The 144,179-nt window shown below is 44.7% G+C and overlaps 2 protein-coding genes and 1 pseudogene across 4 annotated transcripts; 1 reads left to right on the top strand and 2 right to left on the bottom strand.

Moving 5' to 3' along the window:
- Positions 1-2,215: 2,215 nt before the first annotated feature.
- On the top strand, positions 2,216-34,066 carry LOC141194406 (uncharacterized). Of its 3 annotated transcripts, none has more exons than XM_073662314.1 (7): positions 2,216-2,295; positions 22,449-22,598; positions 22,728-22,829; positions 22,913-23,036; positions 23,120-23,217; positions 23,414-23,504; positions 31,532-34,066. In XM_073662314.1, the coding sequence occupies exons 2-7, from the start codon at positions 22,521-22,523 to the stop codon at positions 33,310-33,312; spliced, it is 2,274 nt and encodes a 757-aa protein (XP_073518415.1). In that variant the 5' UTR covers positions 2,216-2,295; positions 22,449-22,520; the 3' UTR covers positions 33,313-34,066. The 3 variants fall into 3 exon arrangements, with proteins under 3 accessions (XP_073518415.1, XP_073518414.1, XP_073518417.1); XM_073662313.1 differs by lacking the exon at positions 2,216-2,295 and adding an exon at positions 8,075-8,180; XM_073662316.1 differs by lacking the exon at positions 2,216-2,295 and having other exon boundaries at positions 22,506-22,670; positions 22,741-22,829.
- Positions 34,067-73,993: 39,927 nt separating this feature from the next.
- Positions 73,994-106,854, bottom strand: LOC141194381 (uncharacterized; annotated as a pseudogene).
- Positions 106,855-118,828: 11,974 nt separating this feature from the next.
- Positions 118,829-137,189, bottom strand: LOC141194402 (uncharacterized). The gene is made up of 6 exons (XM_073662309.1): positions 136,919-137,189; positions 129,389-129,568; positions 129,182-129,305; positions 129,001-129,098; positions 128,714-128,804; positions 118,829-123,625 (listed from the first exon to the last, which is right to left on the bottom strand). Exons 1-6 carry the CDS (start codon positions 137,006-137,008, stop codon positions 121,782-121,784), a joined length of 2,427 nt encoding a protein of 808 aa, XP_073518410.1. The 5' UTR covers positions 137,009-137,189; the 3' UTR covers positions 118,829-121,781.
- Positions 137,190-144,179: the final 6,990 nt, after the last annotated feature.

The following is a 144,179-nucleotide window of genomic DNA, read 5'->3' as shown; positions in this document are numbered from 1 at the left end:
CCTCACACCACCCACACAGCCCCCTGGATGTCCCTCTACATACCCCATGCCTCCTCACACCACCCACACAGCCCCCTGGATGTCCCTCTACATACCCCATGCCTCCTCACACCACCCACACAGCCCCCTGGATGTCCCTCTACATACCCCATGCCTCCTCACACCACCCACACAGCCCCCTGGATGTCCCTCTACATACCCCATGCCTCCTCACACCACCCACACAGCCCCCTGGATGTCCCTCTACATACCCCATGCCTCCTCACACCACCCACACAGCCCCCTGGATGTCCCTCTACATACCCCATGCCTCCTCACACCACCCACACAGCCCCCTGGATGTCCCTCTACATACCCCATGCCTCCTCACACCACCCACACAGGCCCCTGGATGTCCCTCTACATACCCCATGCCTCCTCACACCACCCACACAGGCCCCTGGATGTCCCTCTACATACCCCATGCCTCCTCACACCACCCACACAGGCCCCTGGATGTCCCTCTACATACCCCCATGCCTCCTCACACCACCCACACAGGCCCCTGGATGTCCCTCTACATACCCCCATGCCTCCTCACACCACCCACACAGGCCCCTGGATGTCCCTCTACATACCCCCATGCCTCCTCACACCACCCACACAGCCCCCTGGATGTCCCTCTACATACCCCATGCCTCCTCACACCACCCACACAGCCCCCTGAATGTCCCTCTACATACCCCATGCCTCCTCACACCACCCACACAGCCCCCTGGATGTCCCTCTACATACCCCATGCCTCCTCACACCACCCACACAGCCCCCTGGATGTCCCTCTACATACCCCATGCCTCCTCACACCACCCACACAGCCCCCTGGATGTCCCTCTACATACCCCATGCCTCCTCACACCACCCACACAGCCCCCTGGATGTCCCTCTACATACCCCATGCCTCCTCACACCACCCACACAGCCCCCTGGATGTCCCTCTACATACCCCATGCCTCCTCACACCACCCACACAGGCCCCTGGATGTCCCTCTACATACCCCATGCCTCCTCACACCACCCACACAGGCCCCTGGATGTCCCTCTACATACCCCATGCCTCCTCACACCACCCACACAGGCCCCTGGATGTCCCTCTACATACCCCCATGCCTCCTCACACCACCCACACAGGCCCCTGGATGTCCCTCTACATACCCCCATGCCTCCTCACACCACCCACACAGCCCCCTGGATGTCCCTCTACATACCCCATGCCTCCTCACACCACCCACACAGCCCCCTGAATGTCCCTCTACATACCCCATGCCTCCTCACACCACCCACACAGCCCCCTGGATGTCCCTCTACATACCCCATGCCTCCTCACACCACCCACACAGCCCCCTGGATGTCCCTCTACATACCCCATGCCTCCTCACACCACCCACACAGCCCCCTGGATGTCCCTCTACATACCCCATGCCTCCTCACACCACCCACACAGCCCCCTGGATGTCCCTCTACATACCACATGCCTCCTCACACCACCCACACAGCCCCCTGGATGTCCCTCTACATACCCCATGCCTCCTCACACCACCCACACAGCCCCCTGGATGTCCCTCTACATACCCCATGCCTCCTCACACCACCCACACAGCCCCCTGGATGTCCCTCTACATACCCCATGCCTCCTCACACCACCCACACAGCCCCCTGGATGTCCCTCTACATACCCCATGCCTCCTCACACCACCCACAGCCCCCTGGATGTCCCTCTACATACCCCATGCCTCCTCACACCAGCCAAACAGCCCCCTGGAAGTCCTTCTACATATCCCTGCCTCCTCACACCAGCCACACAGCCCCCCGGATGTCCCTCTACATACCCCATGCCCCTCACACCAGCCTCACAGCCCCCTGGATGTCCCTCTACATACCCCATGCCTCCTCACACCAGCCACACAGCCCCCTGGATGTCCCTCTACATACCCCATGCCTCCTCGCACCACCCACACAGCCCCCTGGATGCCCCTCTCCATACCCCATGCCTCCTCACACCACCCACACAGCCCCCTTTATGCCTCCACAGCATTTATTCCTATGGTCAGTTCCCCCACCTCAGTCCTCACAGCACAACGCTGAACACGAGCTCCTCATCACCATCCACCTGTCCCGGCACAATGTGCACTGCTGCACCCGCAGGTGGAAGGGCGTCCACTGGACTGAGAAGCCCCGCCCCTTCCGGTGACGTCATCATAGAATGAAATCACTCCTCCCCCTCAAGAGATCAACTCCAATCTAGACGCTACCGTGGAGGTATGTGGAGACCCCATTACTGGGGCAGGGGGCATTAACCCCTTCAGCACGGAGGCTCTTTTGGGGTCTTGTGTTGCCCCTTTATAAGAATCATAAGGTTTCTGTTCTGTTTCCTGTAATAGATACATACGACCCAACTATGGAGACAGGAAGGGAGGAAACGTATTGTTCTCAGAGTACAGGACCCCCACAGTGTAATGCCCCCATTATGCCCCTTATGCAGGATGTATGATGCCCCCACACAGTGTAATGCCCCCATTATACCCCTTATGCAGTATGTATGATGCCCCCACACAGTGTAATGCCCCCATTATGCTCCTTATGCAGTATGTATGATGGCCCCCACACAGTGTAATGCCCCCATTATGCCCCTTATGCAGGATGTATGATGCCCCCACACAGTGTAATGCCCCTTATGCAGGATGTATGATGCCCCCACACAGTGTAATGCCCCCATTATGCCACTTATGCAGGATGTATGATGCCCCCACACAGTGTAATACCCCCATTATGCCCCTTATACAGTATGTATGATGCCCCCACACAGTGTAATGCCCCCATTATGCCCCTTATACAGTATGTATGATGCGCCCACACAGTAATGCCCCCATTATGCCCCTTATACAGTGTGTATGGTGCCCCCACACAGTGTAATGCCCCCATTGTGCCCCTTATGCAGTATGTATGATGCCCCCACACAGTGTAATGCCCCCATTATACCCCTTATGCAGGATGTATGATGCCCCCCACACAGTGTAATGCCCCCATTATGTCCCTTATGCAGGATGTATGATGCCCCCACACAGTGTAATGCCCCCATTATGCCCCTTATGCAGTATGTATGATGCCCCCCACACAGTGTAATGCCCCCATTATGCCCCTTATGCAGGATGTATGATGCCCCCACACAGTGTAATGCCCCCATTATGCCCCTTATGCAGGATGTATGATGCCCCCACACAGTGTAATGCCCCTTATGCAGGATGTATGATGCCCCCACACAGTGTAATGCCCCCATTATGCCACTTATGCAGGATGTATGATGCCCCCACACAGTGTAATGCCCCTTATGCAGGATGTATGATGCCCCCACACAGTGTAATGCCCCCATTATGCCCCTTATACAGTATGTATGATGCCCCCACACAGTGTAATGCCCCCATTATGCCCCTTATACAGTATGTATGATGCGCCCACACAGTAATGCCCCCATTATGCCCCTTATACAGTGTGTATGGTGCCCCCACACAGTGTAATGCCCCCATTATACCCCTTATGCAGGATGTATGATGCCCCCCACACAGTGTAATGCCCCCATTATGTCCCTTATGCAGGATGTATGATGCCCCCACACAGTGTAATGCCCCTTATGCAGGATGTATGATGCCCCCACACAGTGTAATGCCCGCATTATGCCCCTTATGCAGAATGTATGATGCCCACCACACAGTGTAATGCCCCCATTATGCCCCTTATGCAGGATGTATGATGCCCCCAACATAGTGTAATGCCCCCATTATGCCCCTTATGCAGTATGTATGAGGCCCCCACACAGTGTAATGCCCCCATTATGCGCCTTATGCAGTATGTATGTTGCCTCCACACAGTGTAATGCCCCCCTTATGCCCCTTATGCTGAATTTATGATGCCCCTAGACAGTGACTATGACGTCAGCGCAGGTCCTTCAGTCCATCGCGATCTGCCGGCATGGGAGGACGAGCAAAGCGGGGGCCGCCAGAAGGTAAATATAACATTTATTTTTTATTTTATTCTTTTTTTCACAGTGTCTATGGTACCCGGGTCCGGAGGAGAGTCTTCTCTCCTCTAGACCTGGGTACCATCCGCACATTGAACGCTTATATTCCGCATGTGCTTATCTAGTGAAGCGGAATGCATGCGTTCTAATGCAAGTCACTGGCGGCGAAAACGCAGCGCTTCTGCAAAATAATTGGTAGTGCTGTGTTTTTTTTCCACAACTCGCGGTACACTGAAGGACCTGCCGTCACATGACTAAATGACGTCAGCGCAGGTCCTACAGTCCACAGCATGCTGCCGGCAAGTGAAGACAGGGAGAGCGGGGACCATCAGAAGCTAAGTATAATATTTATTTTATTCTTTTTTTCACAGGTTCTATGGTACCCAGGTCTGGATGAGAGTCTCCTGTCCTCCACACCCGGGTACCATCCGCACATAGAAACGCATGTTATCCGTGTGTGCAAATGTGCTGACACGGATAATATGCGTTTCAATGCAAGTCAATTACAGCAATTACGCTGCATGTCCGCAAAATTAATGGACATGCTGCGTATTTTTCCGCAGTGATAATGCACAGTGGAAATTTCCGCAGCATGTGCAGAGCACGGATTATCATGGGGGAACATGGCAGGCCTTCTACCATGCGTTTAAGCGTTTTTGCTGCTGAGGAAACGCTTAAACACATCGTGGGCACACAGCCTAACAGCGTATCCCTCCCCCGGGCTGTGCTCATGGACTGTAATGTAATCGGGCCTAGGTCAACATCTCCTGTTGCATCTAGAGGGTGTGAACCCTTCCCCCATCCAGGGGCTGATCCCAGTAGACAGAACAATAGACTCATGTTTGGCCCAGTCAGTTGCGTGGGGCCTCCCGACTCTGGAGGGTCTCAGGCTGCGGCCAGATCCTCGTGGCGGGTGTGGGTTGATAGAAGCTGCCACGTGGGATTGTGTTGTGTCCCTCATCTGCTTGATCCATTGAACTCATCCATGGACTATTTCTATATTTTCTCTGGCGGGAGGCGCCCCCGGACTTGTTTCTGCTGTTATATAGCAAAAACGAACCATATACAGAGTATATGGCAAAGAATCAAAAAACTTTATTGTAAACAATATATAGAAAAGACATACATGATTAAAAAGGACAACACACAGACAACCAAACTGGGTGACACATATACAACATAATAATAGATGTTAAATATCTATTGGGACAAAGTGCAAGAAATGCTCGTATTCAAGGCATTTATGCACTGGTACAAAATTATGGCATATTTCATCACTATGGATATGTACCACGTGCCATATGGCCTATAGTGCCCTATGAAAAAATGCTAAAGAATTATATTTCACTCTTACCCATATTAGATCAGCACCCAGAATAAACAAGGACCCCAATGCGTGTTTCGCGTGGTATATCCTGTGGCTTCCTCGGGGGGATTGTTTAATAGGACCTTCCATGTCTGTTTAAATATACTTTAGGGCCTGCGGTCACGTGACCACAACGGACCAATCATCTCCTGGACTATCAGCGCATGCGCGCTGAACAGCCCAAGCCAGATGCGTCACGCATAGCCATCAAGGTGAACCAGGACACGTTGCCATGGCCCCCCAACATGCGCAGACACCATGCAGATGCCGTGCATGACGCAGAGGCAAGGGGAGGCACAGCACCCACGCGCTCGCCAAAGAGAACACAGCAACGCATTTAGACAAGTATAGTAACGCAACTACTTAATAATGCAAAAATGTGTTAGAGTAAGCAGTATCATTTTCCTATAATTGCAACACGATTCTGTCAGTACGAAAATCTATTTTCTTAGTCCAATTTAATTGTTGCTCGTAGTATCCTCATATTGATTAACCATATGTAGGTGGTCCATATAGATGGTACATATAGACTATGGAGGGAGAAAGTTACAAATTACAAAGAAAAATTAAAATCAACACATACAATTGTATAAAAATACCACAAAGATTATATCTATTAAAGAAATGGGGTGAAGCTCAGGGCCTCATTAAGGCCATTTGGTGTCATTGTTCCCAGTTCCACTATCCATTTGGTTTCCCTTTGAGCCAGAACTTTTTTACATTTCCACCCCTAATGCCACTATGGATGACATCGATACCACGTACCATAAATGTTTCAGGATTTCTCCCACGACAGATTTTAAAATGGCGTGCTATCGTCTTTAAGGAGGTTGTGTCGGCCACCGTCCTCATACCCCATGCCCCCTCACACCAGCCACGCAGCCCCTCTACATACCCCATGCCCTCTCACACCAGCCACACAGCCCCCTGGATGTCCCTCTACATACCCCATGCCTCATCACACCAGCCACACAGCCCCCTGGATGTCCCTCTACATACCCCATGCCTCATCACACCAGCCACACAGCCCCCTGGATGTCCCTCTACATATCCCATGCCTCCTCACACCAGCCAGATAACCCCCTGGATGTCCCTCTACATACCCCATGCCCCCTCACACCAGCCACACAGCCACCTGGATATCCCTCTACATACCCCATGCCCGTCACACCAGCCACACAGGCCCCTGGATGTCCCTCTACATACCCCATGCCTCCTCACACCACCCACACAGCCCCCTGGATGTCCCTCTACATACCCCATGCCTCCTCACACCACCCACACAGGCCCCTGGATGTCCCTCTACATACCCCATGCCTCCTCACACCACCCACACAGCCCCCTGGATGTCCCTCTACATACCCCATGCCTCCTCACACCACCCACACAGCCCCCTGGATGTCCCTCTACATACCCCATGCCTCCTCACACCACCCACACAGGCCCCTGGATGTCCCTCTACATACCCCATGCCTCCTCACACCAGCCACGCAGCCCCCTGGATGTCCCTCTACATACCCCATGCCTCCTCACACCAGCCACACAGCCCCCTGGATGTCCCTCTACATACCCCATGCCTCCTCACACCAGCCACACAGCCCCCTGGATGTCCCTCTACATACCACATGCCCCTCACACCAGCCACACAGCCCCCTGGATGTCCCTCTACATACCACATGCCCCTCACACCAGCCACACAGTCCCCTGGATGTCCCTCTACATACCACATGCCCATCACACCTGCCACACAGCCCCCTGGATGCCCCTCTACATACCCCATGCCTCCTCACACCAGCCACACAGCCCCCTGGATGTCCCTCTACATACCCCATGCCTCCTCACCAGCCACACAGCCCCCTGGATGTCCCTCTACATACCCCATGCCTCCTCACACCAGCCACACAGCCCCCTGGATGTCCCTCTACATACCCCATGCCTCCTCACACCAGCCACACAGCCCCCTGGATGTCCCTCTACATACCCCATGCCTCCTCACACCAGCCACACAGCCCCCTGGATGTCCCTCTACATACCCCATGCCTCCTCACACCAGCCACACAGCCCCCTGGATGTCCATCTACATACCCCATGCCTCCTCACACCAGCCACACAGCCCCCTGGATGTCCCTCTACATACCACATGCCCCTCACACCAGCCATACAGTCCCCTGGATGTCCCTCTACATACCACATGCCCATCACACCTGCCACACAGCCCCCTGGATGCCCCTCTACATACCACATGCCCCTCACACCAGCCACACAGCCCCCTGGATGTCCCTCTACATACCACATGCCCCTCACACCAGCCACACAGCCCCCTGGATGTCCCTCTACATATCCCATGCCCCTCACACCAGCCACACAGCCCCCTGGATGTCCATCTACATACCCCATGCCCCCTCACACCAGCCACACAGCCCCCTAGATGTCCCTCTACATACCCCATGCCTCCTCACACCAGCCAGACAGCCCCCCGGATGTCCCTCTACATACCCCATGCCCCCTCACACCAGCCCCCTTTATGCCTCCACAGCATTTATTCCTATGGTCAGTTCTCCCACCTCAGTCCTCACAGCACAAAGCTGAACACGAGCTCCTCATCACCATCCTCCTGTCCCGGCACAATGTGCACTGCTGCAGCCGCAGGTGGAAGAGCGTCCACTGGACTGAGAGGCCCCGCCCCTTCCGGTGACGTCATCATAGAATAAAATCACTCCTCCCCCTCAAGAGATCAACTCCAATCTAGACGCTACCGTGGAGGTATGTGGAGACCCCATTACTGGGGCAGGGGGCATTAACCCCTTCAGCACGGAGGCTCTTTGGGGTCTTGTGTTGCCCCTTTATAAGAATCATAAGGTTTCTGTTCTGTTTCCTGTAATAGATACATACGACCCAACTATGGAGACAAGAAGGGGGGAAACGTATTGTTCTCAGAGTACAGGACCCCCACAGTGTAATGCCCCCATTATGCCCCTTATGCAGGATGTATGATGCCCCCCACAGTGTAATGCCCCCATTATGCCCCTTATGCAGGATGTATGATGCCACCACACAGTGTAATGCCCCCATTATGCCCTTTATGCAGGATATATGATGCCCCCACATAGTGTAATGCCCCCATTATACCCCTTATGCAGGATGTATGATGCCCCCACACAGTGTAACGCCCCCATTATGCCCCTTATGCAGGATGTATGATGCCCCCACATAGTGTAATGCCCCCATTATGCCCCTTATGCAGGATGTATGATGCCCCCACACAGTGTAACGCCCCCATTATGCCCCTTATGCAGGATGTATGATGCCCCCACATAGTGTAATGCCCCCATTATACCCCTTATGCAGGATGTATGATGCCCCCACACAGTGTAATGCCCCCATTATGCCCCTTATGCAGGATGTATGATGCCCCCACATAGTGTAATGCCCCCATTATGCCCCTTATGCAGGATGTATGATGCCCCCACACAGTGTAATGCCCCCATTATGCCCCTTATGCAGGATGTATGATGCCCCCACATAGTGTAATGCCCCCATTATACCCCTTATGCAGGATGTATGATGCCCCCCACAGTGTAATGCCCCCATTATGCCCCTTATGCAGGATGTATGATTCCCCCACACAGTGTAATGCCCCCATTTTGCCCCTTATGCAGGATGTATGATGCCCCCACATAGTGTAATGCCCCCTTTATACCCTTTATACAGTATGTATGATGCCCCCACACAGTGTAATGCCCCCATTATGCCCCTTATGCAGGATGTATGATGCCCCCACATAGTGTAATGCCCCCATTATGCCCCTTATGCAGGATGTATGATGCCCCCACACAGTGTAATACCCCCATTATGCCCCTTATGCAGGATGTATGATGCCCCCACACAGTGTAATGCCCCCATTATGCCCCTTATGCAGGATGTATGATTCCCCCACACAGTGTAATGCCCCCATTATGCCCCTTATGCAGGATGTATGATGCCCCCATTATGCCCCTTATGCAGGATGTATGATGCCCCCACAGTGTAATGCCCCCATTATACCCCTTATGCAGTATGTATGATGCCCCCACACAGTGTAATGCCCCCATTATGCCCCTTATGCAGGATGTATGATGCCCCCACAGTGTAATGCCCCCATTATGCCCCTTATGCAGAATGTATGATGCCCCCCACACAGTGTAATGCCCCCATTATGCCCCTTATGCAGGATGTATGATGCCCCCACAGTGTAATGCCCCCATTATGCCCCTTATGCAGGATGTATGATGCCCCCACATAGTGTAATGCCCCCATTATGCCCCTTATGCAGGATGTATGATGCCCCCACACAGTGTAATACCCCCATTATGCCCCTTATGCAGGATGTATGATGCCCCCACACAGTGTAATGCCCCCATTATGCCCCTTATGCAGGATGTATGATTCCCCCACACAGTGTAATGCCCCCATTATGCCCCTTATGCAGGATGTATGATGCCCCCATTATGCCCCTTATGCAGGATGTATGATGCCCCCACAGTGTAATGCCCCCATTATACCCCTTATGCAGTATGTATGATGCCCCCACACAGTGTAATGCCCCCATTATGCCCCTTATGCAGGATGTATGATGCCCCCACAGTGTAATGCCCCCATTATGCCCCTTATGCAGAATGTATGATGCCCCCCACACAGTGTAATGCCCCCATTATGCCCCTTATGCAGGATGTATGATGCCCCCACAGTGTAATGCCCCCATTATGCCCCTTATGCAGAATGTATGATGCCCCCCACACAGTGTAATGCCCCCATTATGCCCCTTATGCAGGATGTATGATTCCCCCACACAGTGTAGTGCCCCCATTATACCCCTTATGCAGGATGTATTATGCCCCCACACAGTGTAATGCCCCCATTATGCCCCTTATGCAGGATGTATGATGCCCCCACAGTGTAATGCCCCCATTATGCCCCTTATGCAGAATGTATGATGCCCCCCACACAGTGTAATACCCCCATTATGCCCCTTATACAGTATGTATGATGCCCCCACACAGTGTAATGCCCCCATTATGCCCCTTATGCAGGATGTATGATTCCCCCACACAGTGTAATGCCCCCATTATGCCCCTTATGCAGGATGTATGATGCCCCCACATAGTGTAATGCCCCCATTATACCCCTTATGCAGGATGTATGATGCCCCCACACAGTGTAATACCCCCATTATGCCCCTTATACAGTATGTATGATGCCCCCACACAGTGTAATGCCCCCATTATGCCCCTTATGCAGGATGTATGATGCCCCCACATAGTGTAATGCCCCCATTATGCCCCTTATGCAGGATGTATGATGCCCCCACACAGTGTAATACCCCCATTATGCCCCTTATACAGTATGTATGATGCCCCCACACAGTGTAATGCCCCCATTATGCCCCTTATGCAGGATGTATGATTCCCCCACACAGTGTAATGCCCCCATTATGCCCCTTATGCAGGATGTATGATGCCCCCATTATGCCCCTTATGCAGGATGTATGATGCCCCCACAGTGTAATGCCCCCATTATACCCCTTATGCAGTATGTATGATGCCCCCACACAGTGTAATGCCCCCATTATGCCCCTTATGCAGGATGTATGATGCCCCCACAGTGTAATGCCCCCATTATGCCCCTTATGCAGAATGTATGATGCCCCCACACAGTGTAATGCCCCCATTATGCCCCTTATGCAGGATGTATGATTCCCCCACACAGTGTAATGCCCCCATTATACCCCTTATGCAGGATGTATGATGCCCCCACACAGTGTAATGCCCCCATTATGCCCCTTATGCAGGATGTATGATGCCCCCACAGTGTAATGCCCCCATTATGCCCCTTATGCAGGATGTATGATGCCCCCACACAGTGTAATGCCCCCATTATGCCCCTTATGCAGGATGTATGATGCCCCCACACAGTGTAATGCCCCCATTATTCCCCTTATGCAGGATGTATGATGCCCACAATTTGCCCCTTATGCAGGATGTATGATGCCCCTTATGCAGGATGTATGATGCCCCCACACAGTGTAATGCCCCCATTATGCCCCATATGCAGGATGTATGATGCCCCCACACAGTGTAATGCCCCCATTATGCCCCTTATGCAGGATGTATGATGCCCCCACACAGTGTAATGCCCCCATTATTCCCCTTATGCAGGATGTATGATGCCCCCATTATGCCCCTTATGCAGGATGTATGATGCCCCCATTATGCCCCTTATGCAGGATGTATGATGGCCCCCACACAGTGTAATGCCCCCATTATGCCCCTTATGCAGGATGTATGATGCCCCCACACAGTGTAATGCCCCCATTATGCCCCTTATACAGGATGTATGATGCCCCCACACAGTGTAATGCCCCCATTATGCCCCTTATGCAGGATGTATGATGCCCCCCACACAGTGTAATGCCCCCATTATGCCCCTCATGCAGGATGTATGATGCCCCCCACAGTGTAATGCCCCCATTATGCCCCTTATGCTGGATGTATGATGCCCCTAGACAGTGTAATGCCCCCATTATGCCCCTTATGCAGGATGTATGCTGCCCCCCACATAGTGTAATGTCCCCATTATGCCCCTTATGCAGGATGTATGATGCCCACACACAGTGTAATGCCCCCATTATGCCCCTTATGCTGGATGTATGATGCCCCTAGACAGTGTAATGCCCCCATTATGCCCCTTATACAGGATGTATGATGCCCCCCACACAGTGTAATGCCCCCATTATGCCCCTTATGCAGGATGTATGATGCCCCCCACATAGTGTAATGCCCCCATTATGCCTCTTATGCAGGATGTATGATGCCCCCACACAGTGTAATGCCCCCATTATGCCCCTTATACAGTATGTATGATGCCCCCACACAGTGTAATGCCCCCATTATGCCCCTTATGCAGTATGTATGATGCCCCCACACAGTGTTATGCCCTCATTATGCCCCTTATGCAGTATGTATGATGCCCCACACAGTGTAATGCCCCCATTATACCCCTTATGCAGGGTGTATGATGCCCCCACACAGTGTAATGCCCCCATTATACCCCTTATGCAGGATGTATGATGCCCCCACACAGTGTAATGCCCCCATTATGCGCATTATACAGGATGTATGATGCCCCCACACAGTGTAATGCCCCTTATGCAGGATGTATGATGCCCCCACACAGTGTAATGCCCCCATTATGCCCCTTATGCAGGATGTATGATGCCCCACACAGTGTAATGCCCCCATTATGCCCCTTATGCAGTATGTATGATGCCCCCACACAGTGTAATGCCCCCATTATGCCCCTTATGCAGTATGTATGATGGCCCCCACACAGTGTAATGCCCCCATTATGCCTCTTATGGAGTATGTATGATGCCCCCACACAGTGTAATGCCCCCATTATGCCCCTTATGCAGTATGTATGATGCCCCTACACAGTGTAATGCCCCTTATGCAGTATGTATGATGCCCCCACACAGTGTAATGCCCCCATTATGCTCCTTATGCAGGATGTATGATGCCCCCCACAGTGTAATGCCCCCATTATTCCCCTTATGCAGCATGTATGATGCCCCCACACAGTGTAATGCCCCCATTATGCCCCTTATACTGTATGTATGATGCCCCACACAATGTAATGCCCCCATTATGCCCCTTATGCAGGATGTATGATGCCCCCACAGTACCGCCTGAGGTTTTACAGTTGGAATAATCCCTCTGCAGTTGGTTTTCCCTTTGCCTGCTCCCCTCCATGTAGACCCTCGAGCATGTATACATGCATGTAGGGGAGCAGCCGGCCTTACTAGATATCGAGGCTTTGTACAGTAATATACGGCCTGAGGATGGTATCAGAGGAATAAGACATTTCTTTAAATCGAGATCAATACAGTGTAGCAGACATAATGACTTCATGAAAGATCTTCTAAAATTCACTCTTACTCATAACTTCTTTCTTTTTGACAGGAAGTACTTCCTCCAGCTCAGGGGTACTGCGATGGGGGACCCCTGTGCCCCCTCATGTGCTAACTTATCCCTGGACTGGTGGGAGGAAAACATAATATTCTTTGATGATTATAAGTGGTGGCATCCATATACTGGGTTATGGTACAAATATATTGACTACATTTTTGTCATCTGGTCGGGGACGACTGAACAATCTTTTTAATTTGTCGGGGAACTGAACATCAGTAGAGTGGGCTTTAGATTTACATCTGAATTTAATTATAATAATAATTTTTATTTTTTTAGCGCCAACTTATTCCACAGCACTTTACAATTTTAGGGGCGGCTTATACCGACAATACAGACTTTACAGAATAAGCTTAACTCAGATGTTAAAAGGAGTGAGGGTCGCAAGCTTACAGTCTATAAGGAAATAGGGGAGACACAAAGGTAAAATGTTGTGATGTAGCAGACATCCCTTTAATGGTTCAGTGTGTTTGAATGACCATGTACCTTCCCCTTTAACTGACTGGTCACATGACCGTGACATCACACAGGTCCTTATGCACACAGTTAAGGTCCTATCTGTGAGTGTGTGTGTGTGCTGCAGTATATATAAACCCTGTGTGATTTGTGACAGGTGTGTTCCGGTGTGTAGGAGTTCCTGTGTGTTGGGAGCTCCTGTGTGGGCACCGTGTGTCAGGCACGAGGCTGTTCCCTGTGTGTGTGTGTGTGTGTGTGTGTGTGTGTGTGTGTGTGTGTGTGTGTGTGTGTGTGTGTGTGTGTGTGTGTGTGGGGGAACCCTGCTCGTGTGAGGCCTGGTGGACTCCGGTGGAGGTGAAGCCTGGATCCCTCTGTGAGAGTGTGTGGGATGCCAGTAAGCCTCGGAGTGCCACACGAGAGGCCTGGTGGACTCCGGTGGAGGTGAAGCCTGGATCCCTCTGTGAGAGTGTGGGGGATGCCAGTAAGCCTCGGAGTGCCACACAAGCGTCCTGGAGGGTGAAGCCTGGGTATGATATATGTAATAAGCCAGTAAGCCTTGGACGGGAGTAACGGCTGGAGACCACGTGTGGTAAGCCGTGAAGCCACAGTGGTGGCCTATGAAATGGACTATTACAGCTGAAGCCGGCAAAAGGTAATACTCTTGTGTTATGGACATTTGCATGGACATTGTTTAGTACTACCTTGCGGAAGGCTGTAATTGGAGCCAAGTGGGCCGGTCTGCCACTTGGGCTCGTGGACTTTATCAGTGTGTCGGTGAGCCACTAAGATGTACTGAGTGATCAGCAGTTTATGGAGTTAATAAACTGCTGAGTTGAGAAATACCGAAAAATATGGCTGGTGTGTTTGTAAATTGACGCAGCGAAGCGAGTATCCCCCAGGATAATAAGTAGCGCTGCCTTACAATGTATATATATTCTATAATACAGCCTTACTATACTAAATAGGGTAAGTACATAACACTACATGAACTGGCCGCCAGCCAGTATGTGTACTGTACAGACTGAGGCTAATCAGTGCATGGATGGTATGAGCATGATTGTGAAGAAAATTTTAATATGGGCCAAACTGGGACAGTTAGATGAGTGTGTTGAGGTGATAGGTCAGTCTAAAGAAATGGGTTTTTATGGCACGCTTAAAACTTTGGGTATTGGGATTAATCGAATTGTCCTGGGTAGTGCATTCCAAAGAATTGGTGCAACACGTGAGAAATCTTGGAGACGGGAGCGGGAGGTTCGGATTATGGAGGATTTTAATTTTAAGTCATTGGCAGAACGGAGGGCACTTGAAGGGTGGTAGACTGAGATGAGGGAGGAGATGTAGGGCGGTGCTGAATCGTGGAGCGCTTTGTGGGTGAGAGTGATAAGTTTATATTGAACTCTGTATTGGATGGGTAACCAGTGCAATGACTGGCTCAGGGAAGAGGCATCGGCGTATTAGTTGGTGAGTAATATGATCCTGGCTGCTGCGATCAGGATGGATTGGAGAGGGGAAAGTTTAGAAAGAGGGAGACCAATTAGTAAAGAGTTGCAATAGTCTAGACGAGAATGAATAAGAGCTACAGTAAGAATTTTTGATGAGTCAAAGGTAAGAAAATTTCTGATTCTAGAGATGTTTTTGAGGTGTAGATGACACGAACGAGCGAGTGATTTGATGTGAGGAGTGAAGGAAAGATCTGAATCGAGTATGACCCCAAGACCAACAAGTGGGCTTGTTGCTGGTTGCTGGGGAGTAATGGTGGAGCCACAAACTGAAGTGGCAATATTGGGCACAGGTAGGTTAGTGGAGGGAGGAAATATGAGTAGTTCAGTTTTTGACAGATTCAGTTTTAAATAGAGGGAGGACATAGTGTTCGAGACGGCGGAAAGACAATCACTGGTATTTTGTAATAATGCAGGGGTGTTGTTTGGAGAAGAGGTGTATAATTGGGTTTCATCAGCTTAGACATGGTACTGAAAACCGAATCTGCTGATTGTTTGTCCAATAGAAGCGGTATATAAGGAAAAAAGAAGGGGGCCTAGGACTGATCCTTGAGGAACCCCGACAATAAGGGGAAGGTGAGAGGAAGAGGAGCCAGCAAAAGATACAGTGAAGGAGCGGTCAAAGAGGTAGATCCACAGTGTCGAATGCTGCAGAGAGATCCAGGAGAATCAGCAGGGAGTAGTGACCATTAGATTTTGCTGTTAGTAGATCATTAGAGACTTTAGTGAGTGCTGTTTCAGTAGAATGTAAAGGGTCAAGAAGGGAGTTATCTGAGAAATAGAGTATTAGACAGGAGTAGACCAGGCGTTCCAGGAGTTTAGAGATAAAAGGAAGATTGGAAACAGGTCTGTAGTTGGCCGTGCAGTTCTGGTCGAGGGATGTTTTTTTAAGTAATGGATGTATGTTGGCGTGTTTAAAAAAGGAGGGGAAAATACCAGATGAGAGGTAGAGGTTGAATATTTTAGTTAGGTGAGTGGTGACAGCTGGAGAAAGGGACTGAAGGAGATGTGAGGGAATAGGGTCACTGGTGCAGGTGGTAGAGCTAGGGGAAGCAAGGAGCCTTGTCACTTCTTCCATGACTGGTTCAAAATCAGAAAATGAGCAAGATGCAGTGTGGGAGGGGGGAGCATGCATAACATTTGGGGATTAGGAGAAAATTTCCTGTCTGTATGGTCAATTTTTTCTTTGAAATAATTGGCCAGATCGTAAGCGCTGAGGTCGGTGGTCGGGCCTTAAGCTGTTTGATTAAGGAGAGAGTGAAAAGTGTCAAACAGGTGTTTTGGCTTATTGGGCCGTGAGATGATGAGGTTGTTAAAGTAGGATTGTTTGGAGAGGTGAAGGGCGGAGTTATAGGTTTTAAGCATGAATTTATAATGGAGGAAATCTTCGGCCAGATTAGATTTTCTCCACAGCCGTTCAGCGCACCTGGAGCACCGCTGGAGAAGACATGTTTACAGCGTGTGCCAGGGTTGTCGCCGTTTGTGCCGAGTTGTACTCTGTGTAGGAGGTGCAGCGTGCGGCTTCATCCAGGGCGCATAGCAATATCTCGTTATAATGCTTCAGTGCAGAGTCAGGACATGAGAGGGAGGAGATTGAGACCAATGATGTTTGCAACGTTTTCATAAATTTCTGGGTGTTAATGGATTATATATTTCTATAGGTGGGGAAAGTGGGGGTGTCTTGAGCAGGGTGACTGTTCTTGACAGAGAATGAAAGAAGGTTGTGATCAGAGATCGGTAGAGGAGCGTTAGTAAAGTCATGTATTAAACAGAGCCGAGCGAAGATCAGGTCAAGAGTATTTCCATTTTCATGTGTAGGAGAATTAGTAAGCTGTGAAAGGCCGAAGGAGGAAGTTAGCGATAAAAGATGAGTGGCAGATGGGGAGACGGAATCGCCAATTGGGATGTTAAAGTCTCCCATGATGAGGGTGAGGATGTCATAGCATAGAAAGTTTGGAAGCCAAGTGGCAAAATGATCCACAAACTGATGGGAGGGGACGGGAGGGCGATAGACAACCGCCACTCGCAGGGAGAAGGGCCGGTAGAGTCTCACTCTGTGGGCCTCAAAAGAAGGGAAGATAAGTGAGGGTGCTGGGGGGATAACCTGAAAAGTACATTTTATTTAAAGGAGCAGACCAACACCAATTATTACCAGTTGCCGTTCCTGTATGTACTGATCAAGAAAGATTGAAATGGGACCCTAGAGACACTCATCTACCATAAACTTTCAAGCACTAATAAACTATTGAAGTGTGATAACCACCACTCCCATCCCCATACAAAGAGGAAAACCCAAGGGCCAATTTTTATGGTTGAGAAGGTACTGCTCGAATGTCACAGATTTTAATATACAGGCAATAGACCTGAACACCAGATTAAGGGATAAAGGGTACTCATGGTACATTTTCGATTCCGCATCATCGTTTGCAGAAAAATGGGAGAGAGAGACACTCCTGCATACCAATCCAAGAGACCAAGAAGAAGATTGGACTACACGAGTAAGAAAAACGTATGACAAACAGAGTGACCGTATCTTTCATATCCTCAGAAAACACTGGGATATACTTGTGGTCGACCCGGACCTGAGGGTGCTGTGGAATCTACTCCCACAATAACTTTCAGAAAGGGTTGGTCAATTAGTCACCATGCACAGTTTCTATAAAAAAACTGCACCCAAGGGGACTTGGCTAGATAGAAGAATCTGCGGTTTCTTTAGATCTGGAAATGTTGTATATGTAATTGGATGAGACCATGTAAATCTTTCTCAAGTTCCTCCATGGTTAAAATCTTTTTCCAGTGGGATTATTCCAACTGTAAAACTTCAGGACAAGTATATATGGCCACATGCACCTGCCCCCTAGAATATGTAGACAAGATCAAGAGGGAGTCTAGGAGGAGAGCAGGGGAGCATTTGGGCAATATATGCCATGGTCGGGAGATCCCATTAGTGAGACACATGAACAGTGCACATCGAGGTGAAACCGGAGACCTCTCCTTTTGTATCATTGTGGTGCTTAAACCCAATGTGAGAGGAGGTGATCACAATAGATGTATCCTCTGAAAGGAAAGTGAGTGGATTGTTAGACTGGATTCACCAGCCCCTAAGGGACTCAATGAGCAAATTTCCTATGCCTGTTTTGTGTGAATACAGCCCCATTCTGGATTATATTTTTGGATTTTATGCTCTACCCATTGCTAGTCAGTTCCCTGTGAATAGGGTTCACATATTGTTGTACTTCACCTAGATATCTGAGCTTCTATATCAGAATTATTACTTATCAATTATATTCCACTCATACTATTTCGTCATTGACAAGTGTGGTGATCCCTGTGTACCTCCAATTGTGCAATAGAGGTCAAATTTGACCATTTAGGAATATACTGTGGGCCACCATCCCATATTTTTGTAGTGATAAAGTAGATCTACATGCCTATTACATGATGGGAGGATGTGCAGTACTTGTTTTTAGTCTCCCATGATGCTGATCTCAGAGATAGGATTTTTCTATGTTGGTGGTATGCAATCCATTACCATATGCGATCCGGCGTGGAACGCCTGCTTCCGGACATGCGCATGCGCAGATAGGAGACCATGATGCCCTCCGGCATGGAACGCACATGTCCGGGCACGTTTGAGCTTTCTGCCCGCCTGTTGTTTTGTGCTGGATTGTGGGACGTTCTTGAGAATTTATTTTTGTTCCATCTTTCTTTAGTTGATCCCACTGATGCATCAGATAAGTCCTCAGAGAATTATAATTAGAGGAACCCATGGACACATTAGGATTTGTGAAGCTGACCTCCGCTCTCCTCTATTTCCTTTGAATTTATTGTGTGACCTGTATTTCAGAACAGTAGCTCCTGGTTTGTTTCATTTCCATGTGTAAATTGAATTTGACTCGTAGTCTTTGATATCTCTCTCAAACGTAGTTTTTTTGATGTCTGAGATGGCATCCTCCAGACTTTGTAAATTCTTTTGCATATTTTGTTTGAGCTTTGGATCCAAAAAGGCTTCTACACCAGTCGGAATAAGCAAGAAACAAATATCAAGCACAATGTAACTTGGTTATCCTATAAGGGGTTTTTTAAATGTGGCCATACACCCTGTAAAGCATGCAACTATGTTAATAAAACCAACACATTTGAAGAAAACCTAATGGTACACCAATTTCCAATACTCAATTTCATCAATTGTAACACTATAGGGGGTCATTTATTTAATAGAGTGTATAGAGAGTTAACTACAATACGTGGGATGCTCGTCAGGTCCGCTAAAAAAATGTATTAGAAGACATTAATCTATTAAGATATTTGGCAGTCGGCACCACACAATCTAAATCACTGAAATATGATACGGGGTGCAATGGTAACTGTGCAACAAAGCACATAAAGAAGTAGGTAGAGAAAAGCTTGCACAGTGAGATAATGCACATCCAAAAATAATAAGAATTACTACAAATAATAAATACAATAGCAACTTTATTTCATGTAGGGACACACAAGTGGTTAAAAAACATACGACCCCTGACGAAGCTACTGTAGTAGCGATACACGTAGGGCAGGCATAGATACCTATGGAGGGAGTCCACTGCAGAGAGGTAAGCCCTACGCATATCGCTACTACAGTAGCTTCGTCAGGGGCTGTATTTCTCTTGCTGATCAAAAAGGTCATAGCATTTGTATAACCCTGAATGCTGAATTCTATTCGTTTGGAAGCAATCATGCTTACTGTGCTAATGACAAATTGTACTAAGTCAGCTGAAAGTTTATCTACAACAGCCCCTGTGATACCAACTATGTAAATAGATTAGCTCAAACAATGATAGGTGATACCTGCACCTTTACCTGGGCTTTATGACCTCACACAGATGTAAATATAAACAGGGGTGTCTGTAGTGCTGTAGACAGAATGAAATTTGGGACAGAGAATCACGGAACATCAGAAGGACTTTGGAAGGAGAATGGGAGACATCCTTCAGGAAAGTAGATGGATTGCATGGCATCTAAAGAGACACAGATTTGTATTCTACATGATTCTAGTCTAAGGGTATCAGCCCTCACTGGAAAGTTTCAGATCTGCTCCATTAACCATCAGAGAGACCATGGATACTTTTGAGAAGTCCAGGAGAGGACGGAAAAGTCACTTGGCCCCATGGATATGCTGTTTTGGTGTTACTAGGAGGGACCCACCGGTCACCTAGAACCCATGGAGACATTTGGAGTTGCCAGGAGGCACCCACCGGTCGTCTGGTCCCATGGAAACTCTCGGAGAGGTCAGGATGGGACCATCGGGTCTCCTGGTCTTGTACCTCGATGGACTGTTGACTTCCTAAGCTTGCCGCTACCTTCTCTCTGTGGGGGCCAGCCAGAAGCGGAGGGCCACTGGTTGAGGTAGTAGGCCCTGGAAGTCTCCAAATTCGCAGCTGTTCTATCCCAGGCGGGCGGAGATGGAAGGATGAGACTGTGTAATGTACCATCTTAGGTATTTGCTGGACTGTTCTGTATGTTTAATGTCCACTTTGTGGTTCAATAAAGTATTGCCACTCACTCTAAAGTTTTACCATCACCCTATGTTGTTTGAGTAGCGTTACGCCGACAGAAGACCCTGGGTCTTCACAGTCCCTGACCAGGGCGGCTCATGCTGTATTCTTCAGACAAGGTGCATTAAATAAACAGTGAGCCGACCTCCCTCTCCATTTTCTCATTATATGCATGTTTTCCTTATAGTGACAAATATTTATTTTTGCTAAAACTGTGATATTTTCACTTTAAAACTTTTTTAAACCTTTTTTATAAACTTTTTAAAATAACTCTCATTAGTGCGATCATACAACACAGAAGCCTTTGATTGCTCAGGTGATGCACTGTACTACTGTAGTGCCGTGTATTATCACTGCCTGACAGTGTAATACTAACTGCCCCATACACATGAGATAAGTGTTGGCTGAACGATCATTTGGCAGACAGCTATCTCTCCAGACTCCCCCATACACAAATATTCCAGCTTTCCTGTGGTTTGTATGACTGACTGCATCTGTAGGGAGGTCCCCAAATACATTATATAGTCGACCAAAATCAGTGCTTCCATGTAACTTTAGTCTAATGTTTATGGAGGCGTTAAAAAGTAAGTTATGGAACGTTGCCTCTGGCCCGGCCTAATAGACTTTTGTACATTACAGGCCCAGTACTTGGGAGAGGAGGGCATTCAGCTGAACTCTGTCACACCTTCTTAGATGCCATGTTTGCTTTTTGCAGGAGCAAGTGGTTAAAGTGCCAGGGATTTTATTGCAGCCGCACCTGTGCCATCCCTGAGGTGTACATCTATGTTCTGGTGCCCAAAAGAGTTCATAACATGTTAAAAAATTACAAAATGTGTCTTCTACTTTTTGCATGTTTTTTCTTTTTACAAGAATTGTTGGTGCAAATTTTCTTTTCAAACCTTTTAATATCTGCTTTTTTTCTGTTTTTTTTCTTGTAATATAGGAAAGCCTAAGGCTAGAAATGAAACCCATAATAACACTGTACATGTAGACTTTAGTATCAAATAATTTCTGTCTGCGGCATTTGTGAAAACAAAACAGCTTTTATAAAAGCCTCAAACTTCTGTGTGTGAATCAGACCTGAGATCTAACTTGATAGAAGATTACAGTTCGGGGAAGACTGGAAACATTCATACAGACGGCCAGTGGTGATGTAGTCAGTGACGGACTGTCTCCAAATATGGTTTTAGAGCTGTAGTAGAAGATGTTTCCTCATCATGAAGTAGTTATTTCTCATGTCACGTGAAATAAATATCTCCTGCAGTACTGCTAATGCCAATTCCAGTGACAGAAAATGAAACGAGAATTAGCGTTATGGAAGATGAGTCTACGAGAAACATATTCAGCTGCAGACTTTGAGGAAGAAATTGATTGTTGTCTGTGGCCTAAAATATATAGGTTTTATTACTAGATGTAAAGAAAAAACTAAATAAAAAAAAATAAATCTCCTCATATGTTTCCCTTATTATCTCCAGTAATTGTATTATTACACAGGATTTTTATGATGTTACATCGGCTCATCTTCTTCTCGTTCAGGTCTCTACAATACCGGATCCTCTCAGTGAAGATCGTCTATATAAGAAAATTTTCCTGATTTACCTATCAAAGATGGATATGGACAGAGACAAGATGGCAGAGAGGATATTACACCTCACACTAGAGATCCTCTTCCGGCTTACTGGAGAGGTGAGAGATTCTGATGACGTCACATTACATCATTCTTATCTATGGGAATAACAGATGGACAGAACTGGAGAGGTGAGGACTCTGGAAATGTCTGTAGTGAGATTTATTAATGTGTCTCTCCATAACCAGAGATTAATCACAGGGCCTCCACCTCACCCCCTGATACATGAGGACATCAATGACCAGATCCTAGAACTCGCCTACAAGATGATTGAGCTGCTGACTGGAGAGGTGACACTGCTGGGAATGCTGGGACATTATACAGTAACACTATGAAGGGATCGGGGAGATGACTGTATCATTGTATGTGTCAGGTTCCTATAAGGTGTCAGGATGTCGCCGTCTATTTCTCCATGGAGGAGTGGGAGTATTTAGAAGGACGCAAAGATCTGTACAAGGACATCATGATGGAGGTTCCTCAGCCCCTCACATCACCAGGTAATAGACAGGACTAAATCCACACGACCTATAATTATCTGTATGTAAAGAATGAATTCAGTCCCTGTATGTGTTTCCTCCAGATCTATCCAGTAAGAGGACAAGACCAGAGAGATGTCCCCTTCCTCTTCTTCCACAGGACTGTAAACAAGAAGATCCCAATGTTCCTCAGGATCATCAGGTAGATGGAGAGAAGATGTCATGAGATTTCCCCTATGATGTGTAGACGGCTGTAAAAGTCATGTATTCAGTCTTGTTTTATCCACCATTATTATGTTTTATACTTGTGTAATGAGAACGTTGGAGATGGCAGGATTAGAGCTGATCATAGATGGGACTTCTCCATCTGTCTGTGACTTTTACAATATTTGTTTCAGGGTGAAGATCTGACCCATATTAATACTACAGAGACATATGTGAGGGGTGATAAGCGGTGTAAAGAGGAGATTCCTACATATGACTACCCAGGTGAGTAGTGACCACTAAATGCAGAGTAGTCACAGATTCTTCTCAGTCACCGGCTGTGGCTGCTTTATCAGTCGTGTAGTCCGGCCGTATCACAATCTTGTGATCACCATTTTGCCGCTAGACCACAACATTCTCCTCCGTCCGAAAATATTCAATTTACTTTGTGTAGTTGTAAAAGCCTTTTCTATAGAACTTACAACCTGGAGGATCCACCTACCCCCTTGGATTAGTAGACGCTGACCGTTACCTGCCCAGGTCTGTAAACTACAAAGCCAAATGACAGCGTACGTAGAAAGTGCTGACAAGTGAGAAAATCACTTGAAGAAAAATATTCTGATGGGCCTGTAAGAGAAAGCGGAGGGTGATGATGCTGTTGGCTTCCTAGATCCCTGATATCTTATTGGATGAATCTACCTTCTCTCCCTTCTGTGCTTCTGAATGTGCTTGTATGGTGCCTACAAGACCAGGTCCAGTCTTTCTGACCAAAGTTTGCTTTTTTGATCGATAACATTAAATGTGCAGTGAGGGACAAGTGTGAATTTCTGTACAATAACAACAGAGTTTCCCTTTATCCCGACTTTTCAATTTCTTTTTAAACCAACTAACTTCAAACAGGATTTTGATAAACTACATAAAAAACATTACACCTGTGCCATGATATACAGTTAGGTCCATATATATTTAGACTGAGACAACATTTTTCTAATTTTGGTTCTAGACATTACCACAATGAATTTTAAACAAAACAATTCAGATGCACTTGAAGTTCAGACTTTCAGCTTTCATTTGAGGGGATCCACATTAAAATTGGATGAAGGGTTTAGGAGTTTCAGCTCCTTAACATGTGCCACCCTGTTTTTAAAGGGACCAAAAGTAATTGGACAGTTGACTCCAAGGCTATTTCATGGACAGGTGTGGGCAATCCCTTCGTTATGTCATTCTCAATTAAGCAGATAAAAGGCCTGGAGTTGATTTGAGATGTGGTGCTTGCATTTGGAAGGTTTTGCTGTGAAGTAAACATGCTGTCAAAGGAGCTCTCCATGCTGGTGAAACAAGCCATCCTTAAGCTGCAAAAACAGAAAAAAAACATCCGAGAAATTGCTACAATATTAGGAGTGGCAAAATCTATAGTTTGGTACATCCTGAGAAAGAAAGAAAGCACTGGTGAACTCATCAATGCAAAAAGACCTGGGCGCCCACGGAAGACAACAGTGGTGGATGATCGCAGAATAATCTCCATGGTGAAGAGACCCTTTCACAACAGCCAACCAAGTGAACAACACTCTCCAGGAGGTAGGCGTATCAATATCCAAATCTACCATAAAGAGAAGACTGCATGAAAGTAAATACAGAGGGTTCACTGCACGGTGCAAGCCACTCATAAGCATCAAGAATAAAAAGGCTAGACTGGACTTTGCTAAAAAACATCTAAAAAAGCCAGCACAGTTCTGGAAGAACATTCTTTGGACAGATGAAACCAAGATCAACCTCTACCAGAATGATGGAAAGAGAAAAGTATGGCGAAGGCGTGGTACAGCTCATAATCCAAAGCATACCACATCATCTGTAAAACACGGCGGAGGCAGTGTGATGGCTTGGGCATGCATGGCTGCCAGTGGCACTGGGTCACTAGTGTTTATTGATGATGTGACACAGGACAGAAGCAGCCGGATGAATTCTGATGTATTCAGAGCCATACTGTCTGCTCAGATCCAGCTGAATGCAGCCAAACTGATTGGTCGTCGTTTCATACTACAGATGGACAATGACCCAAAACATAAAGCCAAAGCAACCCAGGAGTTTATTAAAGTAAAGAAGTGGAATATTCTTGAATGGCCAAGTCAGTCACCTGATCTCAAACCAATTGAGCATGCATTTCACTTGTTAAAGACTAAACTTCAGACAGAAAGGCCAACAAACAAACAGCAACTGAAAACCACCGCAGTGAAGGCCTGGCAGAGCATCAAAAGGAGGAAACACAGCGTCTAGTGATGTTCAAGACTTCAGGCAGTCATTGCCAAAAAAGAGTTTTCAACCAAGTACTAGAAATGAACATTTTATTTACAATTATTTAATCTGTCCAATTACTATTGGTCCCTTTAAAAACAGGGTGGCACATGTTAAGGAGCTGAAACTCCTAAACCCTTCATCCAATTTTAATGTGGATACCCTCAAATGAAAGCTGAAAGTCTGAACTTCAACTGCATCTGAATTGTTTTGTTTAAAATTCATTGTGGTAATGTTGTCTCTGTCCAAATATATATGGACCTAACTGTATCTCTAAGCTGTGCGTGGCTGATGGCTGTAATATACATCTATTCACGCCTGCAGGAGATGTGGTGGCATGGCTCGAGCCCTGGTTTCATGGATTCACTCCACGTCATAAATTCCATTATGTTTTCAATCCTAAAGAATTCAGATTCCTGCACAATCTCTCCTGAAATGGGGGCACTAATACTTTCTCTACTCTTCTAGTCAGGACTCATCATACCTCCAATGGTCCACCATAAATGAGTGCGACTCCAGTTTAGTGTTGGATTTCTCCCTTCATACTTACGTTGTTGTTGGGGATGTTACATGTTTATATATTCTTTCTTTTTTTTACAAGTTCATTCTGTATGATAGTCTGATTGTGGTGGGATCGGCCGGCCTCACTTATGTGTGTCTGTAACCCCCTTGTCGTCTTTTAAAAAGATCTCCATTGCCTCTTCCAAATGCCCGAGATCTAAATTTAAGACCCCTCAGCTCTGCAGTATTGTAAAAAACTTCACTTTAAATGTCTAATATTTCTTCTTGACACTCATCTGCATTATATCTCCATGCAATGCTCTGCAGCCTATCAATTTCTGGTATATATTTTTTCACTCCTCTAGCTTTTTTATTCCATGATACTTAAAGGTCATCACACTTACTTTAAGAGTTTATGATCCATGCCGAGTTTACTAGTCTTTTTTTTTTTTTTTCCCTGCACTTTATGGTCTCCTGTTGTCTTTTAAGCTAGTGATTGATTGTTAATGAGTTAAATCTGTGCAGATCTAAGCAGATACGTCCCTATATATTGAGACTTAGTTAAGGGGAGGCATTTATGCGGGGGCATTTATGCATATAGCATTTATGCATACTTTATCGAAGTGCCATAATTTAGCAAAGTGCCCTGGCAGTTAGAAAATGGCAGTTGGACAGGGCAGGAGACAGGTAAGACATGCAAGACAATTAAACAAACTTGCTTCCAGGTCATCTTTTTGGCAAACAGTATTCACCATTTGTATCTGTACCATTTATACTCTGGTTGCTACAATCATCCACATTCACCGTTCTCCCACAAATGCGGCACACTTCATCCATATTAATCCCTCACTCCTCTCTTCTCCTATGTACAGTTGTCATGCTCTCTTCACAATGTTATACCACGCAGATCCATTCATTCCCACCATACAACACAGGAAACGCTCTCACAAATCACTCAATCATCTGCTCACTCTCTGTATCTTCCTTCTATTAGTCGCAGGTGATATTTCTCCCAACCCAGGACCCTCCAGTAATAATAACACTAACTCTTTCCCTGTTACATTCAGAAACCCTGCTAATCTCATTAATATTCCCTGCATATCTTCTGTCTCATTCAACTGTGCCCTTTGGAATGCACGCTCAGCTTGTAATAAACTCTCTTACATCCATGACTTTTTCCTCTCTAATTCCCTCAACCTTCTGGCTCTCACTGAAACCTGGATCCAGCAGTCGGACACCACCGCCGCTGCAGCTCTCTCCTATGGTGGCCTACATTTCTCTCATACCCCGCGACCTGACAACAGATCAGGTGGAGGTGTTGGTCTGCTTCTTTCAACAAAATGTACTTTTCAGGTTATCCCCCCCTGTACCCTCCCTTATCTTCCCGTCCTTTGAGGCCCACACAGTCAGACTCTACCGGCCCTTCTCCCTGCGAGTGGCGGTTGTCTATCGCCCCCCAGGTCCCCTCCGTCAATTCCTGGATCACTTTGCTGCCTGGCTTACAAATTTTCTATCCTGCGACATCCCCACGATAATCATGGGAGACTTTAACATCCCAATTGGCGATCCTCTTTCCCCATCTGCCACGCATCTTTTATCATTAACCTCCTCCTTCGGCCTTTCACAGCTTGCTAATTCTCCTACACATGAGGACGGGAACACATTGGACCTGATCTTCTCCCGGCTTTGCTCAGTACATGACTTTACTAACTCTCCCCTTCCACTCTCTGACCATAATCTTCTTTCATTCTCTGTCAAGAACTGTGACTCTACTCAAGACACTCCCACCGTCCACACTTATAGAAATTTACGCGCCATTAACACCCAGAAATTTATAAAAAGGTTGCAATCATCATTGGCCCCAATCTCCTCCCTCTCATGTCCCGAATCTGCATTGAAGCATTATAACAAAATAATGCTATGCGCCCTGGATGAAGCCGCACCTCCTACACAAAGAACAATTCGGCATAGACGGCGACAACCCTGGCACACGCCTCAAACACGTCTTCTCCAGAGGTACTCCAGGTGCGCTGAACGGCTGTGGAGAAAATCAAATCTGCCCGAAGATTTCCTCCACTATAAATTTATGCTGAAAACATATAACTCTGCCCTTCACCTCTCCAAACAAACCTACTTTAACAACCTCATCATCTCACTTTCCAATAATCCTAAACGACTCTTTGACACGTTTCATTCTCTCCTCAATCAAACAGCACAGGCCCCGACCACCGACCTCAGCGCTGACGATCTGGCTAACTATTTCAAAGAAAAAATTGACCATATCCGACAGGAAATTTTCTCCCAATCCCCAAATGTTATGCATGCTCCCCCCCGCCACATTGTATCTTGCTCATTTTCTGACTTCGAACCAGTCACGGAAGATGAAGTGATCAGGCTCCTTGCATCTTCTCGCCCTACCACCTGCACCAGCGACCCTATTCCCTCACATCTCCTTCAGTCCCTTGCTCCAGCTGTCACCTCTCACCTAACTAAAATTTTCAACCTTTCCCTCTCATCTGGTATCTTTCCCTCTTCTTTTAAACACGCCAGCATACAACCATTACTTAAAAAACCATCCCTCGACCAGAACTGCACGGCCAACTACAGACCTGTTTCCAATCTTCCCTTTATCTCTAAACTCCTGGAACGCCTGGTCCACTCCCGTCTAATCCGCTATCTCTCAGACAACTCTCTTCTTGACCCTTTACAATCTGGTTTCCGCTCTTTACATTCTACTGAAACTGCCCTCACTAAAGTCTCTAATGATCTACTAACAGCTAAATCTAATGGTCACTACTCCCTGCTGATTCTCCTGGATCTCTCTGCAGCATTCGACACTGTGGATCATCAGCTCCTCCTCACTATGCTCCGCACTATTGGCCTCAAGGACACTGTTCTCTCCTGGTTCTCCTCTTATCTCTCTGACCGCTCCTTCTCTGTGTCTTTTGCCGGCTCCTCCTCCTCCCTACTTCCTCTTACTGTCGGGGTTCCTCAAGGATCAGTCCTAGGCCCCCTTCTTTTCTCCTTATACACCGCTCCTATTGGACAAACAATCAGTAGATTCGGTTTTCAGTACCATCTCTATGCTGATGACACCCAATTATACACCTCTGCTCCGGACATCACCCCTGCATTACTACAAAAGACCAGTGATTGTCTTTCTGCTGTGTCTAACATTATGTCCTCCCTCTACCTAAAACTGAATCTGTCAAAAACTGAACTACTCGTCTTTCCTCCCTCCATTAATCTACCTGTGCCCGATATTGCCATCTCCGTTTGTGGCTCAACCATTACTCCCCAGCTACAAGCCCGCTGTCTTGGGGTCATTTTTGATTCAGATCTTTCTTTCACTCCTCACATCAAATCACTCGCTCGTTCAAGTCATCGACACCTCAAAAACATCTCAAGAATCAGGACTTTTCTCACCTTTGACTCGGCAAAAACTCTTACTGTCGCTCTTATTCATTCTCGTCTTGACTATTGCAACGCTCTACTAATCGGTCTCCCTCTTACTAAACTCTCCCCTCTCCAATCCGTCCTGAACGCAGCAGCCAGGATCATATTCCTCGCCAACCGCTACTCAGATGCCTCTTCCCTGTGCCAGTCATTGCATTGGTTGCCCATCCAATATAGAGTTCGTTTTAAACTTATCACGCTTACCCACAAAGCGCTCCATGCTTCAGTACCCCCCTACATCTCCTCCCTTGTCTCAGTCTACCACCCTACACGTGCCCTCCGTTCTGCAAATGACTTGAAACTAAAATCCTCCATAATCCGAACTTCCCACTCCCGTCTCCAAGATTTCTCGCGTGCTGCGCCAATTCTCTGGAATGCACTACCCAGGACAGTTCGATTAATTCCCAATACCCACAGTTTCAAGCGAACCCTAAAAACACATTTCTTTAGACTGGCGTATCACCTAAACACACTCTGTCCATCCCAGCTTTCCCCCATATTAAAATCTTCTTCAACTTCGGGTTCAAACCAACCATGCACATAAAAGCCTCTGTCAGGACTGCACACATACTGGCTGGCGACCAGTCCATGTATTATTATTTATCCTATTCAGTATATCAAGGCTGCATTATACAATATATGTACTTTTTACCTTTTGTGTCTCCCCCACTTCCTCATAGACTGTAAGCTCGCGAGCAGGGCCCTCACTCCGTTCGATATGAGATATGCTTATTCTGTATTGTCTGTATAAGTCCCCCCTAAAATTTGTAAAGTGCTGCGGAATATGTTGGCGCTATAAAAATAAACTTATTATTATTATTATTATTATCATCTGACAGAAAATATTGTCCCTTACGATAGTTTAGATGATGAAGAGCCCCCGAGCCCCAGACTCTAATTACCCCAGAGAGGTTTCTCCACTAGTTACTCATTTTTCTCTGATGAAGACTGTTGAGTTTGATCATTTCAGTAGATGTGTTGTTGTCTATACTCACAGTTTTTGACTTCAGTAATCCTCTGATTTAACCCCTTCCCACAGACAGTTTTTTGTTAATAATCAGGCCCCATTTTTCAAATCTGACGTGTGTCACTTTATGTGGTGATAATTTTGGAATTCTTCACAAAGGATAATAGGAAACAAATGGACCTTACAAACTATTTTCCAACTTCTCCTGAATCTGACAATCCCCTATATACCGTTGTACACTACTGTCTGGGCACATGGCAGGGTAAGAAGGGAAGGAGCGCCATTTAGCTATTAGGAATGCAGATTTCCCTGGAATAGTTCGCAGACACAATGTATTGGGGGCACTGTTCATGGTCACCTGGCAGCTCAAAAGATGGCTACCACAAACAGGCTTGTCACTATCTACCCTGTTTACAGATTTCACAAATTACTTTGCTCATCACCCTTTAACCCCTCTACATGGATCTGGACTTACACAGAGACCCCTAGGCTTGGGCCACGGTGTTACCTGCTATTCTGTGGAGTGAGATGGGAAGAAGAATAGTCAGGTAGCCGGATCACAACCAGGAGGGCAGAGAAAGTACAAAATCAGAAGACACGAGAGTAGTCAGTAAACGGGCCGAGGTCACAACAGGAAACAAATACACAAGCCGGGAGCTGATCACAGAGGACTGAACCAGAGGAGAACAAGGCTGGATCTGGCAGCTTCCGGCAATATGCTTCCAGCTTTAGTAGGGTGCGGTGCTTTCCAAATGGCTGAAGCAGGGAGCAGATTACTGCAGCTGGACAGCACACACACCCATACCGCCAGACTGGATGGTACTACTGGTCCCAGGCTACCTAATCTTAGTGGCTGGACAGAGCCTGCGCCTTTTACTCCATATTTGGGAAGCAGAATGAACAAACAGTTGAACACCACGCTCCACTGGTTCATCCTATGAGGTTTTCTATTAGATGGTCATTGTCCTGGTGAATAAGTGAATTTTTTTTTTATAGAACTTGCCTTTTTTTACAGACAGTTTAAGTAGAAATGTTCAAAAATATAAAATTCAAGGATTTTTTATTAAAAAATAATAATTGGTTTTATTCTTGGCAGATGATTGTACCCGGAGATCAGACGGACTGCTGACATCTTCAATTTTCAAATCCGATGATCTTGAGATCCCACAGGATACAATTGAAGTGAATGACATTTCTCCAGATCTACCATCATCCCTTCCCAGCAAAGATCTGTCATCTGATCCTATGAAACACGTCCTGTCTTCTGATTCATTACCGACTACTAAGGAAAATCATAGTCACAAAATAAGCATTAAAAAACAAACTGCTCCTAATGCAAAGAAGCCATTTTCACAGTCAGAATATAGAAATAGTTTTCCTCTCAAAAAGTCTTTTCTTAAACATCAAAAAATTCACACAGTCAAGAATAGATTTTCTTGCTCCAAGTGTGGGAGATGTTTTAATCGGAAATCAAATCTTGTCAGGCATGAGATAACTCACACAGGGGAGAAACCATTTTCCTGTTCAGAATGTGGGAAATGTTTTATACAGAAATCACATCTTATCACACATCAAAGAAACCACACAGGGGACAAGCCTTTTCCATGTTCAGATTGTGGAAAATGTTTTACAGAGAAATCAACTCTTATCAACCATCAGAGAACTCACACAGGAAACAAGCCATTTTCATGTTCAGAATGTGGGAAATGTTTTGTAAAGAAATCATATCTTATCACACATCAGAGAACTCACACAGGGGACAAGCCTTTTCCATGTTCAGAATGTGGAAAATGTTTTACAGAGAAATCAACTCTTATCAACCATCAGAGAACTCACACAGGAGACAAGCCATTTTCATGTTCAGAATGTGGGAAATGTTTTACAGAGAACTCAAATCTTATCACACATCACAAAACTCACACAGGGGAGAAGCCATTTTCATGTTCAGAATGTGGGAAATGTTTTACACAGAACTCAACTCTTATCACACATCAGAGAACTCACACAGGGGAGAAGCCTTTTACATGTTCAAAATGTGGGAAATGTTTTACAGAGAAATCAACTCTTATCAACCATCAGAGAACTCACACTGGAGACAAGCCATTTTCATGTTCAGAATGTGGGAAATGTTTTACAGGGAACTCAAATCTTATCACACATCACAAAACTCACACAGGGGAGAAGCCATTTTCATGTTCAGAATGTGGGAAATGTTTTACACAGAACTCAACTCTTATCACACATCAGAGAACTCACACAGGGGAGAAGCCTTTTCCATGTTCAGAATGTGGGAAATGTTTTACAGACAAATCAACTCTTATCAAACATCAGAGAACTCACACAGGGGAGAAGCCTTTTCCATGTTCAGAATGTGGGAAATGTTTTACAGACAAATCAACTCTTATCAAACATGAGAGAACTCACACAGTGGAGAAGCCTTTTCCATGTTCAGAATGTGGAAAATGTTTTAACCAGAAATCTAGTTTTCTTAAGCACCAGAGAACCCACACAGTGGAGAAGCCTTTTTCATGTTCAGATTATGGGAAATGTTTTGTACAGAAATCATATCTTAATATACATCAGAGAACTCTTACAGGGGAGAAGCCATTTTCATGTTCAGAATGTGGGAAATGTTTTACAGACAAATCAACTCTTATCAAACATCAGAGAACTCACACAGGGGAGAAGCCTTTTCCATGTTCAGAATATGGAAAATGTTTTAACCAGAAATCTGATTTTGATAAGCACCAGAGAAGCCACACAGGGACGAAGCCTTTTTCATGTTCAGATTGTGGGAAATGTTTTAACCAGAAAGCGCATCTTGATAACCACCGGAGAACCCAAACAGGGGAGAATGCTGCAACTACACACAACTAGTCTCTGTACAAACAAGAAAGGCCCTAGCTGCACAACTAAAAACGGCACCACAGACCTAACTCCCTAATAAGCCATTGAGGAGTTTCTCATACCTCCTGAGGAACCAGAGGGGAGGCTGCAACACACTGTCAACTAGGGGAAAGTAAAGTATGAAGACCCATGACCTAGGACGCAAACCCAGCTTTCTGACACTAGGCACTAAAGCTAATCTTCAGATTTCATGATGTCTTGCACACAGGCAAGGCACCTAGTGCCAGAGGCAGCAAAACAACCCCAAAACACCTTTGAACCTCCACCATATTTGACTGTATGGGTTGTAAATTTATTGGTTATGCTGCGCACCTTGGACAAAGGAACATGCTTATCCCTAAAGATGGACTTATAACCTTGAAATTGTTGATATTTTTCAACAATTTTGGTTCTCAAGTCCTCAGACCGTTCTCTTCTCCTCTTTCTGTTTTCTCCATGCTTAGTGTGGCACACATATGCACACAATGCAAAGATTGAATCAACTTCTCCCTTTTTTATCTAGTTTTAGTTGTGATTTTCATATTGCCCTCACCTGTTACTTGCCACAATTGCGTTTGAACAAGCTTCACATGCTTGAAACAAAGTTGTTTACCTACAATTTTGGCAAGGTGCCAACAATTTTGTCCGGCCTATTTTGTGTGAAATTATGTTCAATTTGCCTTTTTTTCTCTGTTTTCTTGTGTTGTTCCAATACACGCAAAGGAAATAAACTTGTATAACAAAACATGTAATTGCAATAATTTTCTGGGAAAATTACTTCATTTTCTGGAACAATTTCAAGGGATCCAACACTTTTCACCATGACTTGTTTTTGTTGCCTTTTTAATTTGTTGGAGCATTTCATCCTCTACGTGTTCAGCTATATTAGGAGGATTGTAGCAAACTCCAATTAGCAGCTTTCCATTATTGCCATGTCCATGTACATTTACCCAGACTGATTCTACATCAGGAATGTAAAACTCAAAACATGAAAACTTTGACAAAGTCGTGGGCCAACCAGTATACAGTATAATGGGCCCCACATGCTCCTCCATACATAAGAAACAAGAGGAAAAAACTTCAAGTCAGAGTCCCATATAATAGTGAAAAAATTACAAAATGTTATTAATTATAATTTATACAGGAAAAAAATATGAATCACAGAGACAGTTAATAGTAAAACAATGGAGGAGCACTAATGAGGAGCATGAGACAAATTACCATGATTCTTTTCTGATGTAAATACATAATTGGGCTGCCAAAAAATAAGAATATATTGTTAAAATGCAGTGAAGCATTCAGTAAAAGTGCAGGTGCTTGTGAGGTAGGTCAGAAGTAGTTGCTATATAAGAGGTTAGTTATACCGCTGTCTGTATATAGGTACTAATATAGATAGCTCATACCGGGAACAGCAGATCTTTATAAGTGGTATCAGTGCCCTGACCTCTTAGGCGACAGGGTAAAAGTATATGCTAATACATATTAAAGCCTAGAAAATGCATCTAAGTAGGAAAAAAGATTAAAGAATGGCAGCAAAAAGAGTGTAGCATGAACCCTATAAAATACTTACAGCCACAGTGGATGTGAATACGCCCCTCAATTGCGCTCACCCTCATGCGCGTTTCGGCATGGCTGCCTTCTTCAGGAGGTGGCGTCAATGAAGGTGGGTAGGGTTTAGAAAGGGCCCTTGAGCTAATAGAAAAGGGGGTGTGTAGTCTCTCCGCCAATGGGTGTAGGGAGGGCGTGGCATGACACATGGCAATCACTGCTACACCGCCGCATCCATGGCAACCACGTCATATGATCCATCACGCCGCAAGCACATGGGAAACCACGTGACCGCACGTCATGGAGCACAGATTGGACGGCCAGCGAAGTCACCACAGAGAACAGTGAAGCCATGCGTACCGCCCAGTCCACAGACATATAGTCAAATACAACCGGAGAGAAAAAGAAACAAGCATAATGGGGTAAACTGTCAATAATAGCATAGCCCAAATGTATATATGTATCTAAGGGGTATAGGCGATAGCCAGTTCTTTATAAGTCAGAGAAGTTAATTGGCTATGACAAAACAAAGTATATATTTAAGAAAAGCCTGAAGTATAACACGATTATATGAGATCATAGTATAAATGCATAATAAGATATAAGAAAATATCTCTCAAAATATCGATCTATAAATGCGAAATATATACAATAATAACTGGACAAAATGCCCACACAGAAAAAAAGTTACAGATCTTGGGCGACAATACAGTGGCAGCAATTATGTCCATGTTATCCAATAGCAGAATGGAAGTCCTCAACGTCATTGACAGATAGAAATTATTAACTACTACCCAACCATACTAGATAAAAAGGTAAGACAAATAAAATAGCTAAAACAATGTGGATATAGGTGATCAAAGTCCAAATCCATCGGCTCTCTTTCTGGGCTAATAGTTGGCTCACTCGACCTTCCCTAATATTAGTGGTGATCAGGGGCGGACACAGACTGTAGTGGGCCCCTGTGCAAGAAATTTTGGGGGGCCCCCCCTGCCCTTCATAAGGCAACAAAGTTATGTAAACATAACCCCCCATGTGCATCTCTCACCCCCCCATGTGCAGCTCTCATCCCACCCATGTGCAGCTCTCACCCCCCGTGCATCTCTCATCCCCCCCATGTGCATCTCTCATCCCCCCCATGTGCATCTCTCACCCCCCCATGTGCATCTCTCACCCCCCCATGTGCATCTCTCACCCCCCCATGTGCATCTCTCACCCCCCCGTGCATCTCTGATTCCCCCCACTCCTAGTTAATTAATTGTATTTAAAAAAAATAAAACTTGTTATACTTACCCCCATGCAATCCCTGCAGAATCCTGGCGCTCGTCCACGTCGCTGCCACCAGGTTCTCCTGACGTTTGGCCATGTGACGGCGCCACATACATAGCCATCAGCTTTTGTTTTGGCCAAAAGATTTTTAAAGCCGCCACCACGATAAGGTAGACTCTTCTGGGCGGGCCCTACTCTAACCTATTAAAATTTTCTTAAAATATCCAATACTCTTTTTAGATATATTTTTATTTAGTTTTCTTTAAGGGAATGTGTCATATACATTTTTTTTTTAAATGACCAATAATACCACATACAGGGAATACCGCCACACCATGACCAGACCACATATTACCACAACATAGTGACCGAATAATACCACACAGAAGGGAGAAAAACTGCCACGCCATGACCAGACCACATATTACCACTACATTACTAATATTACCACCACATTACTAATATTACCATAAGTGTCATTATACACGGGAGCTCTATACATGGTATGTATAACGTAAGTGTCCAGGTAATCTAGTGATCACCAGTGAAATTATACACAGGAGCTCTGTACATAGTGTCAGTGTACAGGTAATACAGTGATCACCAGTGACATTATACACAGGAGCTCTGTATATAGTGTACAGGTAATACAGTGATCATCAGTGACATTATACACAGGAGCTCTGTATATAGTGTCAGTGTACAGGTAATACAGTGATCACCAGTGACATTATACACAGGAGCTCTGTATATAGTGTCAGTGTACAGGTAATACAGTGATCACCAGTGACATTATACACAGTGTACATGTAATAGACTGACTCACCGGTGACGTCTCTAGGTGAAGTCCTTCATCTTCGCTTTTTTCCTTCATCCAGCACAGACCGCCATCACGTCTTCCAGCCAGGACTCGTCTCTGCATAAAATAACACAGTTATCTAGAGCACATTCCCCAACTTCTACATTACGCAGCTGAATACAGACGTGCATCCACCATCAATATATGGTTAGTTATTATGCAACCTACCATTCCAAATATAAATTGTAATCTACCACTGTGCCCCCATTAACTGTAAATAGGCACTTAATATATAATTTAATTAGAACCTCTACTCTTTCCGCCAATTTGTTACCAGTCACGCTCCTGCATCCGCAACGCCCCCTACTCTATACTTCCTGCTCCCCGCATTCAATATTTACATGCACCCCCTGCCCCAATTCATTATATCATGTCCATGCTCTCCCCACCCCATCATCATTTATCATTTACTCTCCCCCACCCCACATTCGTTATGTGCAGCTCATTATCCCCCTACTCCCAATTCCCCCATGTGCAGCTCTCAAACCCCCCCCATGTGCAGCTCTCATCCCCCCCATGTGCACATCTCTCACCCCCTCCCCCACATGTGCCCCTCTCTCATCCCCCTCCCCCACATGTGCCCCTCTCGTCCCCCTCCCCCACATGTGCCCCTCTCTCATCCCCCTCCCCCACATGTGCCCCTCTCTCATCCCCCTCCACCACATGTGCACCTCTCTCATCCCCCCCCACATGTGCACCTCTCTCATCCCCCCCCACATGTGCATCTCCCATCTCCCCCCCACACATGTGCATCTCCCATCTCCCCCCCACCACATGTGCATCTCCCATCTCCCCCCCACCACATGTGCATCTCCCATCTCCCCCCCACCACATGTGCATCTCCCATCCCCCCCCCCACACATGTGCATCTCCCATCTCCCCCCCCACACATATGCATCTCCCACCCCCCCACACACATGTGCATCTCCCATCTCCCCCCCCCACACATGTGCATCTCCCATCTCCCCCCACACACACATGTGCATCTCCCATCTCCCCCCCACACACATGTGCATCTCCCATCTCCCCCCCCCACACACATGTGCATCTCCCATCCCCCCCCCACACACATGTGCATCTCCCATCTCCCCCCACACACACACACATGTGCATCTCCCATCTCCCCCCCCACACACACACACACACACATGTGCATCTCCCATCTCCCCCCACACACACACACACATGTGCATCTCCCATCTCCCCCCCCCCACACACACACACACACACACACACACACACACACACACACACACATGTGCATCTCCCATCTCCCCCCACACACACACACATGTGCATCTCCCATCTCCCCCCCCACACACACACACACACACACACATGTGCATCTCCCATCTCCCCCCACACACACACACACATGTGCATCTCCCATCTCCCCCCCCCACACACACACACACACACACACACACACACACACACACACACACACACACACACACACACACACATGTGCATCTCCCATCTCTCCACTCCTAGTTAATTGTATTTTAAAAAAAATAAAACTTGTTATACTTACCCCCATGCGATCCCTGCAGAATCCTGGCGCTCGTCCAAATCGCTGACAGCAGGTTCTCCTGACTTCCGGCCATGCGACGGCACCGTCACATGACCGGAAGTCAGGGGAATCATGAAGGCGCTGCTGCAACAGCGCAGCTCAGCGCTGAAATGTCCCGGACCCGGCGCATAGCATGGGGCCGGGGGCCCCATGAGGAGAGAGACGCACAAGAGGGGGGCCCCCGAGGGGGCCCCTACCGGCCGGGCCCCATACTGGAGTCAGGGCAGTCATGCCCTGATGGCGGCCCTGCTGGAGGCTGGAGGGGCCCCCTCTCCCTCGGGGCCCCCGTTCAATGAACCGGCTGCACGGGCGGTAGTTCCGCCCCTGGTGGTGATCATGTCAATACCCCGAACTTTAAGTTTAGATGCGTCACACTTATGGTGTATTCTCAAATGCTTGGGAATAGTTTTAACGTAGAAATATCCGTTTCATTTACCGCCGCTTCAATACCTAGGATGTGTTCACGTGTTCTTGTCTTAAGTTATCTAGTTGTGAGCCTTAGATTTTAGGACAGCAGCATGTCGCATAATAGACCACCTCTTTAGAGGTACAAGTTATCTGTTTGGTGATGTAATAGGTCCTAGAGCCCTGGGAATCTGTGAAAGAGTTAGCATGTTCGACATTAGGACTCGCCACAGATCAACCACATGGTACACATCCATTTACTGGAGGTGGTCTTTTCAAAAAATTAGGGGGAGTGGTAGGATAATAGTGGCTTCTCATAAGATGATCACAGAGATTTTTTGCCTTTCTGAAGGTGATTTGCTGTCTCTCTGGTAGATATTTTGTCAATATGGGGTTAGCCATTAAGATGGGCCATGATTTGTTAAGACAGTCACGTAATTCTGTAGCTTTAGAGTGGAATGTTGTAATGAACCGTAACTAGTGATGAGCCAGCATGCTCGCAACTGCTCGCCCGAGCATCTCACTGCTCGCAACTGCTCGCCCGAGCATCTCACTGCTTCCGGGGTTGCTCGGTGGGAGCTCGGGTCCCCTCCCTGCATGTTTGGCGCTCTTTAGAGCCCCAATCAACATGCAGGGATTGTCTGCCACACACAGTAATGCCGCAGCCATGTTGGTTGTGGCATTACAGTGATTGGCTGGCCGCACAGGGTCATCAGGTCTATATCAGACCTAGCGCCTCCATGCTAGGCAGGCAGGCAGGGTATATAGCAGACTGCAGTGCACATAGCAAGAGGCTCCATTCCAGTTCTGTCTGCTGGTGCTTTTACAGATATTTGTAGAAATCGCCCCAGGTATCAGGGGCCAGGAATCATTTTTTTTTTATCTTTATCCTGACTATTTGCTTAAAAGTCAATGCAGAGAACACTGTTTTTCTGCGCCATTTGGTTGTTGGCACTGCAGAATACAGCCAGGTCCTTTCCATATTACAGCGCTAAAAATCCAACTATTTAAAACAGTGGTTTGTCCATCACATGGATCACATATAATTGCGCTCCATTGGCCTCCATTGAAATTTTGTTTCAGTGTGTCAGTGAACTTACTGACACAAAGTCGTCGCTGTTAAAAATAGTTACCTACAGGCCAGCTATTTAAAACTGTGGTTTGTCTGTCACACAGATCACATATAAGTTTGCTCCAAATTCAGCCATTTGTAGTGAGCGTGGACGACATTGTCCTCCATTTAAAATGGGAAAGGCATGTGGCAACGGACGGGGAACTGGACATGATGGTGATGGTGCATGCAGAGGACGTGGCCGTGGGCAAGCTGAAATTGTGCCACAACAAACACCCACATCTTCTCGCTTGACCTTCCTGTCCCAATTATTAGAGGACCACAGTACACCACTATTGAACACAGAGCAGTGTGAAAAGGTTATTGGTTGGATAGCAGATAATGCTTCCAGTCACTTAGCCACCACCACCCTGTCTTCCACTTGGTCAAGTCTCAGTAGCCGTAAGTCTGGACCGCATATTCCTCACCCTGATCCTCCTTCCTCCCACCATGCCGAGTATCCAGAGACAACTGATCCCAATCTTGGACACTCCGAAGAGCTGTTCACTTTTCCATTTATAAATTCGGCCTCTTGCCTGGTCCACTTGAAGCGGGGCAAGAAGAGATCGCATGTAGCGATGCCCAAATATTTGAGCTGCCAAGGTCATACGAAGGCGACGGTGGGAAAGTGTCACAAGAGGTGGACAATGATGAGACACAATTGCCAGAAAGTCAGGAGGAGGACCAGGGTGCGGAAGTGGAAGACAAGGCAGCACATCAGCAAGCATGTCCTTGTCCCATAGTGGAAGCCAGGACCCAGTCGGACTTTGGGACGGAGCACATCCTCCCGACGCCGAGGATTGCGGGCCATGGGTCAATCAGGGTTGCCCTCACAGTCTACAGCTCCTGCTCCTCATCCTTCTACTCTTCAGCCTCCATCTCCGAAATGACCACATCAGTCACAAGCTGGAATCACTGCCTCGTCCAAGCGGCAACAGGTTGTGCTGAAGCTAATATGCTTAGGTGACAAACCGCACAATGCTGAAGAGTTGTGGACAGCTCTGAAAGAGCAGGCAGATCAGTGTCTGACACCGCTGAACCTACAGCCAGGCCTGGCCCATGTGTTTAACCTCATGGTTCAGCGGTTTCTCAACAGCTACCCGGAGCTGCCGGATCTGCTTGTCAAAGTACGCCACCTGTGTGCCCATTTTAGAAAGTCAGCTACAGCTTCCACCGCCCTTGCTGTGCTTCAGCAGCGTTTTCAGCTTCCGGCTCACTGACTGGTGTGTGATGTCCCAACGCGTTGGAACTCTACATTGCAGATGTTGGAAAGGATTTGTGTCCAGAAGAGGGCAGTTGTTGGGTATACGCTTCCTGATTTTGGCTATTTGCTCTTGTCCTCCTCCTTCTTCTCATCCTCATCCTCCACCACCATATCACCAGGGTGACCGGTGCAACACCCACATAATTTATTTAAAGGGTGTTTATGATGCCCGTAAAAAAAATTTTTTTATATAGTATGTTCATGTATACCCCCCAGGGGTAAATGTTTGTCAGCCCATACACTTAGTGCATGGTCATTACAAGTATAGGAGACCCGCTCCTTTCTAATGGGAACATTTTTTTTATGAGGCCCTCCTCCACACCTTTTCCAAGCTGCATTGGAGTGCCTCCCAATTTTTGGCAGCCCTTGCATTCACTGCATAGGTCAATACTATGGGAGACCCACTTCCTAATAATGGCAACATTGTTTTCTAAGTCTCCTCTAAGTCTCTTCAAAGGGGTATTGGGGTGCGTCCATCTTTTGGGCAGCCTTGCCACTCACTGCATACGCAATAACAGTATAGGAAACCCACTCTTAAGTAATGGGAACAACAAAGCATAGCCGGCTGATGGCTCTCTAAGAATAGTGCGGGCCGACTGCTGGCCCTTTAAGAATAGTAAAGGCCGCCTGATGGCCCTATAAAAATAGGCTTTGTGACTTTCAGAGTCCCTCCATCATAAATGAAACAGGATGTGTCTGATCATGTCTCACACACCACATGGCCAGATAAGGTTGTAAAATGTTAAAATGACATTTCCCAGTGAATGCTATTGTCACGGTTGAAAGCAATGCAATAGTACAAAAACGCATCAAAAACGCTATGTGTGAACATAGCCTATGGTGTGGAGGAGTATTTTTGTTTTTGGTTATTTATTTTACCTTATATACAAGTCATTACCCTGGAAAGGATGTTCCTTATCATATTTCCCAGGAAAATCCATTTTGGTTTTGTTTTTGTATGTTTTATTGTGAGTCCGTAAAAGTGGTGTAATACTCTGACAACGTTGTTGACAGCAGTGACCCTGGAGTCAGAAATGCTTCCAGGGGCCTTCCCCATGCTGTTCCCATGTCATTTGAGCACTGTTCCCATCGATTTGGGCAATTTTTAGGCCCTCTGCAGACCGCAGGGGGGAGCCGCCTGAAAAATGCTCGAGTTTCCCATAGACTTGCATTGGGCTCGTTGTATTCCAATGTGCTCGACCCGAGCAACGAGCACCCGAGCATTTTAGTGCTCGCCCATGACTAATATTCATGTCTATTAATTTCCAATAAATTTTTACTTTAAAGGGAACCGGTCAGGATCTCCAATTTATAGCCACTTTTTTATTGATCCCTTTATACCCTTCTTACAAGGCTTTTTTTGACTTCTTAATTGCTGCCTATGCATAAAATCAGTTTTATAACAGGGCTTGCAATTTGCTAAGTAGTGGGGGACTAGTTGTGGGGGCCGTTGTTTTCCTCCGACTAATTGTCCCACTAATGACGTTATACCCCTGTGACCATGAGTCACATTATTTACAACAGCGTTGTTACCACTGGCTCTTTGACATTGCGCAGTAAGTCCGGCGTACGCACCCCAAGTTTATCGGCGCACTGTGTATTAACTAGAGGCAATGATGACAGGACACAGTCCACCTTCACAGACGGTTCTCTGCAAATTCCACAGCCGGCTGTTTCCTGCGTCAAAGCTGCATACCCGGCCATGCCCAGTGTACCTGGCTTACTGTGCATTATCAGAGATGCTGAAATTTACAAAGAGCTGTTAGTGGCACTGGTCTTGCAAATAATGTCACTCAAACCCACAGGGCATGATAACATGATTAGTGGGACTGTAGAACAATTAGTCTAAGGAAAACAGTGCCCACCCGACCAGTCACCCATTAGTTATCATATTTTAAGCCCAGTTACAAAACTGATTTCTTGGGTATGCAGCAGCAGATAAAAGATATAAAGGTGTCATTGGACTTAGCTTTCAAGGATCTGCATGTCTATATATGTGGTTTGGGCCAGGTTCATATTATTAAACGATTCCCTTTAAAGAGGAACTGGTTACTTTACATTCAAGTGGCTGAAGATGTGAATAAAACATGGTTTCTTTTATTTCTCATCTCCATTGCAGAGATATTAACTTGTAAACTTTACGCCAATTTCCCCTTCAACTAAAGGGGCGTTTACTTTTCCTCTGTATGACGTCGTCCAATAATATGCAGGAGGTGTCAGGCAGAGGATAAAGAGCACACCCCCAGAGAATATCAGAACTGGCTTTCTTTGTATCTGATTTAATACTTACTGTATATCACATCTATATATATAATCGTCTAATTCTGTCTGTTTGTCTGTAATGGAAATCCTGCGTCGCTGATTGGTCGCGCCAGCCGCCCGCGACCAATCAGCGACAGGTGCAGTCAGGCCGCGAATTGGCGCGGGATTTGAACCACGCTTCGCTGATTGGTCACGCCCAAAACTACATACATATTCTAGAATGCCCGATGCGTTAGAATCGGGCCACCATCTAGTCTATAATATAACCGGGGATGCGTGTCTCTGTCTGAAGCCTTTATAGACTGCGCATGCGTGACGCGCAGTTTGGCTCCAGAGAGAAGCACGCATCCAGCCGTTACAGGTAAGAGGAGTGTATGGCGCCGGAGATCGCGGTATGCGTAGACACTGAACGTATACCGCGATCTCCGGCGCCATACTTACATATTATCTGACCCGAGGAGCGTTGCCGCAGCGCCTCTCTTCGCCGGAGACCGGGGCAGGAGTGAGGCGTCGGATCGGCGCATGCGCATAGCGCTATCCGGCGCCATTTTACTGAAGACACATTTGCAGTGTGTCTTCAGCAAAATGGCGCCAGACAGCGGGGTGCTCCAGCGCTGCACTCCTCCCCCGGCCTCCGGCACAACAGGACGCAGCAGCGCTGGAGTACAGAAAAGAAAGGTGAGTATAAGTGTTTATTTTTTTTGTATGTGTGTACAGTGTGAAAGGGATGAGGGGGCCACACATACCAGGATTGGGAGGTGAGGTGACCATGCATACCAGGATTGGGGGGTGAGGGGTACCACATATACCAGGATTGGGGGGTGAGGGGGACCACGCATACCAGGATTGGGGGGTGAGGGGTACCACGCATACCAGGATTAGGGGGTGAGGAGTACCACACATACCAGGATTGGGGGGTGAGTGGACCATGCATACCAGGATGAGGGGACCATGCATACCAGGATTGGGGGGTGAGGGGTGCCATGTATACCAGAATAGGGATGAGGGGCACCATGCGTACCAGGATGAGGGGTACCAATCATACCAGGATTGGGAATGAGGGGTGCCACGCATACCAGGATTGGGGATGAGGGGTTCCACACATACCGGGATTGGGGGTGAGGGGTGCCACACATACCGGTATAGGATGGTGGAGACAGGATGGGGGCAGCGCAAATACCAGGAGGGGGACAGCACATACCAGCATGGGAGACCATATACCAATAAAAATGCTCGCCACCCGGGCATAGAACGGGCTCAATAGCTAGTATTTATATATATATGGATATAAATAAGATTTTGTGTATGTAGCTAACAATCTGTATATGTGTGTGTGTGTATATATATATATATATATATATATATATATATATATACACATACACATACATACATGCACACCCACACACAGCTCAAAAAAATAAAGGGAACACTTAAACAACAGAATATATCTCCAAGTAAGTCAAACTTCTGTGAAATCAAACTGTCCACTTAGGAAGCAACACTGATTGACAATCAATTTCACATGCTGGTGTGCAAATGGAATAGACAATAGATGGAAATTATTGGCAATTATCCAGACATACTCAGTAAAGGAGTGGTTCTGCAGGTGGGGACCACAGACCACATCTCAGTACCAGTGCTTTCTGACTGATGTTTTGGTCACTTTTGAATGTTGGTTGTGCTTTCACACTCGTGGTAGCATGAGACAGACTCTACAACCCACAGAAGTTGCTCAGGTAGTGCAGCTCATCCAGGATGGCACATCAATGCGAGCTGTGGCAAGAAGGTTTGCTGTGTCTGTCAGCGTAGTGTCCAGAGGCTGAATGCGCTACCAGGAGACAAGCCAGTACGCCAGGAGACGTGCAGGGGGCCGTAGGAGGGCAGCAACCCAGCAGCAGGACCGCTACCTCCGCCTTTGTGCAAGGAGGAACAGGAGGAGCATTGCCAGAGCCCTGCAAAATGACCTCCAGCAGGCCACAAATGTGCGTGTGTCTGCACAAACTGTTAGAAACCGACTCCATGAGGGTGGTTTGAGGGCCCGACGTCCACAGATGGGGGTTGTGCTCACAGCCCAACACTGTGCAGGACACTTGGCATTTGCCACAGAACACCAGGATTGGCAAAGTCGCCACTGGCGCCCTGTGCTCTTCACTGATGAAAGCAGGTTCACACTGAGCACATGTGACTGACGTGACAGAGTCTGGGACGCCGTGGAGCGCGATCTGCTGCCTGCAACATCCTTCAGCATGACCGGTTTGGCAGTGGGTCAGTAATGGTGTGGGGTGGCATTTCTTTGGGGGGCCGCACAGCCCTCCATGTGCTCGCCAGAGGTAGCCTGACTGCCCTTAGGTACCGAGATGAGATCCTCAGACCCCCTGTGAGACCATATGCTGGTGCAGTTGGCCCTGGGTTCCTCCTAATTCAGGACAATGCCAGACCTCATGTGGCTGGAGTGTGTCAGCAGTTCCTGCAAGATGAAGGCATTGAAGCTATCGACTGGCCCGCCCGTTCCCCAGACCTGAATCTGATTGAGCACATCTGGGACATCATGTCTCGCTCCATCCACCAACGTCACGTTGCACCACAGACTGTCCAGGAGTTGGCGGATGCTTTAGTCCAGGTCTGGGAGGAGATCCCACAGGAGACCATCCGCAACCTCATCAGGAGCATTCCCAGGCATTGTAGGGCGGTCATACAGGCACATGGAGGCCACACACAATACTGAGCCTCATTTTGACTGACTTGTTTTAACCCCTTTAAAGCCCATGACGTACTAATACGCGTCTGTGCCCTGGGCTTTTAAGAGCCTGACCCGTATTAGTACGTCATGGCGATCGCGCGCGCACACAGGCTGTGCGGGCGCGATCGCCGCCGGGTGTCAGCTGATTGTCACAGCTGACACCCGATACTATTTGCCGGGAGCGGTCCTGCACCGCTCCCAGCACATTAACCCCCGCAATGCTGCGATCGAAGTGGATCGCAGCATTGCGGAGGCAAGGGGAGGTGATCGGTATACTCACCTCCTCTTCCGGCTTCCAGCGCTGTCTGCCGCAGCTTCCCGGGTGTTGCCATAACGACCCGATGTCGTCATGACAACATCCGGGTCACCAGACAGCAGGAAGATTGTTTGGACATGCGCAGTGCATCTCCAAACTATCTTCTCCCTGTCCAGTGCTGACAGCCTGCATGCCACAGGGATGGTGCTGCATTCCTGTGCCATGCGGGTGATCAGAATAAAAAAAGTGAAAGTCCCATAGTGGGACAAAGTAAAAAAGTAAAAAAAACTGTCTGAGAGTGAAAAAAAAAAAAAAATTGTAAAAATATTACAAAAAAAAGTAATCCACTAAAAATAAAAATATAATGTACCCATCAATAAATATTATTTTGAAAAAAACAAAAAAAACAATAAAAGTACACATATTTGGTATCGCCACGTCCGTAACGACCTGACCTAGAAAACTCTTCCACTAGTTAACCCCTTCAGTGAACACGGTAAAAAAAACAAAAAACAAAAAAAAAACAATGCTTTATCATCATACCGCCAAACAAAAAATGGAATAACACGCGATCAAAAAGACGAATATAAATAAAAATGGTACTGCTGAAAACGTCATCTCATCCCGCAAAAAACAAGCCGCCATACAGCTCCATCATCCAAAAAATCAAAAAGTTAGAGCTCTCAGAATAAAGTGATGCAAAAAAATAATTTTTTATATAAAATAGCTTTTACTGTGTAAAAGCGCCAAAACATAGAAAAACTATATAAATGTGGTACCGCTGTAAACGTACTGACCCAAAGAATAAAGCTGCCTTATCAATTTTACCACACCCGGAGCAGAATAAAAAAATGTAAAAAAACACAATTCCTGAATTGTTGGTTTTTGTTTATTCTGCCTCCCAAAAATAGGAATAGAAAGCGATAAAAAAATGTCACGTGCCTGAAAATGGCACCAATATAAACATCAACTCATCCCGCAAAACACAAGCCATCGCATGACTCTGTCGGACAAAATATGGCGATGCAAAAACTAGATTTTACAAAATACGTGTCTTTTAGTGTGTGACAGCTGTCAATCATAAAAACCCGATATGATTCTGGTATCGCTATAATCGCACCGACCCAAAGAATAAAGTAATCTCATCACTTATACCGCATGAGGAACGGCGTAAAAAATAAACCCTAGGGCTGGGGTTGGGGTTGTGCTAATGTTAGGGTTGGAGTTGTTTTTTTTTTCCAATGTAAAAAAAAAAAAAAAAGATGACGATATGGCGACTAGTGTTGAGCGCAAGTGCTCGCTACTTGAATTTGCATCGGGTGCTCGGGTATGCACTGAGTATCGCGGGTGCTTGAGTCTCCGCCCCATATGCTTCATGGCCAAAAAAACCTCGCGGGGATTGCCTGCCATGCACGAGCGATCCCCGCATGTTTTTTTGGGGGTGTCTAATAACCGTGAAACATGCGGGCGGGGACTCGAGCATTTCACTTGAGCACCCGTGATACATGGTGCATACCTGAGTACCCGATGCAAACTCAAGTAGCGAGCACTTGCGCTCAAGACCAATGACAACTTATTCAATATGATGACCTAATGTTATCAAATTCTGTGTCGTACCTCTGGGTTCAAAATGTTCGCTATACCCCTTAATAAAATCCTTGAGGGGTATAGTTTCTAAAATGGGGTCACTTGTGGGGGAGCTCCACTGTTTAGGCACATCAGATGCTCTCCAAACGCGACATGGTGTCCGCTAACAAATTGAATGGAAAATCGTCTCAAATTGTTAGCGGACACCATGTTGCGCTTGGAGAGCCCCTGATGTGCCTAAACAGTGGAGCTCCCCCACAAGTGACCAAATTTTGGAAACTAGACCCCCCAAGGCACCTATCTAGATGCATAGTGAGCACTTGGAACCCTCAGATGCTTCACAAATTGATTCGTAAAAATGAAAAAGTGGAAAAAAAAATACTTTTTCATTTTTACGAATCAATTTGTGAAGCACCTAGGGGTTCCAAGTTCTCACTATGCATCTAGATAGGTGCCTTGGGGGGTCTAGTTTCCAAAATGGGGTCACTTGTGGGGGGTTTCCACTGTTTAGGCACATCAGGGGCTTTCCAAACGCAACATGGCGTCCGCTAATTATTCAAGCAAATTTTACAATCAAAAAGTCAAATGGCGCTCCTTCCCTTCCGAGCCCTGCCGTGCGCCCAAACAGTGTTTTTTCCCACATATGGGGTATCAGTGTGCTCAGGGGAAATTGCACAACAAATTTTTGGGTCCATTTTTTCCTGTTACCCCTGCGAAAAAAAAAAATATTGGGTCTAAAGTAACATTTTTGTGAAAAAAGTTAAATGTTCATTTTTTTCTTCCACATTCCAAAAATTCCTGTGAAGCACCTGAAGGGTTAATAACGTTCTTGAATGTGGTTTTGAGCACCTTGAGGGGTGCAGTTTTTAGAATGGTGTCACTTTTGGGTATTTTCTGTCATAAAGACCTCTCAAAGTGACTTCAAATGTGATGTGGTCCCTAAAAAAATGGTTTTGTAAATTTTGTTGGAAAAATGAGAAATCGATGGTCAACTTTTAACCCTTATAACTCCCTAACAAAAAAAGATTTTGGTTCCAAAATTGTTCTGATGTAAAGTAGACATGTGGGAAATGTTATTTATTAACTCTTTTGTGTGACATATCTCTCTGATTTAAGGGCATAAAAATTCAAATTTTGAAAATTGCAAAATTTTCTAAATTTTCGCCAAATTTCAGTTTTTTTCACAAATAAACGCAAGTGATATCGGAGAAATTTTACCACAATCATGAAGTACAATATGTCATGAAAAAACAATCTCAGAATCAGGGGGATCAGTTGAAGCGTTCCAGAGTAATTACCTCATAAAATGACAGTGGTCAGAATTGTAAAAATTGGCCTGGTCATTAACGTGCAAACCACCTTGGGTTGTAAAGGGGTTAAGGACATCACATCAATTTCGATAAGCCTGTAGTGTGTTTTTCCACTTTAATTTTGGGGGTGACTCCAAATCCAGGCCTCCATTGGTTAATAAATTTGATTTCCGATCTAGGATGTTATTTGAGTGTTCCCTTTATTTTTTTTTGAGCAGTGTATAATATTATATAATATACAGTATATATATAATTATAATGTAATATACATTATTATGCGAATATTTAGATTCTATGTATATATATATATTAGATATATATATTAGATATATATTTTTTATTTTATTTTTTCAATAAAATATTTATTATAAAAAAAATTGGCGTGGGGTCCCCCGTAATTTTATAGTCTAGCAGAGGGAAAGTGGACAGCTGGGGCAGATGTTTGAAGCCTGGGAAGGGGGTAATACTCATGGAGCTTCCCAGGTTACTAATATCAGCCCCCAGCTGAATACATAGCCTTTACTGGCCAAAAAAAATGACGTGGGGTCCCCCTATTTTAACAGCTAGCAAAGGCTATGCAGACAGCTGGGGGCTCATATTAATAGCCTAGGAAGGGGCCATGAATATTGGCCCTCTCCGAGGCTAGAAATAGAGCTAGATGTAGCAGAGCTAGATGTAGCAGAGCTGGAGCCGTCACGGGACACATGGATGTTCCTCACGTCGGAAAGGTAAGGATGAGGTTGCTTTTTTATTTTACTTTTATTGCAGGTGACATTGGCTTCAGGTGGAATGGGCGTGATGGTAAGTAGAGTTTAATTTAGATTATTAAAGGAGTCTGTCTTTATTTCAAATAAATTATTTTCTTCATGGTGTGGTTGTCTTTATTTCACATATCATTATCACTATGGGGTTAGTAATGGGGGTGTCTTATAGACGCCTCTCCATTACTACCCTGGGCTTTATGCCAGCTGGCATTATAAGCTGACATCAACCCCAGCCCTATTACCCCACTGCCACCGCTACAGAGCAGTGGGAAGAGCGAGGCTAAGTGCCAGAATTGGCGCATCCTATGGATGTGCCATTTCTGGGGCGGCTGACGGCTGGTGTTTCTAGCCTGGGAGGGGGCCAATATTCATGGCCCCTTCCTAGGCTATTAATATCAGCCCCCAGCTTTCTGCATAGTCTTTGCTAGCTGTTAAAATAGGGGTCCCCCATTTTAATAGCCAGTAAAGGCAAAGTATTCAGCTGGGGGTTGATATTAGTAGCCTGGGAAGCTCTGTGGGTATTACCCCCTTCCCAGGCTTCAAACATCTGCCCCAGCTGTCTGCTTAACCTCCGCTAAAGTATAAAATTACGGGGGTCCCCATGCCAATTTTCTTTTTTATAAATTCTTTATTTTAACAAATGACAAGTACAGTAACCAGCAGGGTCACTGTACTACTTATGTATGTGACTGACATTTTTCTATCTACACATGTGGTCAAAATTGTTGGTACCCCTCGTTTAATGAAAGAAAAACCCACAATGGTCACAGAAATAACTTGAATCTGACAAAAGTAATAATAAATTAAAAATCTATGAAAATGAACAAATGAAAGTCAGACATTGCTTTTCTGCTTCCACAGAGTTTAAAAAACAATAAACTTATGAAATTGGCCTGGACAGAAATGATGTTACCCCTGAAAATAATGTGACAAAAGGGACATGTTAAATCACGTTGTGTCCACTAATTAGCATCACGGGTATCTACAATCTTGTAATCAGTCAGTGGCCTGTACACTGTGTTCCAAATTATTATGCAAATAATATTTTCTCAGATTTTCCCAAATTACCTATATGAATTGCAGTCATTGTAATTTTCCAGTCAAATAACTATTAGAGTACAATTGAAAGGTTTTTGTACAAACTGCCTATGATAACAGTATATTTTAAAAAAAATAAAACACTCAAACTGCACTCAAAATGCATGTTCCAAATTATTATGCACAGCAGAGTTTTCAACCTTTTCATTTTAATAAAGAACAAAAAAATGGTCATTTTTGAAATTATAAGCATTAGCAGGTTATTACGAAATGAAATCAAACAGTTTTCAACTCAAAACTTTATTCTAGGTGATGTTACATTTGCACATAGGACCGCTTGTTCGAAAGGAGCTTCTGAACTCTCTCGTCCATTGAATTTGTCAGGTTTTGGGTGGTTACTGCTTCAATTGTTTTGCATGAGGACAGAATACCCTCCCAGAGCTGTTGCTTAGATGTGAACTGCCTTTTGATGATGCTCCAGAGGTTCTCAATGGGGTTGAGGTCAGGGGAGCATGGGGGCCACACTATAAGTTTGTCCCCTTTTATGCCCACAGCAGCCAGAGATGCAGATGTGTTATGTGCAGCATGAGACGGTGCATTATCATGCATGAAAATGATCTTGCTGTGGAATACACGGTTCTTCTTCTTGAACCATGGCAGGAAGTGCTGTTTGAGAAAATCCACATACATTATGGAGTTCATCTTTACCCCTTCAGGGATCCTAAAGGGGCCGACAATCTCTCTCCCCATGATTCCAGCCCAAAACATTACTCCACCTCCTCCTTGTTGGCGCTGTAGCCGTGTTTGCATGGGGTGTCCATCAACCAGCCATCCTCCACTCCATCCATCTGGAACATTGAGCATTGCACAGCACTCATCCGTGAACAAAACAGTTTTGAAGTCTGTCTTCATGTAATGTTTGGCCCACTGGAGCCGTTTCTGCTTGTGTGCAGTGGATAGAGGAGGTCAACGGGATGGCTTACGCACAGCTGCAAACCTCTGAAGGACCCTGCATCTTGTTGTTCGGGGGACGTTGGAGGCACCAGCAGCTTCAAAAACTTGTCTGCTGCTATGACAAGGCTTTTTTGCCGCTGCTCTTTTAACCTGACGTAATTGCCTGTAGGAAAGAGTCCTCAATTTGCCCTTATCAGCACGCACACGTGTGTACTGTGAATCAGCTACATACTTCTTGATTGCCAAGACACTTCATCCTGATCATCGCACAATGTTGATTGTAGTCATGCCTTGACCTAAACACTCCACAATTTCTTGCTTCTCAGCAGCCGACACATCCTTTTTCTTTCCCATTTTGGCAGAAAATGTAGGCTGCTTAATAATGTGGGACAGCCTTCTTAAGTAGTCTTGTCTTTCATTGGACACACCTGCCAAACTAATTAGCACAGGTGTCTGCAATTGCTTACAGTGATATAAAGAGCCCTGACACACATCATCAATTAGTTTAACTGACAAACAAACAAATTCTTCCCTTATCACTCCTAAACACTTTTTGCATAATAATTTGGAACACAGTGTACATGTGCTTTTCCACAAAACACCAGTGGTTCACGTAGTGAATCTTACAGTTCTAACTTGCCAACCGTGGTCTGTATGGAGTTGTTCAATAAAGGGCCCAAAATTAAGATAACATAGACGGGAGAGGTCTCTATGAATAGGAATTCCTAAGTATTTGATACCCTGTGAGGGCCAGGCAAAGGGAAAGTTGGACTGGATGGAATCCTGTATGGATTTGGGGAGGGAGACATCGAGGGCCTCAGACTTCGCTGCATTGATTTTAAAATTTGACCATGTAACAAAGTGATCTATTTCAGCCATAACAGCATGGATGGATATATGTGATTGAGTGATATATACTAGGACATCATCAGCAAATGCAGAGCACTTGTACTCGGTGCCTCCCACCTCAATCCACCTAATATTGGGGTTATGGCGAATTGATGAGAGCAGGTGCTCCGTCACTATGATGTATAAGAGAGGGGACAGAGGACATCCCTGCCTTGTCCCATTGGTGATTATGAAAGGTGATGAAAATGTTCTGACGCACCCCCTGGGCCTTGGGACACCCGGAGCCGGACCCTTTTTGGTGGATGCTGGTGGTTGTAGTCTCCGTGGCGGCGACCCGGTTCCGTGGCTCAGGGCGGTCAAACCAGTGGCGGAACTATTTATGTGGTTTTGATGTTTAAATGTCTGACTACGCCACCCGTGGATTGCGGTCAGAGTGAACCGCCAGTGCAGGGCAGACCGCTGAGGCTGGTGTTGTGGGTGCAGCAGAGCGTAGTATAACTCCCCACGGGAGGAGTATAGCCTCAGGGCAGTGTATGCGGAGGATGGGGGTGATGGTGCAGGGCAGCAGCAGTAACGACACGGAGTCAGTGATGCAGTCCAGGGCCTTTACTCACAGTTCTTATTATCCAGACCACTTCTGCAGGTAACGGCTGCCCACGTTGTACTGTGCTCACCAGGTGAGGGGCTCAGACAACTCCCAGATAACTTTGGAGCGCTTCACAGGACCCCCTTTGTGTGTCCTTTGTCTGGCCTTTCTTACCAACACTTCTGTCCGGCTGCCACAGGCCTCCTCTTGGTAAACTTGGCGCCAGTTTCCCTGACCCTATGTGGTGCCTTCCTAGCGGGTGTAGCGAGGGGCTGCGCCACATACAATGTCACAGCCTCCGGTTTCTAGCTGAGGGTCGTTTCCCGCCTCCACTAGTTTTGGGGACCGGTCTCCCCCTTTGGCCTGACCCCTCCACGCAGGTGGATTCGGGCGTACGGTGGCGACTCGCCCGTCCGCACCCCTGGGATCCCTTCGTTCCTCGTTCCTGGAGCCTTCTCCGCACCTCTTCCTTACTTCTCCCTCTTCCAGGCCTGGGCCTCTGTTACTAGGCCCGCCTCCGGAGCAGAGCTCATGCAGAGCCCCTGCTCCCTGTCACTTCTGCTCAGACTTCTCTGCACTGAACTAAGATGGTGCCCACCTTTTATACTCCCTTCTCAATGCACCCAGGAACTGCTTCCTCCCTGCTCCTGCACTACAGGGTTCCCCTTCCTCGGTGTTCCCTCCCCCCACTCCAGCCAGGTACAGGGACTGTCGTGCCCATCTCAGGGGCATATTGGTCGCCCTACCCCACGGCAATGTGGTGTAATGCATGCAGGTGTCGGGGTCCTGATCCACACTCCATCCTTACCTGAGAGTGAGATATCACACCTCTGGGTGAGGTGCAATTCCGCTGTAGCAACCGAGCCCTCGGGGTGCTACAGTTCCATTTATCTTCAGCCTAGGTGACGTATTGCGATACAGGGCCGTGATTTTGGCTATAAAAGGGTAACCTAGACCCCTACCCCAAGCTTTTTAAGAGAATAATATATGGCGTGCCAGGAGACTCTATGGAATGCTTTCTCAGCATCCAACGAGAGTATCTAATTACAAATTTTTAACTGCATCTAGCCCAGGAAATACTTTGTGCCTAGTAGCAGTGTCTGCTAGTCAGAGGATTATCCCAGCTGTTAAGCAAGCTACACCACCTGTAGTTTGGACACTTCATTTTTTCAAAGGAAATGCTTCGGGACCCCGGGATACTCAGTGAAGAGCATCAGGAGGCACCCCAAGGCATAGGGGCTGGGACTGGCGGTAGGACGCCTTGCGGTGGACCGCCGAGCTCGATCCTTATAAAAGCTTTTGAACTGCAGCAGCTTTAGTGGACGCTACTGGAGCTGGAATTACGCGGCTGCTGGCATGAGACTTGCCCTCCAATAGATCCTTGTAAAAGGATTTAAAGTGTATTCATTCAAATTAGAGAGACAATTTAAATTAAAAAGCTTAGAGCTGCCTCCACCACAGGGGGGCTCGCTCGACCCACCAGCGGACAGGCACCAGTATTGGGATAGGGGGGCTGGCCGTCAGGGTCCACCGCGGCTCTGGCACAAACCCGGCGACACGGAGGTGGCACGGGCAGGAACGGACTGGCCGTGTCGGCTTTGCACTTCTTTGCTTTTAGAAGGGCATGGCATGCCTATATCTGTGTCTCCCCCTCCTTTTACTCCTCCACCTCTTTTCTTTTCGCATGACTATATGTACTTGGCACTTTTCCATGTGTTAGTTATGTCTTCAGAGCAGTTTGTCAGGTTTTGGACACCTTTGAAGGTGTTTTCTATGTGTTTCTATGTGTTTTTGTTTGCCTGCCATTGGTTTTAACGGTGTTCGAAGGTGTTCGACGAACAGTTCGGTGAACACACGGGTGTTCGACGAACCGAACCGAATGCAACACTACGGGGGTGGCTCAACACTAATCGTATATACCGTATTTTCTGGACTATAAGATGCACTTTTTTCCTCTGAAATTTTGGAGGAAAGTAGGGGGTGCATCTTACAGTCCGAATGTGGCATGGGAATTGGATGTTTTGCCCCCAGCAGTTCGCCCCCGGGTGCATTTGGCCCCCAGGATGTTTTGCCCCCGCACATTTCACCCCCGCACATATCGCCCCCGGATGTTTCGCAACCAGCAGTTCGCCCCCGGATGTTTGTATCCTGTTTTGCCCCCAGAATTTTGTGTTTGGATGTTTCGCCAGTTTGTCCTTGTGGTTCATAAATTCCCGTCCGTCATCAATCCTCATGTCACCACAGTACTGTACAGAGTGCTGCACTATTGTGACATGTTAAATCAACTGTTTCCATCTGTAAACCTCACAACTGATTGCATTATAGTGTCAGAGCATTTTGCCCGCAATTTTAACAAGACATTTTCCAAAACGTTTCTAAAATGCTTTTGTGTTACAAAAACATAACACGAAACAAATAAACGGATTAAAAAAATGTAGTGTGAATGAGGCCTGATTTATGTGGGGAATGTAAACCACTCTAAAATCTAAACATTTTGTGAACTTTTACCTGACCCAGCTGCTTTTTTGCAAGTTTTGTTGCAGATGTGACAATTTGCAGGTCAGGCGTCCTGCAAGTTTCATTAGACGAGCTTTTATTCCATCTTTACATCAGAATATAGCAGTGTCTAAAATCTCTACAAAGAGAGGGGTGTACGAGCACAAAAAAATCAGTCAGCTTTCACAGCAATTCACTGTATACAAGTATGAATTCAGTTCTATCCAAACGTGGGAAGAAGAAGTTGGTCTACGAGAATCACATTTACGTATTTTCCAAGCGAACGTCTGACGACGTCCATTCCATCTGGGTGTGTGAAAAACGGGCGACTTGCAAGGGACGTGTTTGGAGCAATGAAGCATCTGGTGAAGTGGTGAAAGTAACCGATCCCCACAACCACGCAGCACAAGCAGCAAGACCCGAAGCAATCCGACTTGTCAATGAGGCGGTCACCAGGGCAAGGACAACACCAGAGACACCACAACAGATTCTCACAGAAGTCATTTCAGGAGCCCATTCTAATGTTGTAGCACTTCTCCCAAGGAAAGCATCACTGAAGAGAACAATACGATTATCAAGGCAACTTGGCAATATCCCAAGGTTGCCCCAAACCCTTGATCAACTTGTTATTCCCCAGGAGTTCCAGGAGATCAATATTGATGGTATCCAGCAGCAGTTCCTTCTGCATGACTCTGGTAAGCATTTAACATTTCCATTATGCAGAATTATTGCGAAGTTTATGTTGCACAAATGTGAAAAATTCTATATTACAAAGTGCTGATATAGAATACTATGTGATTTTTTTGCCTTAAAGGGAAACTTTGAGGATAGTATAATGTAGGGTGAGGCCTACTGATTCCAACTATGCCTCACTTGTTTAGTTGCAGTCTGATTCTCTGCTCAGCTTCAAAGTAGAAGTCCTGCCTTTGAGATACAGTGGTCTGCCATATTCATAAGCAGAGTGGTAACCTTGTCCACCCACCATGATTTGCAGGTATCCAGCCATTGTCAATCACAGCCAGAGGACAAGGTTGCCGCATCAAACCCGCATCACTAGATATCAATTTTAGTGTAGAATTTTCTGCTATAAAATAGCTGCAGATTGTCTGCTGCAACTACTTAGTGCAGGTGAATGTACCTTAAGGATTCATTAACATGTCTCCTAACCTCTGTGGATTATCCACAACTGTAGATATACAGCTATTCTGGTGTAGAGAATTCTACACCAAAATCTCCATTTAGCTGTATGGATTTAGGTGCAGGTTTTAGTGCAGAATTTTAGCCCCTTGTCTGAATGGCAGGAATCTTCTTTGCATAATGGCAGCATACATTCACATGCAGGGTCATAAGTAGCTTGGCCCTAGCCCCATAGCAAAGTTTGGAAGGGGCCTGAGCCCCCCTTCCTCCGCGATGCCCTGCCCCCTTTATCCACGCCCCCTGCCAACACCCTGAAATGAAGTTCCAATGCTGAATTAGTGCTGGGAAGAGGGTACATCATGCTCCGGTAGGTGCCTGTCACCTACCGGAGCATGGCAGGGGGTTAATTAATATTCACCACCTGCTGCCACACGCTCCGTTCCTCTGCTTTGATACAGGACCTGGAATGATGTATGCAATCATGTGACCGCTCACGTCTCAGGATCTGCATCAAAGCAGAGTGAGGAAAGCAGCGCCGCAGCAGGCGGTGAGTATTCATTTATCCTTGCCATGCTCCAGTAGGTGACAGGCACCTACCAGAGCATGGTAGATCCAGGGGGCCCGGTGTTCATGGGCGCATTACACCCCTTGGCGGCAGGCCCCCTGAGGGCCCGGGGGCAGTGGCGTCCCCTGCCTACATGGTAGGTACGCCACTGCTGCACTGCATGTCATTTTTTTTAACTGTGCATTTTTTCATCAGCATGTGGATGGGATTTAGACATTTACGCTGCATATGACCCCGACCTAATGAACCATTGAGTTAGTATGCTTTTTTTTTCACAAATACTTCTTACACGTTTGCTCGTTTTTCCTGATGTAAACCTTTTATTATCGTGGAATTCTGCATTTTGCTGGTTTCTGGTGCCATTAATCCTTTCACAACTTTGAAAATGTGACATTTCTGAAGCTTGGAAGCATTTTTAAGCAGGAATATATAATTTTCCACTGGGACAATACATGTCGTAGAAAAAACTATTGTTTATCCCCTTCACACCAGATTTTGCTTCAGTTTTAAGTTTCTGTTATAAAATCAGAAAATCTAAAGCAAAATGTGAGTTTTTAATGTGAGATATGAACAACGGATGCTTCTGATAAGGAAAATTTTTCTGTGAATTCATCCCGAAATTCTCTGTCTGCTACTTGTTACTTTTTATTTTGTCTCTCATTATTTCCTGTACTAATACTGTCACTTTTAATTAGGAAGTGGACACAGCCGTATCTTGATATTTGGAACAAGAGACAATCTCCATCTACTGGCACAAAGTAAAGAGTGGTTTGCTGATGGAATGTTTTTCAGTACACCAGCCCTGTTCAAGCAACTTTATACAATCCATTTAGTCCACAGCGGCCTTGTTGTTCCTGTAGTGTACGCCTTGCTGACGGACAAGAGCCGTTCAACGTACCAGAGGTTGCTACAAGAGCTGAAGAACATGCAACCTGGACTGCAGCCACACAACCTGGACTGCAGCCACACAACCTGGACTGCAGCCACACAACCTGGACTGCAGCCACACAACCTGGACTGCAGCCACACAACTTGGACTGCAGCCACACAACCTGGACTGCAGCCACACAACCTGGACTGCAGCCACATGACCTGGACTGCAGCCACACAACAAGGACTGCAGCCACACAACCTGGACTGCAGCCACACAACCTGGACTGCAGCCACACAACCTGGACTGCAGCCACACAACCTGGACTGCAGCCACACAACCTGATGTTGGATTTTGAACTAGCTGAATTTCAGGCATTTGAGAGTGAATTCCCCAACCTTGAGAAGACCGGTTGCTTCTTCCACCTATTACAGTCAGTTTGGCGTAAAGTTCAAAATGAAGGACTCAAGGTGTAATATCAAGGTGACCATGAATTTGCTCGTTGGATACGCATGATACCTGCCCTTGCCTTTCTACCACCACAGAATATTGTGCCTTCACTTGAAGAGTTAGTGGAAAATCCTGACTTTCCACAAGAAGCAATACCCATTGCCAACTATTTTGAAGATACCCATATTGGTCGAATTACTCGCAGAGGACGTCAGGCACCTTTGTTTCCAGTTCAGCTTTGGAATATGTATGATCGAACAAGATGTGCAAGATTTAAACAATAGAAGCTTGATAGATTATCTGAGAGGCATTGCCTACAGCTTTGAATTTTAGCTCATGGTCACATATTTAGCTGTAAAATAATTCAAACATTAACACCTGCAACTTTTCTTTTCTTTCCTCTTTTTCTCTAACCCTTCCCCCTCTATACCCTTTATGTTTCTTGATTAACAGTTTTAATTTATACAGTTAAAGCGTAACTCTAAAAAAAAAAAATAAAAAAAAAAAGTTTTGCTATGTCATAGTACCTGCGGCACTGATCTTCTTTTTCAATGGAGACCCCCTTCCAGCAACTTCACTTCTACGAGAAAAGTCCCATCCAAGTTCCAGCAGCAGGCTCCATGTGATGCAGGATTTCAGTGGCTACTAAGGAGGTCGTTTCGCCTTAGTAGCAGAACTTGTGGACGGACTCTAGGGGGCGTGGCTACACGGGGGGTGCAACTGTGAGACCTCTTTCAGACTAACAGTTTTGCCGGCGATTATCGCAGCAGTTTAAAAACCGCGGCGGTAATTGCCGGCAAAACCACTAGATAGCACTTGATTTGCTCAATGGAAGTCAATGGGCTCAAATCGCGGGAAAACTGTGCAGCAGAAAGAAGCGCAGTTTTACATTTTAAAACATGTTCTATCTTCCTGGCGATTACCGCTGCGGTTTTAAATTGTCGCGGTAATCGCCAGGAAAACAGCAAGTCTGAAAGAGGCATCAACGTGCTCCCTATGATGTATACAGGGAGGCTGGTTCACAGCCCACTGCAAAGCTCCCCAACTCCCCATGTGCTCAGTCCTTTACTGGCTTTTCACGGGGGGGGGGGGGGGGGCCCTCCTCTTGTCCAGGATGAAGCACATGAGGGGAGGGGGAAGGGGAACTTTCCAGAGGGCTGTGAACGAGCAGCCCTGAATGTATCACAGGAAGCCTGAATCCATCCACAATTTCTGCTACCAAGGGGGCCCAACTTCCTTAGTAACCACTGAAATCCTGCAGCACATAGAGCCTGCTGCTGTAACTTGGATGGGACTAAATAAAATTTATAAAAAAATTATATTTAAAAAAAAAAAAAAAGCTGCTGGAATGGGTCTCCATTGGAAAAGATCAGTGCCACAGGTACTATAACATATCAAAATTTTTTTTTTGTTTTTTTTGGAGTTACGCTTTAAATATTTTGTTGGTTGGTTTGAACAAGTGTTAACATTTTTCTGTTTGTAAAGTTACTTATCTAGAAAATTTAAAGTTTTGGAATTAAAAAAAAATCGTAACTTGACCACATTTATACATCTTATACCCAAAATATGATTAGTGAGAAGTGAACCTGCTAAAGTTCAGTTCGGGCAGTTCTGTCCCAAACACACAAGAAAATCCGGGTTTGGGTTCAGCACCCCCAAACTATCATCTGTATTGAACTCAATGGGTATGGAGACTCAGAGGAGTGGAGGATCTGTCCACCACATCCTCATCACTGACCAGATCGTAAAAAGAAAATATATATATTGCTACTTACCCCTTTGCTGAGGTACCGGCAGACGTGGAGGGTCCTCTTCCATGCACGTATGTCATCGTACCCAAGGGAATCCCTTTCAGGATTCCTAGCTAGGGATCCCCTTGGTCAAGAAGACTCTCCACGCAGGTCGGGACCTCAGCGAAGGGGAGAGAAGCGATTTTTATTTTATGATGAGCAAACTCCGGACATTGCCTGTTTGGGGTCGGTGTGGTTGAACCCGAGCAGACAATGTTTGATACGAATGTTTTTAAAAGAGGAGAAGAAATGAGTTTTACAGCATAAAGAACATAGTTTTATTAGGTAAGATTTGCAAAATAGTACATACATAATCATTTCATATAAGTCACAATGCAGGGGAAGTAAAGTGCATAGTGCCAAGTGTCAGGGAGTCCCACGGAGGATGCAACAGCTGGGCTAAATATATATGAGTCATTGCATACATGGGTTAGGGGTGGGTATGAGGACATACAACCAAAGTGCTAGACTGCTAGTGCAGATAGTAACAGATTGTAATAAAAAATGCAAGCAGTCTCATATGTTGCCCAGCCCATCCCACACAAATCCGTACAGCCTCATATATGGAACTCACCCAGCTTCAATGCCCGCACGGTTAGCACATCAATGGGACCCCCACACCACTGGTATAGATTTGCTCGTTTCGCAAGACTCTTTCTCAAGAGGCGTGTGTATTCGAGCACCTACAGGACCTTCTATAAATACGCCCCCAACCCCTCAAGTGATTACGAGGGGTGGGAAGCCCATTGGAGCGCACCGGCGCGTGCACCCGGAATACCGCCGCTTGCGCCCAAGCCGTCATGCCCAAGGGGGCGCGTCCAGGGGCGTGCCTGTGAGCATGTCCCCGGAGGCGAGCCGAAGACATTAAGACAGCCGGGCGCGGGCACAGGAAAGCAGGAGACCACTGCGCAAGCGCACAGCTCCCAGGGATAGCAGCCATCTCTTAGAGGTCTTGCTGGAACCTGGTACACTCATGGTCACGGCCGATGTGGAAAGTCTGTATACTTGTATCAGTCATGATCTGGGCCTTGCCGCAGTCCGCCTCTTCCTGGGGACCTCCGACCTGGATGGCCCTTCACTGCAGTGTTCAGGAGGTCCCGGCCGATGACCGACCTGACACGTGTTGGTGCGCGAGGAAGCAAATGCCGTGTGACGTCACAATCTTCACAAGGTACGGATGCCAGGAGACACTGTGCTTTCCCTTACATATTTCAGAAACTAACTGTCTATTCACTTTTCTGTTTATTTTTGTTAAGGTACTCATTCCTAGGTATACACCTAAGGGATAATACAGTGTACAACACTGTCCTATCAGCGCAGTGAGATTTATTTTATTTCAAGTAAATTTGTGAACTACTGGAATATTGGATAGACTCTCCCAAATAGCAGTACTCCTGGAATCTAAAGGAGCAGATTTAGACCAGTTTATTGTCAGCAGGGTCGCCTTCAGGGCATTACTGCCCTTACTGGCATATGGGGCCCGGTGAGTAGAGGCGCCCAGACATCTGCTCACCGGGCCCCAGTGAACTGAACTTGCGTCCTCAGACGCAGGTTCACTTTAAATCTATTGCCGTGTGGGAGTTTTCCTGCACCGCAATAGTTAAGCCGCCAGCCATCACAGGCCGGTAGCTGACGTCAGTGTGCAAGTCGCTGGTGTATGACGTTACTGCCGGCCTGTAACTGGCTAATGTCCGTGCTTCAAATCAACGAAGGAGCGTCTCCGATGGAGAAGCAGCAAGGTGAGGAGGAACTTTTTTTTTTTTTTTTTTGACACATGGGGGCAGAATTGTAGAAGAGCTATGGGGGCAGGATGGGAAATGAGACATGGGAGCGAAATGGGAGAAGAGACATGGGGGTAGAATGGGAGAAGAGACATGGGGGTAGAATGGGGGAAGAGACATGGGGGCAGAATGGGAGTAGAGACATGGGGACAGAATGGGAGAAGAGACATGGGGGCAGAATGGGAGAAGAGACATGGGGGCAGAATTGGAGAAGAGACATAAGGGCAGAATGGGAGAAGAGACATGGGGGCTGAATGTGAGAAGAGACATGGGGGCTGAATGGGAGAAGAGACATGGGGGCTGAATGGGAGAAGAGACATGGGGCAGAATGGGAGAAGAGACATGAGGTAGAATGGGAGATGACACATGGGGGTAGAATTTAGAGACATGCAGGCAGGATGAAGTCACATGGGGCCAGGAGTGGAGAACATATGGGGTCCAGAATGGAGTACATATTCGAGCAGGATGTGGGACATTATTACTGTAGGGGCTAATTAAAGGATTTTATTACTGCTGTGATGTATTTTATTTTTGAGGATACTGTTTTCAGTGGGGAGGGGCCCTACTACTGTAAGCAAAGTTCAGAAACCAGCACTATGCATACAGCTCCTACCTCTTTTAGGAGTCTTGGACTATGAGTCAGCTGCATGGCTTCCTCACGTCACAGGTGCAGCACCACCAAAGAAATAGTCCTCATGAATGATGCAACAAAGAGATGAACAGGTGGCACACTGTGTGAGGTAAAATTCTTCTGCTTTATTCACTCAATCTTTAAAACAAGGATGCTGGGGGGGCATAGCCGGATATTGGACTGAGAGGACGAGTGGCTGAAGAGCTCCCGCTGAGCCCTTATCAAACATGGGCAAAAATATTGATATACCGGGCAACTACCTGTGAGGCATGGGTCCGCGAAGAGCCCGGTCCGCAGCGCCTGCAAGCTTCACTGCAACAACGTCTGTGACGGTCCTGGTGGCCTTTCTTCTGAGAGACTCGTCGGGAGCAGGAACCTCAGCGCCATCTTGCCTTGTGCCTGCCAGCCATCTTGCCATTGCCTGCCTGCCAGCATCACGCAAGAGAATCCAGCCCTGCATGATGGAGAGGTAGGAGAGGGAGCGATCTCTGTGGAGGCAGATGAGAGAGTGGGGCAGGAGACTGTTATAGGAAGTTTCGCCCCCATCAGTTCGCCCCAGGTACATTTCGCCCCCTGCACATTTCGCCCCCAAGAAAAATTCGCCCCCGCACGTTTCACACCCGCACTTTTCGCCCCTGCATGTTTCGCCCCCGTATGTTTCCCTCCCGCACGTTTCATCTTGCACTTTTCGCCCGGGATGTTTCGCCCCCTAGCATTTCACCCCCTCACGTTTCGGATGTTTCACCCCCGGATGTTTCACCTACATCATTTTGTCCCTGGATGTGTCGCCAATCTGATGTTTCGCCCCTAGAATTTTGACCCCAGATGTTTCACTCTCAGCTTTTGGAGTCATCATGCATGGAACAAAACATCTAGGGCTGAACATTGCTGGGTAAAAAACTTTCTGAAACCTGGGCTCGGTGAGTAGCAGTGGCAGGCTGTAGAATTGTGCTCTAGTGGAACCTGTGGCTGCCTTTTCAGCAGCTCACCCAGTGTCTCTTCTGGCTGGCCTTAAAGGAGTATTATCACCCTAGAACACAAAAAAACTGACATACTTACCTGTCGCAGCTGCAGCTCCTTGGGTCCCGGAGTGCAGTCTAGCGGTTCCCCGTGACGTCTTCTCCTGCTTCCGGCTGTCTTTATATCTTGCCTAGATCACTGATCCATGAAGCATGATGAATGCCGCGGCAGTGAGGCCGAAGGTCTCCCGGCCGGTCACTGACATGACGTCACTCCTGCCCCATTTATCAGTCAATCCCGGGGGCAGGATGCCTCTCCTCTCACCAAGACACTGCTGCGCATGCGCAGTGCCGCGATGAGATCTGGTGTTACATTTAATGGCTTCTTTTTGTCATCCATTACATATCATACTGTATCTAGTGATGAGCAAACCCGATCTGGAAAGTTCAGGGTTCGTATCAAACATTGATGAATAAACGGTGGCCCACCATCAGAACAGTGAGTTGTGGATGGACATTTGCTCCATAAATACCTATCACGCTGATTTTTTTTATCACTAAAATTCAATTGAGTCCATTCACTTTTCTGTCCATTTTTGTTGAGGTACTCTCTCCTAGGTATATCCCTAAGGGATTATACAATGTTCAACACTGTCCTATTAGCACGGTGAGATTTATTTTATTTCAGGTGAATTGAGTAGTGCACTTTGAGCAGGGGTGCTTTTTCCACTTGCAGCTTTTAGGATAGAAATCACAATTTAGGAGGGCGGATGTGTGTTTCAGTTCAGAAATTTAAGTATCTGGGGATTTACATTACTAATAAACCACAGGAGCTTATTCCCTTAAATCTAAGTCCACTGGTTATTAAAATGAGGAACAAAGTGTGTATATGGGAAAAACTACCTGTGTCAGCCTTGGGTAGAGTAAACCTCATTAACATGTGCTTAATGCCATGCATTCTATACGTTGTACATAACTCACCTCTCTGGATTCCTAAATACTGGTTTAGGCAAATGCACAACAGCTTTAGAGACTTTGGATGGAAGAGAGGGACCCTTAGAATAAAACCAGAAAAATTGCAATTACCAAAAAATCAGGGGGGTAGCTTTGTCTTATATACAGTGGGTACGGAAAGTATTCAGACCCCTTTAAATTTTAGATTCTTTGTTTCATTTCAGCCATTTGGTAAATTTTAAAGTTCATTTTTTTTCATTAAAGTCCACTCTGCGCCCCATCTTGACTAAAAAAAAACAAATGTAGAAATTTTTGCAAATTTATTAAAAAAGTAAAACTGAAATATCACATGGTCATAAGTATTCAGACCCTTTGCTCAGTATTGAGTAGAAGCCCCCTTTTGAGCTAGTACAGCCATGAGTCTTCTTGGGAATGATGCAACAAGTTTTTCACACCTGGATTTGGGGATCCTCTGCCATTCTTCCTTGCAGATCCTCTCCAGTTCCGTCAGGTTGGATGGTGAACGCTGGTGGACAGCCATTTTCAGGTCTCTCCAGAGATGCTCAATTGGGTTTAGGTTAGAGCTCTGGCTTGGCCAATCAAGAATGGTCACAGAGTTGTTCTGAAGCCACTTCTTTGTTATTTTAGCTGTGTGCTTAGGGTCATTGTCTTGTTGGAAGGTGAACCTTCAGCCAAGTCTGGGGTCCAGAGCACTCTGGAAGAGGTTTTTATCCAGGATATCTCTGTACTTGGCCACATTTGTTTCCTTCAATTGCAACCAGACGTCCTGTCCCTGCAGCTGAAAAACACCCCCATAGCATGATGCTGCCACCACCATGTTTCACTGTTGGGATTGTATTGGGCAGGTGATGAGTAGTGCCTGGTTTTCTCCACATATACCGCTTAGAATTATCACCAAAAAGTTCTCATCAGACCAGATAATCTTATTTCTCATAGTCTGGGAGTCCTTCATGTGTTTTTGAGCAAACTCTATGCGGGCTTTCATATGTCTTGCACTAAGGAGAGGCTTCCGTCGGGCCACTCTGCCATAAAGGCCCGACTGGTGGAGGGCTGCATCGATAGTTGACTTTGTGGAACTTTCTCCCATCTCCCTACTGCATCTCTGGAGCTCAGCCACAGTGATCTTGGGGTTCTTCTTTACCTCTCTCACCAAGGCTCTTCTCCCACGATTGCTCAGTTTGGCTGGACAGCCAGGTCTAGGAAGACTTCTGGTGGTCCCAAACTTCTTCCATTTAAGGATTGTGGAGGCCACTGTGCCCTTAGGAACCTTGAGTAATGCAGAAATTCTTTTGTAACCTTGGCCAGATCTGTGCCTTACCACAATTCTGTCTCTGAGCTCCTTGGGCAGTTCCTTTGAGCTCATGATTCTCATTTGGTCTCACATGCACTGTGAGCTGTGAGGTCTTATATAGACAGGTGTGTGCCTTTCCAAATCAAGTCCTATCAGTTTAATTAAACACATTTGGACTTCAATGAAGGAGTAGAACCATCTCAAGGAGGATTACAAGGAAATGGACAGCATGTGACTTAAATATGAGTGTCTGAGCAAAGGGTCTGAATACTTATGACCATGTGATATTTCAGTTTTTCTTTTTTAATAAATTTGCAAAAATTTCTACATTTGTTTTTTTTCAGTCAAGATGGGGTGCAGAGTGTACTTTAATGAGAAAAAAATGAACTTTTTAACATTTACCAAATGGCTGCAATGAAACAAAGAGTGAAAAATTTAAAGGGGTCTGAATACTTTACGTACTCACTGTATGGGGGTACTACTTAGCTTCCCAATTTCAGCATTTCTAAGGCTGGACACTGAAGGTGGCCCAGGAAGCTGGATCGATTACATTAAAATACTTGGGGAGGGGAGGAAGAATTTACTGGAGATACTGGAATCACACAAATTTGTAGGTAGCTGGAGTATATAACCTACCCAGGAACTGGTACATAAAATTTAGTGGACATGTAAAAGGCTGTTTGGAATGATGTACTGCTCAAAGTACATGCCTATCTGGTATAACTTTAATCTAGTGGAGTTGCGGAGATTGGAGGGATTTGGAGAATGGAAGAATCAGGGATTGGAATATGTGCATCAGCTATACTCGGATAACAATGTCAAGTAGTTCAAACTGCTGAAACGGGAGTTTAATTTGGGTGAATCTGAATTCCTTAAATACTTGGAATTAAGATACGCAATGCATGCTCAGGAAGCCATCTCTGATCTTTCTATATCCTCTAATGGGCTGTTAGACTTCGTAGTACAGGCAAAATTATTGAAGGGAATCATCTCTCTGGTATACAACTCATTGTTGCTAAAAATTTTGGGTGACCCCATGTCTCAGGTAAGTGGAAGGAGGATGTGGGTAGCATTTCTACAGAGGAATGGAACAAGGTGCTGGAATCTCCAGAGTTGCTTTCAATAATCACGTCACAAAGAAGGTTTCAACTGTTTCTAGTTCATAGAGTTTATAGGATTCTCAAGGTATTGTATAGAATGGGCCTAAAGATGTGTGGCTGTTGTTAGTGTTGCAGGGAAGAATATGCGGACCTGATGCAAATGTTTTGGACATGCCCGAGACTGGTGGGGACTTGGGAGGGGAGGTGGAGGAGGGGTGTTAGGTAGATTGTCATGGAGATATTGAGAAAATATTAACAATTTCTCCCAAACCCATCTTCCCTCTAACCCCTCCGTTATCCACCATTTTTAAAAGAGAAGAGCTGACACTTGGACCATCTGTCTGTATGCAAATTAACACACATGAGAAGTTCCTTGTAAACAAATGCTAGCTGCTAACCAAATTAAAATGCGAGGGAAGTTTCCTCTGACACAGACTTGTGATAAATGTATATCTAGCCAAGGAAGATTAGTTCCCGGGAATTCAACAGAGCTCTGCAGACAGCCAGAGCCGATACGAAGTATGGAGTATCTCCAGTTCTATACTTCTGATACTAATGGAACCCATATTTTGAGTGTCAGGGTCAGCTGGGGAACAATATGGATATTTTCTCATTACTGTAAGCCCCTCGGTGGGGCTGTGGTGCAAAAGTAACAAAATTATTTGACCGCAACTGTGTCATGTGTGGTCTCTACCGGAAGGTATTCATAACGGAAAAAATGGTATCACTTTCGGCCCTCTATGATCAACCAACGATAAACAGATATTTTTTTAAAAAATGTGCAGGCTAGAGCCCAGCACACGTGATGTCATCCCATAGGGTGTGTGGGCACGTCTCCCTTTAGGCATAAAAGAATTCACGGAGGATGGAGTAGTAGTCATTGCTGGAAGTATATATTTAGTCTAAGCAACGGATCCCGTTCGGTAACGGTCAAGTCATAGGAGAGCTCCCCTCCAGCTATATATTGAGTCGTCTCTGTGAACGTATAGTAAGTTTTTTTTTAATCCTGTTTTATTTGTGTAATTGCATATGTATTGTATTGTCCCGTTTTGTAAAATCTTGTATATTTTTCATAAACACTGCTTCCCTTTTGAATTAAATATAAAATTTAATAGCTCTGTTTCTTTTGCTCTGTAATCGTTCCCTCACCCGAAGTCACATGCTACCAGAACGCAGGCGTCCGGCCAGGCCTGTATTATATTTCAAACTCGGCCGGTGGTGGCAGCGAATAATAATAATTGGGCTATCGCGAAGCTGGCAATAACCGTACAGGGGCGTATACACATATTCCATGTGTTGGAATCCGGAGGTGTGACGCCATTCGCTTTCTGCTTGCTTGCCGATATCTGCGTAGTGAGTAGTCTAGATCGTGTGCGCACGGATCACTGACGAAATCCTGACAGAGTGAAGACAGTGGTGAGATATTGTGTGATCTCCCCGGTGTTGTCCCTGTGGAACCCTGACATAGATTAATAGCAGAGATGTTTAATATTCAAACCACTCTTAGTGCGAAAACCTGTGTGTTCGGATTAACGGGGGAGGTGGGAGGATCTCCCCAGGTACAGTTAGTTATTGCTAAAATACTCTGCCAGACTAGAAGATCCATCCATTGCCAAACACTAGCTGGCAACCAGACAACCCTGTGTAGAAGAAGTGGTCCAAGCTCTCAACTCTACTATTTTAATGGAAAAAAAGGTTTATATCAAGAGGGGATGATTGGTACATTGGGTAAAGTATGGGGAGACTGGATTAGTTGCACAGCTGTGGTTTCAGAAGAGCTGGCTAGAGATGTCTTATTTAATTTACTGATCGTATAAATTATGATCATCACCGGTCTGGGTAGTAGGTTGATGTACTTGACTAACTGTCTAAGAGTAACACCTACTTGAGTGTGGGTATGGTTTTACTGTAATGTACACTGTCAGATACGGTGGGGAGGGTGGATGTTATTTCTGGGTTGGGAACGGGAGAACTATATGGTCGTTATTTGAATGACATTGAATGAGCAATTGGTTTATATAGGTACAATTCCTGTACATGTACTGTATGATGACATGTAAAATAATTATTCTGCTGTAAACTATGTTATTTGGTGTTCAATAAAGTTTACCGATTAAAAAAAAAAATTCTCACATTCTGATCATAAAAAAGGCTTCTCCCCTGTGTGAATTCTCTGGTGATTAAGAAGAGATGATTTCTTCACATAACATTTCCCACATTCTGAACAGGAAAAAGGCTTTTCCCCTGTGTGGGTTATCTGGTGCTTAACAAAAGCTAATTGATGGCTAAAATATTTCCCACATTCTTAACATGAAAAAGGCTTCTTCCCTGTGTGGGTTCTCTGGTGGCTATCAAGATGCGATTTCTGGATAAAACATTTCCCACATGCTGAACATCAAAAAAATCAGCAATTTTGAAAATTTGAATTTTTATGCCCTTAAACCAGAGAGATACAGTACAGACCAAAAGTTTGGACACACCTTCTCATTTAAAGATTTTTCTGTATTTTCATGACTATGAAAATTGTACATTCACACTGAAGGCATCAAAACTATGAATTAACACATGTGGAATTATATACTTAACAAGAAAGTGTGAAACAACTGAAAATATGTCTTATATTCTAGGTTCTTCAAAGTAACCACCTTTTGCTTTGATGACTGCTTCGCACACTCTTGGCATTCTCTTGATGATCTTCAAGAGGTAGTCACCGGAAATGGTTTTCACTTCACAGGTGTGCCCTGTCAGGTTTAATAAGTGGGATTTCTTGCCTTATAAATGGGGTTGGGACCATCAGTTGTGTTGTGCAGAAGTCTGGTGGATACACAGCTGATAGTCCTACTGAATAGACTGTTAGATTTTGTATTATGGCAAGAAAAAAGCAGCTAAGTAAAGAAAAACGAGTGACCATCATTAATTTAAGAAATGAAGGTCAGTCAGTCCGAAAAATTGGGCAAACTTTGAAAGTGTCCCTAAGTGCAGTTGCAAAAACCATCAAGCGCTAGCAAGAAACTGGCTCACATGAGGACCGCCCCAGGAAAGGAAGACCAAGAGTCACCTCTGCTTCTGAGGATAAGTTTATCTGAGTCACCTGCCTCAGAAATCGCAGGTTAACAGCAGCTCAGATTAGAGACCAGGTCAATGCCACACAGAGTTCTAGCAGCAGACACATCTCTTCAACAACTGTTAAGAGGAGACTTTGTGCAGCAGGCCTTTATGGTAAAATAGCTGCTAGGAAACCACTGCTAAGGACAGGCAACAAGCAGAAGAGACTTGTTTGGGCTAAAGAACACAAGGAATGAACAACAGACCAGTGAAAATCTGTGCTTTGGTCTGATGAGTCCAAATTTGAGATCTTTGGTTCCAACCACTTTGTCTTTGTGCAACGCAGAAAAGGTGAACGGATGGACTCTACATACCTGGTTCCCACCGTGAAGCATGGAGGAGGAGGTGTGATGGTGTGGGGGTGCTTTGCTGGCGACACTGTTGGGGATTTATTCAAAATTGAAGGCATACTGAACCAGCATGGCTACCACAGCATCTTGCAGCGGCATGCTATTCCATCCGGTTTGCGTTTAGTTGGACCATTATTTATTTTTCAACAGGACTATGACCCCAAACACACATCCAGGCTGTGTAAGCGCTATTTGACCAAGAGGGAGAGTGATGGGGTGCTACGCCAGATGACCTGGCCTCCACAGTCACCAGACCTGAACCCAATCGAGATGGTTTGGGGTGAGCTTGACCGCAGAGTGAAGGCAAAAGGGCCAACAAGTGCTAAGCATCTCTGGGATCTCCTTCAAGATTGTTGGAAGACCATTTCCGGTGACTACCTCTTGAAGCTCATCAAGAGAATGCCAAGAGTGTGCGAAGCAGTCATCAAAGCAAAAGGTGGCTACTTTGAGGAACCTAGAATATAAGACATATTTTCAGTTGTTTCACACTTTTTTGTTAAGTATATAATTCCACATGTGTTAATTCATAGTTTTGATGCCTTCAGTGTGAATGTACAATTTCCATAGTCAAGAAAATACAGAAAAATCTTTAAATGAGAAGGTGTGTCCAAACTTTTGGTCTGTACTGTATATATTTTGAACCTAGAGGTGCGACACAGAATTTGATAACAGTAGGTCATCATATTGAATAAGTTGTCATTAGTCTTGAGCACAAGTGCTCGCTACTTGAGTTTGCATTTTTGTACACGGGTATGCACCATGTATCGCGGGTGCTCAAGTGACATGCTCGAGTTCCCGCCCGCATGTTTCATGGTTATTAGACACCCCAAAAAAAACATGCGGGGGATCGCTTGTGCATGGCAGGCAATTCCCGCAAGTTTTTTTGGGCAAAACATATGGGGTGGAGACTCGAGCACCCGCAATACTCGGTGCATATCCAAGCTCTCGATGCAAACTGAAGTAGCGAGCACTTGCGCTCAACACTAGTCGCCATATTGTCGTCATTTTTTTCTTTACTGTTGAAAAAATCCCTACCCCAACACAATCCCAACCCTAGCACATCCCTAACCCAACCATAACCCTAGCCCAACCCCAACCATAACCCTAGCCCAACCCCGACCCTAGCCCAACCATAACCCTAGCCTAACCCTGGCCCAACCCTAACCCTAACTCTAGCCCAACCCTAACCCTAGCCCAACCCTAACCATAGCCCAACCCTAACTCTAGCCCAACCCTAAAGTTTATTTTTTACGCCATTCCTCGTGTGGTATAATTGATTAGATGACTTTATTCTTCGGGTCGGTTCGATTACAGCGATACCAGAATCATATCAGTTTTTTATGACTGACAGCTGTCACACTAAAAGACGCTTTTTTTTTTTTTGCAAAGACTAGTTTTTGCATCACCATATTTTGAGAGATATAATTTTTCCACATTTTGGCTGACAGAGTCATGTGACGGCTTGTTTTTTGCAGGACAAGTTGACGTTTTTATTGGTACCATTTTCAGGCAAAGTGACATTTTTTGATCGCTTTCTATTCTGATTTTTGGGAGGCAGACTAAACAAAAACCAACAATTCAGGAATTGTTTTTTTTTTATGCCGTTCCGCGTGTGGTAGAATTGATAAGGCAGCATAATTCTTCAGGTCAGTACGTTTACAGTGGTTCCACATTTATATCTTTTTTATGTTTTGCCGCTTTTACACAATAAAAACTATTTTATACAAAAAATAATTTTTTTGTATCTCTTTATTCTGAGAGCTATAACTATTTTATTTTTTGGCTGATGGAGCTGTATGGCAGCTTGTTTTTTGGGGAACAAGGTGACGTTTTCAGCGGTACCATTTCTATTTGCATTCGTCTTTTTGATCGCATTTTATTGCATTTTTTATTTGGCGGTATGATGATAAAGCATTGTTTTTTGCTTTGTGTTTTTTTTTTTACCGTGTTCACTAAAGGGGTTAACTAGTGGGACAGTTTTATAGGTCAGGTCGTTCGACCCGGCGATACCACATATGTGTAATTTTATTGCTTTTTTTTTCACAATAATATTTATTTATGGGTACAGTATATATATATATTTTTTTTTTGATTATTTATTTAAATATTTGTACAATTTTTTTTTTCACTTTCTGAGACTTTTGGTACTTTTACACATTGTCCCACTATGGGACTTTCACTTTTCACATTCAGATCGCCTGTATAGCCTAGGAATGCAGCAGCATCTCTGTGCTATCCAGGTTGTCACAGCTGCAGAGGGAGAAGTTACTTTGGTCATGCACTGCGCATGACCAAAGTAACTTCCTGCTGTCTGGTGACCCGGATGTTGTCATGACGACATCGGGTCGTCATAACAACATCCGGGAGCCACCGCAGATAGCGTGGGACACCGGCAGAGGAGGTAAGTATCGACTCTTCCCTTTCCTTGACCTCGATCTCAACATTTCGGGGGTTAATGTGCAGGGAGCGATGTGGGACTGCTCCCTGCACATAGTATCGGGTGTCAGCTGTGACAATCAGCTGACACTCAGCGGCGATCGGCCCGCACCGCTTGTGTGCGGGCGTGATCACCACATGAAGTAATAGTACGTCATTGGCCCAATAGGCCCAAGGCACCATGACGTACTATTACCACAAATATCAGAATGGGGTTAAAACATTTCCCACATTCTGAACATGAAAAAGGCTTTTTCCCTGAGTGAGTTATTTGGTGAATAACAAAAATCAATTTATGGTTAAACAATTCCCACTTTCTGAACAGGAAAAAGGCTCCTTCACTGTGTGACTTTTCTGATGTTTATTAACAGCTGATTTCCTCGTAAAATATATTCCACATTAAGAACATGAAAACGGCTTCTCCCCTGTGTGAAGTGTCTGGTGACTAACAAGATCTGATTTCTGGTTAAAATATTTTCCACATTCTGAACATGAAAAAGGTTTCTCTCCTGTGTGAGTTCTCTGGTGATTAACAAGCACTGATTTGTACTTAAAACATTTCTCACATTCTGAACATGAAAAAGGCTTCTCCCCTGTGTGAATTCACTGATGTCTATTAAGGAGTGATTTCTCTACAAAACATTTCCCACATTCTGAACATGAAAACGGCTTCTCCCCTGTGTGAGTTCTCTGGTGATTAACAAGAACTGATTTGTAGTTAAAACATTTCCCACATTCTGAGCATGAAAAAGGCTTCTCTCCTGTGTGAGTTTTCTGATGTGAGATAAGCTGTGATTTCTGTACAAAACATTTCCCACATTCTGAACATGAAAACGGCTTCTCCCCTGTGTGAATTCTCTGATGTCTATTAAGGAGTGATTTCTTTACAAAACATTTCCCACATTCTGAGCATGAAAAAGGCTTCTCTCCTGTGTGAGTTCTCTGGTGATTAACAAGGATCCAATTCTGGTTAAAACATTTCCCACATTCTGAACAGGAAAATGGCTTCTTTGCTTTAGGAGCAGTTTGTTTTTTAATGCTTATTTTGTGACTATGATTTTCCTTAGTAGTCGGTAATGAATCAGAAGACAGGACATGTTTCATAGGATCAGATGATTGATCTTTGCTGTGAAGGGATGATGGTATATCTGGAGTAATGGCATTCACTTCAATTGTATCCTGTGGGATCTCAAGATCATCTGATTTAAAAACTGAAGATGTCAGCCGTCCCTCTGATCTCCTGGTACTGTCATCTGTCAAGAATAAAACCAATTATTATTTTTGAATAAAATATTCTTGAAATTTATATTTTTTAACATTTCTACTTAAACTGTCCGTACAAATGGGAAGTTATGTAAAAATATTGAATTATTCACTAAGACAATGACAGTTCACAGTCTAATAGAAAACTTCATAGCATGAACCAGTGGAGCGTGGTGTCCAACTATTTGTTCATTCTGCCTCCCAAATATGGAATAAAAAGCCTCCAAACAATGTTATGTAGGTGAAAATAATACCAATAAAAACTTCTACACATCTCACAATAATCAAGTCCCCACTCAGGTCCATCATCTGTCAGTGGAAAAACAGAGATTTTCACATTATTAGTGGCTCAAAGGCTCTTGAAAAGCAACATGGCTTCCATAAACCAATCCAGCAATATCCGCTCTCCCAAAGTCAGATCTCCCCCTCACTTCTGAGCCTTGCAGGGTGCCCAAAACACATTTATCTTCCATGTATTTGGCATTACTATAGTGAGAAGAACCCTCTTCATTTACGGTGTGTGTCTCCTGGAGCACAATCTGGGCACTATGTGCAGACGCAGGTGCAATTTTTATGGACTGCAACCTAAACTATGAGTTACAGGTCATCAGTATCCAGTCTCGGGAAAGAAGAATAACTCATTTAGCGGAAAAGGAGATACCGCCTATTTTGGAAGATTAATTCCCTTAAATCTAATCAGGAACGTGAACGAGTCCCTAGGGCGCTCTGAGTCTTCAAAGAGATGTTTCAATTTCCCAAAAATAAGAACTTTGTGATATCTTGGGAAAAAAACACACTTAAACTACACCAAAAATTCTGATGCATTTAATCCTTAAGCAGAACGAAAAAGAATATAATGAAGTAGCCATAGAGTTGGAAAAAGTAAAAATAGAACTTCAACTTCTCACTAGAGGCACAAATAATCCAGTTACAACGTTTTTCTCCAAATTAGAGAAGAAATTGGTCCATATGCAGATGGATATAAAGCAGAGAAAGAAAGATAGATACATTTTTACGAGACAAATCAGATTATAACGCTGGTCGGATTTTCCACTGGGGTCAACAAAAAAATCAGACAGTGGAAATATCAGAAAAAAAGATCAACTGATTATTGGACTACAGATTCAGACTCCAGCACATCAGAAAGTTTCCAGCAGTCTGTCCAGAAACCGCCGCGAAAAATCTCCAAAACATTTTCTACACCCGATGCATTAAATATCCTTTTAGGAAATCGACCAGAGGAGACGACCCAAGAAAAACAGGAACAAAATAGAAGCAAGTTGCTTGGAGACACTGGACGGAAACTATACAAAAGATCTCACTATTAGTAAGTTGGCTGACTTCATGATAGATGAGGCGAACACTTCACTGTTATTACCGGGCTTACATTTTTGTTTAATGAATGAATCTGACTTTGCAAATATTCAATTTGACTTTTTTTAAAGCAGTAAAAAAAAATCCATCTGTTCAAAACATTCAGCACTGCCGCACCTTTAATTACATCCAGAAAACCAGGAGAAACTCCATGTGTGATCAGGTATCAAGGATTCAGTGTTGTCTCCCTTCAAAGAGATGCGACTTTGCTATCTGCCTACAGAACAGAATTCACTCTCAGCATCTGAGAACCTGGAGTGAAGTTTTTTAGGCTAAGGCTGAGTTCACACGATGCGTATTTAATGCGTTTCCGCGGCGTTTTTGCAGTTGCGTAAACGCCGCGGAAACGCTTGAAAAAACGCATGGTAGAAGGGAAGCAATGTTCCCCAATTGAAATCCGCATGTGCTGTGCCCATGATGCGGATTTTTCCGCAGCATAAACGCTGCGCTCAAAAATCTGCAGCATGTCAATTAATTTTGCGGAAACGCGGCGTTTTCGCCGCCATTGACTTGCATTAGAACGCGCCAATTCCGCAAGACTGCATCTGTACTTGCGTTATTGGCGCGTTCTAATGTGCGGATGGTACCCGGGTGTGGAGGACAGGAGAGTCTCATCCACACCCAGGTACCATTAAAAAAGCTGTAACAAAAGAATAAAATAAAAAATAAATGTATCCTTACCTTCTGTCGGCCCGCGCACCGCTCCTGCTTGGTTCCCGGCACTTGCAGTGAGTTGTAGGACCTGCGCTGACGTCAGAGTCATGTGACGGGTCACGTGACGCTGACGTCGGCAGGTCTTTCAATTCAAAGTTGCCGGCGAGGGAGAACGGAGTGAGCAGGACACCGGGGGCCATCGGAGGTAAGTATATACACTCTCTCGGGTCACACTATATAAATCCATGCTGTTTGCATGGATTTATATAGTGTGACCTAGTTGTCAAGCACTTTCCAGGTGATGCTAAAATCGCCTGGAAAGCGCTTGTAAATCCACATGCGGAAACGCATGTGGAAAAGCATGTGAATCCGCATGTATTCCGCAGGAAAAACGCATGCACAATCTGCATGCGTTTTTTCTGCCAGGGAGATGCAGAAATGATGCAGAAATTTTCTGCTTCATTTCTGCATCGTGTGCACATACCCTAAGTGCCCACGATGCTGAAATTCTCCAGATTTTTTCTGCATCTACCTGGCAGGAAAAACGCATGCGGATTGTACATGAGGATTGTATATGCGTTTTTCCTGCCAGGTGGAAGCGTTTGTCAAGTGTTTTTGCATGCATTTCCGCATGCGAGTTGTCAAGCGCTTTTCCAAGCGATTTTAGCATCACTTGGAAAGTGCATGACAACTTGTTCACACTATATAAATCCATTCAACCGGCATGGATTTATAAAGTGTGACCAAGTTACGATGCTGCAAATGCAGCATCAATAGTAAAAAAAAGAACAAAATGGCGAAAAAAAAAAAATCATGCTCACCTTCCGATGGCCTCCGGTCTCCTTCTCCAGTGTCTTCAACGGCTCGCGGTGGTGTAAAAGGACTTTCCATGACGTCAGCGGTCGCGTGACCCGTCACATGACTAAATGACATCATGGAAGGTCCTTTTACACCACCGCGAGCCGCCGAAGACACCGGACGCACCGTACAGGAGACTGGGTGTTTTTCTTTTCTTTTAATTCTTTTTTAACTACAGGTACTATGGTACCCGGGTCTGGATTGAATCGCTTAATATCCGCATGTGCACATGTAGTCATGCGGATATTATGCGATTCAATGCAAGTCAATGGCGGCAATTACGCTGCGTTTCCTCAAAATTAATGGACGTGCTGCAGATTTTTCCGCAATGAACTTTAAATTTAGAAATAAATTACAATCTTTATTGCGTAATTTTGTAGAGCTCGGCAAAATTCTAAAAGAAGGCTGAAAAACGTATTATGTACCCCCAAATAATTGGTATTTTATTCCAAAATTCCACAAGTCTTTGACAGCCCCTATGGGCCACCCTAATTGTGGCGGGCAAAGGTTCACTAACAGAGCCACTGTCACAATACATAGATTGGCATCTGAGGCCTTGGCTGAAGAATATACCTTCTTAGGCCTCCTTCACATGTCCTGGTGATTCCCATATAGGAAAAACTAGTACTGGTGAGATCCGTGGTCTGTGTCCATGTGCCATCTGTATGTGACATCTCTGTGGCATACGGGTGACATCCATGTATCTGTATGTCCATGTAACACATCAGTGTCCAGTCCGTATGTCAGTGTGACACGTACCGGCGCCTGGGAAAAGCAGTACAGTTAGCACTGATACCAAGCGCTGGCTGCTGAAACCAACTCTCATCATTGTCCCTTGTCAATGATGGGAGTTGTATTCAGCCCCAGCTGAGTAAATCCAGTGTAAAATGAAGAATTAAAGGGAATCTGTCACCCCCTGGGAGTTATCAGACCTCTAATATGGGCATACAGGTTATAGAAATGTAAATCTATACTTACCTGTATGTCCCATATCAGAGGTCTGATAGCAGAGAAATATATTTTTATTAAATCCATTTTCCTGAGCATGGCATCAGGGGACGCCAAGAAATGCCCAACCATATGCCTAATTTAAATATTCCCCTGCTCCCCTGCCCGTCCCTGTACGTCACATGGCCCAGTGACGGCAGTCTAGAGCTAAACATCCCACGCATGCGCAATGATTATATAGCTGAAGGTGCTATTTGTTTTCTCCCTGCGCTATTATACTGATCTGCTCTAGTGCACAGGCACCGGGAGTCACTGTGACTTCCGCTCCAGTGACCTCCGGCATGCGCAACAATGAGGTTTGGTCCCCCCTTCCTCTCGGATAGCAGGATGCCGAGAGGAAGTGGGAACCAAACCTCATTGTTGCGCACGCCGGAGGTCACTGGAGCAGAAGTCACAGTGACTCCCGGCAACTGCGCACTAGAGCAGATCAGTATAACAGCGCAGGGAGAGAAAAAAAAGCACCTTCAGCTATATGCACATTGTGCATAAGAGGGATGTTCAGCTTTAGACTGCACGCTACAGGGCCCTGTGACGTGCAGGGGCGGGGGTAATATTTAAATTAAGCAGATAAGCGGACATTCCTTGGAAGGTGAGCCTTCGTCCAAGTCTGAGGTCCAGAGCACTCTGGAAGAGGTTTTCATCCAGGATATCTCTGTACTTGGCCGCATTCATGTTTCCTTCAATTGCAACCAGTCGTCCTGTCCCTGTACCTGAAAAACACCCACATAGCACGATGCTGCCACCACCATGTTTCACTGTTGGGATTGTATTGGGCAGGTGATAAGCAGTGCAATAATCGTACAGGGGCGTATACACATATTCCATGTGTTGGAATCCGGAGGTGTGACGCCATTCGCTTTCTGCTCGCTTGCCGATATCTGCGTAGTGAGTAGTCTAGATCGTGTGCGCACGGATCACTGACGAAATCCTGACAGAGTGAAGACAGTGGTGAGATATTGTGTGATCTCCCCGGTGTTGTCCCTGTGGAACCCTGACATAGATTAATAGCAGAGATGTTTAATATTCAAACCACTCTTAGTGCGAAAACCTGTGTGTTCGGATTAACGGGGGAGGTGGGAGGATCTCCCCAGGTACAGTTAGTTATTGCTAAAATACTCTGCCAGACTAGAAGATCCATCCATTGCCAAACACTAGCTGGCAACCAGACAACCCTGTGTAGAAGAAGTGGTCCAAGCTCTCAACTCTACTATTTTAATGGAAAAAAAGGTTTATATCAAGAGGGGACGATTGGTACATTGGGTAAAGTATGGGGAGACTGGATTAGTTGCACAGCTGTGGTTTCGGAAGAGCTGGCTAGAGATGTCTTATTTAATTTAATGATCGTATAAATTATGATCATCACCGGTCTGGGTAGTAGGTTGATGTACTTGACTAACTGTCTAAGAGTAACACCTACTTGAGTGTGGGTATGGTTTTACTGTAATGTACACTGTCAGATACGGTGGGGAGGGTGGATGTTATTTCTGGGTTGGGAACGGGAGAACTATATGGTCGTTATTTGAATGACATTTAATGAGCAATTGGTTTATATAGGTACAATTCCTGTACATGTACTGTATGATGACATGTAAAATAATTATTCTGCTGTAAACTATGTTATTTGGTGTTCAATAAAGTTTACCGATTAAAAAAAAAAATTCTCACATTCTGATCATAAAAAAGGCTTCTCCCCTGTGTGAATTCTCTGGTGATTAAGAAGAGATGATTTCTTCACATAACATTTCCCACATTCTGAACAGGAAAAAGGCTTTTCCCCTGTGTGGGTTATCTGGTGCTTAACAAAAGCTAATTGATGGCTAAAATATTTCCCACATTCTTAACATGAAAAAGGCTTCTTCCCTGTGTGGGTTCTCTGGTGGCTATCAAGATGCGATTTCTGGATAAAACATTTCCCACATGCTGAACATCAAAAAAATCAGCAATTTTGAAAATTTGAATTTTTATGCCCTTAAACCAGAGAGATACAGTACAGACCAAAAGTTTGGACACACCTTCTCATTTAAAGATTTTTCTGTATTTTCATGACTATGAAAATTGTACATTCACACTGAAGGCATCAAAACTATGAATTAACACATGTGGAATTATATACTTAACAAGAAAGTGTGAAACAACTGAAAATATGTCTTATATTCTAGGTTCTTCAAAGTAACCACCTTTTGCTTTGATGACTGCTTCGCACACTCTTGGCATTCTCTTGATGATCTTCAAGAGGTAGTCACCGGAAATGGTTTTCACTTCACAGGTGTGCCCTGTCAGGTTTAATAAGTGGGATTTCTTGCCTTATAAATGGGGTTGGGACCATCAGTTGTGTTGTGCAGAAGTCTGGTGGATACACAGCTGATAGTCCTACTGAATAGACTGTTAGATTTTGTATTATGGCAAGAAAAAAGCAGCTAAGTAAAGAAAAACGAGTGACCATCATTAATTTAAGAAATGAAGGTCAGTCAGTCCGAAAAATTGGGCAAACTTTGAAAGTGTCCCTAAGTGCAGTTGCAAAAACCATCAAGCGCTAGCAAGAAACTGGCTCACATGAGGACCGCCCCAGGAAAGGAAGACCAAGAGTCACCTCTGCTTCTGAGGATAAGTTTATCTGAGTCACCTGCCTCAGAAATCGCAGGTTAACAGCAGCTCAGATTAGAGACCAGGTCAATGCCACACAGAGTTCTAGCAGCAGACACATCTCTTCAACAACTGTTAGGAGGAGACTTTGTGCAGCAGGCCTTTATGGTAAAATAGCTGCTAGGAAACCACTGCTAAGGACAGGCAACAAGCAGAAGAGACTTGTTTGGGCTAAAGAACACAAGGAATGAACAACAGACCAGTGAAAATCTGTGCTTTGGTCTGATGAGTCCAAATTTGAGATCTTTGGTTCCAACCACTTTGTCTTTGTGCAACGCAGAAAAGGTGAACGGATGGACTCTACATACCTGGTTCCCACCGTGAAGCATGGAGGAGGAGGTGTGATGGTGTGGGGGTGCTTTGCTGGCGACACTGTTGGGGATTTATTCAAAATTGAAGGCATACTGAACCAGCATGGCTACCACAGCATCTTGCAGCGGCATGCTATTCCATCCGGTTTGCGTTTAGTTGGACCATTATTTATTTTTCAACAGGACTATGACCCCAAACACACATCCAGGCTGTGTAAGCGCTATTTGACCAAGAGGGAGAGTGATGGGGTGCTACGCCAGATGACCTGGCCTCCACAGTCACCAGACCTGAACCCAATCGAGATGGTTTGGGGTGAGCTTGACCGCAGAGTGAAGGCAAAAGGGCCAACAAGTGCTAAGCATCTCTGGGATCTCCTTCAAGATTGTTGGAAGACCATTTCCGGTGACTACCTCTTGAAGCTCATCAAGAGAATGCCAAGAGTGTGTGAAGCAGTCATCAAAGCAAAAGGTGGCTACTTTGAGGAACCTAGAATATAAGACATATTTTCAGTTGTTTCACACTTTTTTGTTAAGTATATAATTCCACATGTGTTAATTCATAGTTTTGATGCCTTCAGTGTGAATGTACAATTTCCATAGTCAAGAAAATACAGAAAAATCTTTAAATGAGAAGGTGTGTCCAAACTTTTGGTCTGTACTGTATATATTTTGAACCTAGAGGTGGGACACAGAATTTGATAACAGTAGGTCATCATATTGAATAAGTTGTCATTAGTCTTGAGCACAAGTGCTCGCTACTTGAGTTTGCATTTTTGTACACGGGTATGCACCATGTATCGCGGGTGCTCAAGTGACATGCTCGAGTTCCCGCCCGCATGTTTCATGGTTATTAGACACCCCAAAAAAAACATGCGGGGGATCGCTTGTGCATGGCAGGCAATTCCCGCAAGTTTTTTTTGGCAAAACATATGGGGTGGAGACTCGAGCACCCGCAATACTCGGTGCATATCCAAGCTCTCGATGCAAACTGAAGTAGCGAGCACTTGCGCTCAACACTAGTCGCCATATTGTCGTCATTTTTTTCTTTACTGTTGAAAAAATCCCTACCCCAACACAATCCCAACCCTAGCACATCCCTAACCCAACCATAACCCTAGCCCAACCCCAACCATAACCCTAGCCCAACCCCGACCCTAGCCCAACCATAACCCTAGCCTAACCCTGGCTCAACCCTAACCCTAACTCTAGCCCAACCCTAACCCTAGCCCAACCCTAACCATAGCCCAACCCTAACTCTAGCCCAACCCTAAAGTTTATTTTTTACGCCATTCCTCGTGTGGTATAATTGATTAGATGACTTTATTCTTCGGGTCGGTTCGATTACAGCGATACCAGAATCATATCAGTTTTTTATGACTGACAGCTGTCACACTAAAAGACGCTTTTTTTTTTTTGCAAAGACTAGTTTTTGCATCACCATATTTTGAGAGATATAATTTTTCCACATTTTGGCTGACAGAGTCATGTGACGGCTTGTTTTTTGCAGGACAAGTTGACGTTTTTATTGGTACCATTTTCAGGCAAAGTGACATTTTTTGATTGCTTTCTATTCTGATTTTTGGGAGGCAGACTAAACAAAAACCAACAATTCAGGAATTGTTTTTTTTTTATGCCGTTCCGCGTGTGGTAGAATTGATAAGGCAGCATAATTCTTCAGGTCAGTACGTTTACAGTGGTTCCACATTTATATCTTTTTTATGTTTTGCCGCTTTTACACAATAAAAACTATTTTATACAAAAAATAATTTTTTTGTATCTCTTTATTCTGAGAGCTATAACTATTTTATTTTTTGGCTGATGGAGCTGTATGGCAGCTTGTTTTTTGGGGAACAAGGTGACGTTTTCAGCGGTACCATTTCTATTTGCATTCGTCTTTTTGATCGCATTTTATTGCATTTTTTATTTGGCGGTATGATGATAAAGCATTGTTTTTTGATTTGTGTTTTTTTTTTTTACCGTGTTCACTAAAGGGGTTAACTAGTGGGACAGTTTTATAGGTCAGGTCGTTCGACCCGGCGATACCACATATGTGTAATTTTATTGCTTTTTTTTTCACAATAATATTTATTTATGGGTACAGTATATATATATATTTTTTTTTTTTGATTATTTATTTAAATATTTGTACAATTTTTTTTTTCACTTTCTGAGACTTTTGGTACTTTTACACATTGTCCCACTATGGGACTTTCACTTTTCACATTCAGATCGCCTGTATAGCCTAGGAATGCAGCAGCATCTCTGTGCTATCCAGGTTGTCACAGCTGCAGAGGGAGAAGTTACTTTGGTCATGCACTGCGCATGACCAAAGTAACTTCCTGCTGTCTGGTGACCCGGATGTTGTCATGACGACATCGGGTCATCATAACAACATCCGGGAGCCACCGCAGATAGCGTGGGACACCGGCAGAGGAGGTAAGTATCGACTCTTCCCTTTCCTTGACCTCGATCTCAACATTTCGGGGGTTAATGTGCAGGGAGCGATGTGGGACCGCTCCCTGCACATAGTATCGGGTGTCAGCTGTGACAATCAGCTGACACTCAGCGGCGATCGGCCCGCACCGCTTGTGTGCGGGCGTGATCACCACATGAAGTAATAGTACGTCATTGGCCCAATAGGCCCAAGGCACCATGACGTACTATTACCACAAATATCAGAATGGGGTTAAAACATTTCCCACATTCTGAACATGAAAAAGGCTTTTCCCCTGAGTGAGTTATTTGGTGAATAACAAAAATCAATTTATGGTTAAACAATTCCCACTTTCTGAACAGGAAAAAGGCTCCTTCACTGTGTGACTTTTCTGATGTTTATTAACAGCTGATTTCCTCGTAAAATATATTCCACATTAAGAACATGAAAACGGCTTCTCCCCTGTGTGAAGTGTCTGGTGACTAACAAGATCTGATTTCTGGTTAAAATATTTTCCACATTCTGAACATGAAAAAGGTTTCTCTCCTGTGTGAGTTCTCTGGTGATTAACAAGCACTGATTTGTACTTAAAACATTTCTCACATTCTGAACATGAAAAAGGCTTCTCCCCTGTGTGAATTCACTGATGTCTATTAAGGAGTGATTTCTCTACAAAACATTTCCCACATTCTGAACATGAAAACGGCTTCTCCCCTGTGTGAGTTTTCTGGTGATTAACAAGAACTGATTTGTAGTTAAAACATTTCCCACATTCTGAGCATGAAAAAGGCTTCTCTCCTGTGTGAGTTTTCTGATGTGAGATAAGCTGTGATTTCTGTACAAAACATTTCCCACATTCTGAACATGAAAACGGCTTCTCCCCTGTGTGAATTCTCTGATGTCTATTAAGGAGTGATTTCTTTACAAAACATTTCCCACATTCTGAGCATGAAAAAGGCTTCTCTCCTGTGTGAGTTCTCTGGTGATTAACAAGGATCCAATTCTGGTTAAAACATTTCCCACATTCTGAACAGGAAAATGGCTTCTTTGCTTTAGGAGCAGTTTGTTTTTTAATGCTTATTTTGTGACTTTGATTTTCCTTAGTAGTCGGTAATGAATCAGAAGACAGGACATGTTTCATAGGATCAGATGATTGATCTTTGCTGTGAAGGGATGATGGTATATCTGGAGTAATGGCATTCACTTCAATTGTATCCTGTGGGATCTCAAGATCATCTGATTTAAAAACTGAAGATGTCAGCTGTCCCTCTGATCTCCTGGTACTGTCATCTGCCAAGAATAAAACCAATTATTATTTTTGAATAAAATATTCTTGAAATTTATATTTTTTAACATTTCTACTTAAACTGTCCGTACAAATGGGAAGTTATGTAAAAATATTGAATTATTCACTAAGACAATGACAGTTCACAGTCTAATAGAAAACTTCATAGCATGAACCAGTGGAGCGTGATGTTCAACTATTTGTTCATTCTGCCTCCCAAATATGGAATAAAAAGCCTCCAAACAATGTTATGTAGGTGAAAATAATACCAATAAAAACTTCTACACATCTCACAATAATCAAGTCCCCACTCAGGTCCATCATCTGTCAGTGGAAAAACAGAGATTTCCACATTATCAGTGGCTCAAAGGCTCTTGAAAAGCAACATGGCTTCCATAAACCAATCCAGCAATATCCGCTCTCCCAAAGTCAGATCTCCCCCTCACTTCTGAGCCTTGCAGGGTGCCCAAAACACATTTATCATCCATGTATTTGGCATTACTATAGTGAGAAGAACCCTCTTCATTTACGGTGTGGGTCTCCTGGAGCACAATCTGGGCACTATGTGCAGACGCAGGTGCAATTTTTATGGACTGCAACCTAAACTATGAGTTACAGGTCATCAGTATCCAGTCTCGGGAAAGAAGAATAACTCATTTAGCGGAAAAGGAGATACCGCCTATTTTGGAAGATTAATTCCCTTAAATCTAATCAGGAACGTGAACGAGTCCCTAGGGCGCTCTGAGTCTTCAAAGAGATGTTTCAATTTCCCAAAAAAAAGAACTTTGTGATATCTTGGGAAAAAAACACACTTAAACTACACCAAAAATTCTGATGCATTTAATCCTTAAGCAGAACGAAAAAGAATATAATGAAGTAGCCATAGAGTTGGAAAAAGTAAAAATAGAACTTCAACTTCTCACTAGAGGCACAAATAATCCAGTTACAACGTTTTTCTCCAAATTAGAGAAGAAATTGGTCCATATGCAGATGGATATAAAGCAGAGAAAGAAAGATAGATACATTTTTACGAGACAAATCAGATTATAACGCTGGTCGGATTTTCCACTGGGGTCAACAAAAAAATCAGACAGTGGAAATATCAGAAAAAAAGATCAACTGATTATTGGACTACAGATTCAGACTCCAGCACATCAGAAAGTTTCCAGCAGTCTGTCCAGAAACCGCCGCGAAAAATCTCCAAAACATTTTCTACACCCGATGCATTAAATATCCTTTTAGGAAATCGACCAGAGGAGACGACCCAAGAAAAACAGGAACAAAATAGAAGCAAGTTGCTTGGAGACACTGGACGGAAACTATACAAAAGATCTCACTATTAGTAAGTTGGCTGACTTCATGATAGATGAGGCGAACACTTCACTGTTATTACAGGGCTTACATTTTTGTTTAATGAATGAATCTGACTTTGCAAATATTCAATTTGACTTTTTTTAAAGCAGTAAAAAAAAATCCATCTGTTCAAAACATTCAGCACTGCCGCACCTTTAATTACATCCAGAAAACCAGGAGAAACTCCATGTGTGATCAGGTATCAAGGATTCAGTGTTGTCTCCCTTCAAAGAGATGCGACTTTGCTATCTGCCTACAGAACAGAATTCACTCTCAGCATCTGAGAACCTGGAGTGAAGTTTTTTAGGCTAAGGCTGAGTTCACACGATGCGTATTTAATGCGTTTCCGCGGCGTTTTTGCAGTTGCGTAAACGCCGCGGAAACGCTTGAAAAAACGCATGGTAGAAGGGAAGCAATGTTCCCCAATTGAAATCCGCATGTGCTGTGCCCATGATGCGGATTTTTCCGCAGCATAAACGCTGCGCTCAAAAATCTGCAGCATGTCAATTAATTTTGCGGAAACGCGGCGTTTTCGCCGCCATTGACTTGCATTAGAACGCGCCAATTCCGCAAGACTGCATCTGTACTTGCGTTATTGGCGCGTTCTAATGTGCGGATGGTACCCGGGTGTGGAGGACAGGAGAGTCTCATCCACACCCAGGTACCATTAAAAAAGCTGTAACAAAAGAATAAAATAAAAAATAAATGTATCCTTACCTTCTGTCGGCCCGCGCACCGCTCCTGCTTGGTTCCCGGCACTTGCAGTGAGTTGTAGGACCTGCGCTGACGTCAGAGTCATGTGACGGGTCACGTGACGCTGACGTCGGCAGGTCTTTCAATTCAAAGTTGCCGGCGAGGGAGAACGGAGTGAGCAGGACACCGGGGGCCATCGGAGGTAAGTATATACACTCTCTCGGGTCACACTATATAAATCCATGCTGTTTGCATGGATTTATATAGTGTGACCTAGTTGTCAAGCACTTTCCAGGTGATGCTAAAATCGCCTGGAAAGCGCTTGTAAATCCACATGCGGAAACGCATGTGGAAAAGCATGTGAATCCGCATGTATTCCGCAGGAAAAACGCATGCACAATCTGCATGCGTTTTTTCTGCCAGGGAGATGCAGAAATGATGCAGAAATTTTCTGCTTCATTTCTGCATCGTGTGCACATACCCTAAGTGCCCACGATGCTGAAATTCTCCAGATTTTTTCTGCATCTACCTGGCAGGAAAAACGCATGCGGATTGTACATGAGGATTGTATATGCGTTTTTCCTGCCAGGTGGAAGCGTTTGTCAAGTGTTTTTGCATGCATTTCCGCATGCGAGTTGTCAAGCGCTTTTCCAAGCGATTTTAGCATCACTTGGAAAGTGCATGACAACTTGTTCACACTATATAAATCCATTCAACCGGCATGGATTTATAAAGTGTGACCAAGTTACGATGCTGCAAATGCAGCATCAATAGTAAAAAAAAGAACAAAATGGCGAAAAAAAAAAAATCATGCTCACCTTCCGATGGCCTCCGGTCTCCTTCTCCAGTGTCTTCAACGGCTCGCGGTGGTGTAAAAGGACTTTCCATGACGTCAGCGGTCGCGTGACCCGTCACATGACTAAATGACATCATGGAAGGTCCTTTTACACCACCGCGAGCCGCCGAAGACACCGGACGAACCGTACAGGAGACTGGGTGTTTTTCTTTTCTTTTAATTCTTTTTTAACTACAGGTACTATGGTACCCGGGTCTGGATTGAATCGCTTAATATCCGCATGTGCACATGTAGTCATGCGGATATTATGCGATTCAATGCAAGTCAATGGCGGCAATTACGCTGCGTTTCCTCAAAATTAATGGACGTGCTGCAGATTTTTCCGCAATGAACTTTAAATTTAGAAATAAATTACAATCTTTATTGCGTAATTTTGTAGAGCTCGGCAAAATTCTAAAAGAAGGCTGAAAAACGTATTATGTACCCCCAAATAATTGGTATTTTATTCCAAAATTCCACAAGTCTTTGACAGCCCCTATGGGCCACCCTAATTGTGGCGGGCAAAGGTTCACTAACAGAGCCACTGTCACAATACATAGATTGGCATCTGAGGCCTTGGCTGAAGAATATACCTTCTTAGGCCTCCTTCACATGTCCTGGTGATTCCCATATAGGAAAAACTAGTACTGGTGAGATCCGTGGTCTGTGTCCATGTGCCATCTGTATGTGACATCTCTGTGGCATACGGGTGACATCCATGTATCTGTATGTCCATGTAACACATCAGTGTCCAGTCCGTATGTCAGTGTGACACGTACCGGCGCCTGGGAAAAGCAGTACAGTTAGCACTGATACCAAGCGCTGGCTGCTGAAACCAACTCTCATCATTGTCCCTTGTCAATGATGGGAGTTGTATTCAGCCCCAGCTGAGTAAATCCAGTGTAAAATGAAGAATTAAAGGGAATCTGTCACCCCCTGGGAGTTATCAGACCTCTAATATGGGCATACAGGTTATAGAAATGTAAATCTATACTTACCTGTATGTCCCATATCAGAGGTCTGATAGCAGAGAAATATATTTTTATTAAATCCATTTTCCTGAGCATGGCATCAGGGGACGCCAAGAAATGCCCAACCATATGCCTAATTTAAATATTCCCCTGCTCCCCTGCCCGTCCCTGTACGTCACATGGCCCAGTGACGGCAGTCTAGAGCTAAACATCCCACGCATGCGCAATGATTATATAGCTGAAGGTGCTATTTGTTTTCTCCCTGCGCTATTATACTGATCTGCTCTAGTGCACAGGCACCGGGAGTCACTGTGACTTCCGCTCCAGTGACCTCCGGCATGCGCAACAATGAGGTTTGGTCCCCCCTTCCTCTCGGATAGCAGGATGCCGAGAGGAAGTGGGAACCAAACCTCATTGTTGCGCACGCCGGAGGTCACTGGAGCAGAAGTCACAGTGACTCCCGGCAACTGCGCACTAGAGCAGATCAGTATAACAGCGCAGGGAGAGAAAAAAAAGCACCTTCAGCTATATGCACATTGTGCATAAGAGGGATGTTCAGCTTTAGACTGCACGCTACAGGGCCCTGTGACGTGCAGGGGCGGGGGTAATATTTAAATTAAGCAGATAAGCGGACATTCCTTGGAAGGTGAGCCTTCGTCCAAGTCTGAGGTCCAGAGCACTCTGGAAGAGGTTTTCATCCAGGATATCTCTGTACTTGGCCGCATTCATGTTTCCTTCAATTGCAACCAGTCGTCCTGTCCCTGTACCTGAAAAACACCCACATAGCACGATGCTGCCACCACCATGTTTCACTGTTGGGATTGTATTGGGCAGGTGATAAGCAGTGCAATAATCGTACAGGGGCGTATACACATATTCCATGTGTTGGAATCCGGAGGTGTGACGCCATTCGCTTTCTGCTCGCTTGCCGATATCTGCGTAGTGAGTAGTCTAGATCGTGTGCGCACGGATCACTGACGAAATCCTGACAGAGTGAAGACAGTGGTGAGATATTGTGTGATCTCCCCGGTGTTGTCCCTGTGGAACCCTGACATAGATTAATAGCAGAGATGTTTAATATTCAAACCACTCTTAGTGCGAAAACCTGTGTGTTCGGATTAACGGGGGAGGTGGGAGGATCTCCCCAGGTACAGTTAGTTATTGCTAAAATACTCTGCCAGACTAGAAGATCCATCCATTGCCAAACACTAGCTGGCAACCAGACAACCCTGTGTAGAAGAAGTGGTCCAAGCTCTCAACTCTACTATTTTAATGGAAAAAAAGGTTTATATCAAGAGGGGACGATTGGTACATTGGGTAAAGTATGGGGAGACTGGATTAGTTGCACAGCTGTGGTTTCGGAAGAGCTGGCTAGAGATGTCTTATTTAATTTAATGATCGTATAAATTATGATCATCACCGGTCTGGGTAGTAGGTTGATGTACTTGACTAACTGTCTAAGAGTAACACCTACTTGAGTGTGGGTATGGTTTTACTGTAATGTACACTGTCAGATACGGTGGGGAGGGTGGATGTTATTTCTGGGTTGGGAACGGGAGAACTATATGGTCGTTATTTGAATGACATTTAATGAGCAATTGGTTTATATAGGTACAATTCCTGTACATGTACTGTATGATGACATGTAAAATAATTATTCTGCTGTAAACTATGTTATTTGGTGTTCAATAAAGTTTACCGATTAAAAAAAAAAATTCTCACATTCTGATCATAAAAAAGGCTTCTCCCCTGTGTGAATTCTCTGGTGATTAAGAAGAGATGATTTCTTCACATAACATTTCCCACATTCTGAACAGGAAAAAGGCTTTTCCCCTGTGTGGGTTATCTGGTGCTTAACAAAAGCTAATTGATGGCTAAAATATTTCCCACATTCTTAACATGAAAAAGGCTTCTTCCCTGTGTGGGTTCTCTGGTGGCTATCAAGATGCGATTTCTGGATAAAACATTTCCCACATGCTGAACATCAAAAAAATCAGCAATTTTGAAAATTTGAATTTTTATGCCCTTAAACCAGAGAGATACAGTACAGACCAAAAGTTTGGACACACCTTCTCATTTAAAGATTTTTCTGTATTTTCATGACTATGAAAATTGTACATTCACACTGAAGGCATCAAAACTATGAATTAACACATGTGGAATTATATACTTAACAAGAAAGTGTGAAACAACTGAAAATATGTCTTATATTCTAGGTTCTTCAAAGTAACCACCTTTTGCTTTGATGACTGCTTCGCACACTCTTGGCATTCTCTTGATGATCTTCAAGAGGTAGTCACCGGAAATGGTTTTCACTTCACAGGTGTGCCCTGTCAGGTTTAATAAGTGGGATTTCTTGCCTTATAAATGGGGTTGGGACCATCAGTTGTGTTGTGCAGAAGTCTGGTGGATACACAGCTGATAGTCCTACTGAATAGACTGTTAGATTTTGTATTATGGCAAGAAAAAAGCAGCTAAGTAAAGAAAAACGAGTGACCATCATTAATTTAAGAAATGAAGGTCAGTCAGTCCGAAAAATTGGGCAAACTTTGAAAGTGTCCCTAAGTGCAGTTGCAAAAACCATCAAGCGCTAGCAAGAAACTGGCTCACATGAGGACCGCCCCAGGAAAGGAAGACCAAGAGTCACCTCTGCTTCTGAGGATAAGTTTATCTGAGTCACCTGCCTCAGAAATCGCAGGTTAACAGCAGCTCAGATTAGAGACCAGGTCAATGCCACACAGAGTTCTAGCAGCAGACACATCTCTTCAACAACTGTTAAGAGGAGACTTTGTGCAGCAGGCCTTTATGGTAAAATAGCTGCTAGGAAACCACTGCTAAGGACAGGCAACAAGCAGAAGAGACTTGTTTGGGCTAAAGAACACAAGGAATGAACAACAGACCAGTGAAAATCTGTGCTTTGGTCTGATGAGTCCAAATTTGAGATCTTTGGTTCCAACCACTTTGTCTTTGTGCAACGCAGAAAAGGTGAACGGATGGACTCTACATACCTGGTTCCCACCGTGAAGCATGGAGGAGGAGGTGTGATGGTGTGGGGGTGCTTTGCTGGCGACACTGTTGGGGATTTATTCAAAATTGAAGGCATACTGAACCAGCATGGCTACCACAGCATCTTGCAGCGGCATGCTATTCCATCCGGTTTGCGTTTAGTTGGACCATTATTTATTTTTCAACAGGACTATGACCCCAAACACACATCCAGGCTGTGTAAGCGCTATTTGACCAAGAGGTAGAGTGATGGGGTGCTACGCCAGATGACCTGGCCTCCACAGTCACCAGACCTGAACCCAATCGAGATGGTTTGGGGTGAGCTTGACCGCAGAGTGAAGGCAAAAGGGCCAACAAGTGCTAAGCATCTCTGGGATCTCCTTCAAGATTGTTGGAAGACCATTTCCGGTGACTACCTCTTGAAGCTCATCAAGAGAATGCCAAGAGTGTGCGAAGCAGTCATCAAAGCAAAAGGTGGCTACTTTGAGGAACCTAGAATATAAGACATATTTTCAGTTGTTTCACACTTTTTTGTTAAGTATATAATTCCACATGTGTTAATTCATAGTTTTGATGCCTTCAGTGTGAATGTACAATTTCCATAGTCAAGAAAATACAGAAAAATCTTTAAATGAGAAGGTGTGTCCAAACTTTTGGTCTGTACTGTATATATTTTGAACCTAGAGGTGGGACACAGAATTTGATAACAGTAGGTCATCATATTGAATAAGTTGTCATTAGTCTTGAGCACAAGTGCTCGCTACTTGAGTTTGCATTTTTGTACACGGGTATGCACCATGTATCGCGGGTGCTCAAGTGACATGCTCGAGTTCCCGCCCGCATGTTTCATGGTTATTAGACACCCCAAAAAAAACATGCGGGGGATCGCTTGTGCATGGCAGGCAATTCCCGCAAGTTTTTTTTGGCAAAACATATGGGGTGGAGACTCGAGCACCCGCAATACTCGGTGCATATCCAAGCTCTCGATGCAAACTGAAGTAGCGAGCACTTGCGCTCAACACTAGTCGCCATATTGTCGTCATTTTTTTCTTTACTGTTGAAAAAATCCCTACCCCAACACAATCCCAACCCTAGCACATCCCTAACCCAACCATAACCCTAGCCCAACCCCAACCATAACCCTAGCCCAACCCCGACCCTAGCCCAACCATAACCCTAGCCTAACCCTGGCCCAACCCTAACCCTAACTCTAGCCCAACCCTAACCCTAGCCCAACCCTAACCATAGCCCAACCCTAACTCTAGCCCAACCCTAAAGTTTATTTTTTACGCCATTCCTCGTGTGGTATAATTGATTAGATGACTTTATTCTTCGGGTCGGTTCGATTACAGCGATACCAGAATCATATCAGTTTTTTATGACTGACAGCTGTCACACTAAAAGACGCTTTTTTTTTTTTGCAAAGACTAGTTTTTGCATCACCATATTTTGAGAGATATAATTTTTCCACATTTTGGCTGACAGAGTCATGTGACGGCTTGTTTTTTGCAGGACAAGTTGACGTTTTTATTGGTACCATTTTCAGGCAAAGTGACATTTTTTGATTGCTTTCTATTCTGATTTTTGGGAGGCAGACTAAACAAAAACCAACAATTCAGGAATTGTTTTTTTTTTATGCCGTTCCGCGTGTGGTAGAATTGATAAGGCAGCATAATTCTTCAGGTCAGTACGTTTACAGTGGTTCCACATTTATATCTTTTTTATGTTTTGCCGCTTTTACACAATAAAAACTATTTTATACAAAAAATAATTTTTTTGTATCTCTTTATTCTGAGAGCTATAACTATTTTATTTTTTGGCTGATGGAGCTGTATGGCAGCTTGTTTTTTGGGGAACAAGGTGACGTTTTCAGCGGTACCATTTCTATTTGCATTCGTCTTTTTGATCGCATTTTATTGCATTTTTTATTTGGCGGTATGATGATAAAGCATTGTTTTTTGATTTGTGTTTTTTTTTTTTACCGTGTTCACTAAAGGGGTTAACTAGTGGGACAGTTTTATAGGTCAGGTCGTTCGACCCGGCGATACCACATATGTGTAATTTTATTGCTTTTTTTTTCACAATAATATTTATTTATGGGTACAGTATATATATATATATTTTTTTTTGATTATTTATTTAAATATTTGTACAATTTTTTTTTTCACTTTCTGAGACTTTTGGTACTTTTACACATTGTCCCACTATGGGACTTTCACTTTTCACATTCAGATCGCCTGTATAGCCTAGGAATGCAGCAGCATCTCTGTGCTATCCAGGTTGTCACAGCTGCAGAGGGAGAAGTTACTTTGGTCATGCACTGCGCATGACCAAAGTAACTTCCTGCTGTCTGGTGACCCGGATGTTGTCATGACGACATCGGGTCATCATAACAACATCCAGGAGCCACCGCAGATAGCGTGGGACACCGGCAGAGGAGGTAAGTATCGACTCTTCCCTTTCCTTGACCTCGATCTCAACATTTCGGGGGTTAATGTGCAGGGAGCGATGTGGGACCGCTCCCTGCACATAGTATCGGGTGTCAGCTGTGACAATCAGCTGACACTCAGCGGCGATCGGCCCGCACCGCTTGTGTGCGGGCGTGATCACCACATGAAGTAATAGTACGTCATTGGCCCAATAGGCCCAAGGCACCATGACGTACTATTACCACAAATATCAGAATGGGGTTAAAACATTTCCCACATTCTGAACATGAAAAAGGCTTTTCCCCTGAGTGAGTTATTTGGTGAATAACAAAAATCAATTTATGGTTAAACAATTCCCACTTTCTGAACAGGAAAAAGGCTCCTTCACTGTGTGACTTTTCTGATGTTTATTAACAGCTGATTTCCTCGTAAAATATATTCCACATTAAGAACATGAAAACGGCTTCTCCCCTGTGTGAAGTGTCTGGTGACTAACAAGATCTGATTTCTGGTTAAAATATTTTCCACATTCTGAACATGAAAAAGGTTTCTCTCCTGTGTGAGTTCTCTGGTGATTAACAAGCACTGATTTGTACTTAAAACATTTCTCACATTCTGAACATGAAAAAGGCTTCTCCCCTGTGTGAATTCACTGATGTCTATTAAGGAGTGATTTCTCTACAAAACATTTCCCACATTCTGAACATGAAAACGGCTTCTCCCCTGTGTGAGTTTTCTGGTGATTAACAAGAACTGATTTGTAGTTAAAACATTTCCCACATTCTGAGCATGAAAAAGGCTTCTCTCCTGTGTGAGTTTTCTGATGTGAGATAAGCTGTGATTTCTGTACAAAACATTTCCCACATTCTGAACATGAAAACGGCTTCTCCCCTGTGTGAATTCTCTGATGTCTATTAAGGAGTGATTTCTTTACAAAACATTTCCCACATTCTGAGCATGAAAAAGGCTTCTCTCCTGTGTGAGTTCTCTGGTGATTAACAAGGATCCAATTCTGGTTAAAACATTTCCCACATTCTGAACAGGAAAATGGCTTCTTTGCTTTAGGAGCAGTTTGTTTTTTAATGCTTATTTTGTGACTTTGATTTTCCTTAGTAGTCGGTAATGAATCAGAAGACAGGACATGTTTCATAGGATCAGATGATTGATCTTTGCTGTGAAGGGATGATGGTATATCTGGAGTAATGGCATTCACTTCAATTGTATCCTGTGGGATCTCAAGATCATCTGATTTAAAAACTGAAGATGTCAGCTGTCCCTCTGATCTCCTGGTACTGTCATCTGCCAAGAATAAAACCAATTATTATTTTTGAATAAAATATTCTTGAAATTTATATTTTTTAACATTTCTACTTAAACTGTCCGTACAAATGGGAAGTTATGTAAAAATATTGAATTATTCACTAAGACAATGACAGTTCACAGTCTAATAGAAAACTTCATAGCATGAACCAGTGGAGCGTGGTGTTCAACTATTTGTTCATTCTGCCTCCCAAATATGGAATAAAAAGCCTCCAAACAATGTTATGTAGGTGAAAATAATACCAATAAAAACTTCTACACATCTCACAATAATCAAGTCCCCACTCAGGTCCATCATCTGTCAGTGGAAAAACAGAGATTTTCACATTATTAGTGGCTCAAAGGCTCTTGAAAAGCAACATGGCTTCCATAAACCAATCCAGCAATATCCGCTCTCCCACAGTCAGATGTCCCCCTCACTTCTGAGCCTTGCAGGGTGCCCAAAACACATTTATCATCCATGTATTTGGCATTACTATAGTGAGAAGAACCCTCTTCATTTACGGTGTGGGTCTCCTGGAGCACAATCTGGGCACTATGTGCAGACGCAGGTGCAATTTTTATGGACTGCAACCTAAACTATGAGTTACAGGTCATCAGTATCCAGTCTCGGGAAAGAAGAATAACTCATTTAGCGGAAAAGGAGATACCGCCTATTTTGGAAGATTAATTCCCTTAAATCTAATCAGGAACGTGAACGAGTCCCTAGGGCGCTCTGAGTCTTCAAAGAGATGTTTCAATTTCCCAAAAAAAAGAACTTTGTGATATCTTGGGAAAAAAACACACTTAAACTACACCAAAAATTCTGATGCATTTAATCCTTAAGCAGAACGAAAAAGAATATAATGAAGTAGCCATAGAGTTGGAAAAAGTAAAAATAGAACTTCAACTTCTCACTAGAGGCACAAATAATCCAGTTACAACGTTTTTCTCCAAATTAGAGAAGAAATTGGTCCATATGCAGATGGATATAAAGCAGAGAAAGAAAGATAGATACATTTTTACGAGACAAATCAGATTATAACGCTGGTCGGATTTTCCACTGGGGTCAACAAAAAATCAGACAGTGGAAATATCAGAAAAAAAGATCAACTGATTATTGGACTACAGATTCAGACTCCAGCACATCAGAAAGTTTCCAGCAGTCTGTCCAGAAACCGCCGCGAAAAATCTCCAAAACATTTTCTACACCCGATGCATTAAATATCCTTTTAGGAAATCGACCAGAGGAGACGACCCAAGAAAAACAGGAACAAAATAGAAGCAAGTTGCTTGGAGACACTGGACGGAAACTATACAAAAGATCTCACTATTAGTAAGTTGGCTGACTTCATGATAGATGAGGCGAACACTTCACTGTTATTACAGGGCTTACATTTTTGTTTAATGAATGAATCTGACTTTGCAAATATTCAATTTGACTTTTTTTAAAGCAGTAAAAAAAAATCCATCTGTTCAAAACATTCAGCACTGCCGCACCTTTAATTACATCCAGAAAACCAGGAGAAACTCCATGTGTGATCAGGTATCAAGGATTCAGTGTTGTCTCCCTTCAAAGAGATGCGACTTTGCTATCTGCCTACAGAACAGAATTCACTCTCAGCATCTGAGAACCTGAAGTGAAGTTTTTTAGGCTAAGGCTGAGTTCACACGATGCGTATTTAATGCGTTTCCGCGGCGTTTTTGCAGTTGCGTAAACGCCGCGGAAACGCTTGAAAAACGCATGGTAGAAGGGAAGCAATGTTCCCCAATTGAAATCCGCATGTGCTGTGCCCATGATGCGGATTTTTCCCAGCATAAACACTGCGCTCAAAAATCCGCAGCATGTCAATTAATTTTGCGGAAACGCGGCGTTTTCGCCGCCATTGACTTGCATTAGAACGCGCCAATTCCGCAAGACTGCATCTGTACTTGCGTTATTGGCGCGTTCTAATGTGCGGATGGTACCCGGGTGTGGAGGACAGGAGAGTCTCATCCACACCCAGGTACCATTAAAAAAGCTGTAACAAAAGAATAAAATAAAAAATAAATGTATCCTTACCTTCTGTCGGCCCGCGCACCGCTCCTGCTTGGTTCCCGGCACTTGCAGTGAGTTGTAGGACCTGCGCTGACGTCAGAGTCATGTGACGGGTCACGTGACGCTGACGTCGGCAGGTCTTTCAATTCAAAGTTGCCGGCGAGGGAGAACGGAGTGAGCAGGACACCGGGGGCCATCGGAGGTAAGTATATACACTCTCTCGGGTCACACTATATAAATCCATGCTGTTTGCATGGATTTATATAGTGTGACCTAGTTGTCAAGCACTTTCCAGGTGATGCTAAAATCGCCTGGAAAGCGCTTGTAAATCCACATGCGGAAACGCATGTGGAAAAGCATGTGAATCCGCATGTATTCCGCAGGAAAAACGCATGCACAATCTGCATGCGTTTTTTCTGCCAGGGAGATGCAGAAATGATGCAGAAATTTTCTGCTTCATTTCTGCATCGTGTGCACATACCCTAAGTGCCCACGATGCTGAAATTCTCCAGATTTTTTCTGCATCTACCTGGCAGGAAAAACGCATGCGGATTGTACATGAGGATTGTATATGCGTTTTTCCTGCCAGGTGGAAGCGTTTGTCAAGTGTTTTTGCATGCATTTCCGCATGCGAGTTGTCAAGCGCTTTTCCAAGCGATTTTAGCATCACTTGGAAAGTGCTTGACAACTTGTTCACACTATATAAATCCATTCAACCGGCATGGATTTATAAAGTGTGACCAAGTTACGATGCTGCAAATGCAGCATCAATAGTAAAAAAAAGAACAAAATGGCGAAAAAAAAAAAATCATGCTCACCTTCCGATGGCCTCCGGTCTCCTTCTCCAGTGTCTTCAACGGCTCGCGGTGGTGTAAAAGGACTTTCCATGACGTCAGCGGTCGCGTGACCCGTCACATGACTAAATGACGTCATGGAAGGTCCTTTTACACCACCGCGAGCCGCCGAAGACACCGGACGAACCGTACAGGAGACTGGGTGTTTTTCTTTTCTTTTAATTCTTTTTTAACTACAGGTACTATGGTACCCGGGTCTGGATTGAATCGCTTAATATCCGCATGTGCACATGTAGTCATGCGGATATTATGCGATTCAATGCAAGTCAATGGCGGCAATTACGCTGCGTTTCCTCAAAATTAATGGACGTGCTGCAGATTTTTCCGCAATGAACTTTAAATTTAGAAATAAATTACAATCTTTATTGCGTAATTTTGTAGAGCTCGGCAAAATTCTAAAAGAAGGCTGAAAAACGTATTATGTACCCCCAAATAATTGGTATTTTATTCCAAAATTCCACAAGTCTTTGACAGCCCCTATGGGCCACCCTAATTGTGGCGGGCAAAGGTTCACTAACAGAGCCACTGTCACAATACATAGATTGGCATCTGAGGCCTTGGCTGAAGAATATACCTTCTTAGGCCTCCTTCACATGTCCTGGTGATTCCCATATAGGAAAAACTAGTACTGGTGAGATCCGTGGTCTGTGTCCATGTGCCATCTGTATGTGACATCTCTGTGGCATACGGGTGACATCCATGTATCTGTATGTCCATGTAACACATCAGTGTCCAGTCCGTATGTCAGTGTGACACGTACCGGCGCCTGGGAAAAGCAGTACAGTTAGCACTGATACCAAGCGCTGGCTGCTGAAACCAACTCTCATCATTGTCCCTTGTCAATGATGGGAGTTGTATTCAGCCCCAGCTGAGTAAATCCAGTGTAAAATGAAGAATTAAAGGGAATCTGTCACCCCCTGGGAGTTATCAGACCTCTAATATGGGCATACAGGTTATAGAAATGTAAATCTATACTTACCTGTATGTCCCATATCAGAGGTCTGATAGCAGAGAAATATATTTTTATTAAATCCATTTTCCTGAGCATGGCATCAGGGGACGCCAAGAAATGCCCAACCATATGCCTAATTTAAATATTCCCCTGCTCCCCTGCCCGTCCCTGTACGTCACATGGCCCAGTGACGGCAGTCTAGAGCTAAACATCCCACGCATGCGCAATGATTATATAGCTGAAGGTGCTATTTGTTTTCTCCCTGCGCTATTATACTGATCTGCTCTAGTGCACAGGCACCGGGAGTCACTGTGACTTCCGCTCCAGTGACCTCCGGCATGCGCAACAATGAGGTTTGGTCCCCCCTTCCTCTCGGATAGCAGGATGCCGAGAGGAAGTGGGAACCAAACCTCATTGTTGCGCACGCCGGAGGTCACTGGAGCAGAAGTCACAGTGACTCCCGGCAACTGCGCACTAGAGCAGATCAGTATAACAGCGCAGGGAGAGAAAAAAAAGCACCTTCAGCTATATGCACATTGTGCATAAGAGGGATGTTCAGCTTTAGACTGCACGCTACAGGGCCCTGTGACGTGCAGGGGCGGGGGTAATATTTAAATTAAGCAGATAAGCGGACATTCCTTGGAAGGTGAGCCTTCGTCCAAGTCTGAGGTCCAGAGCACTCTGGAAGAGGTTTTCATCCAGGATATCTCTGTACTTGGCCGCATTCATGTTTCCTTCAATTGCAACCAGTCGTCCTGTCCCTGTTCCTGAAAAACACCCACATAGCACGATGCTGCCACCACCATGTTTCACTGTTGGGATTGTATTGGGCAGGTGATAAGCAGTGCCTGGTTTACTCTACACATACTGCTTAGAATTATCACCAAAAAGTTCTATCTTCATCTCATCAGACCAGAGAATCTTATTTCTCATAGACTGGGAGTCCTTAATGTGTTTTTGAGCAAACTCTATGCGGGCTTTCATATGTCTTGCACTGAGGAGAGGTTTCCGTCGGGCCACTCTGCCATAAAGGCCCGACGGGTGGAGGGCTGCAGTGATAGTTGACTTTGTGGAATTTTCTCCCATCTCCCTACTGCATCTCTAGAGCTCAAGCAAAGTGATATTTGGGTTCTTCTTTACCTCTCTCACCAAGGCTCTTCTCCCACGATTGTTCAGTTTGGCTGGAAGCCCATGTCTTGGAAGACTTCTTTTGTAACCTTGGCCAGATCTGTCCCTTGCCACAATTCTGTCTCTGAGCTCCTTGGGCAGTTCCTTTGAGCTCATGATTCTCATTTGGTCTGTGATATTTTAGTTTTTCTTTTTTTAATAAATTTGCAAAAATGCTACATTTCAGGGGCGTTTTCAGTCAAGATGGGGTGCAGAGTGTACTTTAATGAGAAAAAAAAAAAACTTTTTAGAATTTACCAAATGGATGCAATAAAACAAAGAGTGAAAAATGTAAAGGGGTGTGAATACTTTCCATACCCACTGTAAAGTGACACACGTCAGATTTGAAAAATGGTCCCTGATTAGGAACACAAAACTGTCTGCGGGAAGGGGTTAAATCAGAGTATTAGGGAGAAATAACTACTGTAGTCAAAAACTGAGTATAGACAGTAACACATCTACTGAAATGATCAAACTCAACAGTCTTCATCAGTGAAAAATGTAAAGGAGAAGAATATTTTCTATCAGATGCGATTCAAGAAGAAATATTAGACATTTAAAGAGAATTAGTTATAATAGTGCAGAGCTGAGGGGTCTTAAATTTAGATATCGGACATTTGGAAGAGACAATGGAGATCTTTTTTTATAGACTACCAGGGAGATACAGTCTCACATAAGTGAGGCCGGATGATCCCACCACAATCGAACTATCATACAGAATGAACCTGTAAAAAAAGACATAGAAGAAAAAAACATGTTACATCCTCAACAAGAACGTATGTATGAGGGGAGACCTCCAACACTAAATGGAATTGCACTCATTTATGGTGGACCATTGGAGGTATGATGAGTTCTGACCAGAAGAGTAGAGAAAGTATTAGTGCCCCCATTTCAGGAGACATTGTGCAGGAATCTGAATTCCTTAGGATGGAAAACATAAAGTAATTTATGACATGGAGAGAATCCATGAAACCAGGGCTCGAGCCATGCCACCAGATCTCCTGCAGGCGTGAATAGATGTACAGTACAGACCAATAGTTTGGACACACCTTCTCATTTAAAGATTTTTCTGTATTTTCCTGACTATGAAAATTGTACATTCACACTGAAGGCATCAAAACTATGAATTAACACATGTGGAATTATATACTTAACAAAAAAGTGTGAAACAACTGAAAATATGACATATTCTAGGTTCTTCAAAGTAGCCACCTTTTGCTTTGATGACTGCTTTGCACACTCTTGGCATTCTCTTGATGAGCTTCAAGAGGTAGTCACCGGAAATGGTCTTCCAACAATCTTGAAGGAGTTCCCAGAGATGCTTAGCACTTGTTGGCCCTTTTGCCTTCACTCTGCGGTCCAGCTCACCCCAAACCATCTCGATTGGGTTCAGGTCTGGTGACTGTGGAGGCCAGGTCATCTGGCGTAGCCCCCCATCACTCTCCTACTTGGTCAAATAGCCCTTACACAGCCTGGAGGTGTGTTTGGGGTCATTGTCCTGTTGAAAAATAAATGATGGTCCAACTAAACGCAAACCGGATGGAATAGCATGCCGCTGCAAGATGCTGTGGCAGCCATGCTGGTTCAGTATGCCTTCAATTTTGAATAAATTCCCAACAGTGTCACCAGAAAAGCCCCCCCACACCATAACACCTCCTCCTCCATGCTTCACGGTGGGAACCAGGCATGTAGAGTCCATCCGTTCACCTTTTCTGCATCGCACAAAGACACGGTGGTGGAACCAAAGATCTCAAATTTGGACTCATCAGACCAAAGCACAGATTTCCACTGGTCTAATGTCCTTTCCTTGTGTTCTTTAGCCCAAACAAGTCTCTTCTGCTTGTTGCCTGTCCTTAGCAGTGGTTTCCTAGCAGCTATTTTACCATGAAGGCCTGCTGCACAAAGTCTCCTCTTAACAGTTGTTGTAGAGATGTGTCTGCTGCTAGAACTCTGTGTGGCATTGACCTGGTCTCTAATCTGAGGTGCTGTTAACCTGCGATTTCTGAGGCTGGTGACGCGGATAAACTTATCCTCAGAAGCAGAGGTGACTCTTGGTCTTCCTTTCCTGGGGCGGTCCTCATGTGAGCCAGTTTCTTTATAGCGCTTGATGGTTTTTGCAACTGCACTTGGAGACACTTTCAAAGTTTGTCCAATTTTTCAGACTGACTGACCTTCATTTCTTAAAGTAATGATGGCCACTCGTTTTTCTTTACTTAGAATTTGTATTATGGCAAGAAAAAAGCAGCTAACAGTCTATTCAGTAGGACTATCAGCTGTGTATCCACCAGACTTCTGCACAACACAACTGATGGTCCCAACCCCATTTATAAGGCAAGAAATCCCACTTATTAAACCTGACAAGGCACACCTGTGAAGTGAAAACCATTTCCGGTGACTACCTCTTGAAGCTCATCAAGAGAATGCCAAGAGTGTGCAAAGCAGTCAAGAAAGCAAAAGGTGGCTACTTTGAAGAACCTAGAATATAAGACATATTTTCAGTTGTTTCACACTTTTTTGTTAAGTATATAATTCCACATGTGTTAATTCATAGTTTTGATGCCTTCAGTGTGAATGCACAATTTTCAAAGTCATGAAAATACAGAAAAATCTTTTAATGAGAAGGTGTGTCCAAACTTTTGGTCTGTACTGTATATTACAGCCATCAGCCACGCACAGCTTAGAGATGCAGTGGGGAAAATAAGTATTTGATCCCTTGCAGTTTTTGTAAGTTTGCCCACTGACAAAGACATGTACAGTCTATAATTTTAAGGGTAGGTTAATTTTAACATTGAGAGATAGAATATCCCCAAAAAAATCACACAGTATAAATTAAATATTTTTTTTTTGCATTTTGCAGTGAGAAATAAGTATTTGATCCCCTACAAACCATTATGAGTTCTGGCTCCAACAGACCAGTTAGACGCTACTAATCAACTCATTACCTGCATTAAAGACAGCGGTCTTACATAGTCACCTGTATAAAAGACTCCTGTGCACAGACTTAATTAATCAGTCAGACTCTAACCTCTACAACATGGGCAAGACCAAAGAACTTTCTAAGGATGTCATGGACAAGATCATAGACCTGCACAAAGATGGAATGGACTACAAAACCATAAGTAATAAAAAAAGTAAGACACTGGGTGAGAAGAAGACAGCTGTTGGTGCAATAGTAAGAAAATGGAAGAAATACAAAATGACTGTCAGTCGACATCGATCTGGGGCACCATGCAAAATCTTACCTCGTGGGGTATCCTTGATCATGAGGAAGGTAAGAGATCAGCCTAAAACTACACGGGGGGATCTTATTAATGATCTCAAGGCAGCTGGGACCAAAGTCACTAAGAAAACCATTGGTAACACATTATGCCTTAAAGGTTTAAAATCCTGCAGTGCCCGCAAGGTCCCCCCTGCTCAAGAAGGCACATGTGCAGGCCCATCTGAAGTTTGCCATTGCACACCTGTATGATTCTGAGTTATTGCGCGAAGGTGCTGTGGTCAGATGAGACAAAAATTGAGCATTAACTCAACTCGCTGTGTTTGGAGGAAGAGAAATGCTGCCTATGACCCAATGAACACCATCCCCACAGTCAAGCATGGAGGTGGAAATATTATGTTTTGGGAGTGTTTCTCTGCTAAGGGCACAGGACTACTTCACCATATCAATGGGAGAATGGATGGAGCCATGTACCGTAAAATCCTGAGTGCCAATCTCCTTCCCTCCGCCAGGATATTAAAAATGGTTCGTGGCTGGGTCTTCCAGCAAGGCAATGACCCAAAACATGCAGCCAAAGCAACAAAAGGAGTGGCTCTTAAAGAAACACATTAAGGTCATGGAGTGGTCTGGCCAGTCTCCAGACCTTAATCCCATAGAAAACTTATGGAGGTAGTTGAAGCTCAGAGTTGCCAAGCGACAGCATCACAATCTGAATGATTTAGAGATGATCTGCAAAGAGGAGTGGACCAAAACTCCTCCTGACATGTGCGCAACCCTCATCATCAACTACAAACAACGTCTGATTGCTGTGCTTGCAAACAAGGGTTTTGCCACCAAGCATTAAGTGTTGTTTGCCAGAGGGATCAAATACTTATTTCTCACTGCAAAATGAAAAAAAAAATATCTAATTTATACAATGTGATTTTCTTGATTTTTTTGGATATTTTCTCTCTCAATGTTAAAATTAACCTACCCTTAAAATTATAGACTGTTCATGTCTTTGTCAGTGGGCAAACTCCCAAAAACAGCAAGGGATCAAATACTTATTTCCCCCACTGTATATCATGGCACAGGTGTAATGTTTTTTATGTAGTTTATCACAATCCTGTTAGAAGTTAGTCAATTTTAAAAGAAATTGAAAAGTATAAAGGGAAACTCTGTTGTTATTGTACAGAAATGCACACTTGGCCCTCACTGCACATTAAATGTTGTCGATCATAAAAGTGAAGTTTGGTCAGAAAGACTGGACCTGGTCTTGTAGGGACGATATGAGAACATTCAGCAGCACAGAAAGGGCTTCCATTGCCCAAAGTCATTTGAACAGTTTTTGGTGGAGGAGAATGTTGTGATCTAGAGGCAAAATGGTGATCACACGATTGTGATACGGCCGGACTACATGACCGATAAAGCAGCCACAGCGGTGACTGAGAAGAATCTGTGACTTCTCTGCATTTAGTGGTCACTACTCACCTGGGTAGTCATATGTAGGAATCTCCTCCTTACACCGATCATCACCCCTCACATATGTCTCTGTAGTATTAATATGGGTCAGATCTTCACCCTGAAACAAATATATAAGTCACAGACTGATGGAGAAGTCACATCTATGATCAGCTCTAATCCTGTCACCTCCACCGGTCTCATTACACAAGTATAAAACATATAATCCTGGTGGATAAAACAAGACTGAGCACAAGACCTTCACAGCCGTCTACACATCATAGGGGAGATCTCATGACACCTTCTCTCCATCTACCTGATGATCCTGAGGAACATTGGGATCTTCTTGCTTACAGTCCTGTGGAAGAAGAGGACGGGGACATCTCTCTGGTGTTGTCCTCTTACTGGATAGATCTGGAGGAAACACATACAGGGACTGAATTCATTCTTTACATAGAGATAATTATAGGTTGTGTGTATTTAGTCCTGTCTATTACCTGGTGATGTGAGGGGCTGGGGAACCTCCATCATGACGTCCTTGTATTCATCTTTGTGTCCTTCTAAATACTCCCACTCCTCCATGGAGAAATAGACTGTGACATCCTGACACCTTATAGGAACCTGACACATACAATGATACAGTGATCCCCCGATCCCTCCATAGCGTTACTGCATAATGTCCCAGCATTCCCAGCAGTGTCACCTCTCCAGTCAGCAGCTCAATCATCTTATAGGTGAGTTCTAGGATCTTCTGGTCATTCATGTCCTCATGTATCAGGGGGTGAGGTGGAGGCCCTGTGATTAGGCTCAGGGGTCTTCCCCATCCCTCAGACACAGGGTCCTGGCAGCACTCCCTAGAGGTCTTCTTCACTACTGTGTAATCCTGGTTATGGAGAGACACATTAATATATCTCAGTACAGACATTTCCAGAGTCCTCACCTCTCCAGTTCTGTCCATCTGTTATTCCCATAGATAAGAATGATGTAATGTGATGTCATCAGAATCTCTCACCTCTCCAGTAAGCCGGAAGAGGATCTCTAGGGTGAGGTGTAATATCCTCTCCACCATCTTGTCTCTGTCCATATGCATCTTTGATGGGTCCATAAGGAAAATTCTCTTCATTGACAGGATCCGATATTAAGGGAAACATATTAGGAGTTTTATTATTTTACAGTATTTAATTTTCATCTTTACATCTACTAATAAAACCTTTATATTTTAGGCCACAGACAAGCAGTTTCTTCCTCGCAGTCGGCAGCTGAATACGTTTGTCACGAGATGGTTGTCTGATGGTTTTACGAGATGGTTGTTTGTTCTCGGCCCAGACCCTTTCACAACTCCTGTCTCCTGGTTTAATCCCAAGAGAAGCCGATAACGAGAACCTGCCTTACACCTCTGGGTTTTCACCAATGCGGCATTGATGAATGTCCACCATGTAAATATGCCGAACACAAGAAATAGGTTTAATCACATTAAATATAAACATTTCATTAAACAATGGATCGCCTGCAGCGGTGAATTTGTAGTATATGGTATTCAGTGTCTGGGATGTAATGTCAGATATGTCATAAGGCAGAGAATTAATGAGCACATAGGAGACCCCACTAATCCGTGGCCATTAACCCCTCCAACGATTCCACACATTTCCTAAGAGAGCACAATGGGGACTGTAAGAACGTTCAGTTTTGTGGCACTGAAAGGGTAAATAGCTGAGGTGGAGGAGAGATAGCGGAGGAGCATTGCTGAACCTGAGGGTAAATCCATCGCACCGGAGGAATACAGAGAATATGGGGGCGATTATCACCAGTATCTGCATCACTGTGCGGGAACTAGGAGAGAAGGAACGGCCATTGTGTGAGGACGTCTCTGGGCTTCTGTCCTTCATTCTGCAGTCGTCAGAAGGGACCTAATGTGGACAGGAACCAGCGAAGCCGCATTCTGTCCACAGCTGTTACCTCACTGTTCACACCACACAGAGACCCCCAAAGAGCCTCCGTGCTGAAGGGGTTAATGCCCCCTGCGCCCAGTAATGGGGGTCTCCACATACCTCCACCTGCAGAGCTGCCACCACATATATGGCTGTTGTGTGCGCACAGGAGCTGTGATGAGGTCACAGGAGGGGAGGAGTCAGGGGGTCACATGATCAGGGGCCTCAGTGGATGCACAGTGTGAACGTGGGATTTTCCTGGAGACAAATAGACCAGGGTTCCCCAACTCCAGTCCTCAAGGCCCACCAACAGGTCATGTTTTCAGGATTTCCTTAGTATTGCACAGGTGATGTAACTATTGCCTGTGCTGATGATGGAATTATCACCTGTGCAATACTAAGGAAATCCTGAAAACATGACCTGTTGGTGGGCCTTGAGGACTGGAGTTGGGGAACCCTGAAATAGACGACACATGAGGTGATTATCACCAGTTCCCGGACGTCTACTATATGGCGGCATATGATTGTGCTATCCACTTCATGCCAGGAGCTAAAATGCTGAAATCTCGTATGTTTAACCCCTTCCAGGGAGGGCGGCCTTGATAGACTATATTCAGAGTCCAGATAAGGGATCGTTCACATCAGCAGATTATAAATCGCTCCGATGTTCATCCCGTTCATCTTTTTCTCTCCTGCATCCGTTTACAATGCGTCATTAACATCGTCTTTTACTTACTATAATCCTCTATGTAACCTAAAGCTGATTACAAAACTAAGAAAACAATGTTATGTACAGATATCGATAGATGATAGAAAGAAGTTAGAGAGATGATAGATGTCCTACATATAATTTCACAACCCCCCTACATATACAGTACAGACCAATGACCCCAAACACACCTCCAGGCTGTGTAAGGGCTATTTGACCAAGAAGGAGAGTGATGGGGTGCTACGCCAGATGACCTGGCCTCCACAGTCACCAGACCTGAACCCAATCGAGATGGTTTGGGGTGAGCTGGACCGCAGAGTGAAGGCAAAAGGGCCAACAAGTGCTAAGCATCTCTGGGAACTCCTTCAAGATTGTTTGAAGACCATTTCCGGTGACTACATCTTGAAGCTCATCAAGAGAATGCCAGGAGTGTGCAAAGCAGTCATCAAAGCAAAAGGTGGCTACTTTGAAGAACCTAGAATATAAGACATATTTTCAGTTCTTTCACACTTTTTTGTTAAGTATATAATTCCACATGTGTTAATTCATAGTTTTGATGCATTCAGTGGGAATGTACAATTTTCATAGTCATGAAAATACAGAAAAATCTTTAAATGAGAAGGTGTGTCCAAACTTTTGGTCTGTACTGTATAAATTCTCACCCTTTACAGCCTTTCCAATGGCATTAATGGCCGTTTACCCTTGTTTAACCTAATAAATAAATAATTAAAAATAATGATGTGCCCACCCCTCCCTATTTTTGTAACCAGCAAAGGTAAAGCATACAGCAGAGAACTGATATCAGATTGGGAAGGTCCCTGGTTATTGGGCCCTTCCCAGCTTAAATATACCAGAAGTATATGAGATGCACCAATTATGGCATTTTGCCTTTGCTCTTCCCAATTGCCCTGATGCATTGACAATCAGTGTAAAGTGTCTTGGGGTTGATGTCAGCTGTAATTTGTCACAAATCACAGCTGGCATCAAGCTCTGATGGTAGTAATGAAGCGGTGTCTATAAGACACTTCCATTACTGACCCAGCAATCAAAAATAAAAACAAAAAATACTTCATTTGAATAAACATTTCCCAACACTTTTCCTGGTTCACAAATTTATTAAAAAACACAAAAAAAAACATGCAGGTCTGACGTAGTCCACTGAATCCAACGTAGTCCATAAATGGATACCCAAAAAACATAAAAAGAGAGAAACAGAAACAAGGCACTGTCTCTCATTCAACAATTTATTAGAAAATAACAGGTCCAATGTAATCCAGTGCTTCCCACAACGTTCCCCGAATCCGTCGATAAAAGCCTATGGAGATTTGTTCTGAGTCTCCATAGGTTTTTAACAGCAGTCACTCCTGGGTCCCGCTTCGCCCTGCGAGACTTGGCAGCTCTGAACAGCGGTGACATTGGTAACTATACTGCTCATCAGAGTCGCCAGGTCTAACAGAGGACAGTGTGACCCGGCGACTCTGATAAGCAGTATAGTTACTGAAGTCACTGCTGTGCAGAGCCGCCGGGTCTCAGAGTGCAGCAGGAACCAGGAGTAGCGGCTGCTAAAAGCCTATGGAGACTCTCCATACACTTTTATCAACGGATTCAGGGAACGTCATGGGAAGAGCTGAACTATGTCGGACCTGCGGGGGATCCATATTTTCTAATAAATTGGTGAACAAGGGACAGTATCTTGTTTTTGTAACTCTATTTTTATGTTTTTAAGGTATCCATTTGTAGACTACATCAGATTCCCAGGACTGTTAGAAAGTGCCTAAGGAGATCTTTCTTTGCCTTTGAGATTGAGACTATGTGCGCACGATCAGGATTTGAAGCAGAAATTTCCTGAGCGTTTCTGCATCTCTTTGGCAGGAAAAACGCTGCGGATAAAATGTGCGGTTTTGCCTTGTTTTTTATGCGTTTTTTGGAGCTAAATAAAGTTATTTGATGGGACATTGCTTAAACCCTTGGATTACCGTCAGAACTGGGGTGAGTATATTGGTTAATTTAAATTATTAAAGAATGTACCTGTTGTATTTAAAATAAAGTGTTTGCTTTATTTCTGTGTGTTTATTTAACTCTTTACTTTACTTTAATTAGGTTTGGTCATGAAAAGGTCTGATTGACATCTTGTGATCACCAAAGAAAAGAGCTTGGTGTCAGCTACTGCCATTCACCCAATCACTGATGTCACTGCTGTAGAAGACAGCAATGTACACTGTCAAGAAGTGTGAAATCACTCCTGTCAGTATACATTGCTTTGCAGGAGTAAGGTCACTGGGGTTGATGAGCTTACCACTCAGAACTTGAGAGTATTCCCAGGGTGAGGTCACGTGATCATCAGCTGATCGGTCACGTGACCAATCAGATGATCGCTTACGTCACCACAGGTCCTGGAAGCACAGTATACTGCTAGGAGCGAGCGCACTCCCAGCAGTATAACGCCAGCCGCCGGGAGGAGAGCATTGCTGGGACCGAGGACACCGGAGGTCGCCGGACAGGTGAGTATAAGGTTTTTTTTTCTCTTTTTACTTTTTTTATTTCTTTTTTCACCCCAGGCACGCCGGCTCTGCTGAGGAAAACTACTGCTCCCCTCAGCAGCGCCGCTCTCGCTGTTATCAGCGTTCGGATGAGAGGAGTAGTAGCAGGGCCGGCCTTTGGGGCGTGCCAGCTGTGCAACTGCACAGGGCGCCTCAAACTTGAGAGTGAAGGGGGGCGCTGCGCTGGCTCCCTCCCCGTCGGTATTTTTCTTATGGAAGAGCAGAGAGGGAGCGCCCAGCGTTTCTTCTGTGCTCAGGCGCCGGCGCCCCCTCTCTGCTCTGAAATGTCCGGCCGGGACCCGGGCGCGCTGCACTCTCTCCTCCTCACACACTTACCCCCAGCGCTGGAGACAGTGCGGGAGGCGCCGCCTGCAGCATCTCTCGTCTCCTTCCATTGGCGCGGGCACGGCACTGTGACGTCACACAGCTCAGACACAGTGCCGCGCCGGGGATGCTGCAGGCAGCTCAGCTACAAAGTGGTGGTGACTGGTGAGTGCTGTGCTGCTGAGCCTGATATGATGAACAAACTTGAATAAAGACGTTAACAATAAGGTGCAGACAGACAGACATCCCCCCAATGTCCCCATTGCCACCCTGTGAGTCAGCCATTGCAAAACTACGACTCCCATCATAAATGGACAGCCTTTGTTGGTAGAAGATCAGTTCCCTGACTATCTGTTCTTTGTTGCTGCATTATAATAAAAAGATGAAGAATATTTAGAATATTTAAGTTTCAATAATAATAGTGTTATTATTATATACATTTTTCAGTTTAATTATGGGCCCCAAAAAACTATCAGGAGCACAAAATCGAAAACGAAAAGCACTTAAAGAAGTTGAAGACAAAAAATGTGCAGAGTCTTTCAAAAAGCTTTTTCAGAAATCCAGCGACCAATGCTCTTCTAAAGAGACAGCTGCAGAACAATATGAAAGTGTAGCGACACATAGAGAAGGTCCAATAGAAATCGATTTGGATGAACCTTCCACGTCAGGACAATTTTCAAACCCTGATGGCTCTCTAAACGATGAATCAGAGATAGCAGAGGATCCTCAATTTTTAGAAAATTTAACTGAAAATGTTGAAAATCCAGAGGAACATTCTGCAGCTGACACAGGCACTGGTCACCAGGAAACTGATATCCCAGAATTTCCAAGCAATCAAGATCTAATACTGATTGACACTGATCCCGCTCTATGGCCTTCATTGACTACCAAAGTTATAGATCATGTTGTGGAAACTGGGCCTGTTCATGATATAACAGATATGGAGTTTAAAAAAGATTCAAATGACCGTCACTTTTCTGCTAAATTCTATAAGAGAGTTTTGGTTAATGGACAACACTGCAAGAGACAGTGGTTGGTTTACTCAAAATCTGCAAACAAAGTATTCTGCTTTTGTTGTAAATTATTTGATAGAAAACCAAGGTCATCTCTTGCTTTAGATGGATCTCAAGACTGGCAACATATATCATCTATATTAAAATCACACGAGTCCTCACCAAATCATTTTTTAGCAGAACGTAAATGGTTGGAGACTCAGGTTCGGCTCAAGACGAATACAACAATAGATTCCAACATGCAAACTCTTATGAATAGAGAAAGACAACACTGGAGAGGAGTGTTGGAAAGGCTTGTATGTATTATTCAATTTCTTGCAGAACGCAATTTGGCATTCAGAGGAAGTTCTGATCGTCTTTTTACCCCCAATAATGGAAACTTTTTGGGGTTTGTGCAGGTACTTGGAAAGTTTGATAGAGTGATGTCAGAACACCTGCATCGTGTTGTCTCCAAAGAAATATCAGACCACTATTGTGGTAAAACTATTCAAAATGAAATTATTGCTCTGATGGCAAGCCAAGTCATTAACCACATTGTAACGCGCTGCAACCAGGCTAAATATTACTCTATAATACTAGACTGCACCCCTGATTTAAGCCACAAGGAGCAAATGTCATTTACCATTCGCTTTTTGGATGAAGTATGTGGCATATACACAATTAAGGAACATTTTATTGGATACAAAAATGTTGTAGACACAACAGGAAAGGGATTGACCGATGCCCTTCTTGACTTTCTGAGTGAGAAAAATTTAGATATTACTAATTGTCGTGGTCAAGGCTACGATAATGGTGCCAATATGGCAGGAAAACACAACGGTGTTCAAGTTCAAATTTTAGAGAAAAATTCTCGTGCTGTCTTTGTACCATGTGGATGCCATTGTCTTAATCTTGTGGTTGGAGATGCAGCAAGATCTAGTAAAGACTCAAAGGACCTTTTTGGTTTAATCCAGTGTATTTATGTTCTTTTTTCTGGCTCTGTTAAAAGGTGGAAAATCTTGACTGACCATATTTCAGGTCTGACTTTGAAACCCATGTCTACTACAAGATGGGAATGCAGAATAGACTGCCTTAAACCCTTTCGTTATCATTTAGGAGACATACATGAGGCACTAATTGCACTATCTGAGGAAGAGAGAGTTGAGCCAAATGTATCTTTTGAAGCCAAGACTCTTGCTCAGAAGATTACGGACTTTAAGTTTATCATGTCGTTTATCATTTGGTATGACATATTGTTTCAAATAAATATCGTAAGTAAAGCCATGCAAAGACAAACTTCTGATCTCAGTACAGTGACAGAACTAATTCACAAGTGTCTAGAATTTATTAGAAACTTTCGTGAAAAAGGATTTGACATGGCACTGCAGAGTGCAAAGGAGATTGCTGAGAATTTGAATTTGGAGCCAGTGTTTAGGCCAGAAAAGCGCATCAGAGTGAAGAAAGCTAGTTTTAGTTATGAAGGACGGGACGAAGCAATAACAGACCCGCAATCTAAATTCAAGGTAGATTTTTTTTTCGTTTTAGTAGACACAGCGTCAGCATCATTGGAGGAGCGCTTCAAACAATTAGAAAACCATAACGGAGTATGGGGATTCTTATACAACATAAAAAATAATAGTTTTTCTAGAGAAGACCTGACAAGAAGTTGCCTAAATCTACAAGCTGCATTGGTTAGTGGAACTGAATCTGACGTAAACGGAGAAGAGTTGGCCCAGGAATTCTACCACATTCAAAGTCTTTTACCTAGTGATACCATAAATCCTCTTGATGTGCTAAACTTCATAAACAAAAATAGTCTGACTGACACTTTCCCCAATCTGTGGGTAGCACTTCGTATTTTGCTGACAATTCCTGTCACGGTGGCTTCAGGAGAACGTAGCTTTTCCAAATTAAAACTGATAAAAACTTACTTGAGGTCGTCAATGTCAGATGACAGACTAACAGCTTTAGCAGTCCTGTCCATTGAAAATGACATTCTTCAGAGTCTGGACATGACCACCACTATCGATGAGTTTGCAAGAACAAAAGCCCGAAAAGTTATTTTCTAAGCACATTCATTTGGGACTCTTTGCAATGCACTTTGAATGTGTATTTTATGGTTGAAATTGATTGTTTCAGAAATAAAAATTGTACCTGTTCAAAACACTTTATACTTTATAATGACCGTCTGTTCAACTTTTGTTGCTTGTTATTACTTGATCATTTGATTAATAAAAAATGCACTTGTTGTTTTCACCTACATGAGTTTAATTTTTTTTCTTTGGGGGGGGGCGCCAAGAGGGATTTCGCACAGGGCGCCATATACCCTAAGGCCGGCCCTGAGTAGTAGTCCTCCTCTCCCGACCCAACTGTCGATCTTTGACAGTTTACATGTTTGGAGAGATATTGACATGTTTTTTCTTGTTTTTTAGATCCAATGTTAATATCCTATTAACCCCCTTCTGGAACATCAAATTCTATTTCCGCTGGTCCTACTAATTTGGATCATCCCACTCTCCCTCTTCCGCTCCATTGCATTTCCCATATCCACCTTGTATCCATTTAAAACATAGCACTCAGCCTCGGAACGTGATATCTCTGATACATAGTATTATCACTAGCTTGGAACACATACTTCCGCCCATCTGGAAAGCACCATAGGCATCACATGACCGGATATTCATCTACCTAGCAACCGATAGCGTCACTTCCGCCGTGGTCACAATTTTCCTATTGGCCGGGGTCTCTGGACGCTCATTGCATGCCTGTATAAAACACTTCCGGGTGCTCTCTGATACAGGCGCCACACGCTGACAAGCGGTGAATACCGCGTCAGGACGCCAGACCTAGGAAATCCTGAAAAAATCCTATGGTATGTGACGCGCCCCTGGGCCTGTGTCGCGCTGCGTTGCGCACGCGGGAGCTTACCCGGAGCCGGATCTGTTGAGGGTTGTAGTCTCGTGGCGGTGATCCGGTCCGTGCCCAGGGAGTCAGACTAAGTGGCGCTGTTTTAGCGGTAGATGTTGGACGACTACGCCACCCGTTGAGTGCAGCCAGGGAGCTGCTGCTGCAGGGCAGACCGCTGAGGCCGGTGGTAGGATTGTGCAGCGTGATAGTATAACCCCCAACGGGAGGGGTATGGCCTCAGGGCAGCCGACGTGGATGATGGGGGTAGCAGGAACCACTCGGAGACGGTACTGTGTAGTTCAGGGTCTTTACTGGTGACAAAGATAGACCCTCCCGGAGTACTGGCTAGCGATTGGGGCCTGGTCAGTCCTTGAGCAGATGGGATCTCCCCTGGCCAGGTGGAGTTGTAGGCCTCCCAAACTAACGATACTCTTCTGGCTACCTTGCTAGAGGCGGGTATAAGTAGCCCACGTCCCTGAGTGTACCGTGTGGTGCTCACCCGTATGGCCGGTGACTCGGGGCCTTCGGGTTTCTGGGCCAGAGGACCTGCAATCCCCTGCCGGTCGGTTTCTGCTGCTGGATAGGAGTTAGTCCCCACAGCCTCGGACTCCGGGTCCGGTGATAACTTCTCAGTCAGGGCGAGCTCTGCAGCTGCCAGCCCCTGACTCCTTGTAGCACTGCTCCCACAGAGCTCCTGATGTTCTTTCCTAGATCTGCTTCTCTTCTCTGTCTCTACTTCTTCTCTACACACTAACCCTGCCTCAGCCCTAGGTTTATATAGGGGAAGTTCTTCCCCTCCCAGGACTGGGCAGGAGGTGTGGCATGCATAGGATCCCTGACCAAGAGACCTCCCACCTGCTCTCAGACATAACATTGCTGTTACTGTGGAAAACCAGACCCCTGGGGTGCCACATATGCCTGTATTCCTCTCCCACTGGGGCTGTCTATGATGTGGTGGATACCTATCTTATCTGTCTTTCTTTACAGTCTTAGATCTCTCTGGTGAGACACGGTGTCACACATCTGTCCTCTCATTATGTAAGCTACACAGGTATATTTTCTCTTTCCCCTATATCTCCTTAACTCCCTGCCCAATAGGGAATGATTTAATGGCCTCTCATATCTCTCCTTCAGTGAAAGCTTTGTCTAGTACCTCCTGCTCGGGGGGCTGTAAGGAAGGAACAGTAGTGTCCATAATATATTTGTCAATTTTTGTTTTAAGACTATTAGGTGGCACGTCGTGGTATTGTGCATAAATATTATATAGCGAGCTATAACAGCAATGAAATGCTTCCTCTATGTCAGTGGGGTTATGAGTCTATAGCCGGGTGCCCCTTTTATTTTGGATACATATGTCCTTTACATGTGTGGATGTAACCTCCTTGTCAATGTGAGACCACATTTATCTGTGAATTTGTAAGAATACCTCTGCATGCGATCTTGATATTTTGTATATGTTTGATCTATTATAGACCTTAGCATCTTTCTTTTTTCAATCAGATCATTTTGAACAAAAGAAATAATTACCAACATTTTTTTTTGTAAACAAACTTTGTGACAAAAAAAATAAATAAAAATAAATAACCAGTAACAATACAACAACCGGTTTACAATGATATAAATCCCAATATCGCTCTATAGTACAAGGTTTTGGAATAGTAATTTTACATTTGTACATAAATGTCTGAAATATTCCTGACGGATTATTTTTTTCCCTATTGGGACAACAAAAGAAAAAGAATATATCTAAGAAGGGACAATTATATGGACTGAGACAATTATTATTCGCTGACACCTTGGGTATAAGGATATAAATTACTGGTTTACTGTAAGGAAATGGACAAACGGTCCAGTATAGTATTTCTGAGAAGGTTTTCTGAAGCCATACCGGGGGTAATTAACCATTGTTCCATATGTGTATGGATTTCTTGACAGCGTTTCTTCATATATAAGCTTCCTTTCCAAGCATAGTGTCATTTATCCTGGATTTTAGTTCTGTTATCGTTGGGGGAGAATTGTCTATCCAATGTAGTGCCAACAACTATCTGGCTAGAATAATATTCTTGAGCTAGCTACTGCCATATGGGAGTCTGGTCTACGTCCTCTCCCAGGAGTCCTAGGATACAGATTTTAGGTTCCAACTGAAGTTGTATCCCAAATACAGATAGTACAAGAGCGATCACCACATTACAGTAGTCGCCAATATTCCCACGTCATATGTATTAGGTGGGCGTGATTTTTATCACATTCAGGGCATTTGTCATCCGTTTGTATTTCAATTTTAAATAAAATAATATAATATACCCTATGAATGATAAGAATTTGGGACAATCTTTGTGTCTTCGACAAGGAAAGGTTAGGTATCAAATTCAGTATTTCCCCCCATTGCTCCTCAGCTAAGGGACACACATCCTCTTCCCATTTTGTCTTAACTATTAAAGCATATCCAAAAGTAGGGCCAGTAATTGCCTATAAATAAGGGATATTAGACATTTTGTATCCAGCACTGTAGCAATGGTATCTATCGGGTGATGTCCATCAATCAGTATGGCGTTTATTCTAGTTGTGTGTTATATGCATGACGTATTTGCAGATATTGATAAAACATCCTATGTGAAAGTTAAAATCTGCCTTTATTTGTTCAAAGCTCTTGAATAATCACTTCCTCAAGAGTTCTGATACCAAACATTTACCCCTATCCACCCACTCACTAACATCTTTTAGTTTCTGTAACTCTGGTAAGTTATAGTTGTGCCATAAAGGAGTATAGTTTGTGTACTTTCCAATTCCCAGAATATTTTTACCCCTATCCCAAACCTTATATATTAACTTTAGCTTAAGACATTTTAGGTCATTTTCTCGAGGGCGCCCCATGTTTAGTACCGAGAATGGAAGCTTCCGCTTGGTTCCTTCCATAAGTAACAATATTTGCGAGTAACCCATCCATGAAACGACCTTAGCTGCTTTCTAGCGTTAAGCAGGTCTGCGTATGTCTGGAGGGAAGCAGATCATTTATGTTGTTTGTCAAGAAGATCAATCCGCTCAAGCAAATGGGAGACTTTAGCTGCTTTCTCTTTTTAGCCGGCATCCATGTTTTATTAGTATCCCTCTGAGGACGCATTTGAGAGCTTCCCATTGAAATGGTAAGGCAGTTTCATCATGCTCATATTTGTGAAGGAGTCTATAGTCTCAAGAAGGTCTGAGACACAGAGTGAGTCTTTCAGCAGATTATCATTTAAGTTCCCACAGTTGAAGCCTTGGTGGAGTCAGGTATAGTCAGATAACAATATACAGGAGCATGATCTGACCATATAGCAGTCCCTATCAGAGATGTAGGTTGCCATGTAAGCAAGTGATGGAAATTTAATGAAAAGTCTCTACGGCTATGCATATTGAGTATAGGAGAATAATACGTATAATCCTTTACATCTGGATGTTGTATCTTCCATACATCGACCAGTTGGAAAGACCGGAGCACGTTTAGCAAAGCTTTTGGGTGATTTAGATTGGTGACTCCATCCCAGGAACCCTCTAAAGAAGGATCCAAGACAAAATGAAAGTCACCTTCAATGATGATAAGGTCCTACAGAAAATGTTTTAGTTTAAGTACTGACATCATGTCTTAATTAGGTCACAATTAGGGAGACAGAAGTTTGCCAAAGTCAAAATGTTGGAATAGATGGAGATCTTAAACACATACCTCCTCTCAGTGTCAGACAGTGTTTCTACAATGGTATGCGGCAGTGATCTGTGTCGGCCTATACTCCGCACCTTAGACTTCAAAACAGCATTTGTACTGTGACGCCAAGATGAATAATATCTGTTAGTAATCTGAGGTACAGTATATGATCGCCTCTAAAGTGGGTCTCCTGAAGAAGGAGAAAATGAACGTGTTGTTTATTCATATGATAAAACACTTGAGCTCCTTTCTCTCGAACATTAAGTCCTCTGACATTCAATAAACGAGTTTTGAGTTGTGTCATATTATATGAAAAAAAAGGAGGAGGAGAGAAAGATTAAGAGCAAAGAGGAGGTATAGATGGTAGATAGTAATGTCTACCTCTCAGTGGCCAAGAGGTATAGATTATGAATATATCAAACACTAGGAAATTACGAAACAAGCAGATCCCAATGCAAGTCCTTAACTGGGGGTTGTCTTTACAGGTGTAAGTCAAACCTTTAGTTCTAGGGTTCCTATTAGGGGGAACCATAGAATATATAGCGAGCAAAGTAATACAGCCTGATATTACAGTAATATAATGTGAACTCAAATTAAATGCCGTTATAAGATATTGTAAAGATCTGTGGTTGTGGGTTGTAAGTAATCACCTAGGCAGATTAACAATGCAACAATATTTTATTGATCACAGCCATGGTAATAAGCAATTCCAGGTAAATGGCCAAAAAACAGTTCTCTCAGTCCTCAAATTCCCAATCTGGGTTCAGTAGTTCCACTGGCTTTGTATAAGGCCATACTCACTGTCTCCATCCTCTTCCTCCAATCCTTTCACCCAACTCTCCTAAAACATGTCTGTCCTTTCTTCCACTGGGCTCAGTCCCCTCCCAGGTCAGAAGTGATCACACCCTCCCCCTTAAACATTCATTCTTCGCTAAACAATGAAGAATATTCTAGAAGCCTTCATCTGAGACTGCATGTAAGACCCCCTGTGGGGATGGCTCCACTGTGTCTACAATCTACACACACATAACGAGATTATTGGCTATTGGAACAATGGTTAGATACTCCTGAGATACAGATTAGTGGAATGCTGGACATTTTACAAGTGAATCTAGTGCTCATACTGACAAGTCAGCAGAACTATATAAAACATAACAAGTAAATCACTAATAAAACAAAATAATAATATTAACAAAAATGGTGGTCCGTTGCTGGAAAAGTATCATAGTCTTTAGAAAATGGGCAGCTCCTCACAGATATGAACTGAGACGTTCTGTATAGTGGAAGAGTGGCACCTAAAACTCTATTTAGATATATCTTATTATATTCTGAAAGAAATAAGTACGCATCTGCAAACTGTCTCTCTCATCAGGGAAAAGAAGATTCATTTCAGGAGCTCATATGATTGGCAGGTTCCTTTTCCGTCTGGGTGCATCACCATCAAATTCCTGATCCATTGAAAGCCTTCTGTGATGTGCCGAAACTCTGTGGCAATGGTGGAGAAGGTGGCCAATCAGATATATGGATTCTGGGAATGTCCAGGACATCACAGAATGGTCTCATGGCGCTTTGATCTTTCAAAGTATACAATGTTCCATTTTTTTCGGACTTGCAGCTGGAAAGGGTACCACAGGAGTACATCAGACCATTTACCTAGAGAGTATCAAGTAGTGGTGTCAATACCCTTCTTTGAGCAAGTGCCATTCAGGATAGATCTGTGAGCAATTGTATGCGTTTTCCATTGAAATCACCAGGACCCAAATCCCCTGCTTTCCTCACAACGGCCTCTTTTACATTGGAAAAATGTATGTGACCGATAATGTCCCTTGGACACTCAGGATCTGGGCCATGATTGCCTAATGTACGGTGCGCCCTGTCGATCTCCAGCTCCTTATCAATAGGGTCACCAAGGATATAATTGAACAATGTCCACAGTGTTGGCATAATAGCTTGTGCATTGATGATTTCAGGATATTATTGTGATTTTCTTGGTCATCAATGATATTAAACAGACTGTTTATTTGCTGGCTGTGAAGATCCAGTGTTTGTTTCTGAGCATTTTGATGGCCACAACTTGTACGACATCATCCTCTTATCTCTGTACCTTGTCAGTAAGCTGTGATAGGCTAGAAGTGAGGGGACGTATTTCAGTTTTGCACGTGGTCTTCAGCCTTTGTATATATTGCTCTATCTCTTGTTTAGTAGGGATAGACGCAATATGAAATACAAATCAATTATGGCTTTCCCCATATTAAAATCCCCTGTGGCTGGGGCAGTATATTTCCCTGTGCAGCAAGCACTGCTCAGTATGTGGGCTTTGGTGAGAATACAGGGAGATTTGTGGAGATGTTTTCTTGTGAGGCCTACATTAAGAGAGAAGTTGGTGCAGGACTTACAGGCTTGAGCGGTCTGGCATCATGAGGGTTAATACTGCTTCTTTTTCCAAGCTGAGATGAGGCAGTAATGGCTCCAGAGCAGGATGATAAGACTTTCGATAAGAAACACTGCATATCAGACATGCTGACCGAGGTGGAGGACCTCAGATTAACCTCAGATCTCTTGTCTTTCTTTCTAATATCGGACGTCATGTTTAAGGCCAGAAATTGCTTATAATTCCCCCAGGAACCCGGTCTGAAGAGAGTGCTCTCATTGCTATGTCCAGGCCATGTCTTTCCTGTTGATTTTCAATACGTCCGAAGGCGACGTTGATTGGGAGCAGGACTGTGTGATGTAATAACCTTATGTGAGCCCCAGAAATGCAAGTTGTGACACCAATGGAACGGCGCCACAACGGGAGGTCCGTATGAGTGTTTTTATTTTAAAAAGGCCAAACATGAGGAATGAGAAGGCGTTGTACTAATAGAAGTGGAAAACCCCTTTAAGAAGATACAATTTTTCGGTTAGAATTGAAATGGGCTTCTCCCCTGTGTGACTTCTCTGAAGTTTATTAAGAGTTGATTTCTGTGTAAAACATTTCCCACATTAAGAACATGAAAATGGCTTCTCACCCGTGTGAGTACTTTGGTGACTAAGAAGTGAGGATTTCTTCACAAAACATTTTCCACATTCTGAACAGGAAAAAGGCTTCTCCCCTGTGTGGGTTCTCTGGTGTATAACAACATCTGATTTCTGGTTAAAACATTTCCCACATTCTGAACAGGAAAAAGGCTTCTCCCCTGTGTGAGTTCTCTGGTGCTTAACCAGATTTGATTTCTGGTTAAAACATTTTCCACATTCTGAACAGGAAAAAGGCTTCTCCACTGTGTGGGTTCTCTGGTGATTGACCAAATCTGATTTCTGGTTAAAACATTTTCCACAATCTGAACATGAAAAAGGCTTCTCCCCTGTGTGGGTTCTCTGGTGGCTATGAAGAATCTCTTTACGGTTAAAACATTTCCCACATTCTGAACAGGAAAAAGGTTTCTCCCCTGTGTGAGTTCTCCGGTGGCTATCAAGAATCTCTTTACGGTTAAAACATTTCCCACATTCTGAACAGGAAAAAGGTTTCTCCCCTGTGTGAGTTCTCTGGTGCTTAAGCAAACCTGATTTCTGGTTAAAACATTTTCCACATTCTAAACAGGAAAAAGGCTTCTCCCCTGTGTGAGTTCTCCGGTGGCTATCAAGAATCTCTTTACGGTTAAAACATTTCCCACATTCTGAACAGGAAAAAGGCTTCTCCCCTGTGTGAGTTCTCTGGTGCTTAAGCAAATCTGATTTCTGGTTAAAACATTTTCCACATTCTAAACAGGAAAAAGGCTTCTCCCCTGTGTGGGTTCTCTGGTGGCCATCAAGAATTGCTTTACGGTTAAAACATTTCCCACATTCTGAACAGGAAAAAGGCTTCTCCCCTGTGTGAGTTTTCTGGTGCTTAAGCAAATCTGATTTCTGGTTAAAACATTTCCCACATTCTGAACAGGAAAAAGGCCTCTCCCCTGTGTGAGTTCTCTGGTGATAGACCAAATCTAATTTCTGGTTAAAACATTTCCCACATTCTGAACAGGAAAAAGGCTTCTCCCCTGTGTGAGTTCTCTGGTGACTGACCAAATTTGATTTCTGGTTAAAACATTTCCCACATTCTGAACAGGAAAAAGGTTTCACTCCTGTATGAGTTCTCTGATGTATATTAAGATATGATTTCTGTACAAAACATTTCCCACAATCTGAACATGAAAAAGGCTTCTCCACTGTGTGGGTTCTCTGGTGCTTAAGAAAACTAGATTTCTGGTTAAAACATTTTCCACATTCTGAACAAGAAAATGGCTTCTCTCCTGTGTGGGTTTTCTGGTGGTTATCAAGATGCGCTTTCTGGTTAAAACATTTCCCACATTCTGAGCATGAAAAAGGCTTCTCCCCTGTGTGAGTTCTCTGATGTCTGATAAACCTTGATTTCTCTGTAAAACATTTTCCACATTCTGAACAAGAAAATGGCTTCTCCCTTGTGTGAGTTCTCTGGTGATTAACAAGATTTGATTTATGATTAAAACATTTCCCAGACTTGAAACAAAAAAATCTTTTCTCCGCTGTGTGAATATTTTGATGTTTAAGAAAACTATTTCCATATTCTGAACGTGAAAATGGCTTCTTTGAATTAGGAGTAGTTTGTTTTTTAATGCTTATTTTGTGACTTTGATTTTCCTTAGTAGTCGGTAATGAATCAGAAGACAGGACCTGTTTCAAAGGATCAGGTGAAAGATCTTTCCTGTGAAGGGATGATGGTAGATCTGGAGTAATGGCATTCACTTCAATTGTATCCTCTGGGATCTCAAGATCGTCTGATTTAAAAATTGAAGATGTCAGCTGTCCCTCTGATCTCCTGGTACAGTCATCTGCCAAGAATAAAACCAATAATTATTTTTGAATAAAATATTCTTGAATTATATATTTTTTAACATTTCTACTTAAACTGTAAAATAGCAACTCATGTAAAAAAAATATTGAATTATTCACCAAGAAAATTACAGTTCACAGTGTAATAGAAAACTTCATAGCAAGACCAAGTAGAGCGTGATGTTCAACTGTTTGTTCATTCAGTCTCCCAAATCTGGAATAAAAAGCCAAACAATGTTATATAGGTGTAACACCAGCTGTCTGCGGACTCCTCCCTTCTGGCGCTTTGCCTCCCGGTATAGTAGTCCGTTTCTTACTACTAGAAACTCTAGCTGCAGAGTCAGCAGGACATACTCCTCTGTTCTTAATGCATACTTTTCGCGCCTCCAGCCCCTCTTAACCCACCATTGGACTACCCCCACCGACCGATCCTCCTGCTGCGCCTTTCTGACTTGATTACGAGTCAGTTGAGGGAGAGAGTCAGGGGTTACATTTGTCACTCGGCAGTACAACAACAGGAGCGCTTCACTGGATACTCCTAAGAATTTAGCACTGCACTGCATAGGGAGGGCATTAGTTTGATGTCTATGGCACAGAGTCTTCACCTCAGGGGCAGGGACCTCTATCCATCCTCCTTCTTCTTCCTCAGCGTGTCATGCAGCGTGTCCACTACAGCCCATTTCAAAGCCAGAAACTCCAGTTAGTGAGCTGAGTAGTTGCGTTCACTGGGAGTCAATCCTCTACTAATGTAGTAAACGGGAAGCAGACAGCCATCAAGGTCCTGATAGAGAATCCGTCCTAGTCCGTCGAGAGAAGCATCTACATACACATATGGTTTACTGGGGTCTGCATAGGCCAACACTGGAGTTTGGGTCAAACATGACTTCAGTTTCTCGAATGCAGGTGTCCATCTTTTCCCAAAAAGTTCATTAACTCGTAAATAGACTCTCTTTCCTGACCTTGAGGGGTGGGCTGTCCTCCCGGAAGGGGGATACCCCTTGGTAAGAGCAGTTAACGGCTTCGCAATCCGAGAGTACTGGGGTACAAATCTTCGGTAATATCCACAAAATCCTTAGGCCAGTTTACAATAGCCTCCACTTTGGTGGGGTCGGTGGAAATTCCTTCTCTGCTGACTATGTGCCCCACATATTTCACAGTCGTCTGGCAAATCCGGCACTTGTCAAGGGATAACTTCAACCCAGCCTCCTTCAACCGATCCAGCACCTTGAACAACCACTGGTTGTGTTCTTCCAGAGTCTTCCCAAAAACAATAAGATCATCTAGATAAACCAGGACCTCACGTAAGTGCATGTCCCACACTACTTTGTCCATACATCTCTGAAAAGTGGCTGGAGCACCTGTCAGTCCTTGAGGCAGTCTCTGAAACTCAAAGAACCCAATGGGGCAGATAAAAGCGGTCTTCTCTTGATCTTCTTTTGACAAGGGTATCTGATAGTAGCCACTCAGGAGATCTAACACAGAAAACCATTGGCTCCCTTGCAGGCAATCCAAAGCTTCATCGACTCGGGGCACAGTGTACTGGTCAGGGACCGTACGTTTCTTCAAGGTACGATAATCCACACACATCCTGACTAACACCAAATTTACATGCACACTAGGCCACCCATGATACTGACCTATCATACAATGGGACATACCACTGAGGTCCCCTGGCTGATACGCCCTAATTCAAATTGTTTGGCCTTATTTCCCGGTATCTCCCATGTGTCCAGGTGGTGGTTTGTGTGCATGTAAATTTGGTGTTAGTCAGGATGCCTTAACCCCCATTCATGTTTCAGGTGGTGAGTCCTCATGTCGTGATGGGACACTTTCAATGACTCACCAGGGGGATTATGTAACACCTGCAGAGGGAATTTTCAGGGCAGCTACCGGTATACTGGAGCTTACAGACACTAAGAAGAGCTTTGCAGCTGCGGTTAAACAGGGACCTACAGACATTAACCGTTTTTCCCCTGAGCTGGAGTGGACTACAATTCCCAGGGACCCTTGTTTCAGTCAGATGACACAGCCTGGGAGGATAGAAGGAGAGAGAGTGGATTGGATGAGGAGGGACTTGGGGGAGGGAGCTGGGCAGGAAGTGAAAGTGAAAGTTCAGAGAAAAAAAAAGAGCATGGCAGCTTGCTGTGAGGGACGGAGCAGTGTGGATCTGCATTCCTCTACGCTGCCAAGTGTGGCGGCCCCCTCTGAGATACCCGCGCTGCTGGAGAGAGCGCGGTCTTGTCACCCTCTGAAGCAAGTTACATCAAGGACTCGGAGAGTTCTACCAGCACTCCCACCGTATAAAGTCCTGAATACTGTCGCCCCCAGCTGGTGTCCAGAGAACCATCCGACCGTTTGAGACACACAGTGAGTGCCCTTCTGAGACTTGTGGTTCTACCAGCACTATTTACAGTGAGTACACTGCAACCCAGACTATTGACATTAATATTCATCTAAGTGCACCAACGGTTCTCATTTGCACGCCAACATCCGCGGCAACTGGGCCCCAACATTTGGACTGAGTTAAAACAAAAAGGGAAAGCCTGCTACATTATATTTGCAGGGTCGGAGTAGAAGTAGATATATGACTTTTATAGAGCACTGTTACTTGTATTGTATTCCTTTAAACCCACCTCAATTCTGCTGTATAGCAATAAACCTGTTAAACGGTTTTACTCCTGTTCCCTGTCAGTGTGTACTGAGCAGTGGCAGGGGCTTCCCGAATCAGCCCCTGGCAGAAGATAACAGTCTTTCGGCAGTCCCAGAGAGAGAGCTAGAATCAAGATTCTGGTGGAGGCACTGCGCCCTAGAGAGGTGAGACCCCCCATAACACCCAGTGTACCGTGGTAGCCCTAAAGGGGTGTTACATAGGCAAAAATAATACCAATAAAAACTTCTACTCATCTCACAAAAAACAAGTCCCCACTCAGGTCCATCATTTGTCAGTGGAAAAACAGAGATTTTCACATTATTAGTGGCTTAAAGGCTCTGGAAAAGCAACTTTGTTTCTAAAAACCAATCCAGCAATATTCGTTCTCTCAAAGTGAAATCTCCCCCTCTCTTCTGAGCCTTGCAGTGCGCCCAAACCACATTTATCATCCATGTATTTGGCATTACTATAGTGAGAAGAACCCACTTCATTTACAGTGTGTGTGTCTCCTGGAGCACAATCTGGGCACTACGTGTTGGGCAATAAAATGGCATATTTGTAATTTTCACTTTGAAACATCTACTGTGTGCTAATTTTCGGAAAGTGACTGTGGAGTCAAAGTAGTGACAACTTCTAAAGATTAATTAATTGAGGGTCATAATTTCAAAATGGAGTCAATATATGGGAATTTCTACTGGTCTGATTTGCTGACATTTTGTATGGTGTGGTGTGTCCCATATCCTCTGGGACCTGCTCCTGCGACGTCTGCTTCAGTCACCAGGTGCTGTCCTATTTATTCTGCAGGCGGCGCTGGTTATTGAGAAGACGTCGGGACCAAAAGTTCTGGGCGGCGCAGGCTCTGTCCAGCCACTTAGATTAGTTTGCATGGAACCAGTAGTACCATCCAGTCTGGCAGTATGGGTGTGTGTGCTGTCCAGCTGCAGTAACCTGCTCCCTACTTCTGGCAATTGGAAAGCACCGCACCCTACTAAAGCTGGTAGCATATTGCCGGAAGCGGCCAGATCCAGCCGTGTTCTCCTCTGGTTCAGTCCTCTGTGCTCAGCTCCCGGCTTGTGTATTTGTTTTCCATTGTGACCCCGGCCAGTTTACTGACTATTTTTGTGTATTCTGATTTTGTACTTTCTCTGCCCTCCTGGTTATGGCTACCTGACTATTCTTCTTCCCATCTCACTTTACAGAACAACAAGTAACACTATGGCCCAAGCCTAGGAGTATCTGTGTAAGTCCAGATCCCTAAGGAAGAATAAAGGGTGATGAGCAAAACTGTGACTACAGATAATAACACTGACTGAAACGATCAAGCTGAACAGTCTTCTTCAGAAAAAAAAAACCTTCAGTCTGTAACTGTAACTACTAGGTAGTTAAAGACTCACATAGGTGAGGCAGGCCGATCCAACCCCAAATAAACTATCATACAGAATGAACATGTAAAAAAAAATACAACAATAAAAATATATGTTACATCCCCAACACCAATGTATGTATGAAGGGAGAAATCCAACACTAAACTGGAGTTGCTCTCATTTATGGTGGACCATTGGAGGTATGATGAGTCCTGACCAGAAGAGTAGAGAAAGTATTAGTGCCCCCATTTCAGGAGAGATTGTGCAGGAATCTGAATTCTTTAGGATTGAAAAAATAATGTAATTTATGATGTGGAGTGAATCCATGAAACCAGGGCTCGAGCCATGCCACCACATCTCCTGCAGGCGTGAATAGATGTATATTACAGCCATCAGCCACGCACAGCTTAGAGACATATCATGGCACAGGTGTAATGTTATTTATGTAGTTTTATCCCATTCCTGCTTAAGTTAGTCAGTTTTAAAAGAAATTAAAAAGTCAGAATAAAGGGAAACTCCGTTGTTATTGTACAGAAATTCACACTTGGCCCTCACTGCACATTTAATATTGTCGATAATAAAAGTGAAGTTTGGCCAGAAAGACTGGACCTGGTCTTGTAGGGACCATATGAGAACATTCAGCAGCACAGAAGGGAGAGAAGGTAGATTCATCCAATAAGATATCAGGGATCTAGGAAGCCAACAGCATCATTACCCTCCGCTTTCTGTTACAGGTCCATCAGAATATTTTCCTTCAAGTGATTTTCTCACTTGTCAGCACATTCTACGTAAGCTGTCATTTGGCTTTGTAGTTTACAGATCTGGGCAGGTAACGGTCAGCGTCTACTAATCCCAGGGGGTAGGTGGATCCCCAGGTTGCAAGTTCTCTAGAAAAGGGTTTTCAATGCCCAAATTCATTTGAACAGTTTTGGGTGGAGAAGAATTTTGTGATCTAGAGGCAAAATGGTGATCACACGATTGTGATACAGCCGGACTACACCACCGATAAAGCAGCCACAGCCGGTGACTGAGAAGAATCTGTGACTTCTCTGTATTTAGTGGTTACTACTCACCAGGGTAGTCATATGTAGGAATCTCCTCCTTACACCGCTCATCAACCCTCACATATGTCTCTGTACTATGATTATGGGTCAGATTTTCACCCTGAAACAAATATTGTAAAAGTGACAGACAGAAGGAGAAGTCACATCTATGATCAGCTCTAATCCTGCCATCTCCACCGTTCTCATTACACAAGTATAAAACATAATAATGGTGAATAAAACAAGACTGAGCACAAGACCTTAACAGCCGTCTACACATCATAGGGGAGATCTCATGACACCTTCTCTCCATCTACCTGATGATCCTGAGGAACATTGGGATCTTCTTGTTTACAGTCCTGTGGAAGAAGAGGACGGGGACATCTCTCTGGTGTTGTCCTCTTACTGGATAGATCTGGGGGAAACACATACAGGGACTGAATTCATTCTTTACATACAGATAGTTATAGGCAGTGTGTATTTAATCCTGTCTATTACCTGGTGATGTGAGGGGCTGGGGAACCTCCATCATGATGTTCTTGTACAGATCTTTGTGTCCTTCTAAATACTCCCACTCCTCCATGGAGAAATAGACGGAGACATCCTGACACCTTATAGGAACCTGACACATACAATGATACCGTCATCCCCCCGATCCCTCCATAGCGTTACTGTATAATGTCCCAGCATTCCCAGCAGTGTCACCTCTCCAGTCAGAAGCTCAATCATCTTGTAGGTGAGTTCTAGGATCTTCTGGTCATTGATGTCCTCATGTATCAGGGGGTGAGGTGGAGGCCCTGTGACTGGGCTCAGGGGTCTTCCCCATCCCTCAGACACAGGGTCCTGACAGCGCTCACTAGAGGTCTTCTTCACTACTGTGTAATCCTGGTTATGGAGAGACACAGTAATAAATCTCACTCCAGACATTTCCAGAGTCCTCACCTCTCCAGTTCTGTCCATCTGTTATTCCCATAGATAAGAATGATGTAATGTGACGTCATCAGAATCTCTCACCTCTCCAGTAAGCCGGAAGAGGATCTCTAGGGTGAGGTGTAATATCCTCTCCACCATCTTGTCTCTGTCCATATCCATCTTTTATGGATCAATAAGGAAAATTCTATTATATAGAAGATCTTCACTGAGAGGATCTGATATTGTAGGGATCTGAATGAGAAGAAGATGAGCAGATGTAACATCATAAAAATCCTGTGTAATAATACAATTACTGGAGATAATAAGGGAAACATATGAGGAGATTTATTATTTTACAGTATTTAGTTTTCTTCTTTCTTCCTCGGAGTCGGAAGCTGAATACATTTCTCATAGACTCATCTTCCATGACGCTAAATCTCGTCTCCTTTACCAACAATCGGCATTAGCAATACTGCAGGAGATATTCATTACACGTGACATGAGAAATAACTACCGTATTTTCCGGAGTATAAGAAGACTGAGTGTATAAGGCGACCCCCAACTTTTCCAGTTAAAATATAGAGTTTGGGATATACTCGATGTATAAGACTACCCCTCTTCTAACGCACATACAATAAAAGTTAAAAAAAAAATCAGATTTGATTTCAATATGGTAATTTTAAAGTGATGAACCTTACCGGCGATTGGCTGGTTGTTGTATACAAAGCCTGCTTGGATTGGTCAGCTCTTCCTGCCTGCCCAGCTCTCCCTGTCTCCAAGACTATCAGAGCGGCAGCACATCCCTCTGGCCCGCCTTTGTATCCTATTACCGGTACCTCCTTCTCTGCCTCTCTGATCTCGCTCCTGAGGACTGCAGTGACGAGGTGAGGGGGCGCCTCACCGGGAAGGTGTAAGTGAAGCAAGCTGCAGGCGTCTGGGACGCCCGGGGTATGGAAAGAAGAGAAAGAGCGGTGCTGTGCCCAGAAAAACAGGCCTCTTTCACTCGTCTGGCCCGCCCTTGTATTACCTCCTTCTCCGCCTCTCAGGAGGTACCAGTAATAGGATACAAGGGCAGGCCAGAGGGATGTGCTACCGCTCTGATAGTCTTGGAGACAGGGAAGGCTTATAAATTACCATAAATACCGTATTTTTCGGACTATAAGACGCACCGGACCATAAGACGCACCTAGGTTTTAGAGTAGGAAAATAGAAAAAAAAATTTAAGCATAAAATGTGTTCACGCTGCACTTTTAAGGGGGAGGGGGTCTTCTACTGACACTGGTATAGGGGTAATGTCCCCCAATTCTGACAATATCCCCCATCCTGGTATATATGCCCCCCTTCCTTTTATACGTGGCCCCCATTTCCATCCTGATATGCCTGTCATCCCTCCATCCTGGTATGCATGGCACCCCTCATCCCTATCCTGGTATGCATGGCACCCCTCATCCCTATCCTGGTATGCATGGAACCCCTCCATCCTGGTATGCATGGCACCCCTCATCCCTATCCTGGTATGCATGGCACCCCTAATCCCTATCCTGGTATGCATGGCACCCCTCATCCGTGTCCTGGTATGCATGGCACCCCTCATCCGTGTCCTGGTATGCATGGCACAGCAATCCCCATCCTGGTATGCATGGCACCCCTCATCCCTGTCCTGGTATGCATGGCACCCCTCATCCGTGTCCTGGTATGCATGGCACCCCTCATCCCTTCCCTGGTATGCATGGCACACCTCATCCCTATCCTGGTATGCATGGCACCCCTCATCCTTATCCTGGTATGTATGGCCCCTCATCCTTATCCTGGTATGTATGCCCCCCTCATCTTTATCCTGTTATGTATGCCCCCCCTCAGCCTTATCCTGGTATGCATGGTCCCCCTAATCCTCATCATGCTGCACATAAAAAAATAAACACTCCTACTCACCTTTCTTCTCTCCTCCAGCGCTGCGTCCTATCTGCCCGCACTGATCTTGCCTTGTGAGCCGCGCATGGCGTCACTACCATGCGAGGCTCACAAAGGGAGATCAGCTACTGGAAGTCACTGCTCCTCACGCTGGAACTGTGACTTCATGCTCCTTAATACCCGGCACACAGCGTAGCCGCAGAGCGGCTCCTGCTGCTGCAGGGCGATCACGTGTGCCTGCTATTAAAGGGCATGAATATTCACCCCCCCCCACGGAGAGAGGTTGAATATTTATGCCCTTAAACAGCGGGCACAGGTGATTCCGGCAGCACCAGGCGCCGCGCTGCTGCTACACTGTGTGCCGCTATTAAGGAGCATGAATATTCAGTGCTCCCCACGCCTCATGGGGGGGGTTTGGTCGACTATATAAAGTATTTGGGGGCCTCCCGACAGATGATGTTAGGGCAGAGAAGGATCTGTCATCCTGAATTTCAGAGGCTAATCCGTTTGTTCTTCCTGTAGATAATCGTCCACTAGAGGAGTCTGGAGGCGACTTTCTCATACAGACCACAGGAAAGCTGGAATATTTGTGTGTATAGGGAGATGGAAGAGATAGCCGTCTGCCAAATGACTGTTCAGCCAACACTTATCTCATGTGTATGGAGCCGTTACGATTACACTAACAGGCAAGGATAATACACCGCACTACAGTAGTACAGTGCATCACGTGAGCAATCAGAGGATTGTATGTTGTATGATCGTGACGCGCCCCCTGTGGTCGTGGGGTACACGGTAGCCAGGCCGGTTCTGTATTGGGGTAGTCACGGTGGCAGTGACCCAGTCCGTGGCCCAGGGAGGTCAAATAAAGAACAGTGAAAGTCAATTTGGTGAAATAAAGATTTGGGGATAATGTTCGTGACGCCACCCGTGGTATGCGGCTATATGGGGCCCCCGCTGCGGTGCAGATCCACTGGGGCTGTTGGTGACGCAGCAGAGATGGTTTGGCTCTCCACGGGTAGAGCTATGCCCCAGGTCAGTATAAAGGACTTGATGAGGTAGATGTTGTCAGCAGGGACAGTGTAGTGCAGGGCAGGGCAATTAAGTCAAGGACACAGCGGGGTGCAGTCTTCAGGTTTTACTCACAGTTGTTAAGTTCTCCAGGTTACAGTTACCGGTTTGCAACCACCCATGTCGTCCTGTGTCCTCCTGGGAAGTGATTCAGCCAACTCTCAAATATCCTAGGAGCACTTGAACGGGACCCTTTTCGGTGTACCTCTCCAGGCCGTCTCACTACGCTGGCTCTCGCCATCCTGCCCTGTGCCTCAGACACAGTGTCCCGAGCCAGTGGCCGCGGGCTTTGTCAGGCGACGTCTCGTCTGTCCCCTTGGTCCTATATGGCCACCTTTTCAGCGATTATGTGTGGACTGTGGCTACGGCACCTAAAGATATAGCAACCTCCGGTTTGCTAGCTGAGCTTTAAAGTACTCCACTAGTCTGGGGCCAGTCCCCTCCTGCGGCCTTGATCCCTCTATGGTCAGCGTGAATTCGGGCGCACGGGTGGCTTCCCGCACTCGCCGTGCCCCTAGGATCCCTTCTATTTCTGGAGCCTTTCCCACTGCTCCGGTCTTCTCCCCTCACTCTCCTACTGCTGGGCCCCTCTGACTGGGCCCACTCCTCACTCTCCACTGAACTCCTGCTCCAAGCACTGGAGCCAGGAAAATGGACCCTTCTAGATGTTTCTACCCTTGCTTTTACTCTTCCTGTCTGAGCTCCCCTGAACTATTTCCTCCACCCACCTCCTCCACTTAGTTCCACCCTCCTGACAGGGATTAGGCCTGTGCTCTCCCTTAGGAGCAATCTTGCCCTTCCCTTATGAAGTAGTGTAGTGTTGGATGTGAGTGGTTGGGTTCCGTGTAGTGCTCCCTCCTTACCTGAGAGTGGGGTACCACACCTCTGGCTGAGATGCAGCACTTCTGTGGCAACTGGACCCGCAGGGCACCACAATCGCACTAATGAGAGTTGTCACTATAGGGAAACCAGACTCACTGCACAATGTTCGTTAAGTCACGTCCATAAGAACTTTCTTATACTCTGTTATCCTATACACATTCTATACACAGTGACGTAGACAGAAATCACAGTGACGTAGCAATAGCTGAAATTGAGCCCGCCGAAGGGAAAAATATTATATATATAAATATATATATATATATATATATATATATATATATATATATATATATACACACACACACACACACACTAGATAGTGGCCCGATTCTAACGCATCGGGTATTCTAGAATATGTATGCGGCCGACCGGGCGCGACTAATCAGCGAAGCAGTGTTTAAATGGGTTGTGCACTACTTTAAATTAACCCACCAATGTATCCCCCCGGGGCCCCTAATGAATTTTGTAATTACGTCATGTTGTCAATACTGCTTGTGACAACATCGCTGACCACGCACAGCCAGCACATAATTCCCCCGGCCGCAGCCGGCTCTTGCTTCCGCTTACATCACGACTATTTGCGGCTGCAGCCAGGGGTCTCCTGTTCGCAGGCTGCGACCAATCAGCGAATCGTGTTAGTGAGGACCGAGGAGCGGCACTGCCGGTCATCTCCCAGCAGCATCGCCGCTGACCTCCATGCGGCTACCGTCGGGAGATCAGCGGCTAGGGCTGCTGATCTCCCGACGGCAAGTGTGAAGGGAGGACCGGGGAGCGAGGCCGCCGATCGGGGTACTTCTGCTGCAAGCAGCCGGGAGATGACCGGCTAGCACCGGTCATCTCCCGGCTGTGTCGCCGCTGATCTCTCGACGGTGGCCTGCGTGTTTCAAATCTGGCGCCACTTCGTGGCCGGGCTGTGCCAGTCGCTGAATGGTCGCGGCCGACTGGACGCGACCAATCAGAGAAGCGGTGTTTTAAATTTCGCGCCAATATCGCTGATTGGTCGCGGCCGGGCAGGTGCGACCAATCAGTGAAGCGTGTTTCAAATCCAGCGCCAATTCGCGGCCGGACTGCGCTCGTTGCTGATTGATGGCGCGACCAATCAGCGAACCGTGTTAGTGAGGACCAGGGAGCGGCCCTGCCTGTGCGGGTACTTCCGCTGCGAGCTAGCGCCGGTCATCTCCCGGCTGCATCGCCGCTGACCTCCATGCGGCTACCGTCGGGAGCTCAGCGGCCAAGTGCGAAGGGAGGACAGGGCTCCATCCATTCTTCCATTGATGCGGTGAAGTAGTCCTGTGCCCTTAGCAGAGAAACACTCCAAAAACATAATGTTTCTACCTCTATGCTTGACAGTGGGGACGGTGTTCTTTGAGCCATTGGCAGCATTTCTCTTCCTCCAAACACGGCGAGTTGAGTTAATGCCAAAGAGCTCAATTTTTGTCTCATCTGACCACAGCACCTTCTCCAAATAACTCACAGAATCATCCAGGTGTTCATTGGCAAACTTCAGATGGGCCTGCACAAGTGTCTTCTTGAGCAGGGGGACCTTGCGGGCACTGCATGATTTTAAACCTTTAAAGGCGCAATGTGTTACCAATGGTTTTCTTGGTGACTGTGGTTCCTGTTGCCTTGAGATCATTAACAAGTTCCCCCGTGTAGTTTTAGGCTGATCTCTCACCTTCCTCATGATCAAGGATAACCCACAAGGTGAGATTTTAAATGGTGCCCAAGATAAATGTCGATTGACAGTCATTTTGTATTTCTTCCATTTTGTTACTATTGCACCAACAGTTGTCTCCTTCTCACTCAGCATCTTGCTTATGGTTTTGTAGCCCATTCCAGCTTAGTGCAGGTCTATGATCTTGTCCCTGAAATCCTTAGAAAGCTCTTTGGTCTTGCCCATATTGTAGAGGCTAGAGTTTGACTGATTAATTGAGTCTGTGGACAGGAGTCTTTTACACTGGTGACTATGTAAGACAGCCAGTGTCAGACTGGGGTGTCTGGGGCCCACAGGGGGAATTGATCCTCGGGGCCCACTCTACAGCTATATGCAAATACCTGTTATCTGTTATCCCTGTTATAGTGGAGCGTCAACTGTAAATAGCAGGCGGCTCCTGCATCTACTGTGCACCACTATAACTAGGATGTACAATTAAGGTAGTTTGTATTAAAGGGGTTGTTTGGTTAAAACAAGTTATCACCGATCCATGGGCTCTATAGGATAAGTGATAACTTATTGATCGTTTGGGTCCGAACATTGGAAAACGCACCTATCGGAAGAATGGGGAAGTTTTATCCCTGTCAGGACACTTATCCCCATTTTAAAATGCAGCAGCAGGTGGGAAGTCTGACCGCAGCCTCATTCATTCTCTTTGGGGCTTCCAGATAAAAACAAGAACAGCAACTGAGGGAATGAATGGATCAGTGGTCAAGTCGCACATGAGCTCCACTCTAATGGGAATAAAAAATCCACATTCTACCAATTGGTGCACGTCCCAGTATTCAGACTCCCACCAATCAATACTTTATCACTTATCCTGTGGAGAGGTGATTACTTGTTTTCCCCGGAGAACCCCTGTAAGTGCATCTTGTTCCAAATATTTAATCACTAATGGAAATAAAGAATCTTCTAATTAATATCAGAAAGAACAAATGACCGCCATACCCAACACAACCCACTATACCAACAGCAATAGTACCACATACAAGGGAGAAATACTGCCACACCATGACCAGACCACATATTACCACCACATATTACCACCACCATAGTGACCAAATAATACTATATACAAGGGAGAAATACAGTGACACCCGTGACCAGACCACATATTACCACCACATAGTGACTGAATAATACCACATACAAGGGAAAAATACCACCACACCATGAGCAGACCAGATATTAACAGCATATAGAGTCAAAATAATTCCCCATCATTGCTCTCCCCCACCTCCTCCATCATTGCTCTCCCCCCACCTCCTTCATCATTGCTCTCTCCCACCTTCTCCATCATTTTCATATTGCCATCATCATTGCCATATCTCCCCCCACCTCCTCCATCATTGCCATATCTCCCCCACCTCCTCCATCATCATTGCCATCCCCCCCACATCCTTCATCATTGCCATATCTCCCCCACCTCTTCCATCATCATTGCCATATCTCCCCCCACCTCCTCCATCATAATTGCCATGTCATATCTCGTACAGTTACTACCAGTTTCACGATAGCCCAATTATTATTATTCGCTGCCACCACCGACCAAATTTGAAATATAATACAAGCCTGGTCGGACGCCTGCGTTCTGGTAGTGTATGGCTTCGGGGAAGGGAATGATTACAGAGCAAAAGAAACAGGACTATTAAAAGTTATATTTAATCCAAAAGGGAGATTTTACACAAGGGGACAATACAATACATATGCAGTTACACAAAATAATAAGGATTAAAGAAGAAACTTACTATATGATCGCAGAGACGATTCAATATAGCTGGAGGGGAGACACCCCACTTGAGTCTCCAGAGACCACACACGGTATAGCTGCAGTCCATTTTTCTCCCCGGAGAGGCTCACAGCTCCGGGAAAATAAGCATATAGTTCCATGGCTGACCCTGTCACTAAAAATATGGGCCCCATTATCATAGGACGTATGGAACATTAGTTATTCCATCTTTTATTTCAGCTCCGAAAATCCTGCAGTTTGCAGCTGGGGAATTGTCTTAGTTAACGAGCTGCGTCCTCCTCAGCTAGATGTAAATTGTCGGAGGTCTGTGTCAGAGGAAAACACACTCACATGCTAATTGGGGTTGTAGCACCTTTTTTGTGCCAGCATCTGTCCAAGCCACTTCTGCTGTGGTGATAATTTGCATACAGACAGATGGTAGATTATCAGCTCTTCTCTCCTGACAAATAGTATAGGGGAGAGGTAGAAGAAGGAGGGTCTGGGGGGGGAGGGAATTCTTAATATTTTTCTGACAGGATAAAATACTTATTTCTCACTGCAAAATGCAAATAAATTTATCTAATTTAAACATTGTGATTTTCTTGATTTGTTTGGATATTCTATCTCTCAATGTTAAACTTAATCTGCACTTAAAATTATAGATTGTTCATGTCTTTGTCAATGAGCAAACTTACAAAAACAGCAAGGGATCAAATACTTATTTCTTCACTGTATATTACATATACAGTACAGACCAAAAGTTTGGACACACCTACTCATTTTAAGATTTTTCTGTATTTTCATGACTATGAAAATTGTACATTCACACTGAAGGCATCAAAACTATGAATTAACACATGTGGAATTATATACTTAACAAAAAAGTGTGAAACAACTGAAAATATGTCTTATATTCTAGGTTCTTCAAAGTAGCCACCTTTTGCTTTGATGACTGCTTTGCACACTCTTGGCATTCTCTTGATGAGCTTCAAGAGGTAGTCACTGGAAATGGTTTTCACTTCACAGGTGTGCCCTGTCAGGTTTAATAAGTGGTATTTCTTGCCTTATAAATGGGGTTGGGACCATCAGTTGTGTTGTGCAGAAGTCTGGTGGATACACAGCTGATAGTCCTACTGAATAGACTGTTAGAACATGCATTATGGCAAGAAAAAAGCAGCTAAGTAAAGAAAAACGAGTGGCCATCATTACTTTAAGAAATGAAGGTCAGTCAGTCTGAAAAATTGGGCAAACTTTGAAAGTGTCCCCAAGTGCAGCTGCAAAAACCATCAAGCGCTACAAAGAAACTGGCTCACATGAGGACCGCCCCAGGAAAGGAAGACCAAGAGTCACCTCTGCTTCTGAGGATAAGTTTATCCGAGTCACCAGCCTCAGAAATCGCAGGTTAACAGCAGCTCAGATTAGAGACCAGGTCAATGCCACACAGAGTTCTAGCAGCAGACACATCTCTTCAACAACTGTTAAGAGGAGACTTTGTGCAGCAGGCCTTCATGGTAAAATAGCTGCTAGGAAACCACTGCTGAGGACAGGCAACAAGCAGAAGAGACTTGTTTGGGCTAAAGAACACAAGGAATGGACATTAAACCAGTGGTAATCTGTGCTTTGGTTTGATGAGTCCAAATTTGAGATCTTTGATTCCAACCACTGTGTCTTTGTGCGACGCAGAAAAGGTGAACGGATGGACTCTACATGCCTGGTTCCCACCGTGAAGCATGGAGGAGGAGGTGTGATGGTGTGAGGGTGCTTTGCTGGTGACACTGTTGGGGATTTATTCAAAATTGAAGGCATACTGAACCAGCATGGCTACCACAGCATCTTGCAGCGGCATGCTATTCCATCCGGTTTGCGTTTGGTTGGACCATCATTTATTTTTCAACAGGACAATGACCCCAATCACACCTCCAGGCTGTGTAAGGGCTATTTGACCAAGAAGGAGAGTGATGGGGTGCTACGCCAGATGACCTGGCCTCCACAGTCACCAGACCTGAACCCAATCGAGATGGTTTGGGGTGAGCTGGACCGCAGAGTGAAGGCAAAAGGGCCAACAAGTGCTAAACATCTCTGATAACTCCTTCAAGATTGTCGGAAGACCATTTCCGGTGACTACCTCTTGAAGCTCATCAAGAGAATGCCAAGAGTGTGCAAAGCAGTCATCAAAGCAAAAGGTGGCTACTTTGAAGAACCTAGAATATAAGACATATTTTCAGTTGTTTCACATTTTTTTTGTTAAGTATATAATTCCACATGTGTTAATTCATAGCTTTGATGCCTTCAGTGTGAATGTACAATTTTCATAGTCATGAAAATACAGAAAAATATTTAAATGAGAAGGTGTGTCCAAACTTTTGGTCTGTACTGTATGTAGTGGATGGGTGGAGGAAGTAGTTAAGGGGAGCACATAGCGGGAAATATAAAAGAGAGTAGCCATCTTAGCGACAGTCAGAGGAGTAGTGAGGAGGAGACAGGGAGCGGAGGCTCTGTATGAGCTCTGCTCCACAGGCAGGCCTAGTCAGGAGGCCTGAGCCTGGGAGAAGGAGAGGGAGCAGGAAGGCTCCAGGAACAAAGAAGGGACCCTAGGGGTACGGGCCATGCAGAAGGCCCCCCGTACGCCCGCTGCTACCAGGAGGTTGAGGGGTCAAGGCCAGAATAGGGAACCGGATCCCTCAACTAGTGGAGAAACATTCAAGGCTCAACTAGAAACCGGCGGTTACAGTGTCTAACATGCTGCAACCATAATCCACACCAGTGGCCCTAAGAAGGTGTCCACATAGGACCAGGAGATGGAACATACGTCGCCCGCTAAGGCCCGAGGGTACCGGATAGAAGCGGCGCTGGGTGTGAGGTACAAGGAAGAGGCCAGAGGAAGGTACACAGAACGGGGTCCTGATAAGTGCTCTGGAGATACCCGAGGGTGGACTGAGCCCCTCACTGAGTACGCACAGCACGACGTGGGAAGTTATGATCTGCAGTGTAACTTGGAGATTGACAACCGTGAGTAAAGACCCTGGGACTGCACCATCTTGTCTCCGTGTTTCTTACCGCGCCAGCACTAACTGCACTGGGACGCCCTGCACAACCACCATCATTCACACGCGCTGCCCTGACGCTACACTCTTCCTGTGGGGAGTCATATTACACTTGCTGCACATTCCACCAGCTTCAGCGGACTGCTCCGCAGCGGCGGTTAACAAATCCACAGGTGGCGCAGTCGGACATTAACACTTATCCATATAAATTACGCCCTGGATTGACCGCCCTGGGTCACGGACCGGGTCACCGCCACAGTGACTACAACCCCCAGCATTTACAAGGCCCGGCTCCGGGTACCCCACGGCCCAGGGGGCGCGTCATTACAAATTCCCTTCTTCGGTGGGAGAGCCACCATCCTCCCCCCTCTGAAGAAGGGAATACCAAAAGGCCAATACATCAGGCTGAGAAGGAATTGTTCGACTGATGGTGAATTTATACAGCAGGCTAAGGAAATGAGAGAGAGGTCTAAACGAAGGGGATACCCTGATTGGGTTTTGAGAAGGGCGCACCAGTTTGCTTTTAAACAAAATAGAGAAAATCTGCTCTCTCCAAGAACAAAAGACGATAATGAAAAAGGAAAAGAACTTATTAGGTTGATTGCGACATACGATAATGGTGCCCCACAAGCAAGGGTCATTATAGAAAAATATTCGGGAATTGTACCATAGACGAGGATTTGAAAAAAGTTGTTGGTACAAAACCACAAATCACGTTTCACAGAAACAAAACGATTGGAGACAGGGTTGTCAAAAGTCATTTTGTGCAATCTAAAAAGGACAAGTCTTGGTTACCAGGGAGACCGAATGGCTGCTACAATTGCAGTGGATGCGTGGCCTGTCCGAATGATAAGACTACAAAAACCTTTATGAGTAACGTTACAGGACTGTCCTTTGATATTAGAAGTTTTATTAATTGTAGAACAACATTTGTGATATATAAAGCAACATGTATTTGCAAAAAGGAGTAAATAGGGAAGACCATACGAGAAATGAGAAGAAGAATAGGAGAGCATCTAAATGATATTGCAATCAATAATGACACGCCCATTGCTAAACATGTAAATTTAGTGCATGGGGGGATCCGAAAGTAATATCATTTACGGGAATTGGTTGCATGAAAATGAATAGTGGGGGGGGGGGACATGGACAGAATCCTACAGCAAAAAGAAGCAAGATGGATTTTCCGGTTGAACACCATGACCCCTAAGTGGCTCAATGAGCAACTTGGCTATAATTGTTTTATCTGAAAGGAGTATCTCCTGATCCCCACCTTACAAAATCCTCCCCCTCGCTTCCCCCCGTTTGATCATGCTTACGTGAAGCGTCCCATTACATGAGCCTGTCAAAATCAGATTTTTGAGCCTTTAAAATCTTGAGTGCCTTCAAAAGAAGGTGATATTTATATCCTTAAGGATTATATACCCTTAGGAAGAAGGGAAATTTATGGATAGATATATAATATATGACATTGTGGGCAACAGGCTGCTTAAAGAGTGCTTTCAGAATGAAATACGTATATTTAAATTATAAAAAACAACAACCTGGAGGTCTGAACTGAGACATAAATTGATGTGCATGCAAAATGTAGATGCATGTTCACACAAGGCCATTGAACAGAGAGAAACCAAAGACAAGAAAAAATACCCAAATAACTGAAAGTAAATGTATAGATCGCACAGTGCAAAAATAATAATAAATAATAAAGGGTATTTAGTTAACATAATTTTGATCAAAATAATGTATAAGCTATCCCGAAACTTCACGGCAACCCTTATGGGACAGTCCTAACTCTAGTATTAAAAACCTTACCATTTGTCAAGTGACATACATATGGACATAGGCAGAGAGACTTGATCCCTAGTATAAGCATAAAACCGTGGCAGAATGAGCGCGTCAGCCCAGACAAAGGGCGGCCACACCCTTTTATATGCACTAAAGCATACTGACTGCAAAGAAAAAAAACCTGGAGGTCTGAACTGAGACATAAATTGATGTGCATGCAAAATGTGGATGCATGTTCACACAAGGCCACTGAACAGAGAGAAACCAAAGAAGCAAAAATTATGTTAACTAAATACCCTTTATTATTTATTATTATTTTTGCACTGTGCGATCTATACATTTACTTCCAGTTATTTGGGTATTCTTTGGTATATTTAAATTATGTCGCCTGATGAAGTTTGTATTTAAAGCTGCCAGCCTACCCCAAGTAGGAAGGAGCATCATGTGCGATTTGGATTGATGGTCACTATGGCAGTGGTAATCATTGAGAAATAATACGGTATATATGGGGACATGTGACCATATGTGGTCGGCCGTGTGACTGAGGCGTTTCGGGTGCCACGTGACCGGAAGCGTTGTGGAGTCCACGGCCACATGTTGTAACATATGGCTGAGTGTAGGCGGCTGTAAAAATGGGGCTGCATTGCGTGATCGCGGCATACCGGGCGGCCAGAAATTATGTGATTGGGTATGTCACGTGATTGTGACCTGCCGGGTGTCCGGAAATGATGCGGTCGGCGGTGTCACGTCGTCACGGCTTGTCGGGCGGTGGAAATGATGCGATCGAGTGAGACCCAGCCGTGTCATGTGATTGTGAGACTCCGCGCTGCAGAAAATGACATGTTTTGAAAGAGTGGGAATACATATAAGGTGGTCAAAATGGAATGAGTCTGATGAGAGCACTATTATGGGATAATGTATTTGAAAAAGGAATGGGTTTGATAGAGATAAACCCTGGAATTATAGCAACCAAAATATAAGACACATATAAGCCCCGCCCAGGAAGTGACATAGGACTCCCTGGAAAGGAGGGAAAGTAAACCTATTTACATACAGGAAGTGAGTGTGTGGGATTATCTCCTCATACAGTTTTTGGAAAAATAGTGGAGGCAGCGCTCTGCACGACTGTAATGAACACTCACTATTGTGAGCCTCATTGAATTTTTTGTTTTACTCACTTTGACACTTTATTGGCACAGAGTCACCTTCTCTCTTTGCATTAATTGTGCCTTCCACAAAATGCTAAACATACTCCCCTGATGAATTCTCCGTAAGGAGAAAGAAACGTGTCGGGAGGGTTTTTGTGGGATATGTTAGAAGGTACACTTGGGTACTGCCCGTGTCGGGGCGGGAGCTAAACCCAGGGGCATGACAGGGCGGCATCAGTCCTCAGAAAAAGATCAACAGACAGACAGAAATTCCCGGATGGTGCCTAGATGCAAAATGGGTGAGAACCAAACATTTTCTTTCTATATTGCACAATAGCACTTTAGATTATGATTAATGTTATTTAACAGTCAGGACTGGATATATTCATCCGGAGACCGTATCCTGTAAATATCTGTAATGAGTCTTTTTGTGTCCTTAGGTTAATAGGGGTTATGTTGATTCAGTAATGGATATATAGGATATAAAGTTTTATAGGTATAAGTGAAGGTTATGTTATAAGAGAATCCTCTCTGCTGTGAGTTGTCCTTTTGTTTAGGAATTGAAGGACAGGTCCTAATAAAATGTCCCTTTTTCCCAGAAAAAAAAATACGCCTTTTTTCTTGCGAATCTCCGGGGAAATGTATGATGTAAAGGCACCCCCTAACTGCATGGGTTCTGCTACCTCCCCCAGTACTGGTTCACCTCCAGACCGCTCCCCCGGCAGAGGTCTGTCACATCTGACACACCCGTGACACCATCCCAGCCTTGTGCAGGTTTACAATTTTGTCCCTGGTGTCCTTACACAGCTCTTTGGACTTGCCCATGGTGGAGAGGTTAGAATGTGATTGATTGAGTGTGTGGACAGGTGTCTTTTATACATCTAACAAGGTGCAATTAATACAGGTAATGAGTGCAGAGTAGGGGTGCTTCTTAAAGAAAGACTAACAGGTTTGTGGGAGCCAGAATTCTTGCGGGTTGGTCGGTGATCAAATACTTATTTCATTCAATAAAATGTCACTTAATTGACGCTGAGAAGGCGTTTGACCCGTCAATTGGTCGTTCGTCTTCTCGCTGTTAAATAGGTTTGGGTTTGTGGGTCCTATTATTCACTCCATTAGAGCCCTTTATTCAAGACCCTCGGTGAAGGCGTCTGTTAATGGCACCATGTCTGATGAACAGCCTGTTTGTTAGGCAAATCCCTGCATGTGTCACAGTAGCCCAACCGCCATGACACATGAGCCGCGGCGGCACCAACATAGATGCCGAGCACCGAGCGCGCTCACCGAAGGGTTAACAATCCAC

This window comes from Phyllobates terribilis, unplaced genomic scaffold, assembly GCF_046119375.1.
Source record: "Phyllobates terribilis strain yellow unplaced genomic scaffold, ASM4611937v1 Scaffold_70__1_contigs__length_7381418, whole genome shotgun sequence".
Classification (NCBI taxonomy): Eukaryota; Metazoa; Chordata; class Amphibia; order Anura; family Dendrobatidae; genus Phyllobates; species Phyllobates terribilis.
Note: the sequence above shows the minus strand (reverse complement) of the source record. Positions and strands in the feature narration are given on the sequence as shown.

Bases quoted from the DNA above. Each gene is read 5' to 3' on its own strand.
- LOC141194406 (XM_073662314.1), top strand. From the start codon at position 22,521: ATGGATATGGACAGAGACAAGATGGCAGAGAGGATATTACACCTCACA. The intron at 23,218-23,413 runs GTAGATGGAGAG...TATTTGTTTCAG, and splicing joins ATGTTCCTCAGGATCATCAG to GGTGAAGATCTGACCCATAT. The intron at 23,505-31,531 runs GTGAGTAGTGAC...TATTCTTGGCAG, and splicing joins TCCTACATATGACTACCCAG to ATGATTGTACCCGGAGATCA.
- LOC141194402 (XM_073662309.1), bottom strand. From the start codon at position 137,008: ATGGACTGCAGCTATACCGTGTGTGGTCTCTGGAGACTCAAGTGGGGT. The intron at 129,306-129,388 runs GTGACACTGCTG...TGTATGTGTCAG, and splicing joins TTGAGCTTCTGACTGGAGAG to GTTCCTATAAGGTGTCAGGA. The intron at 123,626-128,713 runs GTGAGTAGTAAC...TATTCTTGGCAG, and splicing joins TCCTACATATGACTACCCTG to ATGACTGTACCAGGAGATCA.